The sequence below is a fragment of the Podarcis bocagei genome, assembly GCF_964188305.1.
Source record: "Podarcis bocagei genome assembly, chromosome: 5".
NCBI classification, from domain to species: Eukaryota; Metazoa; Chordata; class Lepidosauria; order Squamata; family Lacertidae; genus Podarcis; species Podarcis bocagei.
The window spans coordinates 94,336,642-94,479,045 of record NC_138129.1 but is presented as its reverse complement, the minus strand read 5'-3'; the positions used below and the strand labels follow the sequence as shown (position 1 = coordinate 94,479,045).

General features: G+C 45.4%; 4 protein-coding genes and 2 long non-coding RNA genes across 12 annotated transcripts in view; 1 reads left to right on the top strand and 5 right to left on the bottom strand.

Annotated features, from left to right (window-relative positions):
* Positions 1-14,878: 14,878 nt before the first annotated feature.
* Positions 14,879-17,125, bottom strand: LOC308587359. Its single transcript, XR_014008332.1, has 2 exons — positions 17,033-17,125; positions 14,879-15,143 (listed from the first exon to the last, which is right to left on the bottom strand). It is a non-coding gene; the product is annotated as an uncharacterized lncRNA (long non-coding RNA).
* A 7,242-nt stretch (positions 17,126-24,367) lies between these two features.
* On the bottom strand, positions 24,368-62,473 carry LOC308587066 (flavin-containing monooxygenase 1-like). 3 transcript variants are annotated; one of them, XM_081194457.1, is made up of 9 exons: positions 62,313-62,473; positions 37,583-37,719; positions 35,470-35,658; positions 34,475-34,637; positions 32,518-32,660; positions 30,183-30,382; positions 28,606-28,961; positions 26,099-26,171; positions 24,368-25,018 (listed from the first exon to the last, which is right to left on the bottom strand). In XM_081194457.1, exons 2-9 carry the CDS (start codon positions 37,712-37,714, stop codon positions 24,676-24,678), a joined length of 1,599 nt encoding a protein of 532 aa, XP_081050583.1. In that variant the 5' UTR covers positions 37,715-37,719; positions 62,313-62,473; the 3' UTR covers positions 24,368-24,675. The 3 variants fall into 3 exon arrangements, with proteins under 3 accessions (XP_081050583.1, XP_081050581.1, XP_081050582.1); XM_081194455.1 differs by lacking the exon at positions 62,313-62,473 and adding an exon at positions 61,771-61,942; XM_081194456.1 differs by lacking the exon at positions 62,313-62,473 and adding an exon at positions 53,338-53,530.
* A 3,727-nt stretch (positions 62,474-66,200) lies between these two features.
* LOC308587065 (dimethylaniline monooxygenase [N-oxide-forming] 2-like) lies at positions 66,201-88,013 on the bottom strand. Of its 2 annotated transcripts, none has more exons than XM_081194453.1 (9): positions 87,751-88,013; positions 82,695-82,832; positions 80,796-80,984; positions 80,029-80,191; positions 77,056-77,198; positions 76,127-76,326; positions 73,450-73,805; positions 68,815-68,887; positions 66,201-67,751 (listed from the first exon to the last, which is right to left on the bottom strand). In XM_081194453.1, the coding sequence occupies exons 2-9, from the start codon at positions 82,824-82,826 to the stop codon at positions 67,400-67,402; spliced, it is 1,608 nt and encodes a 535-aa protein (XP_081050579.1). In that variant the 5' UTR covers positions 82,827-82,832; positions 87,751-88,013; the 3' UTR covers positions 66,201-67,399. The 2 variants fall into 2 exon arrangements, with proteins under 2 accessions (XP_081050579.1, XP_081050580.1); XM_081194454.1 differs by lacking the exon at positions 87,751-88,013 and adding an exon at positions 82,919-83,007.
* LOC308587154 lies at positions 85,670-101,359 on the top strand. The gene is made up of 2 exons (XR_014008239.1): positions 85,670-85,802; positions 99,741-101,359. It is a non-coding gene; the product is annotated as an uncharacterized lncRNA (long non-coding RNA).
* Positions 95,567-117,604, bottom strand: LOC308587056 (flavin-containing monooxygenase 3-like). Of its 3 annotated transcripts, none has more exons than XM_081194436.1 (9): positions 117,366-117,604; positions 116,149-116,286; positions 106,889-107,077; positions 105,139-105,301; positions 104,264-104,406; positions 101,931-102,130; positions 97,970-98,328; positions 97,034-97,106; positions 95,567-95,965 (listed from the first exon to the last, which is right to left on the bottom strand). In XM_081194436.1, the coding sequence occupies exons 2-9, from the start codon at positions 116,278-116,280 to the stop codon at positions 95,623-95,625; spliced, it is 1,602 nt and encodes a 533-aa protein (XP_081050562.1). In that variant the 5' UTR covers positions 116,281-116,286; positions 117,366-117,604; the 3' UTR covers positions 95,567-95,622. The 3 variants fall into 3 exon arrangements, with proteins under 3 accessions (XP_081050562.1, XP_081050560.1, XP_081050561.1); XM_081194434.1 differs by having other exon boundaries at positions 117,371-117,602; XM_081194435.1 differs by lacking the exon at positions 117,366-117,604 and adding an exon at positions 116,745-116,765.
* Positions 117,605-133,266: 15,662 nt separating this feature from the next.
* Positions 133,267-142,404, bottom strand: part of LOC308587064 (flavin-containing monooxygenase 5-like) — a 19,785-nt gene continuing 10,647 nt past the window's right edge. For both annotated transcript variants that reach the window (XM_081194452.1, XM_081194451.1), the window contains 6 exons: positions 141,043-141,205; positions 140,122-140,264; positions 139,337-139,536; positions 136,729-137,084; positions 136,275-136,347; positions 133,267-134,425 (listed from right to left, as the gene is read on the bottom strand). In XM_081194452.1, coding sequence (XP_081050578.1) covers positions 134,071-134,425; positions 136,275-136,347; positions 136,729-137,084; positions 139,337-139,536; positions 140,122-140,264; positions 141,043-141,205 — 1,290 coding nt within the window. In that variant the 3' untranslated portion in view covers positions 133,267-134,070. The remainder of the gene's footprint in view (positions 134,426-136,274; positions 136,348-136,728; positions 137,085-139,336; positions 139,537-140,121; positions 140,265-141,042; positions 141,206-142,404) is intronic.

The following is a 142,404-nucleotide window of genomic DNA, read 5'->3' as shown; positions in this document are numbered from 1 at the left end:
TTTTATCACAGGACAAGAAATCAGCCCTCAAAAACCTAACCGGCAGAAAATATTTTTTTGAAAAAATCCCTACGTCTCGGGGTCACAATTTCAGCAAAAATCTGACTTTGGCAATTCACTAAAAAATGCTGCCGAAAGCTTGAAAATGCTCTCCTGAAAGGTTTGGCACTCGAAACAGAAGGCTTTTTATCACAGGACAAGAAATCAGCCCTCAAAAACTTAAGCGGCAGAAAATATTTTTTTGAAAAAACCTCTAAACCGCAGGGTCACAATTTCAGCAAAAATCTGACTTTTGGCAATTCACTCAAAAATGGTGCCAACCGGCTGCAAATGCTCCACTGAAAGCTTTGGTGATGGAAACAGAAGTCTTTTTATCACAAGACAAGAAATCAGCCCTCAAAAATTTAACCGGCAGAAAATATTTTTTGAAAAAATCCCTAAGCCCCGGGGTCACAATTTCAGCAAAAATCTGACTTTTGGCAATTCACTAAAAAATGGTGCCAACCGGTTGCAAATGCTCCCCTGAAGTTTTGGCACTCGAAACATAAGTCTTTTTATCACAGGACAAGAAATCAGTCCTCAAAAACTTAACCCGCAGAATTTTTTTTTTTGAAAATATCCCTAAGCCCCGGGGTCACAATTTCAGAAAAAAATCTGACTTTTGGCAATTCACTCAAAAATGGTGCCAACCGGCTGCAAATGCTCCACTGAAAGCTTTGGTGATGGAAACAGAAGGCTTTTTATCACAAGACAAGAAATCAGCCCTCAAAAATTTAACCGGCAGAACATATTTTTTTGAAAAAACCCCTAACCGCGGGGTCACAATTTCATAATAAATCTGACTTTTGGCAAATCACTCAAAAATGTTGCCAACGGGAAGCAAATGCTCCCCTGAAAGCTTTGGCGATGGAAACAGAAGGCTTTTTTATCACAGGACAAGAAATCAGCCCTCAAAAACTTAACCGGCAGAATTTTTTTTTTTTGAAAATATCCCTAAGCCCCGGGGTCACAATTTCAGCAAAAATCTGACTTTTGGCAATTCACTCAAAAATGGTGGCAACCGGCTGCAAATGCTCCACTGAAAGCTTTGGTGATGGAAACAGAAGGCTTTTTATCAAAGGACAAGAAATCAGCCCTCAAAAACTTAACCGGCAGAAAATATTTTTTTGAAAAAATCCCTAAGACCGGGGTCAAAATTTCAACAAAAATATGACTTTTGGCAATTCACTCAAAAATGGTGCTAAAAGTTTGAAAATGCTCTCCTGAAAGGTATGGCACTCCAAACAGAAAGCTTTTTATCACAGGACAAGAAATAAGCCGTCAAAAACTTAACCGGCAGAAAATATTTTTTTGAAAAAATCCCTAAGCCCCGGGATCACAATTTCATAAAAAATCTGACATTTGGCATTTTGGCCCTGAAAGATTTGGCGATGGAAACAGAAGGCTTTTTATCACAGGACAAGAAATCAGCCCTCAAAAACTTAACTGGCAGAAAATATTTTTTTGAAAAAAATCCCTAAGCCCCGGGGTCACAATTTCAGCAAAAATCTGACTTTTGGCAATTCACTCAAAAATGGTGCCAAAAGTTTGAAAATGCTCTCCTGAAAGTTTTGGCACTCGAAACAGAATGCTTTTTATCACAAGACAAGAAATCAGTCCTCAAAAACTTAACCGGCAGAAAATATTTTTTTGAAAAAATCCCTAAGCCCCGGGGTCACAATTTCAGAAAAAATCTGACTTTTGGCAATTCACTCAAAAATGGTGCATGCCGGTTGCAAATGCTCCCCTGAAGGCTTTGACGATGGAAACAGAAGTCTTTTTTATAAATCAGCCCTCAAAAACCTAACCAGCAGAAAATATTTTTTTGAAAAAATCCCTAAGCCCCGGGGTCACAATTTCAGAAAAAATCTGACTTTTGGCAATTCACTCAAAAATGGTGCCAACCGGTTGCAAATGCTCACCTGAAAGCTTTGGCGATGGAAACAGAAGGCTTTTTATCACAGGACAAGAAATCAGCCCTCAAAAACTTAACTGGCAGAAAATATTTTTTTGAAAAAATCCCTAAGCCCCGGGGTCACAATTTCATAATAAATCTGACTTTTGGCAAATCACTAAAAAATGGTGCCAAAAGTTTGAAAATGCTCTCCTGAAAGTTTTGGCACTCGAAACAGAATGCTTTTTATCACAAGACAAGATATCAGCCCTCAAAAACTTAACAAGCAGAAAATATTTTTTTGAAAAATCCCTAAGCCCCGGGGTCACAATTTCAGCAAAAATCTGACTTTTGGCAATTCACTCAAAAATGGTGCATACCGGTTGCAAATGCTCCCCTGAAGGCTTTGGCGATGGAAACAGAAGTCTTTTTTATAAATCAGCCCTCAAAAACCTAACCAGCAGAAAATATTTTTTTGAAAAAATCCCTAAGCCCCGGGGTCACAATTTCAGAAAAAATCTGACTTTTGGCAATTCACTCAAAAATGGTGCCAAAAGGTTGAAAATGCTCTCCTGAAAGTTTTGGCACTCGAAACAGAATGCTTTTTATCACAGGACAAGAAATCAGCCCTCAAAAACATAACCGGCAGAAAATATTTTTTGGAAAAAATCCCTATGCCTCGGCGTCACAATTTCAGCAAAAATCTGACTTTTGGCAATTCACTAAAAAATGCTGCCGAAAGCTTGAAAATGCTCTCCTGAAAGGTTTGGCACTCGAAACAGAAGGCTTTTTATCACAGGACAAGAAATCAGCCCTCAAAAACTTAACCGGCAGAAAATATTTTTTTGAAAAAACCTCTAAACCGCAGGGTCACAATTTCAGCAAAAATCTGACTTTTGGCAATTCACTCAAAAATGGTGCCAACCGGCTGCAAATGCTCCACTGAAAGCTTTGGTGATGGAAACAGAAGGCTTTTTATCACAAGACAAGAAATCAGCCCTCAAAAAGTTAACCGGCAGAAAATATTTTTTTGAAAAAATCCCTAAGCCCCGGGGTCACAATTTCAGCAAAAATCTGACTTTTGGCAATTCACTAAAAAATGGTGCCAACCGTTTGCAAATGCTCCCCTGAAAGTTTCGGCACTCGAAACATAAGTCTTTTTATCACAGGACAAGAAATCAGTCTTCAAACACTTAACCGGCAGAACATATTTTTTGGAAAAAACCCCTAAGCCGCGGGGTCACAATTTCAGCAAAAATCTGACTTTTGGCTATTCACTCAAAAATGGTGGCAACCGGCTGCAAATGCTCCACTGAAAGCTTTGGTGATGGAAACAGAAGGCTTTTTATCACAGGACAAGAAATCAGCCCTCAAAAACTTAACCGGCAGAAAATATTTTTTTGAAAAAATCCCTAAGACCGGGTTCAAAATTTCAACAAAAATATGACTTTTGGCAATTCACTCAAAAATGGTGCTAAAAGTTTGAAAATGCTCTCCTGAAAGGTATGGCACTCTAAACAGAAAGCTTTTTATCACAGGACAAGAAATCTGCCGTCAAAAACTTAACCGGCAGAAAATATTTTTTTGAAAATATTTTTTTGAAAAAATCCCGGGATCACAATTTCATAAAAAAATCTGACATTTGGCAATTCACTCAAAAATGTTGCCAACCGGTTGCAAATGCTCACCTGAAAGCCTTGGCGATGGAAATAGAAGGCTTTTTATCACAGGACAAGAAATCAGCCCTCAGAAACTTAACAGGCAGAAAATATTTTTTTGAAAAAATCTCTAAGCCCCGGGGTCACTATTTCAGCAAAAATCTGACTTTTGGCAATTCACTCAAAAATGGTGCCAAAAGTTTGAAAATGCTCTCCTGAAAGTTTTGGCACTCGAAACAGAATGCTTTTTATCACAAGACAAGAAATCAGCCCTCAAAAACTTAACCGGCAGAAAATATTTTTTTGAAAAAATCCCTAAGCCCCGGGGTCACAATTTCAGAAAAAAACTGACTTTTGGCAATTCACTCAAAAATGGTGCATGCCGGTTGCAAATGCTCCCCTGAAGGCTTTGACGATGGAAACAGAAGTCTTTTTTATAAATCAGCCCTCAAAAACCTAACCAGCAGAAAATATTTTTTTGAAAAAATCCCTAAGCCCCGGGGTCACAATTTCAGCAAAAATCTGACTTTTGGCAATTCACTCAAAAATGGTGCCAACCGGTTGCAAATGCTCCCCTGAAAGCTTTGGCGATGGAAACAGAAGGCTTTTTATCACAGGACAAGTAATCAGCCCTCAAACACTTAACCGGCAGAACATATTTTTTTGAAAAAACCCCTAAGCCCCGGGGTCACAATTTCATAATAAATCTGACTTTTGGCATATCACTCAAAACTGTTGCCAACCGCTAGCAAATGCTCCCCTGAAAGCTTTGGTGTTGGAAACAGAAGTCTTTTTATCACAAGACAAGAAATCAGCCCTCAAAAATTTAACCGGCAGAAAATATTTTTTTGAAAAAATCCCTAAGCCCCGGGGTCACAATTTCAGCAAAAATCTGACTTTTGGCAATTCACTAAAAAATGGTGCCAACCGGTTGCAAATGCTCCCCTGAAAGTTTTGGCACTCGAAACATAAGTCTTTTTATCACAGGACAAGAAATCAGTCCTCAAAAACTTAACCCGCAGAATTTTTTTTTTTGAAAATATCCCTAAGCCCCGGGGTCACAATTTCAGAAAAAAAATCTGACTTTTGGCAATTCACTCAAAAATGGTGCCAACCGGCTGCAAATGCTCCACTGAAAGCTTTGGTGATGGAAACAGAAGGCTTTTTATCACAAGACAAGAAATCAGCCCTCAAAAATTTAACCGGCAGAACATATTTTTTTGAAAAAACCCCTAAGCCGCGGGGTCACAATTTCATAATAAATCTGACTTTTGGCAAATCACTCAAAAATGTTGCCAACGGGAAGCAAATGCTCCCCTGAAAGCTTTGGCGATGGAAACAGAAGGCTTTTTATCACAGGACAAGAAATCAGCCCTCAAAAACTTAACCGGCAGAATTTTTTTTTTTTGAAAATATCCCTAAGCCCCGGGGTCACAATTTCAGCAAAAATCTGACTTTTGGCAATTCACTCAAAAATGGTGGCAACCGGCTGCAAATGCTCCACTGAAAGCTTTGGTGATGGAAACAGAAGGCTTTTTATCACAGGACAAGAAATCAGCCCTCAAAAACTTAACCGGCAGAAAATATTTTTTTGAAAAAATCCCTAAGACCGGGGTCAAAATTTCAACAAAAATATGACTTTTGGCAATTCACTCAAAAATGGTGCTAAAAGTTTGAAAATGCTCTCCTGAAAGGTATGGCACTCCAAACAGAAAGCTTTTTATCACAGGACAAGAAATAAGCCGTCAAAAACTTAACCGGCAGAAAATATTTTTTTGAAAAAATCCCTAAGCCCCGGGATCACAATTTCATAAAAAATCTGACATTTGGCATTTTGGCCCTGAAAGATTTGGCGATGGAAACAGAAGGCTTTTTATCAGAGGACAAGAAATCAGCCCTCAAAAACTTAACTGGCAGAAAATATTTTTTTGAAAAAATCCCTAAGCCCCGGGGTCACAATTTCAGCAAAAATCTGACTTTTGGCAATTCACTCAAAAATGGTGCCAAAAGTTTGAAAATGCTCTCCTGAAAGTTTTGGCACTCGAAACAGAATGCTTTTTATCACAAGACAAGAAATCAGTCCTCAAAAACTTAACCGGCAGAAAATATTTTTTTGAAAAAATCCCTAAGCCCCGGGGTCACAATTTCAGAAAAAATCTGACTTTTGGCAATTCACTCAAAAATGGTGCATGCCGGTTGCAAATGCTCCCCTGAAGGCTTTGACGATGGAAACAGAAGTCTTTTTTATAAATCAGCCCTCAAAAACCTAACCAGCAGAAAATATTTTTTTGAAAAAATCCCTAAGCCCCGGGGTCACAATTTCAGAAAAAATCTTACTTTTGGCAATTCACTCAAAAATGGTGCCAACCGGTTGCAAATGCTCACCTGAAAGCTTTGGCGATGGAAACAGAAGGCTTTTTATCACAGGACAAGAAATCAGCCCTCAAAAACTTAACTGGCAGAAAATATTTTTTTGAAAAAATCCCTAAGCCCCGGGGTCACAATTTCATAATAAATCTGACTTTTGGCAAATCACTAAAAAATGGTGCCAAAAGTTTGAAAATGCTCTCCTGAAAGTTTTGGCACTCGAAACAGAATGCTTTTTATCACAAGACAAGATATCAGCCCTCAAAAACTTAACAAGCAGAAAATATTTTTTTGAAAAAATCCCTAAGCCCCGGGGTCACAATTTCAGCAAAAATCTGACTTTTGGCAATTCACTCAAAAATGGTGCATACCGGTTGCAAATGCTCCCCTGAAGGCTTTGGCGATGGAAACAGAAGTCTTTTTTATAAATCAGCCCTCAAAAACCTAACCAGCAGAAAATATTTTTTTGAAAAAATCCCTAAGCCCCGGGGTCACAATTTCAGAAAAAATCTGACTTTTGGCAATTCACTCAAAAATGGTGCCAAAAGGTTGAAAATGCTCTCCTGAAAGTTTTGGCACTCGAAACAGAATGCTTTTTATCACAGGACAAGAAATCAGCCCTCAAAAACATAACCGGCAGAAAATATTTTTTGGAAAAAATCCCTATGCCTCGGCGTCACAATTTCAGCAAAAATCTGACTTTTGGCAATTCACTAAAAAATGCTGCCGAAAGCTTGAAAATGCTCTCCTGAAAGGTTTGGCACTCGAAACAGAAGGCTTTTTATCACAGGACAAGAAATCAGCCCTCAAAAACTTAACCGGCAGAAAATATTTTTTTGAAAAAACCTCTAAACCGCAGGGTCACAATTTCAGCAAAAATCTGACTTTTGGCAATTCACTCAAAAATGGTGCCAACCGGCTGCAAATGCTCCACTGAAAGCTTTGGTGATGGAAACAGAAGGCTTTTTATCACAAGACAAGAAATCAGCCCTCAAAAAGTTAACCGGCAGAAAATATTTTTTTGAAAAAATCCCTAAGCCCCGGGGTCACAATTTCAGCAAAAATCTGACTTTTGGCAATTCACTAAAAAATGGTGCCAACCGTTTGCAAATGCTCCCCTGAAAGTTTCGGCACTCGAAACATAAGTCTTTTTATCACAGGACAAGAAATCAGTCTTCAAACACTTAACCGGCAGAACATATTTTTTGGAAAAAACCCCTAAGCCGCGGGGTCACAATTTCAGCAAAAATCTGACTTTTGGCTATTCACTCAAAAATGGTGGCAACCGGCTGCAAATGCTCCACTGAAAGCTTTGGTGATGGAAACAGAAGGCTTTTTATCACAGGACAAGAAATCAGCCCTCAAAAACTTAACCGGCAGAAAATATTTTTTTGAAAAAATCCCTAAGACCGGGTTCAAAATTTCAACAAAAATATGACTTTTGGCAATTCACTCAAAAATGGTGCTAAAAGTTTGAAAATGCTCTCCTGAAAGGTATGGCACTCTAAACAGAAAGCTTTTTATCACAGGACAAGAAATCTGCCGTCAAAAACTTAACCGGCAGAAAATATTTTTTTGAAAATATTTTTTTGAAAAAATCCCGGGATCACAATTTCATAAAAAAATCTGACATTTGGCAATTCACTCAAAAATGTTGCCAACCGGTTGCAAATGCTCACCTGAAAGCCTTGGCGATGGAAATAGAAGGCTTTTTATCACAGGACAAGAAATCAGCCCTCAGAAACTTAACAGGCAGAAAATATTTTTTTGAAAAAATCTCTAAGCCCCGGGGTCACTATTTCAGCAAAAATCTGACTTTTGGCAATTCACTCAAAAATGGTGCCAAAAGTTTGAAAATGCTCTCCTGAAAGTTTTGGCACTCGAAACAGAATGCTTTTTATCACAAGACAAGAAATCAGCCCTCAAAAACTTAACCGGCAGAAAATATTTTTTTGAAAAAATCCCTAAGCCCCGGGGTCACAATTTCAGAAAAAATCTGACTTTTGGCAATTCACTCAAAAATGGTGCATGCCGGTTGCAAATGCTCCCCTGAAGGCTTTGACGATGGAAACAGAAGTCTTTTTTATAAATCAGCCCTCAAAAACCTAACCAGCAGAAAATATTTTTTTGAAAAAATCCCTAAGCCCCGGGGTCACAATTTCAGCAAAAATCTGACTTTTGGCAATTCACTCAAAAATGGTGCCAACCGGTTGCAAATGCTCCCCTGAAAGCTTTGGCGATGGAAACAGAAGGCTTTTTATCACAGGACAAGAAATCAGCCCTCAAACACTTAACCGGCAGAACATATTTTTTTGAAAAAACCCCTAAGCCCCGGGGTCACAATTTCATAATAAATCTGACTTTTGGCATATCACTCAAAAATGTTGCCAACCGCTAGCAAATGCTCCCCTGAAAGCTTTGGTGTTTGAAACAGAAGGCTTTTTATCACAGGACAAGAAATCAGCCCTCAGAAACTTAACTGGCAAAAAATATTTTTTTGAAAAAAACCCTAAGCCCCGGGGTCACAATTTCAGCAAAAATCTGACTTTTGGCAATTCACTCAAAAATGGTGCCAACCGGTTGCAAATGCTCCCCTGAAAGCTTTGGTGATGGAAACAGAAGGCTTTTTATCACAGGACAAGAAATCAGCCTTCAGAAACCTAACCGGCAGAAAATATTTTGTTTAAAATATCCCTAAGCCCCGGGGTCACAATTTCATAAAAAATCTGACTTTTGGCAATTCACTCAAAAATGGTGCCAACCGGTTGCAAATGCTCTCCTGAAAGGTTTGGCACTCAAAACAGAAGGCTTTTTATCACAGGACAAGAAATCAGCCCTCAAAAACTTAACCCGCAGAATTATTATTTTTTGGAAAAAATCCCTAAGCCCCGGGGACACAATTTCAGCAAAAATCTGACTTTTGGCAAATCACTCAAAAATGTTGCCAACCGGTAGCAAATGCTCACCTGAAAGCTTTGGCGATGGAAACAGAAGGCTTTTTATCACAGGACAAGAAATCAGCCCTCAGAAACTTAACCGGTAGAAAATATTTTTTTGAAAAAATCCCTCAGCCCCGGGGTCACAATTTCAGCAAAAATCTGACTTTTGGCAATTCACTCAAAAATGGTCCCAATCGGTTGCAAATGCTCCCCTGAAAGGTTTGGCACCCGAAACAGAAGGCTTTTTATCACAGGACAAGAAATCAGTCCTCAAAAACTTAACCGGCAGAAGATATTTTTTTGAAAAAATCCCTAAGCCCCGGGGTCACAATTTCAGCAAAAATCTGACTTTTCGCAATTCACTTAAAAATGGTGCCAACCGGTTGCAAATGCTCACCTGAAAGCTTTGGCGATGGAAATAGAAGGCTTTTTTATCACAGGAGAAGAAATCAGCCCTCAAAAACTTAACCGGCAGAATTTTTTTTTTTTTGAAATTACCCCTAAGCTCCGGGGTCACAATTTCAGCAAAAATCTGACTTTTGGCAATTCACTCAAAAATCGTGCCAAAAGTTTGAAAATGCTCTCCTGAAAGGTTTGGCACTCCAAATAGAAGGCTTTTTATCACCGGACAAGAAATCAGCCCTCAAAAACTTAACCGGCAGAAAATATTTTTTTGAAAAAATCCCTAAGCCCCGGGGTCACAATTTCAGAAAAAATCTGACTTTTGGCAATTCACTCAAAAATGGTACCAACCGGTTGCAAATGCTCCCCTGAAAGGTTTAGCACTCGAAACAGAAGGCTTTTTATCACAGGACAAGAAATCAGTCCTCAAAAACTTAACCCGCAGAATTTTTTTTTTTGAAAATATCCCTAAGCCCCGGGGTCACAATTTCAGCAAAAATCTGACTTTTGGCAATTCACTCAAAAATGGGGCCAAAAGGTTGAAGATGCTCCCCTGAAAGTTTTGGCACTCGAAATAGAAGGCTTTTTATCACAGGACAAGAAATAAGTCCTCGAAAACTTAACCGGCAGAAAATATTTTTTTGAAAAAATCCCTAAGCCCCGGGGTCACAATTTCAGCAAAAATCTGACTTTTGGCAATTCACTCAAAAATGGTGCCAACCGGTTGCAAATGCTCCCCTGAAAGGTTCGGCGATGGAAACAGAAGGCTTTTTTATAAATCAGCCCTCAAAAACCTAACCAGCAGAAAATATTTTTTTGAAAAAATCCCTAAGCCCCGGGGTCACAATTTCAGCTAAAATCTGACTTTTGGAAATTCACTCAAAAATGGTGCCAACCGGTTGCAAATGCTCCCCTGAAAGGTTTAGCACTCGAAACAGAAGGCTTTTTATCACAGGACAAGAAATCAGCCCTCAAAAACTTAACCGGCAGAAAATATTTTTTTGAAAAAATCCCTAAGCCCCGGGGTCACAATTCCAGCAAAAATCTGACTTTTGGCAATTCACTCAAAAATGGTGCCAACCGGTTGCAAATGCTCTCCTGAAAGGTTTGGCACTCAAAACAGAAGGCTTTTAATCACAGGACAAGAAATCAGCCCTCGAAAAGTTAACGGGCAGAAGATATATTTTTGAAAAAATCCCTCAGCCCCGGGCTCACAATTTCAGCAAAAATCTGACTTTTGGCAATTCACTCAAAAATGGTGCCAACCAGTTGCAAATCTTCCCCTGAAAGGTTCGGCGATGGAAACAGAAGGCTTTTTATCACAGGACAAGTAATCAGCCCTCAACATCTTTACCTTCAGAAAATATTTTTTTGAAAAAATCCCAAAGGCCTGGGGTCACAATTTCAGCAAAAATCTGACGTTTGGCAATTCACTCAAAAATGGTGCCAAGAGCTTCAAAATGCTCTCCTGAAAGCTTTGGTGATCGAAACAGAAGGCTTTTTATCACAGGACAAGAAATCAGCCCTCGAAAACTTAAACGGCGGAAAAGATTTGTTTGAAAAAATCCCTATTCCCCGGGGTCACAATTTCAGCAAAAATCTGACTTTTGGCAATTCACTCAAAAATGGTGCCAAACGGTTGCAAATGCTCCCCTGAAACCTTTGGCGATGGAAAAAGAAGTCTTTTTATCACAGGACAAGTAATCAGCCCTCAACATCTTTACCTTCAGAAAATATTTTTTTGAAAAAATCCCAAAGGCCTGGGGTCACAATTTCAGCAAAAATCTGACGTTTGGCAATTCACTCAAAAATGGTGCCAAGAGCTTCAAAATGCTCTCCTGAAAGGTTTGGCAGTCAAAACAGAAGGCTTTTTATCACAGGACAAGAAATCAGCCCTCGAAAACTTAAGCGGCGGAAAAGATTTGTTTGAAAAAATCCCTAATCCCTGGGGTCACAATTTCAGCAAAAATCTGAATTTTGGCAATTCACTCAAAAATGGTGCCAATCGGTTGCAAATGCTCCCCTGAAAGGTTTGGCGATGGAAACAGAAGGTTTATTATCACAGGTTAAGAAATCAGCCCTAAACAACTTAACCGGTGGAAAAGATTTTTTTTTGAAAAAATCCCTTAGCCCCAGAGTCACAATTTCAGCAAAAACCTGACTTTTGGCAATTCACTCAAAAATGGTGCCAAAAGCTTCATAATGCTCTCCTGAAAGGTTTGGCAGGCAAAACAGAAGGCTTTTTATCACAGGACAAGAAATCAGTTCTCGACAGCTTAACCCGCGGAAAAGATTTTTTTGAAAAAATCCCTAAGCGGAAAAGATTTTTTTGAAAAAATCCCTAAGCCCCGGGGTCACAATTTCAGCAAATTCTGACTTTTGGCAATTCACTCAAAAATGGTGCCAACCGGTTGCAAATGATCCCCTGAAAGCTTTGGCGATGGGAAAAAATTTCTTTTTCTTACAAGACAAGAAATCAGCCCTCAACATCTTAACCGGCGAAAATATTTTTTTGAAAAAATCCGGAAGGCCTGGGGTCACAATTTCAGCAAAAATCTGACTTTTGGCAATTCACTCAGAAATGGTGCCAAGAACTTCAAAATGCTCTCCTGAAAGGTTTGGCAGTCAAAACAGAAGGCTTTTTATCACAGGACAAGAAATCAGCCATCGAAAGCTTAACCCGCGGAAAAGATTTTTTTGAAAAAATCCCTAAGCCCCGGGGTCACAATTTCAGCAAAAATCTGACGTTTGGCAATTCACTCAAAAATGGTGCCAACCGGTTGCAAATGATCCCCTCAAAGCTTTGGCGATGGATACAGAAGGCTTTTTATCATAGGACAAGAAATGAGCCCTCGAAAACTTAACCGGCGGAAAAGATTTTTTAAAAAAAATCCCTAAGCCCCGGGGTCACAATTTCAGCAAAAATCTGACTTTTGGCAATTCACTTGAAAATGGTGCCAACCGGTTGCAAATGCTCCCCTGAAAGCTTTGGTGATGGAAACAGATGGTTTTTTATCACAGGACAAATAATCAGCCCTCAACAACTTAAGCGGCGGAAAAGTTTTTTTTAAAAAAATCCCTAAGCCCCGGGGTCAGAATTTCAGCAAAAATCTGACTTTTGGCAATTCACTCAAAAATGGTGCCAAACGGTTGCAAATGCTCCCCTCAAAGCTTTGGTGATGGAAACAGATGTTTTTTTATCACAGGACAAGAAATCGGCCCTCAACAACTTAAGCACCGGAAAAGATTTTTTTGAAAAAATCCCTAAGCCCCGGGGTCACAATTTCAGCAAAAATCTGACTTTTGGCAATTCATTCAAAAATGGTGCCAACCGGTTGCAAATGCTCTCCTGAAAGGTTTGGCAGTCGAAACAGAAGGCTTTTTTTCAGCGGAAAAAGAATTAGCCCTCGACGACTACCGTATTTTTCGCTCTATAGGACGCACTTTTTCCCCTTCAAAAATGAAGGGGAAATGTGTGTGCGTCCTATGGAGCGAAGACACCATAGCCCCGCGACCCTCTCCCAGATGGAGAGGTGATGCGCGGCTATGGCAGGAACCTCTACAGCCCCGTGTCACCTCTCCAGCCGGGAGAGCGCACGCGGGGCTAAAGCAGCCTCCCGCGACCCTCTCCCAGCTGGAGAGGTGACACGCAGCTACGGCAGGAGCCTCTATAGCAGCGCGTCACCTCCCCAGCCGGGAGAGCGCGTGCGGGGCTAAAGCAGCCTCCCGCGACCCTCTCACAGCTGGAGAGGTGACACGCAGCTACGGCAGGAGCCTCTATAGCAGCGCCTCACCTCCCCAGCCGGGAGAGCGCGCGCGGGGCTAAAGCAGCCTCCCGCGACCCTCTCACAGCTGGAGAGGTGACACGCAGCTACGGCAGGAGCCTCTATAGCACCGCGTCACCTCCCCAGCCGGGAGAGCGCGGCGGGGCTAAAGCAGCCCCCCGCGACTCTCTCCCGGCTGGAGAGGTGACGCGCGGCTATGGCAGGAGCCTCTCCGCTGCGCCTTTCCGCTGCTCCCTGACCTGCTCTTTGGGGCTGGTGGTGGGCTTCCCCCCCGCCAGCCCCAAAGAACAGGTCGAAAGGAACCTGAAGCCTGGAGAGCGAGAGGGGTCAGTGCACACCGACCCCTCTCGCTCTCCAGGCTTCCAAGGTAGCCGCCTGAACGCACCTTAAACGGCCCCTTGTTTTAGAGCGGGAAAACAAGAGGGGGAAAGTTCTCCCCCTCTCTGTGCAGCGCCTCCTGCTGCTTCACTGAAGGGGCGCTGGGCAGAGAGGGGGAGAATTTTTTTTTTCTTGTTCTCCCCCCTCTAAAACAAAGTGCGTCCTATTGTCCGGTGCGTCCTATGGTGCGAAAAATACGGTAAACGTGCGGAAAAACTTTTTTTTGAAAAAAAATCTTAAGGCGTGCGGTCACAATTTCAGCAAAAATCTGACGTTCTGCAATTCACTAAAAAATGGTGCCAAGCTGTTACAAATGCTCCCTGAAATGTTTTTCGGTGGAAACAGAAGAGTTTTTATCACAGGACCAGAAATCTGCCCTCCACAATTTAACCTACGGGGAAACTTTTTGTAAAAAAAAAACCTAAGCCGCGCGGTCACAATTTCAGCAAAAATCTGACGTTCTGCAATTCACTCAAAAATGGTGCCCAGCTGTTGCAAATGCTCCCCTGAAAGGTTTTTCGATGGAAACAAAAGGGTTTTTATCATCGGAAACAGAATTAGCCTTCGACGACTGAACCTGCAGAAAACCTTTTTTTTAAAAAAATCCCTAAGCCGCGCGGTCACAATTTCAGCAAAAATCTGACATTCTGCAATTCACTCAAAAATGGTGCCCAGCTGTTGCAAATGCTCCCCTGAAAGGTTTTTCGGTGGAAACAGAAGTCTTTTTATCACAGGACCAGAAATCTGCCCTCCACAATTTAACCTGCGGGGAAACTTTTTGCAAAAAAAACCCCTAAGCCGCGCGGTCACCATTTCAGCAAAAATCTGACGTTCTGCAATTCCCTCAAAAGTGGTGCCCAGCTGTTACAAATGCTCCCCTGAAAGGTTTTTCGGTGGACTAACGCACGCACCACCCCATGCGACGTCACAGCCAGTACAGCGCCCGCCACAATGGGGAGTGTCGGGGCGCACAATGCGCCTCCTCCCCTCGCTAGTATCCGCCCCGGAGCCGCGTCAAAGGTGTAAAAGAGCCACATGTGGCTCCGGAGCCGCAGGTTGCTGACCCCTGGTCTAGATCAACATGTGCCACAAACAGATGATTACATCGCAAATAGCTCAAATTGATTTAAATAAGCATCTCTAGCCACCTTGTGCTGTGGAAGACCAATTTGGTCTGCATAGATTTCTTCCCAATCACAATCGTGATGATTGGTCAATGAAGGAAAACTACCACCTCCAACTACTGAGTGATCCCATAGGAATCTCCATCAGGCCCATTCTAGATGAAGCTTGTTGGTTTTCCCATAGTATACACTTCAGTCTTGACTCCCTCTGGTATATTCCTCATAGCCCAGAGATTAGTAGAAGGTAAATAATAAATGACAGTCCAAGACTATGCAAGAATCCGCACAGTGCAAAATTTAACATACAACTTTATTTTTTAAAAAGGAAGAATGTTATATTCCTATCTTTTAGACTATTTAAAAAATTGGACATCAAATACCTATGCATCTTGGTGATGCTGTCCATTCTTTGTTCACACACTTTACTGTAAAAGCTCCATAAAGGCTGTATCCATGGCGACAGCGATAGCGCACCTTCTCAAGAGGCAAGTACCTTTGCTTGAGATCAGTCGTAATCTGACCATTAGAAACCCGGGGTGGGGGAGGGCATGTTACATCTGAAATGATAGAGAAAGCTTCTTCAGTCCTTGAAAATGCATTCTGTTCCCACAAAACAGCACCTACCAGTTTGTTCCAACATTCTGAGACTGGACAAAAGATGTCATAAGAGAGGATGCTGTCCTAACTGTGAGAATTGCTGGTCTCCAACCCCCATCGAGGGTATAGGCTCCTATCTACTCCTATCTACCATAAACACATGGACTTAGGAAAGAGCCCTGTTTGACTCAGAATAAACTTGCACTGGAGGAAGCTGAAAAAAGAGCACATGCTTGTGGGGTTGCAACCTCAAGCCATGAGCCTGCTATTTGCAACCCCAGTGCTGTCATTCTTAGTTATAAAAGTTAGAGGTCAAAAGTGATTGCTTTTTGTTATGTATTCAGTGGTCTGTGTTTGCCTGAGCTTGAGTCTGGACTAAGAATTCTGAGCCCCTATGTTCTGATTCGATACATGATATCCAATCACAGAACATTTCAGGACTTGGGCCTTTGCCTTCGGCCCTTAAACTCTGAGTCATAATTCACAGCTTGGAAGTTTAGGCAGCCAATCACGTTGGGAGTGGGAGAGGCCCAGGCCTTCAGAAATGTATATAAGCAGTTCCTTTGCCCCTGCTGTCCAGTTCCGTTAGTTCAATAAAGGTTCTTGTTGTTATCACTGTGTCTTGCCTTGTGGAAAACCACCTACACTACACTTTTGTAAATGAGTCCAGGAAGAAAAGTCCCTGAAAATGGCAGCTGTATTGGGTCATTTAAGGGTAAGTCAAGGTGCATATGGCAACTCTTCTTCCCTGCTGCCTGGAACACCAAAAGCACTGAGGTCCACCTAGATCAATTTTATCTGTGTCAGGGATCCTGTGGCCCTCTAGAGGTTGTTGGACTACATCTCCCATCATCCCCAGACAGCAAGGTTGATGGTCAGAGATGATGGGAAGTGCAACAACATCTGGGGGGGCCACAGGTTCCCCATCCCTGGTCCATATGGACTGGTAGAGGCTCTCCAGGAGTTCAGGCAGGGGTTTGTCCTAGGCTCCACCTGGAGATGCCAGGGATTGAACGTGGCGCATTGCGCATACAAAACCTGTCTTCGATCCCTGCTAGTACATTGCAATATTGAAATTCTCTTATACAATTCAAGTCTTCTTTGAGCCCAAAATGCACAGTCTGAGAGGCAGTTTCCATGCTCTATTGCTGCCCTTCCCCATCTGAGGCTGAATGGAAAGAGGCATGTCTTAACACTGGGATACCATTCTATCATGCAGTATTTTCCACTGCAGAGGCAAAATTGCCAGCTTTCAGAGGAGGGCACACGGAAAACAGGGACTCACACAGGTGGATAATTCTCCTTGTTAGGACTTTAAAAATAAACTTCTTTGGCTGTAACAATAAAGCACGCCTCCAGTTTTAACTCAGAAATAAAATAACTGCCTTGGCCATCAGACATTTTGTAATCTCTTCCCAGTTTTTTCCACATCCTTTTTCACGTTTATATTTGGCACACAGAAGGAAGATCAGGAACCCAGTATACCTGAAGGAGCGTCTCCACACCCATCGTTCTGCTCGGACACTGAGGTCCAGCTCCGAGGGCCTGGTGGCAATTCCCTCACTGCGAGATGTGAGGTTACAGGGAACCAGGCAGAGGGCCTTCTCAGTAGTGGCATCCGCCCTGTGGAATGCCCCCCATCAGATGTCAAGGAAATAAACAACTATCCAACTTTTAGAAACATCTGAAGACAGCCCTGTTTAGGGAAGTTTTTAAGGATTGATGCTTTTATTTTGTTTTTAGATATCTTGTAAGCCACCCAGAGTAGCTGGGGAAACCCAGCCAGATAGGTGAGGTATAAATAATAAAAAATATCATCATCATCATCACCTGCAATGCCAGGTCTTACCTACACATGTCGGTGGTTGTGACCACTCTTTATTTTGACATGTTACATTAGGCGATCCAGAGATTTTGAAACCTTCATGGCACTGATAATGCAGGTAGACCTCTGCTGTCCCCGCCACAATTTCAGCACTGGCAACTGCAGGGGGCTCTCCGCATGTTAATAATAATAATAATAATAATAATAATAATAATAATAATAATAATAATAATAATAATTTATTATTTATACCCCGCCCATCTGGCTGAGTTTCCCCAGCCACTCTGGGCGGCTCCCAATCAATGTTAAAAACAGTACAGCCTTACATATTAAAAACTTCCCTGAACAGGGCTGCCTTAAGATGTCTTCTGAATGTCAGGTAATTATTTATCTCTTTGACATCTGATGGGAGGGCGTTCCACAAGGTGGGCGCCACTACCGAGAAGGCCCTCTGTCTGGTTCCATGTAGCCTCACTTCTCGCAATGAGGGAACCGCCAGAAGGCCCTCGGCGCTGGATCTCAGTGTCCGGGCTGAACGATGGGGGTGGAGACGCTCCTTCAGGTATACAGGACCGAGGCCGTTTAGGGCTTTAAAGGTCAGCACCAACACTTTGAATCGTGCTCGGAAACGTACTGTTGCATCTAAATGGGGAGAGGAAACCAACAAATAAACTTTTCCTCCACACATTGTGCTTTCTGCATAATAGATACCCATCAATCTTTTTTAAAAAAAGAATACCAGAACCTAATGTGAACAAACACAAAGATAAGAGTGCAAGAGCTTAATGCAAGCAAACCTTGCTTACAGACAGAGTTGCCAACTTCTCAAAACCATTGCAGGGGCCTGATGCAACGCCCTGACGTCACATGTGCAACATCACAGAGAGCCGAGCGGTGGAGCCAAATGTGGCTGCAGCATGGCCCCAGCAGCACATGGACCCCATCCTCCCCAGCTGGCTGCCATGCAAGGGAAAGAGGTAAAGGGACCCCTGACCATTAGGTCCAGTCGCGGACGACTCTGGGGTTGCGGCACTCATCTCGCTTTACTGGCTGAGGGAGCCAGTGTACAGCTTCCGGGTCATGTGGCCAGCATGACTAAGCTGCTTCTGGTGAACCAGACCAGCACACAGAAATGCCGTTTACCTTCCCGCCGGAGTGGTACCTATTTATCTACTTGCACTTTTTGGCATGCTTTCGAACTGCTAGGTTGGCAGGAGCAGAGACCGAGGAAGAAGGAAGAAGAGTTTGGATTTGATATCCCGCCTTTCACTCCCCTTCAGGAGTCTCAAAGCGGCTAACATTCTCCTTTCCCTTCCTCCCCCACAACAAACACTCTGTGAGGTGAGTGGGGCTGAGAGACTTCACAGAAGTGTGACTGGCCCAAGGTCACCCAGCAGCTGCATGTGGAGGAGCGGGGACGCGAACCCGGTTTCCCAGATTACGTGACTACCGCTCTTAACCACTACACCACACTGGCTCTGAGAGCAATGAGAGCTCACCCCATCGCGGGGATTTGAACCGCCGACTTTCTAATCGGCAAGCCATAGGCTCAGTGGTTTAACCCACAGCGCCACCCGCGTCCCTGTGCAAGGGAAAGAAGTCCCCCCCCCCAAATGTCTCGACTCCTAGGAGTTGGTGCCTATGTTTACAGATCATGGTTAAGGAGGACCAAGCTTAACTGCAATCCTGCTGTCCAATGCCAAACATTGGTTTAACTACCACACCTCCATGCAAAGACCAACAGTGGGTCCAACAGTTAAGAAGGCAGTTTCTGCAAATGCTGTTAAGGGCAGATGGGGCTCACCAACTAAGTAGCACATCTAGGAGAAGGAAAGCTTTGATCCTGAACCTTCACTCCCTTGCGTGGACACGCGGAGTCCCCAGATCCTGCACGGTCCCCCCGTCATGTGAATAACGACTCAAGACAACGTGCTATGGGATTAAATTGGCCACAACTTTATTAAATTTCAAATGTGGGTAGACCTTGGCTCAGGCATTGGGCGTTCTCCCTCCCCGGTCCCCAGCCGGGGACCTAGGGAGCATCAGGGTTGTCCAGTGTGTGTGGGGGGGATGGGCCGGCTCTGGAGAACATATGTTCAAGCAGAGATGGCCGCCCCCATAACGCTGCCGCCGCAGGAGAGAGCAATGGCGACCTTTTAGTGTACGGCCAAAGCCTCCCTTCAGAAAACCCCTTTAACGGGGAACCCTGGTATCGCCGCCGCAAGAGGAAGATGGACAAAAGGATTCCGCCCAAGGCCTGATACCGCCAAGTTGTGACGTTTTGCTACGGGAAAGGCGAAACCTGCCAATGCAGGGAAATTCCTTTCCGGCCCTTTAACAGCGACCTTAACGTAGCAGCACCCGCATACCTGTGAAGAAAAGTTAACCTGCAAAACCTGTGAAGAAAAGTTAACCTGCAAAATAAGACCTTAACTGAGGGTGGGTAGGGTGGGAGAAGCTCTGGAGCCAAGTGAGGATTCCTAGGTAAGATCCTCCCTCTATTGTGTGGGCAGGTAATCCCTCCCCTACCTGGCCTGGTCTCCTTGGCAACGCTTCCCCCAGGTGGGATTGGACAACTGTCTGAGGTAGGCGGAGACCTCCAGGTATCCCACCTGAGGGAAGGCAAAGCCAAGCCTATGCTGTTGGAGCCGCTCCAGATCTAGGGGCTGCACGCGTCCACGCAAAGGGCGCCCCCCATTTTAAGCGGGGAGCGGTCATTGCGGGATATCTTTAGGAGAAGGGAAGTAAACTCTACACAAATCCAGAGCAGAGTCCCTAAAACAGTTGGAATGCACCTTGTACACCTCATTCCAACAACTGCTACAGCCAACCTGGTGCCAAATGTATTGCATTGCTTTCCTTTGAATCACATCAGCAAAGCTGAGAGGGGGGTCTTCTTGTCTGGGCAGCCCAGGAAAAATGAGCTGGAAGAACAGAAATTGACAGATCCATCCATACCTCAGACAGATAGTTATTTTAACCCAAGGTCATTTAGTTTAAGTACAGTGGTACCTTGGGTTACATACGCTTCAGGTTACAGACTCCGCTAACCCAGAAATAGTGCTTCAGGTTAAGAACTTTGCTTCAGGATAAGAACAGAAATCGGGCTCCGGCGACGCGGCAGCAGCAGGAGGCCCCATTAGCTAAAGTGGTGCTTCAGGTTAAGAACAGTTTCAGGTTAAGAACGGACCTCCGGAATGAATTAAGTACTTAACCTGAGGTACCACTGTATCTCTAAGATACTTGACTTGTTCTGCTATAATATAGGCTATGTTAAGCTCTATGTTGCATAGATTTCAGTGGGAAGAATAACTACGTTAAAATCTATTCCGCATCTGGAGACGTGACAAAGTTTGACTGCAAAAGGGGCTTTCAGAAAGATCCATCCTCGCCTCCTTTCAGAGCCCAATGTAGAGAGGGCAAGTTGGACTACCCAAGATGTATACCTATAGGTACATTGCAGTTAAAGCATAATTACAGAAAATTCAACACACGTAGCTGTGATTTTTGTTAAGCTATAGAAAGCAATGTGCATTACAAAATAAATGTCTTTGAAATTTTCTTGGTCTACAGCAGATTTTCGATTTCCCCCCCATCTATACCCGTTTTTCTCATCTTCCAGAGATTGTTCATTATCTCTTATTTTCTCCTCTCACCTTCCCTTTCTTTCACTGTTTTCTCCTTTCTCTCTCAAAGTCCTAGACAGAATTAAAATGAGAAAAAAGTAGTTCTGCTGCCACAAGTAAAGCCCAAATTAAGCCATGACACAATCCACCTTTGGGTATGAAATGCCACAAGTGTGTTAGCGCTTCCTTACTCAGCCTTTAGAATAAATTCACCAGGACCATTTAAACTTCAGTGCTCCTAAGCATCAGAATCGTCACGTTGTGGAGGAAGCATCTCTTGTTGCTCTTTCACTCTGAATGAATGGATTCATAATATTCCCCAGGATAGTTCCATAATTCACACACACACACACACCCCAAAAAATCTCAGCTGGTATCATAAATACAGCAGCAGTGTGGTGTAGTAGTTAAGAGCAGTACACTCATAAACTGGTGAACCGGGTTCGCGTCTCCGCTCCTCCACATGCAGCTGCTGGGTGACCTTGGGCTAGTCACACTTCTCTGAAGTCTCTCAGCCCCACTCACCTCACAGAGTGTTTGTTGTGGGGGAGGAAGGGAAAAGGAGATTGTTAGCCGCTTTGAGACTCCTTCAGGTAGTGATAAAGCGGGATATCAAATCCAAACTCCTCCTCCTCTTCTTCTATGCCTCGTTGCTTACTCAGACTTGGCACACAGTTGCCATTCTCCTGACAAGCAGAAATTCAGCAGTTGGGAAGGATGTGTGTCACTGAAATGAATGTGCATTGCTAACTTAGATCCATAAATTTCGTCAGGTCTCCTCTATGAGCTTGACCAGTGCTGGAAACAATTGTAATGGATGGCTTTTAAGTCGTTTCTGCACCAGGTAAAGCAGGCATAGGCAAACTCGGCCATCCAGATGTTTTGGGACTACAACTCCCACCATCCCTAGCTAACAGGACCAGTGGTCAGGGATGATGGGAGTTGTAGTCCCAAAACATCTGGAGGGCCTAAGGTAAAGTAATTGTTAGCCTCCCAATTCCTGCCTCCCGACTTGCCCCATATTTTGCCCAAACTATTCCTTATTTTGCCTGACCAAAGATGGCAACCCTAGCAGTTGACCTCTGCACATTGTTGCCCCACATTTCCTGCAAGTGGTCTTCCCAGAAGTTCTCAGATGACCCCTACTGGAAAATATATTGTTGTTCTATGTGAAGATAAGTTCACAAAGGGCAGTTTACAAAGCAGCAAACTGAGTAGAAGACTCCCTTGATCTGAACCTTTCATGTTTCTGCTGAAGCATCTGTTTTACAGAAGGCAAACAAACAAATAGGAAAGTAATTTATCCAAAACCGCAAACTGTACTGCTGAAACTGGGTTTGAGTTCCAAGCATGAAAGCCCCAAAGCAATGAACCCGCCCCCACTCATTTGCTTTCCCCAGGAGATTCCCCCAAAATGCATTTACTTCCTGCCCCTCAGCCCCCAAAAGAAATATGCCTCTGAAATATACTCAGAGTCGCAAAGTGATTTCATGCTCTTTATTCAGCTCATAGTGGTGAGGAAAATGAATGGAAGTCCCCTCACAGTATCTGCTTTATATACATTATTTACACAATGGGCTGCACATGATTGGCTAATACTGGAATTCTACTGTAAGCCAATCAGGTTGTGGATTCACTTCTATCTGGAGCAGGATTGGGTGGTTCCTGCCAACCAATCATACTGCTGCATTGTTCTAGGACCAATCAGACTGCTGCATTCTGAATCCTATTGTTCTAGGACCAATCAGACTGCTGCCTTTTGGATCCTATTGTTCTAGGACCAATCAGACTGCTGCAGTTTGGATCCTATTCAACTCAGTACATAACAGCCTCCTTTTTCTCTAACCTGTACCTGCCCAACAGATCTCTTCGGTGCAGCCTGACTTTAATATTTGATCATTTTCTCTTCCCTTAGCTGCCACTAAAGGGAGCTGGATTCGCAAAGCAAATAAAGTTCACACTTTTTAAATGTGCAGTTGCTGTGCAATCAGAAAGCCTGGTAAAATCAAGCTCCAAAAAATACATGGAAAACGATAGTATTATGTATTTGGGGTGGGGTGCCTGACTCTCCTAAATTCCCGGATCCAGGAATGCTAATCATGTTTAGCATTTTTGATAGATAGATTTAATATATTATTTTCTCTCTCCAGGATAACAGAATATAGTTTGGTGAAAAAAGAACTGGCACTGCTATACCAGTGGCTAATGGTGATTTCAATTCATATATATTTGATGGGCCTATCAAAAAACATGAGTCTGCTGAAAGAAAAAAACAGCTTATGTAAGAGTTAAGGATAAAGTATGATATCCCCCATGAAATTCAATAAAACACTTTGCTGTGAAATTTAAACATATTTATAAAATCAGCAAGTCCTTCTTTGAAATTTCTTAACATATGCAACCAATTAGTTGTATCTAAATGGCATGTTCCTAAAGGAGAAATAAACCATGAAATTACTGAAGTATCCAGTTGAGGCAGGGAAGAAGGAAAGCAAACTTTTGAATTATATTCATTGTCATTTATTGATAGAAATATCAATACAATTTAAACAAGCATGATTCTTTTGACTATATAATAACATCATCTGTTTTAACACCTGGTTTTTCCATGTAGCAATATAATAAGCCCCATTATTTTTTCATGCTGTACCTGTCATTTTCAACTGAAGCTGAAATATCTGCGATAGTCTGTGTTATAATGATATTCAAAGTTGTTGATACATTATTTAATTTTTTTGCAGAGGAAAGTCGCAAAGGTATAGCTGTATAATTGACAAGCCCTAGTGCTATGAATCTACCAGGGCTATGATTTTTGGTTTGGGTGAAAGAGGACTTAGGTGCAAATCTCAGACAAGCCTCAGCTTGGTGGGAGAAGATGGATGCACCGGACTCTCTTAAGAAGAAGGTGGCTTTAAAAAATGATTAGGCAAATTCATGGAGGAGAGGCCTGTGAATGGGCACTTCCAGACTGTCACTATTCTCAGGTGGGATTCGATCACATACTGGCAAATTCAGGTCACATGGTGAAAGTTGATTTGGAAGTCTTGCACAACATACCTGCTTCCTCAAAAGATCAAACCTTTTGCAATAAGGAAAGTGATCGGGAATGCAGTGGTGTAGCGTGGGGGGTGCAGGGGGGGCCAGCCGCACCGGGCGCAACATCTGGGGGTTAGGATTAGGGGGTGCAAATCCACGGGTTAGGGGGCACAAATCCATGGGTTAGGGGGTTCAAATCCACGGGTTAGGGGGCGCAAATTACTTGCCTTGCCCCGGGTGCTGACAACCCACGCTACGCCACTGCGGGAATGGCCTGGAAAGTGTGCAGTGACACTTGCTTTGAGGTAACAACATCTAAGCTTCCTTCAAATTAATAATAATAAATCAGAATGAATGCTCATTAAATAGCTAACGATGCCTAATCTCCCTACGAATAGATCAGAATGAATGTTCAATAAACAGGTTCTCTGGAAGCACCCAGGGACTACAAAGCAGAATACCTAAAGAAAACCTTCACCACAGAGACAGCATAAATACCATTTGCTGGAAAGGCAGCAGTCCTCTGTGACCTGAGGGTGGGTTTTCCAGAGGTATCTGAGACACTGTTGAAAACCAAATTCTGGACTAAATGGACTTTTGATCTCCTCTAGTAGGGATCTTCTTATGCCCTCAATGTAAGTAGCAGCATAACTTTGATAAAGAGCACTATGTCGTACAGAGTAAATGAATATCAAAATAATAATTCTGTGCATTTATAATAGCCAAGCATGTAGAGCAGATTTCTTTGTGCATTGCACACAGTAGCGTGCAAACAGTGCGCCAACAAGAGCACATTTTCATGTTCAGGTGTCAAAGATTTGTGCTTCCATTTTGATTTTTTTAACCCTCGGGTATAAAAATGTCAAACTGTCCACATTTAGATTTGAGTATGTACTTAAGAAAAGGCCCTTCTTTCTTTTCTTACTTCTGCAAGGTGAAGTATCACGTAGGCAGAACATATGCACATGGAAAGATACAGGTAATGATGTTGTAGAACTGGCGGAACTAGTTGAAACTGAAGAAAATCCCGACAAAAATAGCAAAGATGGCAAGGACTTTCAGCAGGTATGTGAGGAAACTTCCAGAGTCTTCCACCACTCGGATTCTTGTGGGCTTCACTGTGCGCTCCCACTGGGTCATGATGGCGTTTCTGGCCCCGTCCCACTTCCCTGGTCCACTCAGGCGGAATTGGTAGGCAGAGCAGGGGCCAAAGAAGATCTTCAGGGCCAGTTCTGGATCTTGGAGAAGGAGGGCTGGCACACTCGGTTTTATGCCAATGTAGGAAGCAAGTTGATCCATGTATACAAGGCAATCTGTTTTCAAAACCTCGTCAAAGGACAAGCCAAACCTAAACGAAACAATATACAAGGGGAAATGCGGAGGAGTGAAATGGTTTGAAGCTGAACATAAGACAAGTGTGGACAAGCCCTTGCGCTTGTTGTGTGTTCGTTGGTTTTGCCTTTCTCCCACCCAACTGCACAGCAGCTGTAAGGTAAAAGGCAAAGGACCCCTGGACGTTTAAGTCCAGTCAAAGGCGACTATGGGGTTGCAGTGCTCATCTCCCTTTCAGGCCAAGGGAGCCAGCGTTTGTCCACAGTCAGCTTTCCGGCTCATGTGGCCAGCAGGACTAAACCGCTTCTGGTGCAGCAGAACACCGTGACAGAAACCAAAGTGTGCGGAAACACTGTTTACCTTCCTGCTGCAGCAGTACCTATTTTTCTACTTGCACTGGTGTGCTTTCGAACTGCTAGGTTGGCAGGAGCTGGGACAGAGCAACGGGAGCTCACCCCGTCGCAGGGATTCAAACCACCAACCTTCTGATTGGCAAGCCCAAGAGGCTCAGTGGTTTACACCACAGCGCCAGTCTCCAGCTCACAGCAGCTGTAGCTGGGTCTGTTACAGAGGCTTTGTCAAACATGCCTTTAGCTGTGGCACATTGGCAGACATTCACATAGTTACGTCTGTAATGTGAAAATCTCCACCCCCTGTTTTCTAAAGATCAAGCATCAGCTGAAGGCACAAGAACATCTCAGGCTTTCTTTCTGATCAGCTGGCATCCCTCATGCACCTCCATCCGACCAATGAAGATAAATAATAATAATAATAATTTATACCCCACCCATCTGGCTGGGTTTCTCCAGCCACTCTGGGCGGCTTCCAAGAGAATATTAATATACAATAACCTATTAAACATTAAAAGCTTCCCTAAACAGGGCTGCCTTCAGATGTCTTCTAAAAGTCTGGTAGTTGTTCTTCTCTTTGACATCTGGTGGGAGGGCGCTCCACAGGGAGGGCGCCACTACCGAGAAGGCCCTCTGCCTGGTTCCCTGTAACTTGGCTTCTCGCAGCGAGGGGACCCCCAGAAGGCCCTTGGCACTGGACCTCAGTGTCCGGGCTCAACGTTGTCAGGTCATATGTAGGAGCTTACCAGTTGAGCTTGTTTTTCTTCTTTTCGTTGACCTCCTCCATCATTTCAGTCACTGGAGGCAACTTACACAAGCCTAGAAGACAGGAAGGATTTTTCAGTGAGTCACCTTTTTTTGAGGTTCATCAAAAGGGACTTTCTTTTTGCAGGGGGGTGAAAACTGAGCATGTGCCTTCCAAGCAGAAGTACAGGCTGTCCAATTGTTAGTAGCATCCATTTCTGCCTGGTGTGAGACGAAACAGGGTTTCAAACACAACACATTGCATGTGTGAGAGACCCCTTCACATAGAGACAATCGTGGTATTGTCCACCGATGAGGTGAGAATCCTGGTTAGCCTCGAAGCTGGGCTAGGAAAACTAGTCTATTTCCCTCAGAATGCTTCAAAGAAGGTTCCAGATTCACCCCCAAGCATCTCCATTGGTCCATTTAGATCAGCATTATCAACACCAACCTTCGCCTACTGGGTGCTCTCCGGAGGTTTTGGACTATACCTCCCATCAACCCCCAGCCAGCAACTGGAAGGCACCCACTTGGCAAAGGTTGGTGTTGATGATGCTGAACTAAAGGGACCAATGCTTTGGTCCAACATAAGGTGGCTTTCAATTGCCCTATGAAAGTAGGGGGTTTTTTTTAGCGAAACAGTGCTCTTATTACACAAAGCATCTGGAGCATGGGTAGGCAAACTAAGTCCCAGAGGCCAGATCCAGCCCAATTGCCTTCTAAATCCGGCCCGCGGATGGTCCAGGAATCAGCGTGTTTTGACATGAGTAGAATGTGTCCTTTTATTTAAAATGCATCTCTGGGTTATTTGTGGGGCATAGGAATTCGTTCATTTTTCATTCAAAATATAGTCCGGCCCCCCACAAGGTCTGAGGGACACTGTACTGGCCCCCTGCTGAAAAAGTTTGCTGACCCCTGAGGAGGGAGCAGCAGCTTGGTGGAGGCTGCACTAAAACAAGTTGAAGATTATTGCCCTAATCTACATTATGGAAGGGACGCAGGTGGCGTTGTAGGTTAAACCACAGAGCCTAGGACTTGCCGATCAGAAGGTCGGCGGTTTGAATCCCCGTGATGGGGTGAGCTCCTGTTGCTCGGTCCCTGCTCCTGCCAACCTAGCAATTCGAAAGCACGTCAAAGTGCAAGTAGATAAATAGGTACCGCTCCGGCGGGAAGGTAAATGGCGTTTCCGTGCGCTGCTCTGGTTTCGCCAGAAGTGGCTTAGTCATGCTGGCCACATGACCCGGAAGCTGTCTGCGGACAAATGCCGGCTCCCTTGGCCTATAGAGAGAGATGAGTGCCGCAACCCCAGAGTCGGTCACAACTGGACCTAATGGTCAGGGGTCCCTTTACCTTTACCTTACATTATGGAACTCTCATTGCAGTAGAGTGAGGCATTCTGTGAATTTTGAGGAATAATATGTGCTTTAATAAAAACTAAAGAGAGAGAGAGAAGGATACATGATGCAGCCCCCTTGCTGAAGCTCAGCAGATCCGGGTCTAAAGTCTGTACAGTAATGAAGTAATTTTACTTTATTGACAGTACAGTCAATAAAGTAATATTACTACCATCACCACCAATAACAGCCTTTGGTGTCCCTGAGCTCTGCTGAGCTGCAGTACTTCTCTCTAGCCCTCTTGAGTGGTGGGTCATTCTTCTGCCTGCAAGGTAGGGCTTATCCACACTTATCTTTCTTCTGGGCTTTCCAGGAGTGGTCTGTGTCTGAGCGCTCTTCGTTTTCTCGCCCCAGAGCTTTCCCTGCGAAAACCCGCTCTTTACCGCTAAATGGGAGCAAATGGCAATCTGCAGAAAACCTGAATAGATGTTTGTTTGTTCTGATCGAGTGTTTAAAAGCAGGTTTTCCTGGGGAAATTGGCTAGGAAGAAGAAGAGGAGGAGGAGGAGGAGGAGGAGGAGGAGAAGGAGGAGGAGGAGGAGGAGGAGAAGGAGGAGGAGGAGAAGGAGGAGGAGGAGGAGGAGGAGGAGGAGGAGGAGGAGGAGGAGAAGGAGAAGGAGAAGGAGAAGAAGAAGAAGAAGTAGAAGTAGTGGTGGTGGTGCTTGGAGAGGCATCCCCAACCTTTGGCCCTCCAGATGTTTTGGACTACAATTCCCATCACCCCTGACCACTGGTCCTGTTAGCTAGGGATCATGGGAGTTGTAGTCCAAAACATCTGGAGGGCCAAAGGTTGGGGATGCCTGTGCTTGGATATGGGGCTTTAAAGCCCAAACCAGTGCCTAGAAAGAGCTGGGCAAAAGCTAAGGTGGCACAGCACAAACCTGTGCCCTTCAAGTTTCTTGGCCTAAAATCCTCATCCCCTCTGGCCATTGGCTATGCTACTTAGGGTCAATGAGAGGGCGAGTCCAACAACATCTGGAGGGCCACAGGTCCCTCCTACCCATGGCACCGAGAGTAACTGCCTGGTCCAGATGACAGGTTGAGCTTCCCTAGGATTTCCACACACATCCAAGCACCCCCTGGCCTCCTAGGGTGCTGGTATCTCCCCCTTCCTACCTTTAAAGATGCGTGTGACCCAGCGCGCTTGAGTTTCCACAACAGGCATCACCGCCCCAAATGGCCTGAGGAAGCCGATGAAGGCGAGGGTCGGTTTCTCCAGCCGAGGGGGGAAGATGTATTTGTACAAGGAAGCTTGCTGGTTTTCCACCTTGACAATCGACTCGTCGATGAAAGGGAAAGAAGCTTTGTATCCCGTGGCGAAGACGACGACGTCCACTTCTTCTGCCCCAGGAGCGTTCACAAACACAACGGCGTTTTCTCTGAACTCCTTCACCTCGGGCCTAACAGAGACCTTCCCAGTGATGATGCAAGACGGGAGCTCGTCATTCAAAATGGGCTCTCTCGTCACCGTCCTACAGGGAGGAGGAAGAATGGGAAAGATTGCCAAATAAGGAAGCTGCAGACAAAAGAGAGAGGTTCAGCGTCTTGTTGCCAGTGCTTTGATTCTAGGGGGAAAAGGTGCTGGTACTGCATACCTTTGAGTACCCCCAGAAAAAAGCCCTGGTTGTTGCCATGCTGGTTTTACAAAATGTGAGGCAAAGAGAGGTACCCCCCCCCATTATTCGCTTTCCTTCTCTGCCCTTCATTTTATTACAACCCCTTCGGCAACCAAATGCTCCTGGGAAGCCCATAAGCATCATATAAGGACGACCACCCATCACCTGTTGTCTCCTGCACCTGTTGTTCAAAGCTACACTGTGCTTGAACCTGGAGGTTCCATGTACCTCTCGTGGCCAATAGCTCATCCTCCAGGAATGTGGCAGACAAGCTAGAAGCCATCACCACAACTTGTGGCCAGAGGTGGAGTGGGGGCCATGGGAGCGGGGCGAGCTGCCCAGGGGGCGAGAAGCTCATGGAGTGGAGCGAGCCACCCATGGTGGGCTGCTCCCTGGGCGGGGGGTGGGGAGCAGGGCAGCTTTGCCAGCAGCCTTCCTCCCTTCCTTTTGTCTGACTTCCTTAGGGCCCGGGACCTCTAAACTATGGTTATTCATGGACCTTAAGGTCCTCTGCAGGGCATATCAGGAGAGGAGGTCCCGTAGAGTTCTTAGAAAATGCTTTTGGTTACGTTTTGTTTTTTGGGGAGGAATATACTGTACAGTGGTGCCTCGCAAGATGAAAAGAATCCATTCTGTGATTCTCTTCGTCTAGCGGGTTTTTTCGCCTTGCGAAGCAAGCCCATTGAAGGATTAGCGGATTAGCGCTATTAGCACTATTAGCGGCTTTTAGAGGCTTTTAGTGGCTTATCTGCTGATCGGATCAGCTGATAAGCGGCTTAGCGCTATTAGCACTATTAGCGGCTTTTAGCTGCTTTTAGCGGCTTATCTGCTGATTGGATCAGCTGATAAGCGGCTTAGCGGCTTAGAAAAAGGGGGGAGGGGGGAAAACCCGCAGGAACTCGCAAGACATTGTCGTCTTGTGAAGCAAGCCCATAGGAGATTCGTTTTGCGAAGCACCTCCAAAACGGAAAACTCTTTCGTCTAGCGAGTTTTCCGTCTTGCGAGGCATTCGTCTTGCGGGACACCACTGTATTTCTGTTTCTTTCCCACTTTCAAACCTGTGTTGATGCCACGTACTTGTCCTTTGGAATTAAGCCATAGTTTGCGTGGTTAAACCACTGGCTCACTCGGTTTTCAATCAGCCATCCTGTGAAGCGCCCGGGGAGGATGTTTCGAACAATGTTCATAAAACGGGTTAGGAACACCATGTCCCATGGGTAGCCATTGTCAAAGACACGGCTTATCACCCAAGCACCTCTTTCTGTGCTGAGCATCACCTAGAAAGAAACAGCCTGGTATAGTTTATGGAGCAGACCCAGTTTTTTTAAAAAAGGAAGTTTGGTACTTAGAGCAAGGAGCAAGGGAGATGTCAGAAGAGGAAATTACTGATGTTCGTGCCCCAAGCCTGAAACAGGCATCTATCCAGCAAATGACAACCAGCAATGCTTCCTTTCTGGTATAATAATAATAATAATAATAATAATAATAATAATAATAATAATAATAATAATAATAATAATAATATGCCCCGCCCATCTGGCTGGCTCCCAACACAATATTAAAAACATGATAAAACATCAAACATTTAAAATTTCCCGATATAGGGAACATTTAGATGTTTTCTAAAAGTCAGATAGTTGTTTATTTCCTTGACATCTGATGGGAGGGCGTTCCACAGGGCAGGCACCACTACTGAGAAGGCCCTCTGCCTGGTTCCCTATAACCTCACTTCTTGCAGTAAGGGAACCGCCAGAAGACCCTCTGCACTGGACCTTGGTGTCCGGGCTGAACAATGGAGGTGGAGACGCTCCTTCAGGTATACTGGACCGAGGCCATTTAGGGCTTTAAAGGTCAGCACCAACACTTTGAATTGTGCTCGGAAATGTACTGGGAGCCAATGCAGGTCTCTCAGGACCGGTGTTATATGGTCTCGGCGGCCACTCCCAGTCACCAGTCTAGCTTCCGCATTCTGCATTAATTGCAGTTTCCATGTCACCTTCAAAGAGCGCATAGAGCGCATTGCAGTAGTGCAAGCAGGAGATAACTAGAGCACGCACCACTCTGGCAAGACAGTCTGCGGGCAGGTAGAATCTCAGTCTGTGTACCAGATGGAGCTGGTACACACACAAAAAGTGCTCCTACCCTTATCTTGATAAAAGTGCATGGGCACCAAAGCAAAGAGGCAATGGTCCTATGTATCTGTGAGCACTGTCAAAAAAAGCACATTTCCCTCCATTTAAATTGCCCTTCCTTTCCCTTGATGTGAATGATGTGGGAATGATTGTGTTAAATCCGTGATTTAGGTAAATTGCAAAGTGAATAATGTGGCAGAAACAGTACTGCAGTGGAAAGGAAACGATGCTGATTGAGATAAAGGTGAGTTGGAGCAGCAGTCTCTTGCCTTCATCCACCCTTATAAGCTGGATATATATAAAATTCAAAGATAGCCCAAGATCAAAGAGGCCAGACACAGGACCGAAATGTCACTAAATGTGTTGTTATCAACTACTTCAGGGTTTTAGCAAATGTAATACTAAGAGAGATCTTCAGCATGGCCAAGGGGAGCCTTAACCACTCCCAATTCAACCACAATCCCAAAGACACACACACACCCCACAAACACAAAAACTGCTTTATGAAAAAGCTCCCATGGGTGCCAATGAGCGCCGTCCCCCCCCCCAATATTAGCAGCACAAGGGGGCGATTTTAACTTGGATTGTGAAGGTGAACATCTAGCAAGCAAGTCAGGACAAATGCAGGCTGAACGTTCGTTGTCATATAATCTCCTCTGCAAACAAATCGGAAGAAACAGTGATACCCTAACTTTCACATAAACTTTGTGCAAGCAGAAGCAGACGAATGCTGAACAGGCTCCCTATATCTCTGGACGATGGGTCAACAAACTTTCTCAGCAGGGGGCCGGTCCACTGTCCCTCAGACCTTGTGGGGGGCCGGACTATATTTTGGAAAAAAATATGAACCAATTCCTATGCCCTACAAAAAACCCAGAGAGGCATTTTAAATAAATTCTACTCATGTAAAAACACACCGTCCATGGGCCGGATTGAGAAGGTGATTGGGCCGGATCCGGCGCCGGAGCCTTAGTTTGCCTACCCATGCTCTGGACTAACTATGGAAACAAAGTAATATTTACAGTGCCATACCCAACTTTTCCCACTAGGTGGGGCCACCACATCTCCAGATGAGCGTTCAAGCTGTGCTTTCCTTACAGCAATAAAAACTTACATAACCCCGTTGCAAAGCTTACTTGTCTAAAATAAGAGTATTTCATTGTCTGGAAAGTGTTAGCATCAGAAATGTCTAACCTGAAGAAGAACAGCAATTCTGTATTTAAAAGGGTGTGTGTGAAGGTGCCCAGTTTAAAACGTGCAACTGGTCTGAGGGATGCTACCTTTTTTGCTGTCTGAGTTGCTTCCACGGCGATGTCGGTTCCAGAATTCCCCATGCCAATCACAAGGACCGTCTTATCCTTGAAGACCTCTGGGCTTTTGTAGTAGCGGCTGTGGAAATACTGCCCCTTGAACTTGTCTAGACCTGTGTGGAAATGAGGACATATCCCGGCAAATAATAACTGAAACAGCACCTATAATTCAGTCCTCTGCATGTTTGTTCAGAAGTCAACCCCGTGGGTGAAGTTTACTCTCAAGTGCATGTGCCCGTGACCGCAGATTTAATTTAATTTAATTATTTATACCCTGCCCATCCGACTGGATTGCCTCAGCCACTCTGGGCAGCTTCCAGCACATATAAAAACGTTATAAAACGTCAAACATTAAGAACTTCCCGATATAGGGCCACCTTCAGATGTCTTCTAAAAGTTGTGTAGTTCCTTATCTACTTGACATCTGCTGGGAGGGTGTTCCACGGGGCAGGTGCCACTACCAAGAAGGCCCTCTGCCTGGTTCCCTGTAACCTCAGTGAGGTAACCGCCAAAAGGCCCTCAGAGCTGGACCTCAGTGTCCGGGCAGAATGATGGGGGTGGAGACGCTCCTTCAGGTATACTGGGCTGAGGCCATTTAGGGCTTTAAAGGTCAGCACCAACACTTTGAATTGTACCCAGAAACGTACTGGGAGCCAATGTAAGTCTTTCAAAACCGGTGTTATGTGGTCTCAGTGGCCACTCCCAGTCACCAGTCTAGCTGCCACATTCTGGATTAGTTGTAGTTTCTGGGTAACCTTCAAAGGTAGCCCCACATAGAGTGCATTGCAGTAGTCCAAGCAAGAGATAACTAGAGCATGCACCACTCTGGCAAGACAGTCTGCAGGCAGGTAGGGTCTCAGCCTGAGTACCAGATGGAGCTGGTAGACAGCTGCCCTGGATACAGAATTGACCTGCATCTCCATGGACAGCTGTGAGTCCAAAATGACTCCCAGGCTGCGCACCTGGGATTTACGCAGTGCATGTCTAGTGTAAATGTAAAGGGACCCCTGACCATTGGGTCCAGTCATGGCCGACTCTGGGGTTGCGGCGCTCATCTCACTTTATTGGCTGAGGGAGCCGACGTACAGTTTCCGGGTCATGTGGCCAGCACGACTAAGCTGCTTCTGGCAAACCAGAGCAGCGCACGGAAGCACCGTTTACGTTCCCGCTGGAGTGGTACCTATTTATCTACTTGCACTTTGACGTGCTTTCGAACTGCTAGGTTGACAGGAGCAGGGACCGAGCAATGAGAGCTCACCCTGTCGCGGGGATTCGAACCACCGACCTTCTGATCTGCAAGTCCTAGGCTCTGTGGTTTAACCCATAGTGCCACCCGCGTCCCTTATGTCTAGTGTACAAGGTGCTCAATATACATTATTTCTATTACAGCAGAGCCACCCTTGGGCAGAAGGGATGTCCCACACCGTGGATGGCCTTTTCCACACTTGCCTTTTGCCCTGCTCCATGTCCGAGTGCTCCCCCTTCCCTAAGCTTTCCCCCAAAAACCCGCTCTTTAAAGCTAAATTGGAGCAAACTGCAATTCAGGGTTTCCAGAGATTGCTGTCTGCTCCAATTCAACTTTAAAGAGCGGTTTTTTGTGGGGGAAAGGTCCCCTCGTGCTATCATGGAAGCAACATGCTGATTTTCTGCATCCAGGAATCATTTTTGTTGGAGATGGTGCTTCAAAAATCCTGAAATGTAATCAGTCACTTTGAACTGTTGTCCCAAGAGGGACATGCGTGAGTTTGCTTGTATTTATACTTCAAAATATCTCTTTTAGGAAGACAAACACGTCCTTGGACCCTCACATACATGGAAACAATATGAACTTTGCTTTTGCATGTGTTGCTTTTCTTCCTGAACGCATGCAAGAGCTTTTTAAAGCAAGCACTAAACAGAAAGAAACTCCAGATCAGCTATACATTACCAGGGAAAGACTTGAGTGGCACTGAGGGATCAGCAAGATAACCAATGCAAACCATGACAGCATCAAAGATGGCGGATTTCTGTTTCCCATCAGTCTCCGTGACAACATCCCACTGGCCGGTGGCAGAGAAGTCAGGGCACTTCCTTACGCTGATCACGGTACTCTGAAATATTTCAAGGAAAGAACCAATTTCAACGAGAAACTAGTGGACTTGAAAATAAGAACAAGATTTAGGAGTCTGGCTTTACTAAGGCCATGGGCATCTTTTCGAACTAGAGACAAATATGTTTCTCGGATTAAGCAGTGCAGGGTGAAAGACTGGAGTCTTCAACTAAACATCTGGAAGAACCTTCTGACAGTAAGAGCTGTCAAACAGTGGAAGGACTCTCCCTCATTGGAAGTTTTTAAACAGAGGTTAGATGGCGATCTGTTGGAGATCCTTTAGTTGTGATCCCTGCTTTTCAGGGGTCAGACTAGATGAGTCTTTGGGTCACTTCCAACTCTACAATTCTATGATTCGAGCCAGGTTGGTTGCATACCCTAGCAATTTCTCAGACTGAGTTTCAGATGCTTTGGTTTTGAGTTGTAAAAAAACCCAAGAAGAAGAAGAAGAAGAAGAAGAAGAAGAAGAAGAAGAAGAAGAAGAAGAAGAAGAATAGTAGTAGTAGTAGTAGTAGTAGTAGTTTGGATTTGATATCCCGCTTTATCACTACCCGAAGGAGTCTCAAAGCGGCTAATATTCTCCTTTCCCTTCCTCCCCCACAACAAACACTCTGTGAGGTGAGTGAGGCTGAGAGACTTCAGAGAAGTGTGACTAGCCCAAGGTCACCCACCAGCTGTATGTGGAGGAGCAGGGAAGCGAACCCGGTTCACCAGATTACGAATGCACCACCCTTAACCACTACACCACACTGGCTCTCACCAAGGTCCTTACATAGAAATATTCTGAAATGTTAACATGTTAATTTCAGCAGTTCAGGGGGGGTGGGTCTTACCTTGAACTGAATGTGCCTCTGAAGATCAAAATGTTTTGTATACATCCTAAGATATTCCAGGAGCTTGGCGTGTGGTAAAAAGACAGGGAAATCTTCTGGGTATGGAAAGTCAGCAAAAGCCGACATCTCTTTACATGTGTTACTGACCACTGATCTGTAGAGGCTGGCTCTCCCTTCTTCGACATCCTCCTGGGCCACAGAAAAGCACAAGAACGTTGTTCATTATTTATCAATTGCCTTATTATGCAGAAATCAACAGGAAGCGTTGGAAACACCGTTAAATAGATCCTTTCTTTTCATCCACCTCACATACCAAAAATTGTATATACTGTATTGCCAAGGTATCCAAAACTATGGACCAAATGTGGTCCTAAAAGATCAGAAACTATAGACATACTTAACCTTGGCCCCCTCCACATGCTGGGAACTATGGTTTGGTGAGGATGCTCAGAATTCAGGTGGAGAGCCATCCATCCTGCACATCCTGCCTTCTTGCAGTCCATGGGACTCTCAAGAGTCTCCTCCAGCACCATAATTCCAAAGCATCAATTCTTCGGCAATCAACCTTCTTTATGGTCCAGCTCTCACTTCCATACATCACTACCGGGAAAACCATCCTGCACAAGGCAGTTCAAAGTAGATTCAATTCACCTCAGGTTTGCATGTTCTTCCTGTCATCCTCCTCTAAGTGGCAGCCTGCACTTTCTACCCATTTAATTCAGATTTCTCCGATAATGAGAATAATAATTCTTTATTTATACCCTGCCCATCTGGCTGGCACTCTGGGTGGCTTCCAACAGAATTAACAGCACAAGAAAACATCAAACATTAAAAACTTCCCTAAACAGGGCTGCCTTCAGGTGTCTTCTAAAACTTTTTTATTTCCTTGACATCTGATGAGAGGGCTTTCCACAGGGCGGGTGCCACCACCGAGAAGGCCCTTTGTCTGGTTCCCTGTAACCTCACTTCTTGCAGTGAGGGAACCGCCAGAAGGCCCCCGGTGCTGGACAATGGGGATGGAAATGCTCCTTCAGGTATAAGGGCCAAGGCCATTTAGAGCTTTAAAGGTCAGCACCAACACTTTGAATTGTGCCCGGAAACGTACTGGGAGCCAATGTAGGTCTTTCAGAACCAGTGTTAAATGGTCTCAGCGGCCGCTCCCAGTCACCAGTGTAGCTGCCATATTCTGGATTAGTTGCAGTTTCCGGGTCACCTTCAAAGGTAGCCCCATGTAGAGTGCATTGCAGTAGTCCAAGCGGGAGATAACTAGAGCATGCACCACTCTGGCGAGGCAGTCTGTGGGCAGGGAGGGTCTCAGCCTGTGTACCAGGTGGAGCTGGTAGACAGCTGCCCTGGACACAGATTTAACCTGCACCTCCATGGACAGCTGTGCGTCCAAAGTGACTCCCAGGCTGCACACCTGGTCCTTCAGGGGCACAGTTACCCCTTTCAGGATCCAACCATCCCATCAAGCACCACTGTGAGGAATGATAATATTGCTTTTTCACCAAAAAGCCAAAACTCTGCAACTGCTAGATAACTGCAGACAATGCAGACTTGCTTAATCTTATATTTAGAATGGCTTGTGGTTAGGATGCTCGTAAATAATACAGCTTGCAGCTGGAATATGGTTTATTTCCATGCTTCAGCAGGTCTAGAACTTGTTTACACCTGTTAGTGGTCAGGATGTGGCCTCTATTGGAAAACTGGGATGATTTTTTTTTGGTGGGGGGGAGGAAGAGGCGAGGAGAAAGTGTTCATAATTTGTTTCTGTCAAAGAGGACCCAATGGGCAGAATATTCGCAAAAATTTAAAACTGTACAAAACTTTGGTTCAGGTTTTGAATGTGTTGCAAAATCCAAGTGCTTATAGATTTATTAACAGACGCCAAAATTAACAGACGCCAAATGCAAATATTAAATATTTGGCTACTATTTTGGAATCACATGCTGAATAGTCATCACAATTTGCAGAGGATTTTGCTCAATTTGTTTGCTTATTTTGAATAGGATTATTACTGACGACTGACTAGCCCTGCTTAACCCAAATGTGAGTTTCTTCAGTTGAGCAACCCTAGTCAGAGATCAAGCCATATTGCCCCTCCTCAATTTACCGTGAATCGCCACACGCCCCCAATGTCATCGCTCCTCTCGAAGCAGGTGGGCTCCAGTCCTTCATCCAGGCAACATTTGATGGAGGCCAGTCCACTCACTCCTGCCCCAACAATCGCTACTTTCTTGGCCATGGTTTCTTGAGGCAGAATAGAACAAAAACACATAAAGAAAGTTTTTAAAGGGGAAGTTTGCTTTGCTGAATTTAGATTTTAAAGCTACACCTTTAAAGTCTGTTTCCTGACACATACTCGAATATATGTACACAATGGTGCAGTTAGATAATATAAGACTCTGGACTTAATGGTCTTCCGGGGGGGGGGCTATCGGGTGGGGGGCCTCATCCGTCCATTCTACATTCCCGTTATGTTACAGCAAACACTAAAAACAAAAGAAGCTGCTTGCCAACTCTGATAAAAAAATTAAAAAAATACTCTGAGCACGTGCAGTTTCACATTTTAAGCTCACTTAAATCATAGCACCATCTATAGGCCTGCAGAAATAAAATACCTTGGTTTTCAAACAGCTTAGTTCACGAACAAGTTGGAACTCGAACGCTGCAAACCCGGAAGTAGGTGTTCCGGTTTGCGAACTTTGCCTCGGAAGCCGAACGTCCAGCGTGGCTTCCACAGCTTCCGACTGGCTGCAGGACACTTCTGCAGCCAATTGGAAGCCACGCCTTGGTTTGCGAACATTTCAGAAGTCGAACAGACTCCCGGAATGCATTCTGTTTGAGAACCAAGGTACGACTGTAGAGCTTGCTTCTGTTGCCCTGATACTATAATAATAATAATAGTAATAATACAGTCATACCTCGGGTTACAGACGCTTCAGGTTGCGTTCTTTTGGGTTGTGGACCACCGAAACCCGGAAGTAAAGGGTTACTTCCAGGTTTCAGTGGTCGCGCATGCGCAGGAGCGCTAAATCGCAACCTGTGGGAGCGCAGACGCGTTGCTGCGGGTTGCGGACTCCGCGGGTTGTGAATGTGCATCCCGCACGGATCACGTTTGTAACCCGAGCATTCGCTGTAGTAATAATAATAATAATAATAATAATAATAATAATAATAATTTGTTATTTATACCCCGTCCCTCTGGCGGGGTTTCCACAGCTACTCTGGGCGGCTTCCAAGAGCATATTAAAATACAATAGTCTATTAAACATTAAAAGCTTCCCTAAACAGGGCTGCCTTCAGATGTGTTCTCAAAGTCTGGTAGTTGTTTACTAAACCCATTTGCTTGGGAATAAGTATGCTTTTGGCGTCCAGTGGGTAAAGAAAGAAAAAATTAGGAACACAATGAGCATCTGTAACCATGTACATGTTCTGAAGAGATAGGTGTCAACAGTGGCGGCTGGGGCACTGAATAGCACAGGAATAAGGGTAGAACATGGTTGTGCTCAGAATCTGAGGATTGAGTTTGGCGAACATGGGAAGGGAAGGAAGCAAATGGCAAGACTTCTCAAGCAAAGCTGGAAAGAGGTTGTCCTTACCCTTAAATATACAGACAAAAGACCTCCCCATGTGATGCTGACACAACCCCCCTACACTAAGAATAGGCAATAGAATGAAAGAACAAGACCCCCACCTCTCTCCCCCACTCCTCTCCCCCAACAACAAGATGTCTATAACATAAGTGCCTCTCACCAAGCGTAAACGAACTGTGAAAAAGACTATGAATTAAAAATGGAGACCACAGGTGTACCACTCTCTGTTCATCTGTTTGCTTTGTAACACCAAAAAACTCAATAAAAACTAATTTAACAAACAGAAAAAGAAAACACAGCGCAAAAGGAAGTCGACATGAGCCCTAAATGTGAACTCAGTTGAATTTCTTCCCCATCCCTAGTCCTAACAACCTTGTTTGGGAAAAGATTCCAGTAGCACTTCATGCCACAGCCTGACTGCAATCTGTTAAGTACAGATCAGATTGCAACCCCACAAGCCACAAAGTGCGCAATTATTATTATTTTAGCTCAGATGGTAAACAGTGGCCCAGATGTCTATTTAGTATCTGAAGAAGTGTGCGCACACGAAAACTTCTACCCAGAATAAACTTAGTTGGTCTCTAAGGTGCTAATTTTTAAAAATTTATTTATTTATTTTGACTGCGTCAGACCAACATAACTATCTATCTGAATCTGGTCTGTTATGATTTAGCATAAAGTGTTATTTTTAAATACTCTGATGTGACATAACTAAGGGTGCTGTTGTTAGAGGCAAAATTAAGCTTTATTTCACCTGGGTCAAAGACCCATATGCATTTGCGTACACACCCACCCACCCCACCTAGAGGCTGGGGCTTGCCAGTCAGAAGGCCGGCGGTTCGAATCCCCGCAACAGGGTGAGCTCCTATTGCTCCTGCCAACCTAGCAGTTCGAAAGCACGTCAAGGTGCAAGTAGATAAATAGGTACTGCTCTGGTGGGAAGGTAAACGGTGTTTCCGTGCGCTGCTCTGGCTCGCCAGAAGCAGCTTAGTCATGCTGGCCACATGACCCGGAAGCTGTCTGAGGACAAACGTCAGCTCCCTCGGCCTATAGAGTGAGACGAGCGTGCAACCCCAGAGTCGTCCATGACTGGACCTAACGGTCAGGGGTACCTTTACCTTTTTACCTACTGCTCTGGCTGTTGTTGCCAAGCTCTGGAGTAATTACTTCACACGGGCAGAATTTTTGGTTGCAAAAGAGTTCCTGCTGATCAGGCCAGAAGTGGTAGTCAGGGGCTTCCCATCCCATAGCATGCATTGTTTGGTTATGTAAGTGAATGTGATGTGCTGAAAATTGAATATTTGCAACTTCTATCTCCCAGTAGTATAGAGCAGGGATACCCCATATGTGGTTAGGTTCCAATTCCCTTCCTCCCTGATCATTGTCCATGTTTGTTGGGGCTGATGGGAGTCGGAGCTGGCTTCCCACTTAATTGATAAACACAGCCTGATGTGGAAGACAGTGGCATAGTGTGGTTTGCCAGTGCCTGGGGCCATGCTGAAATAGGAGGCAGTGGAACAGGTGGAGTATGCTTATGCATTCAGCTGGCTAATGGCATCTGCATCACCCAGGAGATTGCAGCCACAGAGAAAAGAAGAGAAGAGTCATTCTGTTGTTTGGAGAGGTCACTTGCATGGAGAAGCCATTTTCGACAGCCCAGTGATGCAAGCACCCAGGTATATTGAGGAAGCATTAGTTGTTGAAATTTTGTGGCCCTAACAATTTTGCACATGGGGCAACCACAATGCCACTGATGGAAGAGACTGTGAATGACATGATGATGTGGGAGAAAAAAGCCTGTTTGTATCTAGCTACCACATCAGCGGGTGGTGCTGTGGGTTAAACCACAGAGCCTAGGGCTGTTCGAATGCCCACGATGGGGTGAGCTCCTGTTGCTCAGTCCCTGCTCCTGCCAACCTAGCAGTTTGAAAGCACGAAGTGCAAGTAGATAAATAGGTACTGCTCTGGCGGGAAGGTGAACAGCATTTCTGTGCGCTGCTCTGGTTCGCCAGAAGCGGCTTAGTCATGCTGGCCACATGACCTAGAAGCTGTACACCGGCTCCCTCGGCCAGTAAAGTGAGATGAGCGCCGCAACCCCAGAGTCGGTCACGACTGGACCTAATGGTCAGGGGTCCCTTTAACTTTACCTTACCACATCACATAAGTCACTAATATGTCATTGTAAACCAGGAGAAACCCCCCCCCCCCTGATTGGGCAGGGAAATGGAAGGAAGAGCTTGTGAAAGAGTTGAATGAGGAGAGTTACATGGTCATGGTTGCTCCAGGGGCATGTATTTTGAAATTTAATAGTTTCCCATCCTGTAAGCATGAGGGTTAGAAATGAATAAATGTAGGATTAGGGCATGCACCAGCAGCCCAAGAGCAGAGGTTGGTCAGAAGACATGGAGGGTAGGGCTCCTGGAGCTTTAAGAGTTAAGAACTCACTAAATTTCAGCAGGTGCAACTTGCTTCTCTCTCCTAGATAACAAAGGCTGTATAACCTGTCTGTATAATCATTTCCCTCTGGTCCCCCTATCTCACTTATCACATTGGGTAGAATCTGTACAATGGTTGCCTGGTATGACAGCTCTGGAGACTGAAATGACAGGCATTTCCACATTGTCTTCTACTGAAATTACCACCATCATTGTTCTTAAGCAAGTCCTATTTCAACATCCAATTATTTCACCTGAATGCTGACAGACTTTTTATGTCCAGTTGAAAATAGATTGTTCCCAGCCTTATGGAATGTCCTTCACAAAAGAATGCCTTGAGTGAAGATCCTTGAGTTCTTGGGCGTGACCTATTCAAGCTTGTGGACTTTAAAATATGTCAAGTAGGTTGGCCAAAATATTCATGGCACCAGGGTTTTTCTGCCAGCAGATAGGCATTTTATCAACTTTCTCAACAGGGAAAGTAAATATTCCCTCCAAACTTTGGTATCTAATTGCTTCCTTCAAGATAGGAATCTCAGAAGGCCAGGCAGGCATCTACAGAACTGAAAAGGGTTTATGGGAAAATCATAAACATGATTACCCCATGTCTGGTGTTTGTTCATCCTTAAAAGGGTTCTACTTGCATTTGCCAACTTTCCTCTTGCAGAACTCCTGCACCTTGTGGATCAGAACATGGAGCCACTCCGGAATCCACAATCCTCTGAATTCTGTGAGATGGCCTTGACAACGGCATGGTTCCATCATTGCAAGTATTTCCACTTGCACAATGAGACCCCCCCTCTCCTCTTCCTAATGTGCACCCCACCCTCCCCAAATCTGCTCCAGAGGTTGATGGAGCCCCCAGAACAGATTTGGGGGCACAAGGCGGGAGGAAGGCAGAAAAAGTCCATAGCACAATCACAAATCTTTGTGCTGAAGGGCCCATTACTTAGCGCTACATGTGATACAGGCCAAATTTATTCTTCCTTTCGCAGGAAAGAATTGTTTGGAGTGGCTAGAAAGCACATAGCTTTGCTTCAGTTCACACATGAATGTGACTCTATTTAATCCACACATCTGAAAACAATCTGATACGGAAGGGGGGGCATGTCTTCTTCACCTCTGTCAGGGGTTTAGGAGCAGAGGCACGGGCAAGGGAGGAAACAGAGAGCGAAGGGGAGGAGGCAGAAGAAAAGATGAGTGATGACGACGACCCGAGATCTCCTAGTCTTTCCAGTGAATCAGAGGATTCACAGAAAGGAGCACCAGTGGCCAGGGCAAGGGGGGCACCCCAGGAAGATAGAGCCAGAAGGGACTCAGGGGGGAGCAGCTGGAAATCGGGACCAGCGTCACCGCTAGGAAGCAGGGAAGAGGAAGGGAGCCAGGGGGGAAGCGCTGGCAGCTCACCACAGGAGGGAGGGCATGAGTCAGGAGTGGCCACACCTCCATCGGGGAGCGAAGAAACGGTTAAGAGGAAGGTGGAAGGTTGGGCGCGCGCGCCAAGTTCAAATGCAGAGGAAGGCGGCGCAGTAAGCAGCCCCGAAAGGGAACCAGGTCCTAAAGCCCGGCGCAAGGAGGCAGGAGGGTCCGGGTCAGCGTCAGAAGAATCCCGGAAGGAAGAAGCCCCGGGGGGTAGAGGGACCCAGAGGAGGACAGTCAGGCGGAAAAGGTGGAGCAAGGCTAGGATATTAAGTTGGTGCACAAGGGGCGGAGATTCAGACGGAGCTTCGCCGATCTAGCTACTAGATGTAGAGTTTGCGCGCAGCAGCGTGAGAATGGAAACTGTGATTCAATAAAGACTTTTACTTAATGATCGCTGGCTAGCGTGATCCTCTGTGAGCTAGGATCTTCAAGCAGCTCTGACAGTAAGCTCCGTCTCAATCCATTGTGGGCATCTACAGCCTCGAGGAGGGGAGAGAAACAGGTGCCTACTAGCGAGCTCACGAACGGCGGACGACATGACGGCTGAGCAGCAGATAGAGGACCTCAGAAGAGCAGTGGCACAACTGAACGCCGAGGTTCTCGCATCCAGGAAGAGAGAGGAGGAGGCAGCTGCCGCCTGCAGGGATCTCCAGGTCAGGTTAGACGTGCTGACAAAGCAGACCCCCCGGCAGGAGGGAATTGGGTTGGCGAGACGGACAGGCGGGCTGGTCTCTCACTTCGATGGGAACCTGCAACAGTATCCCAACTTTAGAGCCGACGTACTGTGCGCACTGCAACTGCTGCATAAAGACTTTAGAGATGAACAAGAGAGAGTGGGGTTCATCATGTCCCATCTGCATGGGGATGCGAAAGCATGGCTACGTAATTTATGGAGAGATAAGGATCCGGCGCTCCAGAATGCGGATGCCTTTATTAAAGCGATGGATGGGTGCTTTTTATCAAGTATTGACGTGGATCTTGCACGGAAGGAGGTGCATGGGCTGAGACAAGGGAGGGCCAGCGTCAGGCAGTATCATGCCCGCTTTTTCGCCTTGGTCAGTGCCCTGGAATGGGACAGAGATTCGGCTCCTGTAAGAGACCTCTTTTGGGAGGGGCTGCACAACTCGATTAAAGATGAGATCGCGAGGGGGGAGAGACCCCGAACCACCCAGGAGGTCGTTCAGAGGGCACTGGCAGTGGGGGTGAGGCTGGAAGGACGTCCGTGGAGCAAGGACGAAGGGCGTGGAGGGCGCGAACCAGCCGGGGGCCCCTCCTTCCTTCCCAGAGAAGCAGCGCGGGCGCAATCCACGCCTCCGCCAGGAGGAGGAGCCGAACCTATGGAGGTTGGAGGTGCAAGGGCTCAGTCAGCAACCAGAGCCCTAGCACCGGCAGCAGTGAAAGCGAAGCCTCCTAGAGGGAACAGGAAGTGTTACGTCTGTGAGGAACCAGGACATATGGCAAAAGAGTGTCCCCAGAGGCCCCACAAGCTCACTGCAGCCTCAGCAATGGTGACTGCAGCAACGCAGCAAGGAGGACCACAGCAGGGAAACGACGCCGTCTGGCTGGAGGAAGAGGCACTGGGGCCCAGCCAGACGTGTTAGTGACGCAGTCCCCAGAGATTTTACAGCCTGTGAACCCCCTCCCGCCCAAACCAGTAGTGAGGCTCACAGCATCTCTCCAGCTGCCCACTGGAATCACCATAGACGTGCCAATCACCATTGACTCAGGCAGCAATGCGGACTTTATAGGGCAGGACTTTGTCGACAGGCACGCTGTGCAGTTGCTGCCGGCCACACTGCCCCTGCAGGTTGTCACGGTGGATGGCAGGGAGCTGCTCGGGGGGCAAGTGGTGAAGCAGACGCCACCAATGGTGATGCGACTTGGGAATCACAGGGAAATCATCAGCTTCAACGTCACTCAACTATCTGACACGCCCGTTGTATTGGGCATGAGTTGGCTGGACAAGCACAGCCCAACGATGGCTTGGTACCAGAGGCAGCTGACCTTCGGCTCTTCCTTTTGTGCTGAACACTGCATCGTGCCCAGGCAGGAAGGAGAGGAAGAGGAGTCACAGCTGCTGCTAGGCACGCTGCAAGCGATTCCCCACAAGTACGCTGAATTTTTGGAAGTTTTCTGCGAGAAGGAGGCAGACAGGCTACCCCCTCACAGACCATATGACTGCAAAATTGACCTGCTGCCGGGGGCGGCGCTGCCTAAAGGGAGACTGTATTCCATGTCAGAGGACGAACTGCAAGAACTCAAGGAGTTCATTGATCATAATTTGCAGCGCGGCTTCATCCGGGAGTCCAGGGCAGTGGGGGGCAGTCCCGTATTCTTTGTTAAGAAGCGGGACACGCCCCAAAAGAGACTCGTAGTGGATTACAGGATTTTGAACAGTGTGACGAGGCCATCGGACTTCCCCATGCCCCGAATTGACGACCTCCTCGCAAAGGTACGGAAGGGCAGAGTATTCACCAAGTTGGACCTGCGGGGGGCGTACAACCTCATTCGCATGCGGGAGGGTGATGAGTGGAAGACAGCCATGTTCACGCCACTGGGGACCTACGAATATAGAGTTATGCCTTTTGGATTGCAAAATGGCTCCCACGTTTTTCAAGCATTTATGCATCACGTGTTGGCGGGACTTCTCTACAAGACGTGCGTCTGTTTCTTAGATGACATCCTGATCTTTTCGGAGTCGCAGCAGGAGCATGACAAACACGTCAAGGAAGTGCTGAGCAGGCTAAAGCAACATAGGCTCTACGCCAAGCTGGAGAAGTGCCAATTTGACGTGCCGGAGGTGGATTTTCTGGGCTACAAGCTGTCTGACAAGGGGCTCGCCATGGACAGCGCCAAGGTTCGAGCGGTGTTGGATTGGAAGAGCCCGCGCAACCGGAAGGAGGTCCAACGGTTTGTCGGCTTTGCGAACTTCTATCGCAAGTTTATCAAGGGCTTCGCGATGCAGACGGCGGCCATCACTGACACGCTTAGCTCCAAGAAAAAGAAGTTCATTTGGACAGAGCAGGCGGAGCAGTCCTTCCAGGCACTCAAGCGTCTCTTCGCGTCGGAAGAGCAGCTGCTTCATGTCAACCCCAGCAAGCCGATGAGGGTGGAGACAGACGCTTCGGACAGAGCCGTGGGGGCGGTCCTGCTGCAAAAAGACCCGCAGGGGGTGTGGCGACCGGGAGCGTTTTACTCCAGGAAGCTCAGCAAGTCCGAGCAGAACTACACCATATGGGACAGGGAGTTGCTGGCCATTCACGCAGCGTTCAAGGCGTGGAGGCACTTTCTGATCGGCGCCAAGCACACGGTGCAGGTTTGCACGGACCACAAGAATCTAGAGCACTGGCGCACGGCACAGTTCCTGAACCAGAGGCAGATACGTTGGGCTGAGTTCTTTGCGAACTTCGACTTCCGAATAGAGTATGTCCCGGGGGACACCAACATCATGGCAGACGCTCTCTCCCGTAAGCCACAGTATCTGGAGGACGCAACACCAGCGGCCGCCATGCACATCTTCGCACCGACAGTGTGGGCGTGCGCCGCGGCGACCGTGGACCTAGAGGCGGTGCGACGAGCGTTGCAGGGGGACTCCTTCGCACAAGCAAAGATGGCAGAGGTGCAAAGGGGCAAGGCAGCGGCCGACGGTTTCCAGCTAAGAGATGGATTGCTCATCCGTAAAGGGGCCATCTACGTGCCGGGAGACGAACTTCGAGCCAAGGTGCTGCAGCAGCTGCACGACGCGCACACGGCCGGGCACTTTGGCAAGGAGAAGACGGTGGAATTAGTAGCCAGGGATTTCTGGTGGCCTGGAATGAGAGGGGAGGTCGCAGACTACGTGGCGAGGTGTGACACCTGCCAGAGGGCCAAGCCAGTGCACAAACCGCCGGCCGGACTGTTGGAACCGCTGCAAACTCCGGTCGAACCTTGGGAAAGGGTGGCCCTGGACTTTGTCACGGATCTGCCCAGCTCAAGGGGCAAGACGGCAGTGCTGGTGGTGGTGGACCTGTTTTCCAAGATGGCCCATTTCATTCCGTGTGTTAAGGTGGCCACGGCGGAGCAAACCGCCAAACTGTTCATAGACCACGTGTTCAAGGTTCACGGTCTGCCACGGTCTATTCTGTCCGACCGGGGGCGGCAGTTCATCTCGAATTTCTGGCAGAAGCTGATGGGCTTCCTGAACGTCAAGATCAACCTGGCGTCGGCTAGACACCCGCAGACCAACGGGCAAGCGGAGCGGGTCAATGCCATCATGCAGCAGTACCTGAGATGTTATGCAAATCAACAGCCTGCGACGTGGGTGGATTACCTGCCGCTTGCCGAGTTCGCCTACAACAACACGAAGCACGTGTCCACGGGGGTCACGCCGTTCTTCGCCAACAACGGGAGGCACCCCAGAACCTTCCCGGGACTGGAAAGAATGGGGGAGGGGGAGCCGCAGACAGCAGATGCGTTCGCGTCGGAGCTGCAGGAAGTCCACGATCAGCTGAGGCGCCACCTGGAGCTGGCCAAGCACGCATACAAGGTACAAGCAGACAAGCACAGAAGGGTTGGAGAAGTGCTCCACGTGGGAGACTGGGTTTGGTTAGCAGCCCACGCAGTGCCGGCCAGGTCGTTGGCCAAGAAGAAACTAGGGCACAAGCAACTGGGGCCCTACCAAGTCGAAGAGCAGGTCAACCCGGTAGCTTTCAGACTGGCACTTCCGGAGGGTTCCAGAATGCATCCGGTATTCCACAGATCGGTGCTCACTCCCTACAAGGCACCGCACAGGTTCCAGGAACCCGGAACGGCGCCGAGTCCGGCCAGAGACAGAACAGGGCACGCGGGAGTGGCACAGAAGGAGCGCATCAACGAAGTCACGGAGATTTTGGACTCCAGATGGGGGGAAGAGGGGGTAGAATACTTTCTCGCCAAGGAGGGCACCCCGGCCAGTGCGAACAGCTGGGTGCCGGGCTACGCCTTAGACGAACCTCTGCTCAAAGACGAGTTTCATGCCCTCTTCCCACATAGACCTATGCCAGCAGACTTTTTCGACGACTGGCTTTTCACGCCCACGCTTTCGACCAGCACGTTCCGGGGGTTCGACTCGGACGAGGAACCGACACGAGACGTCCGTTCCCCGGAGGGGTCACCCTCGGGATCCGCCTCAGAACTCTCGTATTGGTGGGACGATAGGCCAGAGGAGCAGTTCCGCAGAAAGTGGCTGGAATGCTCAGGACGAGCAACGCCGCCAGGAGGAAGTGAGGGAGGGACGGACATGGACATTTTCGGGGACGACCCTGGTTTCGAGCACGGCGGCACAGAGATGGAAGCGGAGGTGACCGTCGTCGATGAGAGCAGGGAGGAAGAACCGGAAGACTTCAGATGGAGGCCCGCCACGGGAAGCGACCGATATCCGACGTTCGTCCCTTTGCAACAGCAGCCCCCAGCTCCAGCACCGGAAGGAGGGGAGGGGGGAATGGGGGGCTTCGAGGGGGGGATGGATGTCAGGGGTTTAGGAGCAGAGGCACGGGCAAGGGAGGAAACAGAGAGCGAAGGGGAGGAGGCAGAAGAAAAGATGAGTGATGACGACGACCCGAGATCTCCTAGTCTTTCCAGTGAATCAGAGGATTCACAGAAAGGAGCACCAGTGGCCAGGGCAAGGGGGGCACCCCAGGAAGATAGAGCCAGAAGGGACTCAGGGGGGAGCAGCTGGAAATCGGGACCAGCGTCACCGCTAGGAAGCAGGGAAGAGGAAGGGAGCCAGGGGGGAAGCGCTGGCAGCTCACCACAGGAGGGAGGGCATGAGTCAGGAGTGGCCACACCTCCATCGGGGAGCGAAGAAACGGTTAAGAGGAAGGTGGAAGGTTGGGCGCGCGCGCCAAGTTCAAATGCAGAGGAAGGCGGCGCAGTAAGCAGCCCCGAAAGGGAACCAGGTCCTAAAGCCCGGCGCAAGGAGGCAGGAGGGTCCGGGTCAGCGTCAGAAGAATCCCGGAAGGAAGAAGCCCCGGGGGGTAGAGGGACCCAGAGGAGGACAGTCAGGCGGAAAAGGTGGAGCAAGGCTAGGATATTAAGTTGGTGCACAAGGGGCGGAGATTCAGACGGAGCTTCGCCGATCTAGCTACTAGATGTAGAGTTTGCGCGCAGCAGCGTGAGAATGGAAACTGTGATTCAATAAAGACTTTTACTTAATGATCGCTGGCTAGCGTGATCCTCTGTGAGCTAGGATCTTCAAGCAGCTCTGACAACCTCCTTCTTCGCTACAATATATCCATTTGTTTCCAATTTTCAATGTCAAAAGGGGCTAAAATCTATAAAATTCATAGAAAATCGACGTGCCAATTTGCTCAATTTCTCTAGGACTCCATGACGCCTCCCCTGTCCTCCATAATCCCTCAAGCAAGGTGTCAAGACCCTAATCCTGTCAAATCAGTCTGACAAGCCTTTCCTCCGGGCAAGGCCAGGTGGCAGACCATGCATACATGGACCATTGTCTTCTCATCAGGTACTCAGGATGTGCTTATCTGCGCATATCTCCAGCTCTGCATATTCCCCCCTCCCTCCTCCATATGTTAATCCTGTGTGACCCAACCTTTTCTTAATGTATTCATGATGTAATCTGTGTAACCCAACCTCTTCTTAATGTATTCATGATGTAATCTGTGTAACCCAACCTCTACTTAATGTATTCATGATGTAACTGGGATGCATTTTGCACTGTATTCTGGGACATGGAGGGAAATTTCAAAAGTTCATGTCACCCCTTTCTCGCTGTTCAATCTCGCCTTGAACCTGTTGCACAATAAACTTGGATCTTCTGCAGTTTGCTCCTGTCCGGCTGAGCTCATTTTCTTCCGCAGGGACCCGCGGACCTAGTCCGACGAGCTGGGTGGCAGAGTAGCCCCGCACCCAGATTTTTCCGTAACAAATCCTAATTGAAACCACAGCTATCCTTTGAAACCTGCAGTTCTCCAACAACAACAAAAAGTGTACATATTCGGGGCAGTACACATAAAATGCATGCTTTCAATTAAAAGTACATTGAAATGGATTTCTATTATTTTAAATATTTATAATCAATTTAGATTGCCGAAAATGACAAAAGAAATGAACAGATAGCCAGCTCTGAAAACATGCAACAAACTTCCATACCAGAATCAGGACCCAGCATACAGAAATCACAAGGCTCCAAGTAATATATATATGGATAGTTAAGCTTGTTACATCAGTAAACACTCATTACTAAAGCTGTGTTCTTTTTTATCTGCTATACGAAGACATGATTGCTTTTTGAATCTTACAACATGCCAGACTACCCAACAAGAGTTAAATTGCTATGTAATCAATGTAAGGTGCAATCCTGTACATGCTTTTGGAAATAAACTGTTGAACTCAGTTGAGCTTACTTTTGATTAAGATCAGTATTTCATAAAATGTTATATACTGCTAGATTTTTTTAAAAAGCCCACAACCCTCAGTGTGGTTTACAGTAAAAACAAAATAATAAAATCATGAGTGAAAACAGTTCTTTGAAACATTCAACAGATAAAATCAGCAACAAACGGATTAAAACATACTTCAACACTCTACATGCCTGGGTAGACTTGTCTAAACAAAAATGTTTTCATCAGGAGCTGAAAAGTTGCTATGGATGTTGAAGACACCTGTCAGTATCAATAGGTGGGGAGTTCCATAGTGTAGGTGCTCCCACACTAAATGATTGATATCACTAAATGATTGATATCTTGCAGATGCAGAACACGTAGTATGTGGCACCTGTAATAGTGCCAGACTGTTATTTACCATAGTCAATTCATAGACCCACCCTTCAGTAACACGACTCTCTGGCTGATATCCAGTTTAATCACACCCACCCACACACCCCGATTCCGAGCTCCAGGATGCAAATTCCTGGGTAACAGGAGCTGGAAGTAACACAATAAAAGCAGCCTGATTTCTCACAAGCAGGGGGAGTGGGTGGGTTGTAAGACCAGCCAGCCGTGAATGCCAGCACAGCAACAAGTTTTGAGAAATGTGGCAAGGAGGACTGGAAAACCACAGTACAGGTATGTTCAGGCAGCACCAAAAGGCGCCTGCAGGGGACCTTGTGAGAGCAGAGGATGCTCCTGGGAGCATTGCACACTTACAGAGCTTACTTTAAAAGACAGGGTAGCAGGGCCAATGAGACTCTGGGGTTGTGCACTCATCTCGATTTATTGGCCGAGGGAGCCAGTGTACAGCTTCCGGGTCATGTGACCAGCATGACTAAGCTGCTTCTGGCGAACCAGAGCAGCGCCCAGAAACGCTGTTTACCTTCCCGCCGGAGTGGTACCTATTTATCTACTTGCACTTTGACCTGCTTTCGAACTGCTAGGTTGGCAGGAGCAGGGACCAAGCAATGGGAGCTCACCCCATCACGGGGATTCGAACCGCCGACCTTCCGATCGGCAAGTCCTAGGCTCTGTGGTTTAACCCACAGCGCCACCCACGTCCCTCCCTGATTCTGTAGGACTCCTATAAAGCACACTTTCCTATCAACCTCTTCCTGCCCAGTTGAGAAAACTAGGTCCAGAGTGTGGCCTGCCACATGCGTTGGGCCAATGACCTGTTGAGACAGCCCCATGATTGTTACGACAGCCATGAAGTTGTAAGCCACCCCAAAGCCAGTTGCTATGGATGTTGAAGTCCCCCATAACCAGCAGTCTGGGAGTCCTCAACACTGCCTCCGAGACCAGCCTTGTCTCTTTAAAAAAAAGAAGAAAAGAATTATTTATGCTTTTCAAGTTTATGCATTTCACTAATTTTACAATCCTTTTGACCTTTCAAAGCTTGACTTCCTTCCCCCTCTTTCTGTGGTTCCTTAAATTTATTTTTAATACCTTCTGCATATCCAAATTAACTTAAATTTGCTCAGTTATTTATCCTCTTTAAATATATACTCTTATAAAGCTGCAGGTTATTACAATAATCTTGTCCATGTTGAAAGTACGATAAGTACAATAGTACGATAATCTTTATTGTCATTGTCCCATACAGAACAACAAAATTGAAAATCTACATCAGACACTCAGAAACCAACAAGCCTGCTATCCCAGCCTGGTTAGCCCCCTAAAAACTCTGATACCCCATAATTAAATACAATTCACTCCCATAGAGACTACTTTACACTGCGTTTAAACCAAAATCACATTTGAATAGAAACTGTTTCTCAGGCGGCTAGTCCTAGTCTTTATAACCCTGTACCTTCTTCCAGAAGGCAGAAGCTGAAGGAGATCATTTCTGGGGTGTGCACTGTCCTGCACTATCTCTGCAGCTTTCTTATGGCACCTGGAAGCATAGATTTGATCCAATGTGGGAAGAATGCACCCAGTTATTCTCTCCAAAGACTTTACAACCCTGGACAACATTGTTTTTCCCCGTGCAGCTCCCAAACCACACACACAGACCATAAGCTAATACACTCTCAACAGTACAATGGTAAAATGCCGCCAACAGGTCCTTTGATGTTCTTATTGGTTTGAATATTCAGTAAACCATTTCCATTCTTTTGTTTAAAAAATTGGGAATTATAGGGACAAAACTATTCAAACTGTATAGAAACTTATTCATGTTTGCTACTATAGCGGCAAGAATGTTACTTGCCCCAAAATGGAAAGAAGCAGAAGTCCCAGCAAAGGAAGAATGGATACATAAACTTACAGACTATGCAGAATCATAGAATCATAGAATCATAGAGTTGGAAGAGACCACAAGGGCCATCGAGTCCAACCCCCTGCCAAGCAGGAAACACCATCAGAGCACTCCTGACATATGGTTGTCAAGCCTCTGCTTAAAGACCTCCAAAGAAGGAGACTCCACCACACTCCTTGGCAGCAAATTCCACTGTCGAACAGCTCTTACTGTCAGGAAGTTCTTCCTAATGTTTAGGTGGAATCTTCTTTCTTGTAGTTTGAATCCATTGCTCCGTGTCCGCTTCTCTGGAGCAGCAGAAATGGTGAAACTTCCCAGAAGAAGAAATCAAGATTTTTATAAAATGATGGAAATGGTTTATTGAATATTTACAGACAAATTGTGAACAGATAAGAACACTGGCAGGATATATATATTGAAAGCAGATGAATAAATGAGCAAACTGAGTTAATTTGGATATGCAGAAAATATTAAACATAAATTTAAGGAACTGCAGAAAGAAGGAAGTCAAGTTTTGAAATGTTAAATGTTAAAATGACTGTAAAATTAGTGAGATGTAGAAACCTGAAAAGCATAAATAATTTGTTTGTAAAAGTGACATAGACCATATCAAGGCTTCTCACCCAGAAATCAGGTCAGGAAGGTCTTATTCAGAGTCGAGCTGACCTTCTGCCCCAGCAAATATAGCTGCCTGTACAACCTGTGAGCTCAGTGCAACCCACTCCAGACTTCTTCCCATGACTTACCTGGCTAAACAGCACACTTCCAGAAGTCTTTGCTATGGGTTTCCCCAGAGTGGGGGAGGACAAGGAGGATGTGGAAAACCAGTTGGCACTCTCTTAGCTGTCTTTTGAAGTTCTCAGAGTCATCATTTAAATGTTACAGTCCACATCAAGCTATGTCAATAGTCTCAACTGAGCATGCGTTCAGTGTAATCCTGTTGTCACGAGCAGAGTGCCACCTGATTTCAGAAGAACCAGGCTAGCAGACGCCGTTTAAGCCAATGGTACTTGTTTTTTCCAACCAGTGCTATTGCCTGCCCTTGTTGAACCAGACCCGCCTATCCTCTAATTAAAGTGTCTACTCATCTACTACATTCTTTAATAAGCGGAAGTGTCATCGGAAGAAAGAACACAAACCTTTTGATGTGTACCCAACCCCCAAGACAGCTTAACATTCCTTCATCTCTATTCCAGAGGGATAACTTAAACAACCCTGTTATGTAGGTTATGAGTCACTGCGTGAATTAGGAATTTTCATAGGCTGAAATTTAATTTCTGAGTGTCCTAAGTGTAAACTTGTCATTCATTATACCACGCTAGTTCTCATTTTGGCTCCACTTTGCTTCAGTCTTGATGCTGCTTCTATGGTGTTAGAAGTAGACACATCTTTTGAATGCATGTGCATTTAAATGTCAGGTTTGGAAGGCAAACATTGTCCGCACTGCTGTTGTTAAAGTTGGCTTAACTGTAGCAATAAGTGCTTAGATTCTGCAATCTCTGGTAAAGGTAAAGGGGCCCCTGACCATTAGGTCCAGTCGTGACTGACTCTGGGGTTGCGGCGCTCATCTTGCTTTATTGGCCGAAGGAGCTTCCGGGTCATGTGGCCAGCATAACTAAGCCGCTTCTAGCGAACCAGAGAAGCACATGGAGACGCCGTTTACCTTCCCGCTGGAGCGGTACCTATTTATCTACTTGCACTTTTGACGTGCTTTTGAACTGTTAGGTTGGCAGGAGCTGGGACAGAGCAAAAGGAGCTCACCCCGTCGCAGGATTTTGAACTGCCGACCTTCTGATCGGCAAGTCCTAGGCTCTGTGGTTTAACCCACAGCATCACCCGTGTCCCACAATCTCCAGTAGTAATCATAATAATCATCATAGTAACAGTAAGAAAAACCTAGATGTTATACAACAGCCTATCTCAAACTGGCATTGGGTAGGACTTATAGGAGTTGTAGTCCCATCTGGAGGGCACGAGGTGGGGGACAGCTGCTATACAAACACTTAGAACAGAGGTTTCCAAACTTTTTGAGTCCACCGCTCCCTTGACCAACTGGATTCTTTCTGAGGCACCCCTCAGGAGCACAGTTATGCCATCCCTTGCCTGCAGAGCTGGCAGCCTCTCACCCTTTTTCGAACACCCTCCCCTATTATTATTATTATTATTATTATTATTATTATTATTATTATTTATACCCCGCCCATCTGGGCAGCTTCCAACAGAGTATTAAAATACAGTGGTCTGTTAAACATTAAAAGCTTCCCTAAACAGGGCTGCCTTCAGATGTCTTCTAAAAGTCTGGTAGTTGTTTTTCTCTTTGACATCTGCTGGGAGGGCATTCCACAGGGCGGGTGCCACTACTGAGAAGGCCCTCTGCCTGGTTCCCTGTAATGTGGCTTCTCGCAGTGAGGGAACCGCCAGAAGGCACTTGGCGCTGGACCTCAGTGTCTGGGAAGAACAATGGGGGTGGAGACGCTCCTTCAGGTGTTCCCTCAGCCTCTCTCCTCTCCCTTCTCCTTGGGAGTCCGCTGCTGCCGTCCCTGGTCTCTGAGCACCCACCCCCAAGAGAGGTGCCTCTTCACACTGCCCCACAGGGGCCTGGGACTTAGAATCATAGAATAGAATCATAGAATCATAGAGTTGGAAGAGACCACAAGGGCCATCGAGTCCAACCCCCTGCCAAGCAGGAAACACCATCAGAGCACTCCTGACATATGATTGTCAAGCCTCTGCTTAAAGACCTCCAAAGAAGGAGACTCCACCACACTCCTTGGCAGCAAATTCCACTGTCAAACAGCTCTTACTGTCAGGAAGTTCTTCCTAATGTTTAGGTGGAATCTTCTTTCTTGTTGTTTGGATCCATTGCTCCGTGTCCGCTTCTCTGGAGCAGCAGAAAACAACCTTTCTCCCTCCTCTATGTGACATCCTTTTATATATTTGAACATGGCTATCATATCACCCCTTAACCTCCTCTTCTCCAGGCTAAACTGTCAGGAAAAAGCAGCAATGCAAGAGCGAGCTGCAAGTTGCTGGAATGCAAAACAGGATGTTGATGTTTGGGACTGTACTATTGGAACAAAGGAGCAGTCTATTCACTGTGCTGAGCACCGGATGTTAGCTCAGAGTGTCATCTGACCTGTACTGGAAGTACAGGGGTGGAGTTTCTCACTCTACTGTTTGGAGACTGGAGAGTGCAGACGTGTTTCTCTGTACTGCTGCAATGACAGAAATAAAGACATGTAAATAGATTTCTGTCTGTCTCTTTTCCCCTCCCTGAGGGAAGCAGGGAAGAGGGAGGAGTTGGTGTGTCCCTCTCACGCTGAGTGGGATCGCCGATAGTGACCTTGCCTGTATCCTGCCGGGAGACGCAGACGGGGAGGTCAACAAGGATCTCAGCCGAATGCCTGGAGAATGGCCGGTTAACCATTCCTCCCTTCAGGAGCACTGTCTCCCTCCCCCACATTAGTCAGTTTAAAGTCCTCCTGATGAGGTTTCTGAGATTTTTGGCAAAAACATTTCTCCCAACCGTTGTGAGGTGCAGCCCATCGCTTGCCAGAAGTCCATCTTCAAGAAACTGCAGTCCGTGATCTAAGAATCCAAACCGTTCCTGTTTACACCATTTGCGAAGCCAGCTGTTCACTTCCACTATTTTTCCCTCTCTCCCTGGGCCACGTCGTTCAACTGGTAGGACAGATGAGATGACACAAATGACAATTTGTGCATTTAATTGCTTCAATTTCCTGCCCAGAGCCTCGTAGCCTCTTTTGATCTTCTGGGGGCTATTGCTTGCAGTGTCATTGGTTCCCACATGAACCAAGAGGAAGGGGTATTTGGACTTCCGGGTTAGCGCGATCGGTCAATGGCGGATTCCCTCCGAGCTCCGGAGGGAATCGGCTCTACTGAGGACGGATCCTGCCGCGGCGGTGACGCGGGGACCCTCATAAACCACAGGCGCGGAAGTCTGTGGGCTTGGTGACTCGGCGGGCACCATTTGCGCCCCCCCGACCCACAAAGAAGCCTTTTTAAAGGCTTTGGAGAGGGTGCGGAGAGTGGCGCGGTGCTGTGAGTAGACCGCTACTTCAGTGGAGTGAAGCCGCAAGCTAGGCCGGAGAGCGCTGACTTTTTTCCTTGAACATCTGGACTAAAAAAGAAACAACCCGTGAGTAGTAAGGAATTTGGATTTAAAAATCTCTTTTTTCGTGAATTTGGAACGATCGGGGGAGTGCCAAAAGGAAGTCCGCTCCCTTTTTCTGCAGATATTTAAAGCAAGAATTGGATAACTAAGGTGGAGAGACTATCTATCTCTTTGTGAGACAAAAGTTATCAATTTCACAATTGGCATTAGAATTTTTGTGCTGGAGGATGAGAACGGAATTTTAGAAGTTGATGTGAACCCCCCCCCCCGGATCCGGGAGCGATCCGTGAGTGAGCCTGTTGAGGAGACACAAGGAGTTTGATAGCTGTCAAAGGAGCTGTCAAACAAGCTTTTAAAGCTAGAAAAATTTGTTATTTACTATCTCTGAGACTGGATGAGTTACATTTGATCTTAAGCTGTTGGAAACAAAGAAGAAATAAATAAATAAAGTTACTGACTGCTGGAGAAGGAATACTAAGTAACCAGAATCCCCCTAGGGGGGATTCTGAGACATTACAATGGCTGCAGATGGAAAATTACAAGGAGAGTTAGAAAAAATGTTCTTTCTCGTGGGAATGCTACAAGACCAGAACACAGCTATGGCTACAAAACTTGTGACCTTGAATGCTAAAGTAAATAACCCTGCTGACTGTGTTAAGGACTTGACAAAAAACAACTCTGCAGCTGAATCAGAAGAGATATTTTCAGGACTAGAGGAGAGAGAAGGAGGAGCGGAAATATTGCTGGTGGAAAGGGCCAACCAAAAGCCTACAATTGTGGAATATAAAGAAAACAAGCAAATTGTGGATTACAAAGAAACTGAAATTGAGTATGAAGTAGGGAGTGATCCCTTTATGGGGGGATCAGAAGAATTACGGATAGCAAATTTGTTTAAGATGAAAGGGGAAGCCTTTGGGACATTTGGAACATTGGGACTTAAAAGAAGCAAGAAATATGATTGGGGCCCCCTTTTGGAATATGGAGGACTGGTTGGAAGAAACTTGGATCCTATTGGGAAAGAGCTCCTTCGAGACCCGATGACCAACATAAAGGACTACCAACAAAATCGACGGAGAGGGACTGATGGGGATTTGAAGGCCTCGGATGTGAGAAATCCAGGCTAAGAACTGATATTGTGGACATCTTTTGGGGATCGAAACCGGGAAAGGGGGGGTGAGAGCTTCTGAATCCAAAAGGAGGAGAATTTTATGATATTTAATTTTAGGGTTTAGTAACTAATACTTACTGTGGCGCTGTGGGTAAAAGCCTCAGCGCCTAGGGCTTGCCGATCGAAAGGTCGGCGGTTCGAATCCCCGCGGCGGGGTGCGCTCCCGCTGCTCGGTCCCAGCGCCTGCCAACCTAGCAGTTCGAAAGCACCCCTGGGTGCAAGTAGATAAATAGGTACCGCTTACCAGCGGGAAGGTAAACGGCGTTCCGTGTGCTGCGCTGGCTCGCCAGATGCAGCTTTGTCACGCTGGCCACGTGACCCGGAAGTGTCTCCGGACAGCGCTGGCCCACGGCCTATAGAGTGAGATGGGCGCACAAACCCCAGAGTCTGTCAAGATTGGCCCGTTCGGGCAGGGGTACCTTTACCTTTAACTAATACTTAAAATTGGGAAATTTGTGAAAGGGAACTTAGGTCGACCTTAGAAAAGGATGTTAAGATTATAATTGATGTATAAGTTAAAATTGGTTAATGAAGAAGAACTAAGTTAAAAAAGGACTATAATAATCTTTTGAAGATGAAAGTAAGAACTTGCTGAGCCAACTATTGGAATTAGGATGTATGAAGGGGTGGCACGGGGAAGTCAGAGAATGTGGTTAAGAAAGTAAGGATTTGAAATTATGCATGTTTGTCTTTGTCTTTGTGTGTTTGTGATGTCATTGTAAAATGTGAAAACCCAATAAAAATAAAAATAAAAAAGAGGAAGGGGTATTTGTCAGTGGGTTTTATGATTCCTTGCAGTCGTTCAGTTACATCTTGAATCTTAGCCCCGGGGAGACAGCACACTTCCGGAGACATCTTGTCAGGCCCACAGATCACTGCTTCTGTTCCCCTCAGTAGGAAATCCCCTATCACCACTACACGCCTCCTCTTAGGTTTGTTTGGGGTTCTTCCGTGAGCTGTCCGTTCCAAGGTCGTCTGCACATTCCCTGAGGACTGACTTTGCTGCTCGTCTTCATATACCTGATCGACTGTAATGAGGGAGAGATCCTCAAATGGAGTCTGCTCTTCGTCTTCCATGCTAGGGGAGAGGACCTCAAAGCGATTGTGTATTTCTAAACAATCAGAGCGAACCCTGGGCCTCCTACTTCTTTGAGTCACGTTTCTCCATATATCTGGCTCCTGTGTTGGTGAACTAGCCTCCTTCTCAGGGGAGTCCCCTGTCTCCTCCTTGGTGGAGACGGTGTGCTCTGTTGCTTCCAAGAAGAGCTCCAGCTCTCTAATTCTTTGGAGCATAGCTACACGTTCCTCCAGTTGCTGGACTTTGTCTTTTAAGAGGGCAATCAACATGCAATTGCTGCAGGTAAAGCTGCCTGCAACCTTTGGCAAGATGGCAAACATTGCGCCGGAACCGCAGGTGACTGCAGCTGTTCCCTCCCCCTCCATCTTGAGAACGTGTCGTTGGGGGTGGCTACAGCTGTCCTCCATCATAAAAAGCGTGAAGACAGGACAAATAACTCCCCCCACAATAAAAACCTAGGTCTCCCCCAACAAACGTTTGAGACTAGCTCCCCTAAATCTAAAAGATGGATCTAACTGCGCACGCTGCTAGGCCCCCTCTGACCTTTGCACAGGGAGAGCAGCTAATCAGCCACAAAGAAACACACACACACAAGAAAAACCTTTTTGCTCCTTCTTCAACTGCTGTCCAGCAAGGGCTGGTGGACTGGCTGAGCAGCCCCAAAGGCACCATTGGCATGCAGAGCTTGTAGGCATGGCTGCTGCAACCAAGAGCTATGCAAGCCATTGGGAGGAAGAAACACAAGAAGGAATCAGAGGAGAGAGGGAAGGGAAGAGGGACAGAGGCTAGTGTTGCCTGCGGCACCCCTGACCATCATTCAAGCCACCCCAGGGTGCCACGGCACACTGGTTGAAAGCCATTGACTTAGAAAAACCGGCCCTGTTCAAATGGGCTTTGAAAAACAATGGAACACAAATTGATGAAAACCTGTCGGAAGGGAGTGTGAAACTTAAAACCACGTGTTATTCATAAGCATGCTGAAATACGCGAGTCAGGCAACAGCTTTGAAGAGAACCAATTAACTGAAAATCAGCTAACAACCCACAGCGGTGCGTCTGCGTTTTGGCGTTTCTGTGCATGTGCAATGTGCGATTTAGCACTTCTGCGCATGCACAACCGCAGAAATCCGGAAGTCACCCATTCTGGTACTTCCGCGTTTCGGCGCATCCGTAACCTGAAAAAACGCAACCTGAAACGTCTGTAACCCAAGGTATGACTGTAGAGAAAATGAATGCTAAGCAAGAGCTAAAGAATAGACAAATTTAAATAACATAGCTATGATTTGAAACCATAATTTTAAAATTTAAAGTGGAGAAATACAGACATATGTATTTGTGGAGAACTTCAGGCAAGAGAATGCAAGATAGAAATATGAAAAGACATGCATTCGTCTTGTACATTTCTACTTAAGAGTAAGAAGAAATTCCCACTGCATTCAACAGGATTTACTTCCAGGTAGTAAAGGGGGAGAAATTTGATTCAATTTACATTTAAAGCCACATTTTTTTTTCATATTTTCACTTTCAGAAACATATTGTACCAAAACGCAGCCATCCAAAATGTGCACTTAACCAAATTTTGCAATGCATTTTTCCAGTCAAATTACCGTATTTTTTGCACCATAACAGTCACTTTTTTCCTCCTAGAAAGTAAGGGGAAATGTCTGTGTGTGTTATGGAGTGAATGCCTGCGGGTGGCGGGGGGGGGGGATCTGCTGCAGTCGTGAGCAGAGGATCCATGGTTCCCCTTCCTTCCCTCCTCCGTGGTTACAAAGCATGGATCCACATGGATCCTCAGGATTTTTGCATTGGGCTACTCCAAACTCACTGTCAGATCACATAGTAGATAGGTAGCCGTGTTGGTCTGCCATAGTCAAAATAAAAAAAATCCTTCCAGTAGCACCTTAAAGACCAACTAAGTTAGTTCTTGGTATGAGCTTTCGTGTGCATGCACACGAAAGCTCATACCAAGAACTAACTTAGTTGGTCTTTAAGGTGCTACTGGAAGGAATTTTTTTATTTTGTCAGATCACATGTCTGTGGCCACAGCATGAACCACAAAAATCATATATCCACTATTTCGTTTAGAATTTTTTTCTTCTTGTTTTCCTCCTCTTAAAACTATGTGCATGTTATGGTCTGGTGCGTGTTATAGAGCGAAAAATACGGTATGTTGTTTTTTAAATATGCATACATTAGGGGAAAGTGTGCATAACAGTTAACATAACAAACAAAAATGCATGCTATTCGGAGGAAATGCTTTCAGAAATGTGCATATTAGTCAAAACTGCATGCAACAGTGTTTATTAAGAGAAAATTGAATTATAATGAATTGTCATGAGGATTTTTTAAATCACAAAACCCTGCAGAACTGTGGAGAGCTGGATTTAAGTTTGGAAAAATGAGAAACAGAGAGAAAACCCAAACGGACAGGTCTTTCTATCCCTCAGGACCTCTCTTTCCCCCAAATAAAATCTTGCTGTACCACCCACCGAACTCTCCCAAATTCCAGAACCATTTCGAAAAGTAAAAAGTTCCCTTGGGTTTGGCATGGGCTGCTAGGCTCATTTTGGCCAATTTTTTTTTGGGGGGGGAAAGACCTTTTCCTATGACAGCAATTGGAGACAAAAAAAGGGCTGCTTTTCTTGTTCAGATGGAAACCTTAGGTCCCTATTTTCATTATACCCTGAGGATGTAGCCTCTAACTTTATACATAGCGTTTGACCATATTCCTCCTAGGCTCCCTTTCCTCCTCTGAACTGTCTACACTGAAAGACCAAAAGGTTACCCCTCTCTTACCTCAACTTTACAACCTGCACTGGAATATGCAGAAATTTCATAAGCTTTCCCAGGCACCTCTGGAGGGATTTGTTCCTGATCCTAGCCGATCAACTTTTGAAAAGCATATGAATAACATCCCTCATGCACAAAAGTCCTTCTGGAGAGCATTACATAAGCAGACTCTGTTTGCTGGCTTTGTCGGGATGTGGAAAGGGAACCCTTTGATCACTGTCCAGATTTAACATGACGAAAGGCATGTGTAAAAAAACAAATAAAAATTAGCATCACTTAGGTTGTTTCCTTGTGGTTTCAATGGGAAGACTACACCAAATACCACGTTAACCAGAGCTTAGAACCAGAGGGGCAGGCTGCTGTTGCGAAACATATTGTTGTGACATCTTAAAATCTAAATAACAACTTGACTAGCTGGGAGAATGATCTCCAAACTAGTCTTGCAAGTTATTTGATTCCCAGGAGCTGCCAAGTTCTGTAACTGGTTTTTGCGCAGAACCTCTTGTGCAGAACCTTAAAGAATAGACGTTAGAAACATTAGTACTTACCTCCACGCTGCGAAAATATTCACCCCTGACAGCCAAACAAAACCTATGATGCAGATGGAGGTGTTGACATGTTTCCCCCACAGCTGTGGCAAGTAGCAGCTGAGGCAAGATTTTCAGTGCTGAAATGGTACAAGTTTGCTGGTCACCTCCCTCTCCCCAAGCTATAGTCCCGAACGCTTCTTTTTAAAGAGGAAAAAATAATTGAAGATGATAGAGTTGCATATAAGCACTTCCAACATCATTTTGAATTTGGCTTATTACTGTTCACAGAGAAACCCAATCCAATTTTTCTCCAGTCCAGCTTGCATTTATAACCATAGGAACCCCAACCTTCCTGAAACAAAGATCGAAGCACCATGTGACCAGCTGTGCAATCCCAATTAATTTTGGAGTTATGTTTCTCTTTCTTTTCTTTTTTTAAAAATTTGGTTTTTCCATGTATACACCCTCTAACAATATTTCTCTAACAGTTTTCCATATTTCCCCCACTCCTCCCTGGACTTCCCTCATATTCCCATTTTCTTTTATTTCCATATTACTCACCCTGTGTGTTGTTTCCCAAAATTTTCCCAATACATATAATCTTACTTTTCGTTATATACAGTTGTGTTTGTTTTCTAAAGGTATGGCGTTTTCTGACTACTATTTACTAGAATCTTTGCTTTTGGAATGTTGTAAATGAGAAAAATTCATTGAATCAATTTAGTCCCAACATCATATATTTAAATACATCCAGCAGAAAAGACCATCTAGCCCTGTCAAATGCCTTTTGGGCCTTTAAAAACACACACAGTCGCTTTCTTTGTGTCATTGTACTTAGTCTTAGTAATCCAAATGTCACACTTTCTAACATTGTTATAGCGTTTCCTGTTGTTAACAGAGCTACCGTAATCTGATCCACCAGGAAATAATTTAATACCATCTGATTTACTTGGGTTGTACATATGTGTGTATTCTAAAATTAAGCATATGTCCTCCCCCAGTACCTTCTGGTCTATGCAATTTAATTCAAAGGAAAAGCTGCAGTTTTCATGCTGGAGATGGACATGAGTGTACATTGGTCTTCTTGGTGCTTCCCATGCATGTAGTATCATTTCCCTGAGTTAGTCTTCATGGGGACATTCAGACTTGCTCCCCTGATTCACATCACAACTGCCTACTGTGAAGCAGGCATAGTCTATGTCACATTTCATGATATGTCACCGTTGGTGTTCCACATGCTTTGTTTTTAAAATACTGCAATTGGACAGAAGCCCTGCACTTATTTTCTTTCATTACTGTCTGTTCTGTTAAAGGTGATTTACTAATCTGTTTTAGCGCAAGACAAACAGGCCAATGCACATTGTCATCTTGAAGTCCTCTGCTGTCCCCAGTCACCCTCTCCAGGCGGGTGCAATTGAGCATGCCCATACCATAGCTGTCAACTTACAGATTTGAAAATAAGGGACCAGCAGCCTTGAAAATAAGGGATCAGCAGCCAAAATAAGGGATTTTCAGAACACAGCTATGTTCAACTTCTGAGCCCCTCTGAGCCAAAGGCAGAAAGCCCAGCCAGCAGCCAAACAAAGCCTCAGGCGGTGGTTCCCACAGCGCAGCAACCTGGCAAGGAAAACCACCGTCACCTCTCCGCTGGGAAGCGCTGAGCAAAGGCGAGTCTCCAGGCAAAGCGGCCGATTTGATCGGCACAAGGCATGCAAGCTCCACCCCCCAGTCGTTCTTAGACTCCTTATTGGGTGAACAACGCAGCCAAGCAACACAGTTGGAGCCTCCCTCCTCCCTGGCCAGCAGGGAGGGAGGGAGAGGAGCTGCTTCCTTTGAAACCCGGGAAATTTAAGGGACATCATCTATAAGGGACAGCAGCGGGAAACAGCGCTGGGATAAGGGACTTTCCTGCCAAATAAGGGACGGTTGACAGCTATGACCCATACTAAGACAAATAAATCAGACCAGAACTCGCAATTCTGAGAGAATAAAACACATTGGGATGAAAGATGCACAAAAGTGTGTGACAATTTGTTGTTGACAAAGGACAGCTGGACATATAAAGGGCCCCATTGCCTTCAGTAGCTTAGGGCCTCATCAGACCTAAATCCAGCCCTGATTGATACCAATTACTTTCTACCTTTAAAGATGGTTATGTGTGAGAGGAGGCAGATGATCTAAATATAGGCAAAAGGAGATGGTGAAACATGGAGACACAGTTATGGCACTTCTGGTTCTAGGTGATTCGTCCTGAGTACCAGTTTCGCCTCACTGATATGTTTCTTTTTCACTTCATTGGCTGGATATTGTTGCTTTAAGAATGCCTGATGAGATATTTTCAGATGTTTGTCTTTCAGGTGCCAGCGGTACCTTTTGTTAGTTTTGCTTCAACAGTTTTAACACAGCAACATCTCTGGAATGTGAATGTTTAGTTCCTCAGGTGCAAAACTAAGAATTGGCTGCCTGTCCCCTCATTCTTTTATGCACAAGTGCCCCAAACTAGGCTCCTTTAGCTGCCAAGAATTTGTTTCCCAGCTGGGTGGGAGTATCAGGTTTTAGCTTTGAAAGGAGGTGTTTGGCAATGTTACCGATGGGCAAAAATTGAGAATTCTAAGTGGAAGAAAACCCACACACTTTGACCTTTGTACTAAGCCCTTTGTAATATAGTACCTCAGTGTGTACAAAAACTGGACTAACTACACTGTTCTGCCCCCCCCGCCCCGCCCAGAAAGTGATTCTAAAGTTACTTATCACTCACTGATGGAAGTATTTACTTTTGCATTATTCTAGTAAGCTAAGGAAGTCAAAAATATATCAATCTAAGGGTGGGAACTACCGTAAGCTTTACGTTGACAGCAGAGGACTCCCAACAACCCATGTCCAACCTGTACTGCTAATGTCAGTGTATTGATGGGAGTTTACTTCTATCAGAGAATGGCAATTGTCCTCTAGAAACTTCTACCCAGACCTGCATTTGAATGCATGAAATGAAATTTGAGCCCCACATCTTTTTTCAGAGGATGGCTGAAGGGGAGATGGAGGGGGGGTTGAAGAGAGGGAAGTGGCTGTTTAACTCCCCCTTTTCCCCTTCCTTCCTCACGTACCTGTTATAAAAGGATCCAGAAATATGGAAAATGCATTCTGGTCTTGCCCTTGAAGACTGGGATATCATATCAATTATACCATTTGTTACCTTGATTTGCAGTAACAATAAAGCGAGATGAGCGCTGCAACCCCAGAGTCGTCCGCAACTGGACCTAATGGTCAGGGGTCCCTTTACCCTTTACCTTTCAAAGTGTGATATAACACATCAGATAAATAAAACCCATATATCAAGCCCTATAATAATATAATAAAAATTTATTACTTATACCCTCCCCATCTGGCTGGGTTTCCCCAGCCACTCTTGGCGGCTTCCAACAAAATATTAAAATACAATAGTCTATTAAATATTAAAAGCTTCCCTAAACAGGGCTGCCTTCAGATGTCTTCTAAAAGTCAGGTAGTTGTTCTTCTCGTTGACATCTGGTGGGAGGGCGTTCCACAAGGCGGGTGCCACTACCGAGAAGGCCCTCTTCCTGGTTCCCTGTAATTTGGCTTCTCGTAATTTGGCCAGAAGGCCCTTGGCGCTGGACCTCAGTGTCTGGGCTGAACAATGGGGATGGAGACGCTCCTTCAGGTATACTGAGCCGAGATTGTTTAGGGCTTTAAAGGTCAGCAGCAACACTTTGAATTGTGCTCAGAAACGTACTGGGAGCCCTGTCTTCATAGCAAGAGTAACAAAGCAAAGCCCTTGATGCTCAGCATGAAATAAACTTGAAGGAAGCAGGAGCTCAGCTCCCATAGAACAGAATGAGGCTCTGGTCTGAATTGCAGTGTTAAATGAGTGATTAAAAACACATACAGTTTTGTTTCTTTGTGCACTATTTATTTGTAAACTCTTGCATTTTAGGCATTGGTCAGGCATGCAGAGTGTTTTAGTGGCACAGCTGCAATAGGTAACTGGAGCTCGGGGGGGGGGCTCATGAGAAAGGGGGAAGCAGCACAAAAGAGATTCACCCTCGCTGACTCTCTCAAGCCTTACATAGACGGCAAAGTTCAAATGTCCCTTCAAAGGACCAGAAACATACTTTTCTAAAAAACAAAAGCTACAATTCTAAGTTGCACCCAAAAGGCACAAGACCTTGCCGGCCTTGCCAATTGGTTTACCAGCCCATTCTCCCGTGTGTGTGTGTGTGTGTGTGTGTGTGTGTGTTTCTGACTTCACATTAGAAATGGGAGGGAAGCCCATTCAATTCACATTTTCAGGCAAACCTACCTAATTTGTGGGTCCTGAAACAGCTATCCTTCAAAATTCACACTTCTCCTAATGTACACCTCCTTCTTCACTTTGCTGCTGTTGTTGGAAAACAACACCATTGGGAGAAGGTGCACCTTAAAATGCATATATTTGTGAAAATAGCATATCAAAATGAACTGTATTAGGGAGAATTCCTAGCAAAAAATGTATTAGGAGGAATGCTCACAAAAACATTGATCGATTTTCATGAGACACTTTTTCTTTTCTTTTTTAATTGATGGGGAAATGTGCAAAGTAAACTTGACAGGAAAGCACGAGAAATCAAGAGAAACCAAAACTGATAGATTTGCCCTTCCATACTTTGCCTGTACAGTGGTACCTCGGGTTACATACACTTCAGGTTACATACGCTTCAGGTTACAGACTCCGCTAACCCAGAAATTGTGCTTCAGGTTAAGAACTTTGCTTCAGGATGAAAACAGAAATCGTGCTCTGGCGGCGCGGCAGCAGCAGGAGGCCCCGTTCGCTAAAGTTGTGCTTCAGGTTAAGAACAGTTTCAGGTTAAGTACGGACCTCTGGAACGAATTAAGTACTTAACCCGAGGTACCACTGTATCTTCCTATTTCATTGTTTCCCAGACATTTCCTTCTTTCCATTTGCTAAGTTTGTCAGAAACAGGAGACCCTAAGAGGGACACAAGTTTGAGAGTGGAAAGGTGGCCCCGTGTGACCCCTATACATGCATTGAAGAGCAAGCAAGCATCAGTAAAGCAGCAGTTTGCCATTGTTGCATCATTGGATAGAGTTCAGCGCTGACCAACGGACAGGATAACTGCAACCAAGAGAGCAAGGAAGCCAAGGATTTTAAGCAGGGAGAGCAGAGCATTGCTCGAAGAATTGCCCACTGTTCGAGTTTTTGTGGGCTTGATGATCCTCTGTGTCTGGGTAAGGATGGCGTTCCTGGCTCCAGCCCACTTCCCTGGTCCCATCAGGCGGAACTGGAATGGGCTGCAGGGTCCAAAGAAGATGGTCAAGGCCAGCTTGGGATCTCTCAGCAGGAGCGTCAACAGGTTTGGCTTTGCTCCTGTGAGAGCAGCAAGCTCGTCCAGATACTCAATAAAATCCGTTTGGATTGACTGGCTGCGGCTGGTGCCAAACCTTTGAATGTGAAGAAAGACATCAATCACACCAATATCTGAGGCGGAGAAGGCATAACATGATTTTATCTTGAGCACATAACTTAGGCAAGAACAAGTCTAGTAGCAGAAAAGCAGAGGTGGGGGCACTCATATTGAATTTGGCGGATTGAGGCTATCCATATTTGTTCCCCAAGCCCTCGTAGCCTATCTTTCTTAAATACTTCATTCAAATGATGATATTGTATCCATGTTGTTAATTTCCCTGATAATTCCTTAAATTCTTTCAATTGATACTCTCCTCCCTCCTGTTTTAATAAATTTCTATAAGTCATCCGGGACGCGGGTGGCGCTGTGGGTTAAACCACAGAGCCTAGGACTTGCCGATCAGAAGGTCGGTGGTTCGAATCCCTGCAACGGGGTGAGCTCCCGTTGCTCGGTCCCTGCTCCTGCCAACCTAGCAGTTCGAAGTGCAAGTAGATAAATAGGTACCACTCCGGCGGGAAGGTAAACGATGTTTCCGTGTACTGCTCTGGTTCGTCAGAAGCAGCTTAGTCATGCTGGACACATGACGTGGAAGCTGTATGCTGGCTCCCTTGGCCAATAAAGCGAGATGAGCGCCGCAACCCCAGAGTTGGCCATGACTGGACCTAATGGTCAGGGGTCCTTTTACCTTTTTATAAGTCACCCAACCTTCTATTATATTCTTTTCCCACCCCCGACACTGAGGTCCACTTCCGAGGGCCTTCTGGTAGTTCCCTCCCTGCGAGAAGTGAGGTTACAGGGAACCAGGCAGAGGGCCTTCTCGGTGGTGGCGCCCGCCCTGTGGAACGCCCTCCCATCCGATGTCAAGGAAATAAACAACTATATAACTCTTAGAAGACATTTGAAGGCAGCCCTGTTTAGGGAAGTTTTTAATGTTGGGTGTTTTATTGTGTTTTTAATATTCTGTTGGGAGCCACTCAGAGTGGCTGGGGAAACCCAGCCAGATGGCCAGGGTATAAATAATAAATAATAATAATAATTATCATCATCATCTGATCTGGAGCTGATATTAACCATAAAGCATTGGATGTTTCTCTTACCATTTGATCCTCTTCTCATTCCTCTTGGTGGTGTCAGCCACCATAGTGCTCTCTGAAGGCAGCAAACTTAGCCCTAAAAAGATTAAGAGTTGGGGCTGAGGTCATGACTACAATATATATTCTTGGGGGAAATCATGATACAGTGGTGCCCCGCAAGACGAATGCCTCACAAGACGAAAAATTCGCTAGACGAAAGGGTTTTTTGGTTTTGCATTGCTAGACGAATTTCCCTATGGGCTTGCTTCGCAAGACGAAAACGTCTTGCGCTTTTTAAAAAAAGCCGCTTGAAGAGGCGCAGTTGCGACGGACCGTGCTTCGCAAGACGAAAAACATCGCAAGACGATGGGGCTATCTGTCTAGCCCATTTTAGTGTTGGCTAAGTTCTAAAATCTTCCTGGAGCTTTTAACTGTGTATGGACAAATGTACTTTTTTTCTGACTGACGGTCGAATAAAAGGTTGATGATGATGATCGCAAGACGAAAAGACTCGCGGAACGAATTCTTTTCGTCTTGCAAGGCACCACTGTAAAGGAGACCAGCTCTTTTGCCCCACTTCTTTTCATAGCTTCTCATCCCATCACCCTCCACCCCAATCTATTGTTTATGAGTTTGTGGGTGCCAGACCTTGCCAGACCTTTCTAACGCCTGGACCCAACAAGTCTTGAAATATAAGCCAGGCTAGCTTTCTGATGAGGTCATTGCCTGGGGTGATGAGCCATTAAGAAAGCAAGGAGAGGGGGCTGTGTGCCGGAAGGCAAATGGGTGGGGACCCTCCTTCAACTCTTACGATAGAGAGAAGGGCAAAAGCCAGAGTTTAGGGTTGAAAGAGCTGGGTTTTGTGAGCTAGAAGCTGGATAGGAAAGCGGAAGGCTGAAAAGCCAGAGAGGCTGAAGTCTGCTGCGGCTATGGGGAAAGAAAGACCCTTTAGGGGTGTCAGTGGCGTAGCGTGGGGGGTGCCAGGGGTGCCGGCCGCACCGGGCGCAACATTTGGGGGGGCGCGTTTGGCCGGCCCTCCTCGAGGAAGCAGGAACCCCACTGTCCTCGGACCTCCTCCAAAGGCTGGCGGTGGGGCGGAGAGACCTCCTCCCGCCGCCAGCCTTCGGAAGGCTGCTCCGAAGCCTGGCGGTGGGGTGGAGAGACCTTCTCCCCGCGCCAGCCTTCGGATGGCTGCTCCGAAGCCTGGCGGTGGGGCGGAAAGACCTTCTCCCCGCACCAGCCTTCGGAAGGCTGTCCTGAAGACTTGTGGTGGGAGCAGTGGCGTAGCGTGGGGGTGCAGGGGGGCCTGCTGCACCTGGCGCAACATCTGGGGGGGCGCGGAAGAGACTCGAGTGCTAAAATCCACGGGTTAGGGGGCGCAAATTACTTGCCTTGCCCCGGGTGCTGAGAACCCACGCTACGCCACTGAGGGGTGTTAATGCTATCAACATCTCCATTGTAGGCTCAGGTTATTTGTTTGTTTGTTTGATTTATATACCGCCCTTGATTGCAAAATCTCAGGGTGCAAATGCATGTGTAAATAACCCATATATCCTAAAGACACCCCTGTCACCGCTATGCCTCATTCCCAGAAGGAAACACAGAGCCTAAGTTCCTAGAATCCCTGGAATCTCACACCACCCAGAGATTGAGGTAGCGTACAACCCTATTTTGCTTTTATACACAGTGGTACCTCGGGTTAAGAACTTAATTCATTCCGGAGGTCTGTTCTTAACCTCAAACTATTCTTAACCTGAAGCACCACTTTAGCTAATGGGGCCTCCTGCTACTGCTGTGCCGCCGGAGCACGATTTCTGTTCTCATCCTGAAGCAAAGTTCTTAACCCGAGGTACTACTTCTGGGTTAGCGGAGTCTGTAACCTGAAGCGTATGTAACCCGAGGTACCACTTTACATCTTTAATAGGAATGATGTGTAGCTTTCCTCACTTTAATAAAGTGGTTCTCCAGAATATTATTACTGATTTCCTTAACTCTGATAATGGAAAGTTAATATACTGCAAAGCAGTTACATTTGCAAAGAATCTTGGGAACTGGAGCTGTGTGAGGGGTGAACTATACTTCCCACAATTCTTGGGGGGGGGGGGAGCCATGTGCTTTAAAATGTATGCTGTCGTTTGACCATAGACTGGAATGCTATTCTTAACCTGTGTAGCGAATACAATGAGTTACGCAGTACCATCAACGCATGTTGTCTTTTACAGAGTGGCAAGTCCCAATCTCAACGAGCTACCAGTCAAAATATTTAGTACTGCCAGGAGGGGAAAGGAAGAAGAAGGAAGAAAACCAAGAGGCAAGTGATGCAAGGTGCACAGAGCAACACAGCCAACTGAAGTCATAGTTTGACCCCTTTTGCCACAGCCACAACATCTGGCTCATTGAAAATGCACCAGAGCAAACCAGAAGAGATCCAAGGCACATAAAAGTGCTTTGGTTTTAATGTGCAACAGGTGGACCCACTGTTTTACTGAATGATGCCATAAGGAGCAATCTGGCTAAAAGAACAGCAAAAAAACCCCCCCAACCCTCATAAAATCATAGTGGGGGGAGGCGTCCCCAAGAGACTAAGCCATCAGAGATGGGATCGTCCTCAGAAGACGGTCCTTCTTGCAACTGGGCCCCTGGACACACCCCTGACTAAGTAGGTTTTGTTTCTTGGTCTAAGTTTCATTCCTCTAAATAGGCATCACGGGTCACAGCCAATCAGGAAAGGGGTGGGGGTGGTTAAGGAATTATATAAGCCTCAGTGCAAGAGGGTCTTGGGACAGGGGCCGGGTAGGAATTTTTATCCATCTGGCAAATTGGCACTGGCCACTTGGTTTTTTGCCTACCCCCTTAGCAATCATCACAACTTTCCGGTTAGGCATTGGTTTAATTTTGCGTGTGGAGGGGAGGTGTGGCCATCACCTGCCCCTCAATGATCAAAAGGTCTTCCGTTAAAGGAATCTGGGGGTCCCGGATCTCGTCCGAAGTCCGCTTGATGGGCTAGGGCCATGCCAGGATCACAGGAAGAGTTTGGATTTGATATCCCGCTCTATCACTACCCTAAGGAGTCTCAAAGCGGCTAACATTCTCCTTTCCCTTCCTCCCCCACAACAAACACTCTGTGAGGTGAGTGAGGCTGAGAGACTTCAGAGAAGTGTGACTAGCCCAAGGTCACCCAGCAGCTGCATGTGGAGGAGCGGGGAATCGAACCCAGTTCACCAGATTACGAGTCTACCGCTCTTAATCACTACACCACACTGATAAGCTTCTGTCGGGCAAAACCCCGATGTTGCTGCCCCAATGGGTTTACCTACATAGACTCTGTCAACTGGGGCAGTAGTCCGTTATAGTCTTCAGCCAATGCCTATGCCAATACCACTCACATTTAATTTGCAATCAATAAAGTTGTGGCCTTAATTTTACCCATCAACCTTAATTCTGTGTCTGTGTGTAGTTATCTCATGGGGGGCTGGCTTGGGGCCTCAAGACGCAACTGCCTTTCCAACAGTTGCAGGTTTGCAACTTGGCCGTGACCCCTTTAACAGGTCAAGAAGTAAACGAGTTCCATTCCTTCCCCAGCAAGTGCCATTGGCCAAGTGCCTCTACTTTTCCCACCAGCCAATTCTTGCTTCACGGCCTTGGAGTCTATCTACCCCATGATACTGAAAGATAGAAAGACCACATGTTGTCCCACCCAATGTCCTTTTCCCTTCCCTTAGTGCCCATGTAGGCATCTCAAGGCTGGGAGAAGATGACTGTGCTTGATGGAGTTCCCAGTTCAAATCTCACTTAAGCAAGACACTCATCTCTCATCTTCAGCTGCCTGATTGGTAGCGGTGCAGTGACAACATTGGCCTGTATCAGAAAGCTGTAGGTGCAATTGCCAAGATAATGTATGTGCAGTTCTTGGGCAGCTTTATATAAATGCTGATTGTCATAACCATTATTATTACAAATCCATGATCAAGCTACCCAGATTTTGGATATTGGATTTTTAAAGTTTTGATCAGGATTTATGGTGTCTTTGGCTCTCTATTTTGATGGGAAACTATGTGTGCCTACAACTTGTGTTTCAACAGCGAAACTGGATTTTATAATCAAAGAACTATCAAAATATCCAAATTTTAAATTTGGGGACATGTCAAATGTGTACTTACAGTGGTACCTCGGGTTACAGATGCTTCAGGTTACATGTTTTCAGGTTATGGATGCGCCAAAACCCAGAAGTACCAGAACGGCTTACTTCCGGGTTTTGGCACTCGCGCATGCGCAGAAACACTAAATTGTGCTTTGCGCATGCGCAGAACCGCCGAATTGTGTCACACATGTGCACAGACGTGGCGCTGCAGGTTGCGAATGCTTCGGGTTGCGAACATGCCTCCCGCACGTATCACGTTCGCAACCCGAGGTTCCACTGTAATCTGATATCCTAACTTTGAAAATTGCCAAACTACATGAGTAGCAAGGCAAAGGAAAACAATGCTTCACTAAAGGTGTAATTGTTATTTCCTGTTTACCTCCGCATTCACCCCCTTCTGCTTCTTATTTTTGTTTACTCTATTGTAAAATGTTAGATTGCAACCTCCTCAAGGCAAGGAACTGTTCTTTTGTACTATGCACCCTGACTGAGCTGTACAATCAGAACCAGAATCTTACCCTTAAAGACTCTGGTTGCCCAGCGAGCTTGCAGCTCTGCAGTGGGCATGATAGGCCCAAGGGGCTGGATGAGGCCAATAACAGCCAGCGTTGGCTTCTCCAGATGAAGAGGAAAGACGTGTTTATACAACGGGACCCGATTGTCTTCCACCTTGATCACTGACTTGTCCAGAAAAGGAAATGCAACCGTGTAGCCTGTTGCAAAGATGGCAATATCCACATTCTCCTCTACAGTTCCATCTTCAAAAATGACGGAGCTCTCGGTGAACTCCTTGATGAGTGGTTTCACCATCACAGCACCACAGAGGATACGGCTAGGCAAGTCATCATTGAACACTGGCTCTTTCATCAGGGATCTGGAAGGCAAAATGAGAGTGGAGAAACATGCCCAGAAACTGGAAGGGATAACACTGTTCTTATTCTCCACCAATAATACAGTGAGCCAGCAACCTATGTGCATTTGACTTGAGTGCATTCAGCTTCTCGTGGGGGAAAAAGATAGTAAAAATTAATAGGAAAGGGGTGGGAAGAGGGCAGGCGTCCCTAAAACATCATGAAAAGGGGCAGGGGTGGAATGGGGCTGAATAGGCTTATATGCGCTCCACCGAAGGGTGAAGTGGGGGGTGACTGGAATGGAGGTAAATGTACCCCTGACCATTAGGTCCAGTTGTGACCGACTCTGGGGTTGCAGCGCTTATCTCACTTTACTTGCCGAGCGAAGCCGACGTTTGTCTGCAGAAAGCTTCCGGGTCATGTGGCCAGCATGACTAAGCCGCTTCTGGTGAACCAGAGCAACGCACGGAAACCTTTTACCTTCCCGCCGGAGCAGTACCTATTGATCTACCTGCACTTTGAAGTGCTTTCGAACTGCTAGGTTGGCAGGAGCTGGGACTGAGCAACGGGAGCTCACCCCGTCGCGGGGATTCGAACCGCCGACCTTCTGATCGGCAAGCTCTAGGCTCTGTGTTTTAGACCACAGCGCCACCCGCATCCTTACGTCTGGAATGGAACCCACATGTAAAACAAGGACTGCTTGTATAGGCAATTTTGGCTTTAGGTGCAATCCCAGGAACATAACTCCTCTACAGTGCTTCATAGGGTTCAAAGTGCTTCACATACCGTACTTTTCCGTGTATTCGATGAGGTTTTTTTCTTTAAAAAAGAACTTATAAATTTGGGGTCGGATAGTTGATTGGCGGGACGGTCAATTGGTTGCTGTGCCTATCTGGAGATTGTCAGAGATAATTGGGTGTGTGAGTGGTGGCTGTGGCAATGGCTGCTGTTGATTGGCTGCTGCTGCTGCTGCTATTGGGTGGGTGATGGGAGGCTGCTGGTGGCGAGCAGGCACACGATTGGTGTGTTTGGCAACGCGTGTGGTCATGCGGGTGAGAAATTTTCGTCAATCCCCCCCCCCCAATCAACAACTTTGGGGAATTCCCCCTCAAAAAAACTTAACAACTCTTGGTACTCCCCCCCCCCCCGATTTTCTTAATTTGGAGTCGCCAAAAATAGGGGGTGTCTTATACACGGGGGCGTGTTATACATGGAAAAATGCAGCACTTACATTTCCCAAAATGTTGGTGCAAGTTGGACATGTCCAGGAAATTTGGAATTCAGGCTCTTGGGGAGGGGTGTGCGTTATTTCCTCATTCAAGAAATTCAAGAGTGCTTTTTCTAGCACTCACGTTTCAAGAGAAAAGTTGCAGCCCAACCACAACCAGGTTTAACTGGAAACATGGCCAATTAAATAGGGATTTATTTATTTTTAGTTAGTGTGTTTGGACCTGATCTTTCTTGCACAGACCCTCCAGAATTTATCCGGGACTGCCAAATCCTAAGCTGCTGCTCCTCTCCTTTCTCTACCATTCATGCCATACCATCATTATCTATGTCCCAGACTCTCCGAACACAAAAATAGCTCTCTCTAAGCCTTGGGGCTGAAGGCCTGCTTCTTATAGGAACAGTTCTGTAACTAACCATAACTGTGCCTGGGTGCAAACAATATATTGTGCACCCCCTACCCCATTGCTATTTGCATAAACAATCAAACAAAAATAATAATTTGCAGGGCAGTCTTTCCTTGACTTGAAGTCAGACTGGACCTGTTACTTACACGCCCAAATATGTACTTCTTATAAGAATGCTTATAAGAAGTAAGGATCACCTGTCCTCAAAGGAGACCAGTTTCTGTATTTCTGTTTGTGAATCTATTTTAGGTTTACTCTGCTGGCTGGACGGTGGAAAGCCCAGATCAGCGATCCATGCAGAGGCTGAATGAATTTTGAATGAATGAATCCATCAGCGATCCATGCAGAGGCACAACAGGCAGTAGCATCCTCAGATGGTGCGAAATTCTTCTCACAGATTTCCCGGTCTAAATACAGGGATCACATGCCTTTTCAAAAAAGGAGATGGATGGAAGCATAGGACTGACAGAATTTGTGTCTAACTGATTTTCCTCTCTTGTTGTGTCTTGCAACAACCCTGGCAACAAACCCAGGTCAGATCAACCCCCCTTTGAAGCAAAATGACCAGCTATATCAAGCCTAGGCAAACTTGGCCCTCCAGATGTTTTGAGACTACATCCCTAACCACTGTTTCTGTTAGCTAGGGATGATGGGAGTTGTAGTCCCAAAACATCTGGAGGGCCGAGTTTGCGTAGGCCTGAACTATATACCTGTTTCGAGGCACCAAGCCGTAGTTCTCGTGGCTAAACCACTGGTTCATTTTCCGTTCCGTCATCCATTGCAAAAGGAACCAAGGGACAGAATTTCGGATCACGTCGTTGAAGCGAGTGTGAAAGATGGTGTCCCAAGGATAGCCATTGTCATACACTCGGCTCATCACCCAGGTGCCTCCCCTTGTGCTGAGGAACACCTGCGGAGCAGCAAGAGAAGAAGATGAGCCCCCAAAACTCTCTCAAAGCTTCCTCTCTCCTTCACAAATCCAGTGGCGTAGCATGGGTTGCAAGGGTCCCAGGCCACACAGAGAGAGAGGGGGAGAGAGGGAAACGGACTTAGTATGCATGCAAATTCAACTGCCCAACAGCGTCTGCATCACCCAGGAGATTGCAGCCACAGAGATAAGACAAGAAGAGTTGTTTCGTTGTCTGGAGAGGTCACTTCCTGGTTCACAGGGAGAAGCCGTGTTCAACAGAGCCCTGTGATGGAAGGGCACAGCTGTATTGAAGTAGCACAGGGTGTTGAAATCTTGTGCCCCTAACAATTTTGCGCCCGGGACATATTTATATATGTTTTTGTATATGTATGTTCAGCTGCTTTTTAATGTTTTCCGCTGCTGATCTCTTAGCTGTTCTTACTTTATCAGCAAGCGGACTTGAGTCCCTGACAGGCAGGGTATATATAAAATAACGTTTACTGTTACAATATCTGTCTACATCTATCTTCCTCTTTCTTACCATAAACCTTCTTCCCATTCTTCTTCCTCTCTCTCTGCTCCTTCCTTCAGTCAGTGGGTCCTGCTGCCAGCCATCGCGTGGGTAAGTCCACCTTAGGTTGGATTCCATCTATTTTGTTTTGTAATCCATGTCTATCAAGAAGATACCCAATTCTTCACATCACCCCTCTCCCCAAACAGTCTCTTTACCTTCTTTGCCTTCCTGCAGATCTCCACAGCGATGTCAGCAGCCGAATTCCCCATCCCAATGATCACAACAGTCTTCCCATTGAACCCATCAGGGTTTTTGTAATTTCGGCTGTGGAAAGAGTTCCCCCGGAACTTTTCAAAACCTGCCATGAAGCAAAGAGTTGCTACAGCACTTGCAGAATAACTTAATAGTTGCAAAAGTCATTTTTGGATAGATTCCAGATCAGGATATCACAGCATTCAGGTACAAGACAAACTTTGCTTGGCTCATCTGCAGCGGAAGAATGCTATTCCCTCAAATATATCTTCTCACGAGAGGAAAAAACTGGTAAAAACAATATAGCTTTAGCCAGGTGACTACCCATTTTGTGATCAAACATTGGTGCAGTACGCAGTACAAGAAAGTAGCCTTTTAGAATGCGAAAGTCAATGACTTTAAATCAGTATATATTTGTAGAGTCAGTGATCTAGTGGAGCTATGGGGGTTTTTTTATTCCTATTTTTATTTTACATCCAAAGAGCATGCTAAGGACAAAAACATGTTAACTATGGCCTCTTCGTTTTCTTTTTTTATTATATATCATGCTTTTAATACAAACTTTAAAAAATCTGGAACAATAGAAACTGTACAGATTTGATCAACCTTTGTTGTTTTTTAACTAACTAAATCTCTAGACACGCCAATGTCCTCTTCCAAAATATTGCACAACATTCTGAATACAGAACTCTGATTGTATTCCTCCTTCGCTAGAGTAAAAAGAAAGAAAAAGAATGAAAACCCCCTCTGGATCCCTACTCAATGGCCCCCTGCATGTAAGAGCCAAAAAACCAAACAAGAACAACATGGACCTCTGCAGTGGTGTAGCGTGGGGGTGCAGGGGGGGCCGGCCGCACCGGGCGCAACATCTGGGGGTTAGGGTTAGGGGCGCAAATCCACGGGTTAGGGGGCGCAAATTACTTGCCTTGCCCCGGGTGCTGACAACCCATGCTACGCCACTGGACCTCTGCATTAAAAAACATACATAATTCTGTCCTCTTTGTGTCCATCCATACTCCAAGATCACACGTTGCTGATTCGCTCTTCAAAACGGGTCAGGAAGGAGGGAAGCAAGGGGAGTAAAGGAGCTTTCACTGATGCTTTTTAAAAATTTTCCTGAAAAAAATATTTTTTCTCTCTCTCTCCTCTAAGAAAAAATCTCGAAAAGAAAAAAGTTCATTATCTTTTTACGTTAGAAATATACATATATTATATATATCTCTTACATTTTACAAATGTAGCAAATTATTCAATATAAAGGGACAACAACAAAAAATTAACACAAACCCATAAAAATAAAAGTTTTTTTAAAAAAATCTCTTTTTCTTCCTAAGAAACCAGGTAAATTAGTGCAGGTTTTAAAAATAAAATTGAAGCTGAACGTCTAACTCTTGAGACAACAAGACCAAAAAAGAGGCTGTGAGTTTCATTGTCGCCACCACTGGAAATGCTTCTGGTTCACGGTATGTGTTCCTTTAGGAAATACAGAGGTTGGTCCTTCCCCTTTTCCTCCTTATGAACGCAGACTTCTTTTCAAAAAGCAGATAACAGGATAAAGCAGTGGGAAACATCACATGTTGCAGGTGCTAGTGAGGCTCTTAAGCCCGAGAAGGGTACATAACCCCACCCAAGGCAGTGGCTCAGGGCAGCTTTCTGCTGCATGTGGAAGTTCTTGGCGGAGATTTGTTTGTTTTCTGGCAGCAGAAGGGTGAGCTTGATTATGTCTCCCTCTGAGCCATCATTTTCTGCCAGATCTTCTATCCGATGTATCCCCTCCTTCCCCTAGGAATTCCAAGTGTGAGTTGGCTAAGAGAAATACATTTGGAAATCTGATAGGGGTGGGAAAAAATCCAGAATTTGGAAAAAAATATGCAAAGGTTGAACAAATTAGGCAACAATGCTTGATTTGTTTTCACCACATAGCACAACTGGGGATGAAGAGACATGTCAAAATCATATATTTGAGGGAATGAGATAGGAAAAGATTTCTCGTGGAATTGTAGGGGATGTAAGGGCAAGGGACATGGGTGGTGCTGTGGCCTAAACCACTGAGCCTAGGGCTTGCCGATCGGAAGGTCGGCGGTTCGAATCCCCATGACGGGGTGAGCTCCCATTGCTCGGTCCCTGCTCCTGCCAACCTAGCAGTTCAAAAGCACATCAAAGTCCAAGTAGATAAATAGGTACCGCTCCGATGGGAAGGTAAACGGCTGTTCCGTGGGTTGCTCTGGTTTCGCCAGAAGTGGCTTAGTCCTGCTGGCCACATGACCCGGAAAAACTGTCTGCGGACAAACGTCGGCTCCCTCAGCCAGTAAAGCGAGATGAGCGCCACAACAACAGAGTCGTTTGCGAGTGGACATAACTGTCAGGGGTCCTTGACCTTTACTTTTACCTTTAAGGGCAAGGGAATGAGGATATTTATCTGTACAGGCATATGAAGGATCACCTTAATCCTTACCCAGGGCTGACCTAAAATTTTCTTTTGCTCATTCCCAGCCTTTCCCCCTGCAGAGAATAACTATAGCACATTCAATAAGAGTTGACTGTGAAACCGTTTTCTTGTTTACATTTGTCATTTTTGTCCCTTCATTTCTCCCCCTCCTTCAACTTACAGCTGTCTATACCTGAGGCAAATTGTGGAGATCAGAACGCTCTTGATCTTATCCCCCCCCCCCCCTGAAATGGCGCTGATCTGCTAAGCTGCCCCTGTTAAGCTGCCCCTCCTCCAAAAGTTCAAGCAGCGGCTCTCTCCTCACAAGTTCATAACTAAGGTGAGAAGAGTCTCTTGAATTATGGCACCCTGGATGCTTGCCTCTTCTAGTTGGTCCAGCATAATCTCATGCCTGGTCACCGAACCTCACAAACCCAACCAGACGGTGTGTTGTCAACTGAAATACGTTCAGGGTTTTCAACTCTCTGTTAGGCTGAAGAAACCTTACCAGGAAAAGACTCCACTGGGGTGTATGCTTCTATCTGGTGGCCAGTGCAGATCATGACAGCATCGAAGATGAATGACTCCTGTCTTCCATCTGTCTCTGTGACCATGGTCCATTGGCCAGTGGTAGCGTAATCTTGACTTTTTTCCAAACTGATGACAGTGGTCTACCATGAAGGCAGAAAAAACGACACTATTACTTTGCAACCAGTTCTCTCTGACACCACGTTCCTCGCTCCCCACTTCATCAAACAGCAGGAAGTTCTGAAGGGGAAATTTTTGAAGGCCTTTTGGAAGGATATTGAGAAGCTGGAAGAGGACGACCAAGATGATCAAAGGTCTGGAAACCAAGGAACTACTTATGAAGAACAGTTGAGGGAACTGAGTATGTTTAGCCTGGATAAGAGGAGATGGAGAGGAGATATGATAGCCATCTTCAAATGAAGGTGGTGGACTCTCCTTCCTTGGTGGTTTTTAAGCAGAGGTTGGGTGGCCGTCTCTCATGGGTGCTTTAGTTGAAATTACTACATTGCAGGGGTTTGGACTTCGTGGTTGTAACTGCTAGTAAGTGTTGGTACTGTATGAAAAAAAAGCAGACTCGTTCCATGTGTGGTGGACATTCTACAGACATCAAACATTTTGAAAAAGAATTGTCCAAGCAACATCACTCTTTACTAAAGCTAAAGCATTATCTTGTCTTCTTAACATTATACCAAATTTAGTTCCCAGAAAGAAACAGGAGATAGTATTGAGTGAATTAAATCAACATACCTTGAACCTGATATACTTGAGCAGACCAAAGTGCTTTGCATACAGTCGCAAATATTCCAGGAACTTGGAGTTGTGCAGGAAGTTTGGAAAGTGGTCAGGCATAGGAAAGTCACTGAAGCAGGACATCTCTTTGGAGGAATTGGTGATGACAGAGTTGTAGATGCTAGCCCTGTTTTCCTCCACCTTTTCCTAGGGAGCAATTAGAAGATTCCTGCTTGATCAGCGGCCTCCCGGAATCCCACACACATAGCATGAAGCCAAAAGCTCTTCACCATTGTTTGCCAAAAGCTCTTCACCATTGTGAGAGCAGGACCATAAAGAAGGCTGATCGCCGAAGAATTGATGCTTTTGAATTATGGTGCTGGAGGAGACTCTTGAGAGTCCCATGGACTGCAAGAAGATCGAACGCATCCATTCTTAAGGAAATCAGCCCTGAGTGGTCACTGGAAGGACAGATCCTGAAGCTGAGGCTCCAAGACTCTGGCCACCTCATGAGAAGAGAAGACTCCCTGGAAAAGACCCTGATGTTGGGAGAGATTGAGGGCACAAGGAGAAGGGGACGACAGAGGATGAGATGGTTGGACAGTGTTCTCGAAGCCACAACATGAGTCTGACCAAACTGCGGGAGGCAGTGGAAGACAGGAGTGCCCGGTGTGCTCTGGTCCATGGGGTCATGAAGAGTCGGACACGACTAAACGACTAAACAACAACAGTTGTTTGCTTCTCAATCAACTGTTGCCAGATGGTTCACTATCTCTGAACATGGAGGCTCCATTAACGTGCTATGACTAATAACCCAATTGGCCTCAAAATCTCCATAGAGATATAATGCATCCCCAGCAAGGTGTCACAACCAAAACATTCATCTCCCTGTCTATGCAATCCAGTGCACCCATGAGTCATCTGACATCCACAGCAGAATAAAAAATATTCCAAGAGAAGCCATTTTGAACAAGTTTTTGATATATGTATTGAACAATAACAACAACAAAAATTGATCCAAAAGGGAATCCAGTTCATCCTCAGTTGAAAGCTGTTTACATACTATAAAGAAATGGAATGGGGTGCTCCCAGTGTTCCTAGGATGCCATTATTCCAAAAAGCACAGTAGAGGATAAATAATCCACATGACTACAATCAATTGGTCACAGATCTTCCAGTTCTAGGAGCAAGGGTGAAACAATCCACCCAGTTATGTTCAGCAAAAGTGGAGGGCATTTATCAGCACATTGTTTGGTTTGTGACTGCTGCAGGACAAGCCAATTTTATTTTGGCACAATTCAGGATGAAAAGCAGCTCTGTCATTAGGCAAGATGAAATTTGTACCCCAGGCGGCAGATTATGTGTGCCACATGGGCAGATCTGCCTGCTGGGGTATAATCCACTGCACAAAGTTCTCCTCTTGCAAACATTGCTCGACAACTTTGATTTCCTGAAAAGAAAGCTCAACAAATTTGGCTGCCCCCCCCCCCTAACAAAAATCCTGGCTACACCCATGTGGAAGACATGAATGGCATGAAGCTATTTACATTACTGAAAATATATTTCACACCTGGTTTGGCTCTTAGTGACCAACACTGGATGAGAATGAGTCTGGCAGTATATTCTGCCATGAAATGTCCCGGCACCTATGCACACAATTTCAGCTGCATCCTTTCTGGATCACTGCAATTCAGCCAGAAACGTGAGTACTGGCGAAAGTGAGGACAACTACCAGTTGATGCAGACTTTTAGAACTAGGTGCCTTCCGACATATTGGTGGCAGCTGAGGTCGAAAGGAGCTTAGCCACAGAACACAACTATCAGAATTGGGGCGTGTCCCTCTGTGGGTTGTGGAAGATTCCCAAGATGCATTCATTCGGTATTCTAACCTTTCAAGCGACAAGTCTCCTGACTTACTGTGAATCTCCATAGTCCCCCGATGTCACTGCTTTGCTCAAAGCAAGTGGGCTCAAGGCCTTCCTCCAGGCAGCCTTTGATGGATGTCAGCCCGCTCACTCCAGCACCGATAACGGCAACTTTCTTAGCCATGGTCCCCTACGGGAAGGAAAGATCAAAGGCACAGCTTACATTTGTCCCTTGAATCAGAATCTGTCCTCTTATTAACACTAGAGGTGTGCTACCTTCGCTCAGAGGCTTAGACAGACACTGTGCTTCACCCCAGATCTGCGGACAGCAGTCATTTCCCGAAGCCTTAGATGTCTTTCCCACCAACAAAGGCATATAGCTTTTCATTTGTTGGCAAATTTGGATGAAATGTGTTTGTGTTGATGCCCCTTCTGGGGAGTCTTTGCCAAGAACCACACAGTTAAGAATAGTGACATTGTGTCAATCGGGGCAGATGATTCGAGCAATGTTCACGTCACGTTGCAAGCAGCATGATCCGAGAAGCGTCCACATCACATTTCAAATGACCCGAGCGGTGTTCACATGACCCTTCACACAGGCTTTCTTTGCATAAGGGGGGAGGGAAGTGAGGGGCAGATGTTCCAAGCAGTGTTTACATGACCCTCCCCACAGACATATGATCCAAAAATCTAAGCATATTTCAAATGATCCAAATAGAAGCCACATCACATCTTAAACCCGCGGGACCCTGACCTGACAATATAGAAAGTACATTCACACTAGCGTTTTAACGATCGCTTAATGATATTGGAAAGTGCTCCAAGCTACTAAAATCAGGGGCGTCGCAAGTGGTGTGTGTGTGGGGGGTGCGGTCTGCCCCGGGTGTCATGCCTGGGGGGGTGACAAAACCCCCCTGGGCAGATCGGTGTGGTGGCGCTTGCACCCGCGTCAAGCGGATTTTCGCGATTGGAGTGATTGTCGTCGTGAAAATCTGCCCGCTGATCGCGCAAATACGCCCAGCGATCAGCCTGGCACCCCCCAGCAGGCAGCGCTCACATCCCCGGCAGGCGGTTTTATGCAATCAGCGGACAGGTTTTCGCAATCGGCGAGTGGTGCTGGCACCCCTGGCGAGCAGTGCTCGCACCCCCGGCTGGCCAGCACCACCCGCCGATAGTGAAAATCCAACCGCCGATCGCACAAACTACTGTCTTGTCTGATATACGGCAACTAAAGGAGACTGTGCAACTTGCCACAAGAAAGTTTTCACCATTAATTGTATTAATTTTATACCCACTTCTCCCATTGGTGAGAAATCTGTGGGTAGCACTACCAATTTACAGTGCAACGCTGTACATGTCTGCTCTGGGGCAAGTGTGCATAGGCAGGGCTTTTTATCAGTCGGAACTCAGTTTTGGCACCTTTCAGGTGGGCACCATGGCCATTATTTATGTGATCGTCGGTTGGATTTGCACAATCTGCGGGCGTATCTGTTTCACAGCCAACCCTTCCTAATAAAACCTTAACAACTTTGGGTACCCTCCCTAAAAAGCTCAACAACTCTGGGCAACATTCCGAAAAATTGCAATGTGGGGTCCAACAGTAGAAGAATGGCAGATGAAGATGTTAAACTTTTTGGAGCTAGCCGACCTGACTGGAAGAATCCGCGATCAGAAAGAAGAGGAATATCAAGAAGATTGGAAGAAATTCAAAGACTATTTAGCCAAATATTGTAACATAAGTAGAAGTCACTGGAAAGTATCAAACAGGCCTAGGATTAGAGTTTGTAAAATACTATGGATTTAGATAATTACGAAAAGAGAAAAAGATAGTAAATCAAAGGAGTTAATTTGATTAGAAAGAAGATATTGGAGAGCTGTTACAAGGTGAGTCAATGAAACTCAGTTAGGAGGGATTCGAGGAAGTCAGTTAACAATGAAAATTAAATTACCGTATTTTTCTCTCTATAACACGCACCAGACCATAACACGCACGTAGTTTTTAGAGGAGGAAAACAAGAAAAAAAATATTCTAAACAAAATAGTGGATATATGATTTTTGTGGTTCATGCTGTGGCCACAGACATGTGATCTGACAGTGAGTTTGGAGTAGCCCAATGCAAAAATCCTGAGGATCCATGTGGACCCATGCTTTGTTACCACGGAGGATGGAAGGAAGGGGAACTATGGATCCTCAGCTCACGACTGCAGCAGATCCCCCCCCCCGCCACCCGCAGGCATTCGCTCCATAACACGCACAGACATTTCCCCTTACTTTCTAGGAGGAAAAAAGTGAGTGTTATGGTGCAAAAAATACGGTAGGTCTTAGAAGTAATATGTGTCTATATGTTTGTTTTTCCTTTTCTTTTTTCTCTTCTTTTTAGGATTGTAATGTGTATTTTTCTTGGAGTGTTATATTCATTATAAATTTGGAAAATCAATAAAAAAAATTGGGGGGGAAATTGCAATGTGGTGTGTGTGTGTGTGTGTGTGTAAAAAAAATTTTTGCACTGGGTACCACCTCACCTTGCTACGCCTCTGACTAAAATGTGACATTTCATCTGCAGAAATTCAACTTCAACATGGAATGAGATGAAGAGGGAACCGTCCATAAATTTGGTCGCATGCCTTTTTTGGGGGGAGAAGATAGCAAAGGGTGGGTTTTTCCCAGGAAAAGCACCGGGACAAAACAACAACAACGATGCTTGAACATGAAACTTTAAAGCATGGAACTGTGCCTCAAAATGCAGCACCAAAGGAAGTCTGATGAGACCATAGTTGAGGAGAAGAGATATTGGTTATATTGGATTAATGTGTGACATGGGAATTGGGGTTTAAAAAATGGTTTTGCAACTTGCAGTCCCCTCTATTGCTTTCTTATCACAGCAAGGGGTCGTGTGAGATGTGTTATCCACGGAAGCCTAGGAAGGAGGAAAAATGAGGATAAACCTCACTCCCAAGGTTAAATTCATACTTCTATAAGCATTATTATTCTTTCGGGCTACGGGGGGGGGGGGGAAGCTTCTCTGCTTTGCTGTCACCTTAAATTGAATGTCTGAATTCAGTTTAGAGTCAGGACTACAGAAAAACACAAATTACATAGGTACAGAGCAGTGATACCTGGAATAAACTTGAAGACTAAATTCTTCTGGTTTTAAAAATTGTGAGTATATTTATTGACCATAATCCACCAGAAACTTATAAACATTTAAGCCTGTTGATTTCAGTGGCATTCAGAATGCTTAATTCTACGTTGGGTTATGGCAGGTGAGTATAAAGCTGATCTCATGGTTAGAGCATAATTTTCATGCATCAGAGCACCATTTAAAATGTGTTTTTATTTTTATATATCCATATTCAGTTAAAGTTGTGACAGACAATTTCATTTACATAAAGCTATTCAGGCTGCCGCTCATTATTTTAAAAATGCATTGATTAACACAGTAATTAATTAAAGAAAAGTCAGCTATATTTATAAGAAAAGGCAAAAAAAGAAAAGACTATAGGACTGTACTCAATGAAATATTCAGCTAATATTTATGCAACTTGGATATTTGAAGGAAGGTGTTTTGCAGCAGTAGCCAGAATTAAACTGGACTCTTAGCAACAGAAGCAGCATTAAAAATTAGTTGATAAAACCATGGGAAAATAGATATAATGACAAAGTGAACATATTTGTAATAGTAAAAAAGAGGAGGGATAACTAGAGACCTTTTATAAAATTCATTGACCCAAATATAAACAGAGGAAATATAGAATGAGATTCCTTAGGTTCAGAAAGAAATGAAGAAAAAATATGGAATGATTTAATCTGTATCCTGCAAATTATGCAAGTCAAATAATGCAAATTCGATATTAAGAAAGCGAATATAAAATCTGGTTAAAGGAAGAGCAGGTATGATAATTGGATAATTGGATAATTGGATAATTGGATAATTGGATAATTATGATCTGTTTTGTTGTTCTTTATTTGAAAAATGTGATATTTTGATATTTCCTTATGGGGGAAAAAGAAAGAAAATTAATGAAATTTTGTGTAATGGATCGACTTGTGTATTAGTAGATTTTGCCAAATATTGACTTCTTAAATGCAGATAGGAAATAGGAATTGGACTTATGACAGTAGCACCTCTTAATAGTAAATATTGGTGGCACTTCAAGAACCTATGAGAATGCAAGAGAGATATCTCAGATTTTGAAGTGGTTTGCTGTCCAGGAAAGCTCATGACTAAGTAGTTTGAAGACATAAGTTGTATGACTTAAGATATAAGTTTGTACTTTACATAATAGTGTATAGTAGATATATTTGTACAATACTCATATATGTCTCTTAAAATCATTCAAGTAAACTTTCTAATGTTATTTCAACTTGTCATGCAGAAATTATGATTACGGTAACTTTTGGCTGCCGGTTGCAGATGGACCTATTTACTTAGGACTTTGGGAAAGTTTGACATTTGGATCGTTTTTATATCATTTTTATCAGCTGCTTTCATGCACCGCTGATGTTCTGTATTTCAGTATTGTGAAATGTTTGTAGTTCTTTGTTTAATGATTTCGATTGTGAACTGCCCTTGTGCCATATGAGATAAAACAATTACCTATAAATCAGAGTACTTCAGTACACACAAGACAGAAATTCCTCGTTCTCTCTTCGGGAAACGGAAAAAGCAAAACCATTTTTAAATGCTCAACGAAGGCAGAAAAATCCTAACTGAGCATTTAGAAAGAACGGGTCAAACATCACATGTTGGTGAGAGATTTGTGACCAGATCTCCCCTTCATTAAATTTGATTGGCGCAATGGGTTTTTAACACATTACTCTGCACCACTTTGACAAATCAAAACTGTCCCCTGGCAAGAGATTACAGGTACAGTATTTGCATTTGGTTGAGGAAGCAGAGAGTGTGAGCATTGTAGGTGCGAGAGGTAGATCTGGAAAATAGCACAATGGGGGAAAGAGTGAAATACTTATGCCTCCAGCATTGCTGCTCTGACCCCAACGAGAGAGAGAGAGAGATGGCTGATCTCAAATATGTGGTTTGATTTGAAGAGTCAAGAGATAAAAAGGTTGAAGGACCAAAGTACCGTAGGGAAATGATACTTCTTACCTGGCTTCCTCTGTTGCCTGGATTAAGCAGGTTGTCCCTTCAGTGTCTAGAGGGAAATCCACACTCCAGCTGAGCTCCAGAGACTTTTGACAAATGGAGAGTCCATGCTCACGTGGTTCTTTATCTCTCAGGCACAGAGCCCTAGGAGTTAACTTGTTGATGCAGATAGATGCCCCTTTCCCTTGGAACGGTCTTTAGGGGTACTGGTGTGTGTCTGTGTGATAAACAGAGTTGCCTTAAAATGTTCTGCGGATGTTTGTGAGCAACCTTCTTTGAAAACACAAGGAGTTTGGCAACCTTAGCCAAGGGCTAGGGTTACACAATCACATGGAATGTGGGACTGTGGATTTGGGCTTATATGTTCTCCCTTTAATGACAGCTATAGGTAGTGGAGAGGTGGAAGCTGAACTCGCTGGCTTCCCTTGAAAAGACAACAGGACAATTGAGAAGCAGCTGCCGTGCCTTTGCCCTATCTACAGCTTAGAAGAACACCCTGCGCCAAACAAAGCATACTCAATTTAGACGAGTTCCAGCTGGTAGCAAAGTAACTGTGGTTTTAGCATAGCTGTCAACCGTCCCTTATTTGATGGGAAACTCCCTAATCCCAGTGCCGTGTCCCGCTGCTGTCCCTTATTGTTGATGTCCCTTAAATTTCCCGGGTTTCATGCTCGCCCGGCTCGGGAGGGAAGCAGCAGCTCGGGGTCCTCCTCTGCGAGATTTCCCCCTCTGCATCCCTTTCATAACTCTATTTTTATAAATCATTTGTCCAACCATAGTTCAAATTTTTACTGCAAGTTTTCTGTCAATTCTACCAATGTATGTAACTCTTGACAATAGCTTTTCAACTAAATGATAAACTTTCCCCACTCTTTATGAAAGAGGTCCTCTTCCTGGCTTCTAATTCTGCCTGTAAGCTTTGCCATCTCGACGTCGTTCATCAGTTTCGTCTGCCACTCTTCTTTGGTCGGAGTTGTAGACCCTTAGGATCATCTAGTCCGACCCCCTGCAAAACACAGTCACAGCAAAAGCAGCCTGGCTCCATCAGTGCCGGATTTCTGTATAAGCTAAGCCAAAATCCCTTATTTTGGCTGCTGATCCCTTATTTTCAAATCTGTAAGTTGACAGCTATGGGTTTCAGTCAACCAGAACCCAGCCTCTCCAAAGCTAAATAGTGATTCATTCCCCTGCACCAGGGCTGCCTAGCAAGCCAGCCAGCTTCTGAATTCGCTTTGTCCCCAGGGCTCTTGGCAGAACCTCAATGCGTTTCTTCTTAGCTGACTCACCTTTGCAGGTAGAACCAGGAGCAAGAGGAAGCTGATGCAGCAGGGCATCTTTTCCATGCAACTGTCTTGTTTAAGCAATATCTGTTCTTGTATCTTAGGTGCTGAGCACAGGAAGCAGGGAACAGGTAGGGATAGGCGCCAATTGCTTCTCCCTGTATCTTGCAGGGCTGGTTCCAGGTTCCTGGAGTACCTTGGCCTCTCTCCTTTCTCCTCAGATCATGTATATTCCCATTGATCCTACCCATTTATATTATAACAAATTGAAACAATAGTACAGCGCAATATGGTCAAACACAGGCTTTGCTAGTAGTTTTGCCCGATCTCCTTTTCCCCTTCTTTTTCTAACTTTATTACATTTTTGAAATTTACAAAAAAAGGTTAAAAAGAATAAATTGATCCTAAATTACATATTCTAAGATAAGAAAGTAATAATAATACAAAATACATAGTAAAGATGTATAAAGATCTAGGATAAATAGGACAACAACAAATAAGAAAATAATACCCCCCAAAATTGATAAAAAGAAAAGAAAGAAAAAAACCAGTAAAAAATCAACAATTTTTTTTGTCAAAACCATAACTTAAATATTCTATACACAAAATCCTAAAAAGATATTACCTTCGTACTGGTTTGAGTCCCTTATAATTTTGTTGACTTCCCTCTATCTCTTTGCAGTTTCAACTCAACTATTATATTTAAATTATCTGTATTTAATTGTTTGCCCAGACAGGATGAAAAAAATTCATTTTCTGTGAAATTAATCTAAACACAGCCAAGTGTTGTTATGGGAAACATGTTTTGTTAAGTAATTTTTAAAGCAACCCCATTCTTTTTTAACCTTATCTCCTGAGTGGTTTCTTATTGACTCTCATTTTGGCGAGTTCCAAGTACAGTCATACCTCGGGTTACAGCCGCTTCAGGTTGTGTTTTTTTGGGTTGCTGACTGCCGAAACCCGGAAGTACCAGAACGGGTTACTTCCGGGTTGCGACGGTTGCGCATGCGCAGAAGCGTCAAATGACAACCTGCGTTTGCGCAGACAGGCAGCTGCGGGTTGCGAACGCTGCAGGTTGCAAACGTGCATCCCGCACGGATCATGTTCACAACCCAAGTGTCCACTGTACTCGCACAGCTTTAACTGCCGTTCATCTTTTGTTGGTGTTGACTCATTTTTCCAATATTTTGCTATTAAAATTCTGGCTGCTGTTATCGCATAGAGAAACACTCTATTACTTTAGTTTGGGATGCTTATTGTTAAAATGCCTAATAAGTGATAAGCTCAGTCTGTAAAGCATGAGACTCTTCATCTCGCAGCTGTGAGTTTGAGACTGTCAGGGAACTGCCATCAGTGCTGGAGGGAGAGAGCAAAATCCAGAGGGATTCCGGAGAGCGTCCCGGGATTGGGAGAGGCAGCCCATCTTCTGGGGAAGAGAATCAGCGTAGCACCAGTGGAGAAGGGGGGCAGATGGGGGAAGCGGTGAGGCGGTCCCATGACTCCTTGCCGGGGACCAGCGGGGAGAGTAAGTGTCCTCCGCTGCCTACGCCCTCCTTGCGCAGAAGGCTTTCGTGCAGAGAGAGTAGGAGGAGACTGGGCATCAAAGAGCTTCTTTGCTGGAAGAAGTTTAAGAAATGCCCACTGACGGATTCTGCTAGCGATTGAGACAGCCACGGGTGAGTGGCTGTCCGGACAGAAAAGGTTCACTCAGGCAACCCAGCCAGGTGTTGGCACTGGCTTACGCACGAGCAACCCCTAGAACCACTACAGAGACCCACACTGGGCAAAAAGATTCCTACATTGCAGAGGGTTGGGACTAGATGATCGTCGTGGTCCCACCCAGTTCCACCATTCTGTGAATCTTTTTCATATGCTCACCTTCAGCAAACCCCAGTGTTCAGCACCTCCTCTCACTGGACATGCATTAAAAAATGGATGTTTTGATCTTACCGCTTTTCTCTTCTGTTCCTATTGCCACCAGCTACATTCGAACCCTTTCTCTAAACTTTGTTCCCAGAATTTGCAATATTCTCTGGCCGTTGCAGGCTTGATGGCATTAATAACCTATCCATGTGTATAAGGATCGCTCCAATTTACCAGCACTTTCAGAGGCCTCGTTTATTCGGCAAGCGCTCCTCTTTCTGCACTTCTGAGATATTGTGAGGCTTTTGTACGCATTGTAAGGACAGGCTAAAGGAAAGGCATGAAATACGGCTGCCATACGTTTGGATTCCCCTGGTATTTCAAAGGTGGAATTGACGTCCGCGGAGGAATTCCTGAAAGGTGGCGCTTTGTCCTGGATCTTAGGCAAATCCATTTTAAAAATCGCAGTTTTTTATGGCATTTTTGTAAAATAAAAGCTTGGCAACTGTCAGGGAACTGCCATCGGAAGGACAGGTGGTGAAAGGGCTCACGGAGGTTGGGAGAGACTCGGCAGCTGAAGAGGGAACCAGCAGGGGGAGAGGAGGGTCTCTGAGGGAAAGTGAGCAGGAGGGATGGCTCAGAGACACTTCCAGCGAGAACAGCGGGGAGGTTTCTGGACCTCCCATAGGGACACCCACTCCTCGCCGGAAACTGTCACGCCGTGAGTCCAGAAGACGTGTTTCCGTTAAGGAGCTTTTATGTTGGAAGCGATTCCGAAAGCAACCACTGTCGGAATCTGCCAGTGACTGACGGAGCCATGCTTAAGGGGCTCCGTTACAGACAGAGGTTTGCGGACTTGAACAAACTCTGAGGGACTTGGATTTTACGCACAAGCAGCTCATCATCCCATCACAGCAACCTTGGGGTTTTCCTTTAAAAAGCTCCCCCCGTCCCCCCGTTCCTCCACCAGTGGAAGCAGGGAAGGGAAGATCTCCCAGGGTGGGAGGGTGGGAGGGTTCACCTGTTTCTGTGTGGGACAAGAGTTAAGATCTACCTGTCAGAGAGGCCTTTGCATTCTTCTTTAGCTCTTTTTCTGTTTCTGTTTTCATTAGTTTGTTTTTTATTGTAATGTATTATAAAAGGTAAAAAGGTAAAGGACCCCGGATGGTTAAGTCCAGTCAAAGGCAACTATGGGGTTGCGGCGCACATCTCACTTTCAGGCCGAGGGAGCCGGTGTTTGTCCGCAGACAGCTTTCCGGGTCATGCGGACACTGGCTTAATGGGACACTGTGACGGAAACCAGAGTGCACGGAAACACTGTTTACCTTCCCGTTGCAGTGGTACCTATCTATCTACTTGCACTGGTATACTTTTCAACTGCAAGGTTGGCAGGAGCTGGGACTGAGCAATGGGAGCTCACCCCATCATGGGGATTCAAACCGCCGACCTTCCAATCAGCAAGCCCAAGAGGCTCAGTGGTTTAGACCACAGTGCCACCCAGTCCCGTGTAATGTATTATGAAAGGTCTTAATAAAATATTATTGGGGAGGGGGACCACCTGTTGCCATGGTCTTTGGCAATAACTCATAGCCGAGTAAGATTGTCTTCTATGAACACGGTCTTAACCAGTCATAGGCAAACTCGGCCCTCCAGATGTTTTGGGACTACAACTCCCATCATCACTAGCTAACAGGACCAGTGGTCAGGGATGATGGGAATTGTAGTCTCAAAACATCTGAAGGTCTGAGTTTGCCTATGCCTGGTCTTAACAGTGACTGTGGAGGCCAATTCTGGATCCACACATCCTTCCACAGTGGGGACATAGGTTTCCGGGCAGGAGTTGATCCCAGGGTTGCCATGGTATTGCTTACGCAGATAGGAGCATGTTTTTGGTAACCAACGAAAGTGATCACAGTGCTGATCACATTGTGTTTTGTGTTCACGTGGAGCTTTGTAGAGGAGCCCTAAAAATATGAGCCCTGTGCCTTGGAATGGTGTGCTTTGGTGCTTTAACACATCTGTTCCTCTCTTGAAATAAACTTTTCACAACCTTCCATGCCAGCAGTATTGGTATTTTTGAGTCTGCCCAAGAAATTTGCTACAACTTCATGACAGAGTGTGGCTTTCTGCTGCTCTTTGAATCCAATGGTGTGCTTATAGAGAATAGGCCCTCTTGGGATGTGAATGCTGTATATACCATTAAGACACCAGTCTCCACTGTACCTCACTGTCCAAAAGGAAACTCAGACCCTTTTAAGTGCACCTGAACCCCCCCCCCGAATCTTGGAACGCTCTGACACTGGTGTGCTGTGTAGCAGTATTCAGGCCCCAAATGCTATTTGTTTGGTTTTTTTAAAGATATATTTATTAAATTTCATAAACAAATTTTAAACATAAAATACATAGCACAGAAAAGAGGAAAAAATTCAAGAATAGTAAGAAATACAAAGTAAAACAGATATTCAACAGAAAGACAGTTACCAAAAAGAAAAGGAAGTCATAACAAGCACCAATCCACCCCAAGAAAAAAGAAAAATTATACCTCCAAAAATTGTATCTTATTCACTAGTTTTTTGACCTCCTCACACCTCCCTTTCTGTATTCCAATTCAGATATTTAGTTCAGCAAGTTCTTGCCCTCTGTCAATTAACCTTATTCAGCATCTTAAACTATGATAAAAATATAATTCCCGTCATTATCAATCCAAGTTTACATATTCTTATTAATCTTCTTACTAACACCACTTGTTTCCAATCCAACGTCCTTTTAACATTCATTAATTTTACAGTATTTCTGTAGATAGTCTTTAAATTTTTTCCAATCTTCTTCCACCGACTCTTCTCCCTGGTCTCAGATTCTGCCAGTCATTTCTGCCAGTTCCATGTAGTCAATCACCTTCGTCTGCCATTCTTCCAGAGTGGGTAAATCTTGTGTCTTCCAGTACTTTGCAATGAGTATTCTTGCTGCTGTTGTTGCATACAGAAAAAAAGTTCTATCCTTCCTTGGCACCAAATGGCCGGCAATACCCAAGAGAAAGGCCTCTGGTTTCTTCGGGAAGGTATATTTAAATACCTTTTTCAGTTCATTATATATTATTTCCCAGAAAGCCTTAATCTTTGGGCACGTCCACCAAAGGTGAAAGAAAGTACCTTCTGTCTCTTTACATTTCCAACATTTATTATCAGGCAAGTGATAGATTTTTGCAAGCTTGACTGGGGTCATGTACCACCTATAGATCATTTTCATAATATTCTCTCTCAGGGCATTACATGCCGTAAATTTTATACCAGTGGTCAGGCCCCAAATGCTATTTGGCATAGCATTATTGTGTTAGTTTTTAGGGTGGGGAGAACATGCCCTCCATGAATTACAATGATCTTGGGAGATGAGTGGGCAGATTTGAAGCATTTGTGGGCAGCGGGTGGATGCGTTTTAAAACCTGAGGTAGATGAGAGTCCTGCCCCCCCCCTTTTTTTTGTTTAGCTACATAAAAGCCTTATCACTACTTTGTGGCAACTCAGCTCCTCTGGCCATGTTGTTGAGATGGTTTCGGGGGCAGCTCCACCCCCAATAATACCCCTGGGAATTATGCTATGGCATATTGTGGTGCCACTTTAAGGGGAATTCTGCCCCAGAAATGTGGCCGGAGCGCCCACGCAGCTGCTTGAAGTTGTGCCAAGGCTGCATCATCTTCTCTGGTAGAATAACCTCAGCCATTTTGTAGGTCAAAGCACGAACCTTTCTCCTCAAATTCTTAAAATTTGCCCTTCCCAACTCCTGAAAATATCTCTTTCACAAGGGACAAATAGTTCTCCAAATGGAGACAGGATGTTCAGCCCATACTGAATGGTCAGATAAAATATGGAAAGCTGGCAACCCCCAAAGGATGGAATAGTTCATGTTTGTTCTCTGTGGCATGCTGACATTTTATACCTGCTATAAATCTAAGATGCTGCCTCTTTTCTGACAAGTTATGTGTCGGTACCAGAGAGGAACAAGGCTTAAACAGAAAAGACTACAGAGAAAGAAGGCCAAAGCATTTTGAGTATGTGTGCGAAATTGTGTAAAATGGGGAGTTGCTTGTATCAGTTCAGCTGAGAGCTGTCTCTCCAGCTCGCATGCATGAGAATAAATGTAAAATAATGGAGAATACAGACTCCCCATCAATAATTTACCTTTGAGCAGCTTCTGTCCCCAAATCCTTTTCTCCTCAGACCAGCTAGGAATGTTTTGAGCAGGGAAAAAGGTACTTGACAAGTAAGGCTGTGGGGAGGTGGGAGGGATGCCTTATTTATTACTACTACTATTATTATTACTACTATTACTGTTGTCAGCCCTTCTTTCCCGCCTTTCCTATGTGGCTTCATGTTTAACATCATGTGCAGTGGCGTAGCGTGGGGGGTGCAGGGGGGGCCAGCCGCACCGGGCGCAACATCTGGGGGTTAGGGTTAGGGGTCACAAATCCACGGGTTAGGGGGCGCAAATCCACGGGTTAGGGGGCACAAATTACTTGCCTTGCCCCGGGTGCTGACAACCCACGCTACGCCACTGATCATGTGCACTGATGTATGTATTTCCCTTATCATGCTTCACTTATGTTTATGCATGCTATTTGCTTTGGGTTGTTTTCTCTCTCTCTTGCATGAAAAAGTTTGCATCTTCAATAAAAATGCAACTTTTTCAATAAAAACCGCACAGCATTCTGTCATGTATATTTTGGCACTGAGGTCGCTCAGTTGAACATCATGAAAATGGCAAGAAAGAGAAGGAGGAGGGCGAGTATTTTGAGCATAGAAAAGAGCGGGAAAGAATTCTGGTCGCCCTTCACGGCACGGGTTCTTGTGGCCTTCAGCGTTCGGTCCCACTGCGTCAAGATGGCGTCTCTGGCTCCATCCCACTTCCCTGGTCCCGACAAACGAAACTGATATGGACTGCAGGGGCCAAAATAAACCTGCAGAGCCAACTTGATATCTGTCAGGAAGAGGACTGGAATGTTGGGTTTCACACCGATACTGGAGGCAAGTTCATCCATGTAGACAACGTAATCTGTTTGTATGGTATCGCTCTGGCCGTACCTGAAAGGAAAGGAAAGGGGACGTTTGGTAGATGTATTTCTAAGCAGAACAGGAAAAAGGCAGAAGAAAACTGTCAGGGAACTTTATTCCCATGTGGCTAAATTGTGCCATCTAGAATGTCTGGGATTTTACACACCCTGCAATGAACCAAGTCCTTTGCTTCTAATAAGCAGAAGTGAAGCTCATTGAAAGAACTCTGTGTCTAGCTGGAATTGGCTAGCTCTTTTGACATGTGCAGGCAAAATCATTTAGGAAATAAATTTTTCATAATTTTCTGATTGGCCGTGGATACCACTGATCCGATGGCGTAGAGTTTGTGATGGGGGCAAAAATCCAACATAGCTAAATGGAAGCATAAAAGTCTACAAAACCAAACAACATGTTAATTGTAAAAACACAGCAGCAGCCTAAAACACTCGACAACAGTGATTATCCCTCATCCCCTTCAAAAGCTCTGTTACCTGGGGTTATGGAGCTCCACAACGTAGGGGCCACTGTTGAAAAGTCCCTCTCCTTTGTGGCTGCTGAGGGCTTCTCCATACTTTCCCTTCCTCTGCTCTTTCCAAGCAAGGCCAACAATTTAAAGTTCCATGTCTAAGAACCCTTTTCTTTTTTGCTCCAGAGCTTTCCCCATGAAAACCCGCTCTTTAAAGCTCAATTGGAGCAAAAGTCAGTCTGCGGAAAACCGCAATTGCTGTTTGCTCCAAATGAGCTCTAAAGAGCAGTTTTTGCCAGACGAAAGCAGTAGGACAGGTGTGGGTGAGCCCTTCACCTTGCATAGAGTTGGGACAGCTGGTCCTTCAGGGTTGATGCTTTCAATATTTCCAAGAATGTTTTTGGTGATCTGCATGGGGGACCAGCTGGGCCAACTGTAGCATATATACATGTGGACGACGGACCGATTGAAGCATATTGTAAATTTTAGCACAGAATCCTCAAACCACCTGATTGCAGGAAATCAAAGAATCCTTTAAAATGCAGGAAGACTGAGGAGTTTCCTCCTATGGGAGCAGAAAACTAAAAACCAAAAAAAGCCACAAACCCCTAATATGTGTACTTAAAACTCACCATTTGAGCTTTTTCCCCATTTTCTCATCTATGTCATCCATCATGCTGCTCTGTGGAGGCAGCTTACATAAACCTGAAAAATAAGAAAGAAATAATGATCCCCTATGTCTCTTGAAACTCATTTCCCAAATGCATAACAAACATATGCACAAAAACACACCAATGTGCATGCAATCTGGAATACCCAGGTGAAGAAGCATAATAGGTTACTAGAACACAGGAAGCAGCCTTATACTGAATCAGACCACCAGTCTATTTTTTTGTAGGGAGGGGGAGTTAAATGCAGACTTTTGCCGGGGGGGGGGGCGTTAAAAGTCCCTTCTCAGCGCTGCATGCCCAAATTGGTTTGTTGGCTACTTTTAACTTTAAACAAGCAAATAAACATGGGAGATCTTGAACATGGATCTCCAGTGTAAACCCTCAGTTTAAGTCAGCTTCCTATGTTCATATTAAGATGGGAGATAGTGGCTTGTTTATTGCCACCTAGTATGTTAACAGAAGAGGGACGCGGGTGGCGCTGTGGGTTAAACCACAGAGCCTAGGACTTGCCGATCAGAAGGTCGGTGGTTCGAATCCCCGTGACGGGGTGAGCTCCCGTTGCTCGGTCCCTGCTCCTGCCAACCTAGCAGTTCGAAAGCACGTCAAAGTGCAAGTAGAGAAATAGGTACCGCTCCGGCAGGAAGGTAAACAGCGTTTCCGTGCACTGCTCTGGTTCGCCAGAAGCAGCTTAGTCATGCTGGCCACATGACCCGGAAGCTGTACGCCGGCTCCCTCGGCCAATAAAGCAAGATGAGTGCCACAACCCCAGAGTCGGCCATGACTGGACCTAATGGTCAGGGGTCCCTTTACCTTTACCTATGTTAACAGAAACATTGAGATTTGAGCCAGCGGCTTCCAGCTCACAGGTCCGTTACTTAGCCATGATGCCGTGCTCACCTTTAAACACTCTCACGGCCCACCGGGCCTGAAGGTCTGCGGTTGGGATAGCTGCCCCAAGGGACTGGACTAAGCCAATAACCGCCAGGGTGGGTTTTTCCAGCAGAGGAGGGACAATGCTTTTGTACAAGGTGACTTGGTCATTCCTGCACTTGATGATGGACTGGTCCTCCATGAATGGGTAGGCAAAGCTGTAGCCCGTTGCAAAAATGACATAGTCAAGGCCTTCCTGCGCAGTGCCGTCTTGAAATATTGCAGACGTTTCCCTGAACTCCTTCACGTTGGGCTTCACCACCACAGTTCCGCATGCGATGCGGCTCGGGAGGTCATCATTGAAGACAGGCTCCTTGCGCAAGGTTCTAGGGTAGGGAGAGAAGAGGAGGAGGAGGAGTTTGGATTTGATATCCCGCTTTATCACTACCCTAAGGAGTCTCAAAGCGGCTCACAATCTCCTTTCCCTTCCTCCCCCACAACAAACACTCTGTGAGGTGAGTGGGGCTGAGAGACTTCAGAGAAGTGTGACTAGCCCAAGGTCACCCAGCAGCTGCATGTGGAGGAGCGGGGACGCGAACCCGGTTCACCAGATTACGAGTCCACCGCTCTTAACCACTACACCACACTGGAGAGAGAGAAAAACCAGAGCCAGGGCTGTAGGCTGGCTCTTGGAAAGTGACATTTTCCACTGTAAGGAAGACAGGCATTGTGCTGCTCCATCGTCCCATGGAAGAAGGCCTTTTAGTGCTCCCAGAAGTCAGCTCCACCTTTTGGGAGGGGCTGATTTGTGGGGAGGAATCCACACAGCAACCCAGGAGTGGGCGGAGGAATGGCGTCCATGTCAGCGGGATCCCCAGCCACATCACGCCCCCGGCCAGCCAATCGGGTTTGCCCGGGGGCGTGTCTATGCCTGTTTAAATTGTGGCACGGGACATAAAATCCACACAGAAACACATCATTACTTATTTTAACTTGCTTGTGGGAACAACTCAGAGGCTGTGAAAGAAGAAAGGTTAACAACAGAAAGAATTGGAGGAACCATCGGAAGTGACTATGAAAAGCAGTATGAGATGATCAGAACCCTCCGAACTTGAAGCATGGGAAGTCCTATTAAAAAATTCATAATTTGGTAGAATATTTGGATTATTTGATATGTATATGTATAATTTGGAATTTATAATATTTATGATATGTATATGTATAATTTGGAATTTTTAATGTGATTTGATTGGATTGCTAAAGTGGAAAATTTAATAAAAATGAATTTGAATAAATAAATAAATTGTGGCGCGGCCAGGGAAGCAGCCTCCTTTCGCCTCCATTCATTGTTGTTCCTCTGCCTGCCCCCTCCATGTTAAGGGTATCCCGTTAAAGGGATCCGGGAGTGCGGTTCCTGTCCAAAGCCTGGGCGTGGGCTAGGGCCATGCCATGTCCCCAACGGTGACCTGGGGGTGCTCAATTGATGTACACCATAGGGCTCCCCCTTCCGGTGGTTGACCCTTAGGAGACTTCCTGCAGTCAGGCAGGGGTCAGGATTTAGTCTTGCTTCACCCAATTGCCTAAGCCAAACTGCTCACTTCTGTAACCCATAACATAGTGGCCTAATTCATCCTATTAACCAATACACTTGTGTTTGTGTATTTATTTTGGGGGGAGCTAGGGGGTCCAGGGCCTTGCCACACAACCTCTCCTTCTCCCAGTAAAAAGTGATCTTTTTACTTTTAAAGAGGGGCTTAAAAGCAAAATCCAGACAGGCTCTCTTCTCCCCGCAACCCAGCTTAAGAAGCCATCTGACCTGGAAATGAGTGCTTGGTGGTTGTGGAAAGGAGTGGAGTGCAACTGACCTCATGGCACCCTGGGAAATTTCTCTTTCATCCAGAGAGTAGGTAGGTACTGAAGAAATCAAGTATCTTTTGCAATTTGGTTGCAGTTTATTCCTACATCTGTGCTGTGGCTCGTGCAAAAGGCCTAAGAACTAATGCGGCAGAATCCTACTCTTCTGTCTTGGGGTTACCTTGGAGCAGGTCCCAGCCACCCAGAAAGCGTACCTAAAATCACTCAGAATTTTTGCATAGGGTCAAAACAAGTTCTGAGAAAAACAAAATCAGTGGTCCTCTAGCAGTTGGGGATTGAAGTGAGCTTTGTGGCTGATTTGAACTATGTTGGTTTGTTGGGATTTGGCAAGTCAGTCTTAAGACATTGCTTGTAGGGTATGTTTTCCTGGTTGGGTTCTGGCCAAGACAATTTTTCTTCTTCTTTAGAAGTTTCTGTGAGCCCTGGCTATTCTCTTCTAATCTCAAAGTTTGTATAAAGTTAACAGCATGTACAAATCAAATTCACTTCAGAAGAGCATTTGAAATATTTTGCAGTTCTGCCACACCTCTTACTTGGCTATTTACATAAGAAAAATAATTCTTAATGTCTTTCCAGGAAAAGATAAGTGTTTGCTGCCTGATCTCATAAATGTTCTTGGCTAGAATATTGACTGAATATTTTGTTATATAATTGTTTTGTTAACAACTATATTTTTTCTAGAGGGTATGAAGGTTATAATTGCCCGTAACATAAATCCTAGATTCCACACACCCACACACCCACACACCCATGTCCCTTCGTGGTTTCTCATTTGGCAGACCTTTGTCTTGCTTTATAATTTTTATTTTCATTGAATGGTTATGTAATCAAGTTTTCAAGGTGACAAGCCTCCAGCCAGAGTCAAAGCGGCCTCTGGGCATCAAAAATTTTTAACGGCACAAAATACATCAACTTTGCTGAGTTGTTCTCTTATGGGTACATCTTTTCTGCACCATTCATCTGCACCATTCATCTGCTGCAGTATTGCACTTATAATGCAGTTTTAATTAATGTACTGTTATAAAGAGGGGGGCAAGTCTCCCCTAAAAATATCTAGAGGTAAACAGCAGAATGACTCAGCCATTAACCCAGGCTTCCTCAACCTCGGCCCTCCAGATGTTTTTGGCCTACAACTCCCATGATCCCTAGCTAGCAGGACCAGTGGTCTGGGATGATGTGAATTGTAGTCTCAAAACATCTGGAGGGGCGAGTTTGAGGAAGCCTGCATTAACCCACTAAGAATGCCATTAACAGAGACTCTCTGGGCTAGGCAGAAAATGGGAAAGCCCTTCCCTGAGGTGAGAGATAGTTAGCAGAGACAAAAGGCCAGAGTTTCGGGATGGATGGATGGACAGAATTGCAGTGGGGGATGAGGTAAGTGAACAGGGAAAAAGGGTGTCGCTTTTGCAGTCTCTTTTATGATGTTTGGAGTCTCTTGGAATCTGAGGCTGAAGCAATGGGACGAACAGGACCATCTTGGGATGTGAATGTGTTGCACTCTCTACAACTAGATACAAGCTGTATATATATATATGTGTGTGTGTGTGTGTGTGTGTGTGTGTGTGTGTAAATAAGCCATATATCATATAGACACTACAGACCCCACTGTGCCTCATTGTTGGGCACAACCAATGCACTTCAGAGAAAAAGTTACAGATCAGATAAGTCACATTCATTCCTCAAAAACCCCTCTCCTCAGCTACCTTTCTCTTTGATGGATGAAAAGAAACAGATTGACTTATCTCTCAGGAAGGGAAGTAGCTGGGGGAAGATTTTGAACAAAACAATGGATGGCAAAGAAAGTTTCCCCCGCCTCTTCCAGTTCCTCCACTCAACCTGAAGCTACAAACACTTCCTTTAGAAGACATCCCTCAGGGACACACAGCCACAAAGCTGCGTGTAACTAGCTGCTCTGGTTTAATACAATTCTGCTTTGCAGGGTTGTTGTAAAGAGATTATCACAAGATTCTGTATGTGAAGTGCTTTGTATGTTCAAAAGCGGCATTCAAATGCTCCAGGTCATTTCATCTGCCCACCAACGTGGGGTTTGGCTCCAAAGGGTTTGCGTTTTCAAAGCTAATCAATCTACAACCTCTTTAGTTTCCAATATTACCTATGAAGTGGCATCAGGCCATAATTCTCATGTTTGAACCATCTGTTCATTTGCTTCACATACAACCAGTCACTGATGGCTGTTGGGAGGGTGTTCCTGAGGAAGGTTTCAAAGCGACTGATGACCACCATGTCCCAGGGATAGCCGTTGTCCCAAACACGACTCATGACCCAGGAGCCACTTCGAGAGCTGAGATAAACCTTTAAAAATGGGTAAGAGACAAGGCGAGAGACACACACAAAAGAGGTTCACGTTACCAAACATCATTCTTGTGTAACTTCTTCCTCACTCCATTCAACGGAGCTTGCACATGAGCGAGCTCAGATGATTGCATCCTGGTAAGGTGTGCCCAAAGGTTGCAAAATGATTGCAACGGAAGTCTCCAAAGACTATTCTATTTCAGTGCTCTAGCATGAGCATATTTTGCCCGTTTCAAGAGACAGATGATGGTATAAACCACACATGGAAAATCTGTGCTCCTCCAGTTGCTTTGGGACTCCATCTCCCCTCTGGGCCTAACCAGCATGGCCAGTGGTCTGGAATCGTGGGGATTTAGTCCAACAGTATCTGAATGGCATCAAGCTGGCTAACTCAATAGGCAATACTGGGCTAGACACACATAGTCCGACCTGGTATAAGATAGCTTCCCAACTTCCTTCCTATAGTTGAGGCCTATTCCCCCACCTGCTCTACAGTTCTGTAGTTCAAATATGCTCTTCTGCAACTTCCCCTACCCTCTGGAGCAGATTTGGAGAAGGGAGGAAAGGCCCATGGCTCAAAAGTAAAACCTTGTGCTGACAGGATGCTACCCTGGGTACAAGCTTCCGTTCAGGAATCTGGGATGTGGAACCTGTGGCTTTTCAGATCATCTCGCTCTACAGCTTTGATCATTGCTGGCCATTGGCCATGTTGACTAGGGCCGAGGGGGGTTGGAAATGCAACGGCATCTAGAGCACCACGAGTTTCCCATCTCTGTTTTAAACATTCGTTTCAGCATGAATTTATAACCTTTCAGTCTGACAGGGAATAGATATAAGGAACTGCCTTACCTTGAGCCAAAGCAAACCCAGTACAGTGGTACCTTGGGTTAAGTACTTAGTTTGTTCCGGAGGTCCATTCTTAACATGAAACTGTTTTTAACCTGAGGTACCACATTAGCTCGGGACGCGGGTGGCGCTGTGGGTTAAACCACAGGGGCTAGAATTTGCCAATCAGAAGGTCGGCGGTTCGAATCCCCGCAACGGGGTGAGCTCCCGTTGTCCGGTCCCTGCTCCTGCCAACCTAGCCGTTTGAAAGCACGTCAAAGTGCAAGTAGATAAATAGGTACTGCTCCGGCAGGAAGTGGCTTAGTCATGCTGGCCACATGACCCGGAAGCTGTACACCGGTTCCCTCGGCCAGTAAAGCGAGATAAGCGCCGCAACCCCAGAGTCGGTCACGCCTGGACCTAATGGTCAGGGGTCCCTTTACCTTTACCTTTTACCACATTAGCTAATGGGGCCTCCTTCTGCCACCGCCACAGTGTGATTTCTGTTCTCATCCTGAAGCAAAGTTCTTAACCCAAGGTACTATTTCTGAGTTAGCGGAGTCTGTAACCTGAAGCGTATGTAACCTGAAGCGTATGTACCGGTAACCACTGTATTGCCTACTTTGCCACAATCTTTCTAGTGCTTCTTGAGATCTCTTAAAGCTGGAGGTGGTGGGGATTGCACTCCAGACCTTATGTAGCTGCATAGGTAAAAAAAGGTAAAGGATCCCTGGACAGTTAAGTCCAGTCAAAGGCGACTATGGGGTTGCAGTGCTCATCTCGCTTTCAGGCCGGGGAGCCAGTGTTTGTCCACAGACAGCTTTCCAGGTCATGTGGCCAGCATGACTTAACTGCTTCTGGTGCAACGGGACACCGTGACGGAAACAAGAGCACACAGAAATGCCGTTTACCTTCCTGCCACAGTGGTACCTATTTATCTACTTGCACTGGCGTGCTTTCAAACTTCTAGGTTGGCAAGAGCTGGAACACAGCAACAAGAGCTCACCACGTCACGGGGATTTTAACCGCCGACTGGCAAGCCCAAGAAGCTCAGTGGTTTAGACCACAGCGCCACCAGTGTCCGGCATGCAAGACATAGGATTCATCCCTTCCCTATAACCCCACATTCTCTCCCCACCAATTAGGACCTCCACAGCAGCCAAAGCCTAAGCATTTCCAAGTCCATTAGACTCAAATGGGGCACTTAATATCTCTCCCACTGAAACTGACAGGACTTTAAATTGCTTACCCTTTGGCTGGCAATTATTAAGCAGAATGGGAGCTCCCCAGCGCTGTGGAAGAAGGTACCTGCAAGGCTGTGGCACTCAGCTCCACAGCAATGTCACAGCCAGAATTCCCAAGGCCAATCACCAGGACTTTCTTCCCCTTGAACTTTTCGGGTCCCTTGTAATCCCGGCTGTGGAAAACTCTGCCCTTGAACTTCTCTATCCCTACGCAGAAAAGTGGAAAACGAATAAATGTTTTAAAGAAACAAAAAAACCAACAGTGCATCTTGTTGGCATTAAGGCACTGTGAAATGCAAGACTTGATGACTTTGGTAGCACAACTGTTAATTTCACAAGTCCTCAGACAATTATTCAAACCCTGCAAAGTGATCTCGTAATAAACTCTAGGCCAGGCATAGGCAAACTCAGGCCCTGCAGATGTTTGGGACCACAATTCCCATCATCCCTAGCTAACAGGACCAGTGGTCAGGGATGATGGGAATTGTAGTCTGAAACATCTGGAGGGCCAGAGTTTGCCTATGCCAGCTCTAGGCTGTATTTGTTTGTTTCACCCTTGTCATTAGCCTAATTTTAATCCTTTTCAGTGACTGACACTCTTTCCATTTTCTTGTGGTGGGGATGGGTGTGTAGCCAGACTTGGACATTTGGGTACCTGAGGTGGGAAATCTGAATCAGTGCCATTGCTGTGGTAAAATATAGTAACAAACAAAACTGACCCCCTTGAATGTGCTGCATGAAGTGACCGCTTCGTTGCCCCTCACCCTTAGCCCAGAGGAACCTTCAACAATGCCTGAAGTCAACCTGAAGTCAACTGGACTTTAGCTCTATCCTCCACCGAAAGACAGTATAAGGCATAGAGGCCTCTCACACCACAGCAGTTCGTGAACTGGAGCTCACATTATGTTTAATCATATATATTTTTCTATCGTCACTTACCAGGAAAGCTATTCTTTGGAATATTCGGATAGACATGATGTCCAGAGCAAATCATAACAGCATCAAATACGACTGATTCCACCTTCCCATCCTTTTCTATTACGACTTCCCATTGGCCAGTAACAGGGTAATCCGGGCGTTTCCTAATTTTACTCACAAGAGTCTTTGAGGAAATGTTCAAGAAAGTGTATCAGTGTGGTTCCGGCTTGAAAGATAGACATAATTAAGTCGTGAGTCCAGGGTCTGATTTACCAGAAAGGGCTGTGTCAGGCAGGGCTTATCTAAATGTCACCTGATTGGAGTAAGGGATTTGACAAAAGAATCCTGCATCAGGATCCACACTCTCTTCCTAGTCCTGTGCAAGCTAAAATGCAACACCCCTTTGGCAGAAAGGCCAAAAGCCGCAGGACAGAGGAGAAGAGCACACAGACACAAAAGTTTAGCCCATGGCAACCATGCTAATGGATTATGGGATGAACTTGCTCTTCCTGCCTCCACACAAAGAACTTCTGGAACCATGTAAACACGGATTCCTGTGGAGAGATTGCTTCAATCTCCAGATATTTCTAATTTGGGTGCTGCCTGTCTGTAGGTCTGCTGCTTCTAAATTAACCTCAGCTTAGGCCTTTCCTGTTGGAATGTTCAGGGAGGCAGGAGAGGATATATTGTTTGATTATAGCCTTTCCAACTTGGGTTAACAAGTTCACAATTTAGCAGAGTAACATTCCCCTTTTTAAATTCATAGTGGATGCATTTGCTCAGGCTCACTAACGCCTCTATAATAACTGTTCTGGTATTTTCCCCTTATTCCCTCATAAAAGATAAGACACAACACTCTTTTCTATAAAAGTACACAAAGAGTTTACTCACATTCTGTTCACAATCGGATCCCAGAAGGCAGACTTATCTTAGAAAAGTAACATACACCCGGAAACTATCTCATAAGGAGACAGTCCCTTTGTTCTCTCTTGGCTGGAGGCCAAGAGAGCATCTTTGGCTAAGCAGATGTTGCTTCTTCGACAAAAGTAGTCACAGAGAAAGAGATGGCTGCCCTGCCCTGTGCTTTTGCCGTTACCTGCACAGGTGAGGCCACGCCCACTTCTAGTCACATGCAGAGGAAGTCTGTCCCAGCCCAGAAGGAAACAGGAAGTTTACCTGCTGCCTGGACAAACATTCCTCCCCATGTGTAAACATGTTCACTCTAGGAATGTTGTACTTGACTGCTCTTGTGTTTCACATCCCCCATTTCCTCCATGCTTTCCAGGCACAGCCTGCACTTTAAAGCTCCATGTCCAAGCGTCCAAGCGTCCCTTTCCTTTTTTTTGCTCCGGAGAGCTCCCCACAAACACCTGCTCTTTACTGCTGAATTGAAGTAAATGACAAACTGTGGAAAAACCCACATTGCCATTGGTTGCGCTTCAGCTTTAATGTGCTCCAGGGCAGAAAAGAAAAAAGAAAGAATATTCCAACATGGAGTTTTAAAGCATGTGTCTGCAAAGAGCAAAAGCTTACGTGTGGATAAGCCCTTAGCAGTTGTCCCATCGAGCTCTGCTTTTCAGCACCCCGGACCTGAAGAAGAGATCCCAGATCATGGATGCTGACATTTTCAAATGCTCTGGAGGAGCTGTTTGCATTCTTGCAAAGTGATTTGCCCTGCTGGGGCCAATTCTTGTATCCAGAGATAATTGTCATGGCACACAAGCCCCACGCATACCCACAATCTCCCGCCAGTTTGATTGCAATTTCTTACCTTAAACTTTATGTATTTGACAAGATCGAAGTGTTTGGCATACAACTGGATATATTCTTGAAGCTTGGAGTTGTGCATGTAATTTGGGAATTCCTCTGGGAAAGGGAAGTCTGGAAAGCACATCATTTCTTTGCAAGAGTTGGTGAACACAGAGTGGTAAATACTGGCTCTGCCTTCCTCTGTAGACTCCTAATGGGGAAGGCAAGACAAAGCATGAACAATAGAAGATAAGCACAGCTTCAGGAAGTGAAAATCCTTACAGTTAATGTGCAACTGGGATGTCACATGCCCAGCTTTCCTTCCAATACAGTGGATTTCTCATCAGAAGATGAAGGTACTAATGCTATTGCGTGGCAATTCCCGCCCCCTTCCACAGATGTAGTAAATAAAGACACAGACACCAGAATTAAGGTTAATGGGCGTAAATGGCCACAACTTTATTGATTACAGGTAAGAGACGTATTGGCTTTAGGCATTGGCCCTAACAGACTACCGGTCTAACCGGGAAGGGTTAAGCACCAACAGGGGGAGCCCCCGAGATGCACATCCCTAGGCGCTCCCCAAGGGGTTACTGCTCTGGAGCGCGCTTTAGGCCCTAGCCCCGTAGGTTTCAGACGAGGCGGCGCCCCCCGGAGTCCTTTAACGAACTACCCTTCAAGAAGTGGGGGAGGTGATGGCGTTCCTCCCCCCGACCTCATTTACATAACAATACCCCTGCCAATGCTACGAGGTAGGCGAAAAAATCAAGTGGCTTCAAAACACAGCCAATTAGCCAAATGGAAAAACTCCTACCAGGCCCCTTACGGCGACCAGCCAAAGCCCATAGCAAAGTCCAGCAGCAGCCTAGAGGGAGGGTGGGTGGGAAACCGCTGCTGCTGCAGGGAAGGAAAAGGGGCGAGCCAGGACTGCCCCGACCTTAAGTGCACCCAGGTAAACCCGCCCCTACCGGCAGCTGATTGGCCGGCTCGGGGGTGATGAATATGGATGAGCATGGGGAATCCCTGACTCCCGCGGTGGTGCTGCCGCCAGCCCCATGAGATTGTAGATGGGGTCGTGAGCCCACAACACCCCCCCCTCCTTATGTCGGGAGTGGCTTTCTAGGCTGCATCAACAGATGTTGTGAATCACTCTGAGATCTACGGAAGAACAGCAATACGCAAATTTAATATATAAAATATATAAAAATAAAGTATAGTGACCAGATCAAGGGAAGTAATAGTACCACTCAATTCTGCCTTGGTCAGACCACACCTGGAATAAAGTCAAGGTAAAGGGCCCCTGACAGTTAAGTCCAGTCACAAATAACTCTGGGGTTGCAGCGCTCATTTTGCTTTACTGGACGAGGGAGCTGGCTTTTGTTTGCAGACAGTTTTTCCGGCTCATGTGGCCAGCATGACTAAGCCGCTTCTGGCGAAACCAGAGCAGCGCACGGAAATGCCATTTACCTTCCCGCCGGAGTGGTACCTATTTATCTACTTGCACTTTGACGTGCTTTCGAACTGCTAGGTTGGCAGAAATTGGGACCAAGCAACAGGAGCTCACCCCATCGCAGGGATTCAAACCGCCGACCTTCCGATCGGCAAGCCCTAGGCTCAGTGGTTTAGACCACGGCGCCACTCTGGAATACTGTGTCCAATTCTGGGCACCACAATTTAGGAAGGAAGTTGACAAGCTGGAACGTGTACAGAGGAGGGCAACCAAGATGACCAAGGGTCTGGAAACCAAGCCTTATGATAAATCAACACAACCTTGCCAGAGGTGGGGGTGTCTGCTCCCCCAGGTATCACGGAATAACCCCACCACTTGACCTTCCATCATACATGTCATCTCTTTCATCAGTACCTCACCGACTTGCATTTATTCGTGCAAGGTTCAATGTCCTTCCATCGAACCTGCTGAGCCACAGATTTTCCAAGGGTTTGGTGTCTCCGCTATGCGTGTGTGATGGGAAAACTGTTGAATCTCTTCCACATATAATGTTCAACTGTCCCCTACATAGCATAGCCAGGACTAAATTCCTGGGCCCTGCTTTACTGCGCTTGGTTAGCAGGCCTGTTGAGTCACACGCCGCACTGCTTTTGCAGGATACAGATCCTTCTGTTACTCTGCAGGTGGCGAGATTCCTGAATGCGGTTATCTCACACGCAAAAACCACCAAAAAACAACAACAACATCAAAATCTAATCGGACAGTTATGATGAGAGTGCATGTCGGATCTTGTCTTCAGTTTTCCTTTTTCTGTGAACCGTCCCTTGGAGCTCTCCGGGCCACATCCTATTATTTGGCTCTGCCCAATGACCCACCCTTGCATCGCAGTGTTCACCTTCTGTTGCCAGATATTTCGGTTTTTAAGCCTTTGTGCTTTTTTATGTTTGTACATATTTTATGGGCTAATAGCCGTAAATAAATGAATGAATGAATGAAAAAGCCTTATGAAGAATGGCTAAGGAAGTTGAATATGTTTAGCTTGGGAAACAGGAGACTGAGAGGAGATATGGCAGCCATCGTCGAATATCTAAAGCGTTGTCCTTTTGGAAGATGGAGCAAGCTTGCTTTCTCCTCCTCCAGTGGGTAAGACCAATGGCTTCAAGTTATAAGATAGAAGATTCCAACTAAACATCAGGAATAACTTTCTGATAGGAAGAAGAAGAGTTTGTATTTGATATCCCACTTTATCACTACCCAAAGGAGTCTCAAAGCGGCTGACATTCTCCTTTCCCTTCCTCCCCCACAACAAACACTCTGTGAGGTGAGTGGGGCTGAGAGACTTCAGAGAAGTGTGACTAGCCCAAGGTCACCCAGCAGCTGCATGTGGAGGAGCAGGGAAGCGAACCCAGTTCACCAGATTACGAGTCTACCGCTCTTAACCACTACACCACACTGGCTCTCCAGTAAGAGCTGTTCAACAGTAGAAAAGACACCCAGAAGAGGTGGTAGACTCTCCTTCCTTGGAGGTTTTTAGCACAGGTTGGATGGCCATCAGTCATGTATGATGTAGTTGAGATTCCCACATTGCAACGGTTGGACTAGAGGACTCTTGGGTTCCTTCCAACTCTGCAATTCTATGATTCTAATATTCTATGCTGCCTACCTCCTTTCAAAAGTCCAGAACAGATCAGTGGTGAATGGTTGGGATTACATTACGCTTTCCATCACTTTTTCCATAAGTGCCCCATGCAATTGGACACCTTGCTTTTTGGGAAATCCCAAATTGTATGTAGAGAGCCTACACATGCCCAGCTTGCGTACATTCTGAGCATACAAAGGGGATGCACAGTGGTCATGTCAGGTGTGGGAACAGCAGGAACAACCTCCTGCTCCCCCTGGGTGCCAATAATAATAATAATAATAATAATAATAATAATAATAATAATAATAATAAATTATTTAAACCCCACCCATCTGGCTTGGTTTCCCCAGCCACTCTGGGCGGCCTCCAACAAAATATTAAAGTACAGTGGTCTGTTAAACATTAAAAGCTTCCCTAAACAGGGCTGCCTTCAGATGTCTTCTAAAAGTCTGGTAGTTGTTCTCTTTGACATCTGGTGGGAGGGCATTCCACAGGGCGGGTGCCACTACCGAGAAGGCCCTCTGCCTGGTTCCCTGTAACTTGGCTTCTCGCAGTGAGGGAACCGCCAGAAGGCCCTCAGCACTGGACCTCAGTGTCCGGGTAGAACAATGGGGGTGGAGACGCTCCTTCAGGTATACTGGGCTGAGGCTGTTTAGGGCTTTAAAGGCCAGCACCAACACTTTGAATTGTGCCCGGAAACATACTGGGACACAATGTAGGTCTTTCAAGACCGGTGTTATGTGGTCTCGGCGGCTGCTTCCAGTCACCAGTCTAGCTGCCACATTCTGGATTAGTTGTAGTTTCACATCATGCTGCTAGCTTGTCTGTACAGTGGTACCTCAGGTTAAGTACAGTGGTGCCTCGCAAGACAAAATTAATTCGTTCCGCGAGTTTTGTCGCCTTGCGATTTTTTTTCGTCTTGCGAAGCACGGTGTCGGGAAAGTTTTGGAAAAGCTTCAAAAATCACCAAAGTCTTTAAAAACCTCAAAAAAGGCTACCACACCGCGTTCTATGAGTTGCTCCTCGAAGTCAAGTCGCAACTGTATTAACGGTGTTAAGAAAAAGGAAACAAACTTGCAAGACGTTTCCATCTTGCGAAGCAAGCCCATAGGGAAAATCGTCTTGCGAAGCAGCTCAAAAAACAAAAAACCCTTTCGTCTAGCGAGTTTTTTGTCTTGCGAGGCATTCGTCTTGCAAGGTACCACTGTACTTAATTCGTTCCGGAGGTCCGTACTTAACCTGAAACTGTTCTTAACCTGGAGACCACTTTAGCTAATGGGGCCTCCTGCTGCTGCCACGCCGCCGGAGCATGATTTCTGTTCTCATCCTGAAGCAAAGTTCTTAACCTGAAGCATTATTTCTGGGTTAGCGGAGTCTGTAACCTGAAGCGTATGTTACCTGAAGCGTATGTAACCTGAGGTACCACTGTATCTGATGTAGGGGAGCCCTACATGTTTCCATCAGTCTGTCCCTTCACACATTTGTTTGTTTGTTTGTTTGTTTGTTTGTTTGTTTGCACGTGAAGCAGGGACTCTTGGCCACAGGAAGGAAGAAAGGTTGAGACAACCCACTCACATGTGCTTTCAACATATTATGTGAACCTCCCTAGAGAGAACGCATGCAGTGCTGTAGCATTGGGGGTTTCCAGTGAAACCAAAGGGCCTATGCTACTATATGTAAGAGTAACTCAGTTTGAAGAATTTGGAAATCCTAAGCCATATATTGCCATACTTTGCTTCATAAACTGGGGGTCGGGGGGAGTTCTCTTGTGGTGTTGTTGGGAGGGGCGGTCAGTACACTTACAAGCAGGGTGGATAAAAATCAATGATTTTTTTAAAAAAAATAAAATCAGATTTTTAAAATTTAAATCGTATTTTTAAAAAATTTAAATCGTGTTTCTTTGATTTAAATTGGATTTTTAAAATAAAATACTTTTGGAGAGAAAATCTTTCTAAAGATAGTTTTCCATTTAAGTTACATTATATTCCAAAGGCTATTCATCAGGAAATAAGGATTTGTTTTAAGTTTTTCATGTGTGCTAAAACTCAGTCTAAGGATTTTGTTTTTGTTTTTTAAAGTTTAACCATATCAGTTAACAAACATGGATACGTATGCTGTAATGTTACTGTTTTAGTTAAATAAATTGTTGAAATTGTTATTAAGGAAATGATTATTTTTCTCCTTCCAATAAAGAAGAGCAGAAAAGTTGTCCAAATATAAACAGTTAACTTATTAAATCTCACAATAATTCCATAATTATCTGTCAATGTATTTCTAATAGTATAACCAAAACAGTATTTTTTGATATAACTGTAAAAACTACTCTGAAAATTTATTATTCCAAAAATGAAACCTTCCTCTGGTTGTAAATATTAAGATTATACCAGAAAGAATGAGTCTTTCTGTAAAAAAATCATAAAGATTTAAATCAAGTCTTACTGACGTGGTTTAAATCGTGATTTAAATAGATTTGATTTAAATCAAATCCACCCTGCTGATTCTGAAGCAGGCAGAGGGTTCCTCCTCACATCTGCCAGGACCTGGGTGAGTTAAATGTCCCTGGCAGAGGAACTGCATTGATCCACGCTAGATCAATAAGTGGCCCTGTAAAAATGCTTGCAAGCAGGGTCAGGGCCACGCAACTGCTGACCCCAGCTCTACCTTCCCCCACAACAAGTGCAAACAGCTCAAGCCTTGATGACTTCGCTTTCAATGCTTACAAAGTTGAGCAACAGGATGACTGTCCATCTCTACTCCCAGGAAGAGCTAATGGCATTTCTTTACGTGCAGGAGGATTCAAGATGATCCTTTTCTGTGGTTGTTCTAATGCCAGCTTTGGATCAGTGCCCCAGTGTGGAAATCTTTACATGAAACTGCAGGTTACCCACACACACTGGCATGTGAGGATTTCCCCACGTTCTCATGGTGGGCTGGGTGGGGCAGAAGGAAGGGGACTCAAATAAAAATAATAAAGAAATTAAAGACATTTTAGTGGCATTAAGGCAATTGCCACTTTGGAAGCAATCTAAAGATTATGGCAGGCTATTGTCTAGGCAGGCAGTTTTTCCGTGTTCTCTGTTCTCAGATTACTCTTCTGTAAATAGTTAAGAATGGTTATATAACAGACCAAAAAAAGCAGCCTATTCACAAGCAATGAAAAAGGAGAAACCCAAGTGCTTCTCGACTGCTTCTTAATTGCACTCTAATTAGCAGATAAAGAGGCTTATGTGATTTTTGTGGCCTCTCTGGGAATCCTCACAGCACCCAGAGCACATTTTGCTTTTTATTTTATTTTATTTTTGCTTTAAAAGGAGTATGGGTGCCAGGCTCCCTTAAATTCCTAGCTCAAGCGTGTGTTAGAATTTGGCGGGGGTTAAACTGGATGCCGGGACGTGGGTGGTGCTGTGGGTTAAACCACAGAGCCTAGGACTTGCCGATCAGAAGGTCGGTGGTTTGAATCCCCACGACGGGGTGAGCTCCCGTTGCTCAGTCCCTGCTCCTGCCAACCTAGCAGTTTGGAAGCACGTCAAAGTGCAAGTAGATAAATAGGTACCACTCTGGCGGGAAGGTAAACGGTGTTTCCGTGTGCTGCTCTGGTTCGCCAGAAACGGCTTAGTCATGCTGGCCACATGACCCAGAAGCTGTACGCCGGGTCCCTCGGCCAGTAAAGCAAGAAGAGCGCCGCAACCCCAGAGTCGGCCACGCCTGGACCTAACAGTCAGGGGTCCCTTTTTAAACTGGATGCCAGATTCCTAACCCAGCTTCCTGTGTTCAGGAACTCACCTGGGGTGATGGGTCATTAGGAGAAGAAAAACAAAAAAACATGACAACCGTTAGGAAAGTGAAAGAGAGGGGGTCTGCACCAGACAGCGAATGGGAGGGAATCCTCACTCAACTCAGTTAGTATGAAAAGAAAGGCAGAGTTTGAGGCAGAGTTGAGAGTTGGCTGGAATGTGACCAGTAGGATAGAGAGGGTCAGAGCAACGTCTGATTTCTGTTTGAATCCAAGGCTGTGGCTATGGGAGAAGCAAGACCCCTTTGAGTTGTCAAGGCTGTGAACCCCTCCATCGCAGACTCAAGTTTTATATATGCATAAATACACCATATATCCTAAAGACACCACAAAGACGCCTAGGACCCTCGTACCTATGGGACCGCCTCTCCTGGTATGTCCCACAGAGGACCTTACGATCTTCAAATAAAAACATCTTGGAGATCCCAGGCCACAGTGAGGTTAGGCAGGCCTCAACCAGAGCCAGGGCTTTTTCGGCCATGGCCCCGATAATAATAATATTAGCATATTTGCCCCAACCACTCTGGGCAACTGAACCCCTGGATTCACTTAAAGAATAAATAAATTGTTTGTTATATTGATATATTGGACACTTTTCAATTTCTAGTATGTGAAGGTTAATCTTAGGCACAAGTTACTTAATCTTGTTAGAAGATCAACCATTTCACATCTGACTTCTTTCACAACTCTTGGGTGGATGCCAACTGAACCCGATGATTTGTCTTTTTCATTTTATTTTGTTAGTATGGCCTAGGACGTCATCTCCCTGTTGCCACTATTTGACTCCATGGAGGATAGAGAAGTATGTTTAACACATCACAATACCTAACCTATAAATATCATCTTTTACCCCTTTGCTATTGAAATGGAAGGGTACATTTTAGAAACAGTTCACAAAACAGCTGCTCAAAATGCTTGCTTATAAGAATTTGTGGAACGACTCTGGTCATACTGAGACGGTCAACTTTTATTGCAAACCATTCCACTTTAGATGTCAGGTTGGGCCCACACGAGTGAATAGTTCTCTGCTGCTAAAATCCCATTCACATAGAAAACTGCTAGGAAGAAGAGGTCCCACCAAGTCTTCTCCCTGACATACTAGCTTTCTATGAGCAGGGACTTTTTGTATACTGGGGGTCCTGCAGCCTGGACCCCTGGCACAGGTTTAAAATGGAGACCTAGGCCTATTTCAGATGGAGAGAGGCAACAGTTGTTTTCAGAAAGTTGAAGGCAGTTTGAAGGAAGGATTATTACTTGTATACCAATCCCACTTTCTTCCATGCTAAACAAGTTTAGCAGGGGTTTCAACGGTCTATAAAAGAAAGATATATCTTCAGCATGAGAAGCACTGCCTCTCTTAAACTGGAAAATGCCTTAAAACCACATGATTAGCAGCAATAAAGGTTTTCCGGGTTTGGCAACAACCAGCCTTGAGGGCAATAGTCACATTGGCAATGCTATGAAATTCCCTGAACTTATTAACTGTTCTCAGTTGATGCCCGACCAGTTATGCATTTTACCCTCTGCTGAACTGCTGAACTGCAGCAAAGGTCTCTTGTGTTTGCAAACTAAAGTGACTCCTTGTGCCTTTTTCATCCCCACCAAAAATTGTCCGATGAATCTGGCGCATAGCACAATAGATGGCAAAATAACTCATAATGACAGAACAAGCAACACTTAAGAAGTTTCTTCCGTGGGTTCCTCCATGTTCATCTCCCCAAATTAATTTTTAGAAGTCAAATGCATATTTCCAACAAAATGAGTTGTAAAACAGGTTCACATCTTTTATCAATCAATCAAGCTGACACATTTTTACAACTAGATATCTGTGGCGCTGTGGTCTAAACACTGAGCTTCTTGGCCTTGCCGATCAGAAGGTCAGCGGTTCGGATCTGCACGATGGAGTGAGCTCCCATTCCTCTGTCTCAGCTTCTGCCAACCTAGCAGTTCGAAAGCACACCAGTGCAAGTAGATAAATAGGTACCACTGCGACGGGAAGGTAAACAGTGTTTCCGTGTGCTCTGCTTTCCACCATGGTGTTCCGTTGCGCCAGAAGCAGTTCAGTCATGTTGTCCACATGACCCGGAAAGCTGTCTGTGGACAAATGCCAGCTCCCTCAGCCTGAAAGCGAGTTGAGCAGCACAACCCCATAGTCTCCTTGGACTGGACTCAGCCGTCCAGGAGTCCTTTACCTTTACAAGTCAAAATCTCTAAGCATGATTGCAGCTCCCCATGTCTTGTGATTAGATCTAATACCAAACCACATCAGGTCAGATCCAGCCAGCCAAATAGGTTGGGATTGCAGACTTCAGTCATAAGGAGGGAAATATGTAACAAGCTACAAAACCACCACATTCAGTGGACAGATGGGACATTTGTCCCTGAATACACACTCACCGTGAACCGCCACAGTCCCCCAATGCCATCACTCCTCTCAAAGCAGATAGGCTCCAGTCCTTCATCTAGGCAGCATTTGATGGATGCCAGTCCACTCACTCCTGCTCCAATCACTGCTACTTTTTTTACCATGGTCACCTAGAACAGGGGGAATTGTACAGATCCTTCCTCAGAACCAAATAAAATCATCATCATCAACAACAACAACAACATCATCAACAACAATACCTTCCCCCTTTATTTCATTAAAAAATAGTACAATAAAACACAACTTCAGTACATTCCGTGTGCCCAGTGATGCCCACCCACCATTTTGACTCATTTGGTGTACCAGTGTAAACTCGCCATGAACCACCCACCCCTCTCTGTTTCCCCCCCACCCCCAATGACTACTTGAAATCATTGGAAACCAAGAAATCTATAACAGATGAAATAGAAAAAAAGATAAAATAAGGGGAAGCAAAAATACAGAGAAGAGAAAAGAAAGCGTATCTCCTTTGCCATTTTATATGCAGTATGTTACGAGTCTCCAAAGACCCCCAAAAGGAACTTGGGCTCCCATGCTAAATGATTTTCCAAACCCCGACACAACTCACCACCAAAAAGCTCGTCCTTGCCTCCGTGAGCATTCACACACACTCTTGCAAACCGGGACCATACACTCACAGCATGAATGCAAAGTTCCCCCACTTCTTGGAAAGCCTGTCCTCCTGACTCTAAAACGGCCAGCGATAGTTGGCATTCCCAGCCTGGCTAGGCTCCCAGTGAGCCATCTTCCCACAACTGCAAACATGTCCTGCACCATTTCTTTAAAAAATAATTTTTATTTAAAAAATTTCTTAGGTTATGTGCACCCCCCTCTTTTCTTTTCAGGTCTTTTCTGCAGATCAGTTCCATTCAATGTGAGAAAAGGAGGACACAGCCACTGGAAACTGCCTCAAAAAGTCCACAGCAAAGCGAGGCTTGTACTCCCATCACATTTTTGGTCTTAGGGTTAGGAGAAGCCCCTGTGGCTACAGGGCTTTGAAACACGAACATCTGTATGAGCAGCAGAGCTGCTTACACGAACCTTGCCCTTTCCTCCAGCCGCAGCCTCTTAGGGCTGTAACTGCAACAGAATGAGGATTTGGCAGATACAGACTCAATGAGTCTGGAGAAAGATGCTGCGATTCTCCCCCTGCCAATTCCAGCTCTACTTATGTTGCCACTAGTATCACCTTACTTTTCCTTGTTTGCTGCTCCTCTTCTTCCAGTCCTGCCAGCTCCCTGTCCGCATGCAAGTGGGATTCACCAGAGAAGGCGAAACTTCTCCCTCGTAGCTTTGGAAATGTGGGAGGAGTTTATTTGAAAGCCAGGAGGCACAACATACATTATCTGGGCTGACTCTGGTCCTACATCCATTCCCTGTCCTCAGGGAAATGTTGGTTTGGATAGTAGCTCACTTCTGCCTTAAGTCCTGTACAGGCGTGTTCTAGCGCTGTCATATTTTGAAGAGCAAAAAACAGGACAGATGTGCGAGGACACATTTATAGGTGGGCCGGGGGGGGAGGGGAGGGAGGGGGGAGCAGTACTAGCGTGTGGGTGCAGTAAAAGACAAAAGGTGTATGGAAATATTTAATAATGGTAATAAAAATGAAAGTTAAAAATAAAAATGAGGGGGCAATAATTAAGAGGCAGTGAAAGCAGAGTAGAAAGAGAAATGGAGAAGGGGATTAAAGAGAAAAGGAAGGGGGGATGGCTAAAAATACAAAAACGAACCAAAAAAAGCTGTGTGTATATATATATAAGCAGAATGAGGGTGGTTATTGCCGTGTCTGGAGGTTGGAGCCTTTCCTGAGGGCTAGGATTGCATCATCGAGGGAAAGCTCTCGTCAACTCAGGCCTCCCCAGCAGTGGCAGAGGAAGGGGGTGCGGTAGGCACTGTCTGCCCCGGGTGTCACCACTGAGGTGGGTGACTAAATGCCGGGCGGCACTCACCGCGGGGCCTGCAGCGCGCCCTAGCCATGCGTCTCTCCTGGGAGAGATGCGGTGGCTTCAGCGCACGTAGGCACTGTGCTGCCCAGACAGTTTGCCCACTGCTGCCCCTCCAGCTGTCGGGCGGCTGAGTGGGAGAAGGCAGACAGACTCCTGAGGCCCTGCAATGCGCCCCGCCGCTGGGCACACCGCCCCAGGCGCCCAAGCAGCTTCCTCCACTGCTACTCGCTCGTGGGTGCTGCCATTTTCAGTCTCCTCTGCACTCGCACATTGTTATGTACTGAGTTGAATAGGATCCAAAATGCAGCAGCCTGATTGGTCCTAGAACAATTGGATTCAGAATGCAGCAGTCTGATTGGTCCTAGAAAAATAGGATCCAGAATGCAGGAGTCGGATTGGTCCTAGAACAATAGGATCCAGAATGCAGCAGTCGGATTGGTCCACAGGAGCCACCAATCCAGCTCCAGGTGGATGTGAATCCGCAACCTGATTGGCCTACAGGAGAATCCCGGAATTAGCCAATCACGTGGGGCCCATTGTGTAAATAATGTATATAAAGCAGACATTCTGGGGGAACTTCCATTCCTCCTCACCACTAAGAGCTGAATAAAGAGCATGAAATCCACTCTCGACTCCGAGTATATTTTACTGGCAACGAGGATGGGATCCTGCTGAGCTGACTGCCACACACAGCACTGCAGCACCGCCACCTGCCGCACCACTGCCTCGCACCATGTATCCAGGCTTCAGCTCCAGGCCCCAAGGAACTCAGAATGGCAACCGACAGCAGCTTCTAATAGATAAATAAATAAATGGGACCAAACCAAGTGATCCAAGCCAAAACAAAACAAATTACTCATCGCTTGGGCTTGGGGAGTGGGTCTAATCCACAGCAGCAGGCTCCTGGGGCTTAGCTGTCCGGGGATCGATGCAGCAGCTGTGGTCCTGAGGGAACACGAGTGGCACCATGATCTAAACCACCGAGCTTCTTGGGCTTACCAATCAGAAGGTCGGTGGTTCGAATCCCCACGACGGGGTGAGCTCCCATTGCTCTGTCCCAACTTCCGCCCTCCTAGTAGTTCGAAAGCACTTCCGAAAATAGATAAATAGGTACTGCTGTGGTGGGAAGGTAAACGGCATTTCCGTGCATTCATGGTGTTCCGTTGCACCAGAAGCAGTTTAGTCAAGCTGGCCACATGATCCAGAAAGCTGTCTGTGGACAAACGCCATCTCCATCGGCCTGAAGTGAGATGAGCGCCACACCCCATAGTTGCCTTTGACTGGACTTAACCATCCAGGGGTCCTTTACCTTACCTTTACCTGGGAGAAGCAGCACCAGGAGCCACTGTGCTCCCTCTGCCATACATCACAGGTCTCAGCTCTCGGTCCCTGGCTTTGTGGCACTGGGTTGGCAACCCAAGCTGTTCACATCTTTCTTTACTTTCTTTACTAGGACGTTGGTAGAAATATAGATACATAAAATAAATTATGGCATCTTTCTGTTTGTTTGCTGAAAGAAGGTAGAATTCCAGGAGGGCACTGAGTAATTTTTTGTCTTTCTGAAAATGGGGCGGTAGGCCAAATAAGTTTGAGAACCTATAGGCCACATGATGGCAGCTAGGGGGTGACATTTCAGAGCAGGTGTGGACACACATAATGACACATGTTTGACCAGGCTGTTTTGCTAAATTGCCTGCCTCAGCAGCCCGATTCTGACCCTAAGGGGGATAAAATAGGAACTTGAGGTGGCAAGCTGGTCAAAGGCAATACAGTAGTACCTCGGGTTACATACGCTTCAGGTTACAGACACTTCAGGTTACAGACTCCGCTAACCCAGAAATAGTACCTCAGGTTAAGAACTTTGCTTCAGGATGAGAACAGAAATCGTGCTCCGGCGGCACGGCGGCAGCGGGAGGCCCCATTAGCTAAAGTGGTACCTCAGGTTAAGAACAGTTTCAGGTTAAGAATGCACCTCCAGAACGAATTAAGTTCTTAACCCGAGGTACCACTGTATATATTAATTACATTCTTTGCAGCATTTGACTCCCACTCCACCCCCAAAACCATTCGCTTTATCCTACGTTTGGCCCCAGTTCTCCTTTGTTCAGGTTTGCTAGGCTTTGAATGAACAAAATACGATTCTTTTCTTGGCTGTGAGTTTGGTATGTCTTGGCCTCAGCTTTGAGCTAAAAGTTCAGAACTTTTAGAAGGGGAATTTATGGTGGAAAAGGCAAAGCAAATTTACTCTATGGCAGATGTTTATGCTGACCTAGCAGCCTTCTCTAAATCAAGGAAGGTTTCTACTAGGGTACTGCGGGTCTCCTCTGATTCAGTGGTTGAGAATGAGCTGAGACTATAGCGGCAAGAGTCTTATTAGCACAAGGATGGAAGAATGAGGAAATCCCAACGAAAGAACAGTGGCAAGAAAAACTATGCGGAACTGGCCAAATTGACATATAAACTATGTGAGAAGGACAATTGTGACTTCAAAGAAGATTGGGAACTTTTTACAAATTATTTGAAAAAACAAGAAAATGACTTGGATTCCTTGGCAGGTTTTGAATAAACATCCACAAGTTTATTAATAGAATATATGACAGATAAGGTAATGATTTGTACAATTTTTAACATGCAGAGAATAACAAGTGCAAACAAATCATACCTCTACCTCTCTTTCAAATCAGAACCAGTGAAGGTGGTGATGGTCCTGAGTGAGTGCCTGGAGGCGGTTGGAGGATGGATGGTGGCTAACAGATTGAGGTTGAATCCTGACAAGACAGAAGTACTGTTTCGGGGGGACAGGAGGCGGGCAGGTGTGGAGGACTCCCTGGTCCTGAATGGGGTAACTGTGCCCCTGAAGGACCAGGTGCGCAGCCTGGGAGTCATTTTGGACTCACAGGTGTCCATGGAGGGACAGGTCAATTCTGTGTCCAGGGAAGCTGTTTACCAGCTTGATCTGGTACACAGGCTAAGTCTCTATCTGCCCGCGGTCTGTCTTGCCAGAGTGGTGCATGCTCTGGCTATCTCCCATTTGGACTACTGCAATGCTCTCTACGCGGGGCTACCTTTGAAGGTGACCTGGAAACTACAACTAATCCAGAATGTGGCAGCTAGACTGGTGACTGGGAGTGGCCGCCGAGACCATATTACACCGGTCTTGAAAAACCTACACTGGCTCCCAGTACGTTCCCGAGCACAATTCAAAGTGTTGGTGCTGACCTTTAAAGCCCTCAACGGCCTTGGTCCAGTATATCTGAAGGAGCGTCTCCAGCCCATTGTTCTGCCCAGACACTGAGGTCCAGCGCCAAGGGCCTTCTGGCCAGGGACGCGGACTTAGAAAAAATATTGGGGGGGCCCGGGAAAGCTCATGAATAATAAATAAGCTCATGAATATGCAAATAAAGTGGCTCCGGCCCTAAATAGGGCAAGCCATGCCCCCCCAGCCAGCCGATTGGCTGGCTGGGAGGTGTGGCCAGTCGGGATTCCCCTGTTCTCGCGGGATTTCCGGCAGTACCTCCGATTAGGGCGCGCGGCTGGCTGGCTGGCGAAGGAGCAGGTGAGGAGGAGGCGGGGGACGGCGGCGGCGCTCTGCTGAAAGGGCGCCCGCCCGAGATTATTGGGGGGGCTGAGCCCCCCCAAAAAAAATTTTGAGGGGACTCGAGCCCCCTCAAGCCCCATGGAGTCGGCGCCTATGCTTCTGGCGGTTCCTGCACTACGAGAAGCCAAGTTACAGGGAACCAGGCAGAGGGCCTTCTCGGTAATAGTGCCCTCCCTGTGGAACACCCTCCCACCAGATGTCAAAGAGAACAACAACTACCAGACTTTTAGAAGACATCTGAAGGCAGCCCTGTTTAGAGAAGCTTTTAATGTTTGATCCATTACTATATTTTAATATTTTGTTGGAAGCCCAGCCAGATGGGCGGGGTATAAATAATAAATTATCATCATCAGAGAAAGGAGCTGAGGGAAGTCTCGGGAGGGAGGGAGAGGGAGGGATGGGGAAGGGGGGATAAAAAGGGGAAGAAAATAATGCAGTTGATTACTTGGATGGATAATTTGTTTTGTTGAAATTGTTTAATAAAAATATATTTCAAAAGAGAGAGAGAATGAGCTGTGATTCACTCTGGGCCAGTTCAGATCTGACCCTTGAATCCAAATCAGAATTCAGAAATCCAAATGGGAAACCAAAATGGCTGTAACTTTTTTTCTAACACAATGAAGGAATACATGATTTTGGACAAGTTCTTGTTGTAGTGCTTCCAGTGAAGTCTATTTCTGTGTTTGGGCAGCCAGTAACTAATTCTATGTATCAAGTTTCATATCAATCAGAACATTAACGGAAGAGATATGCATGAAAACCCTGAACACTATCCCAGGAAACCTCAGCTTCCCTCACTTCCAGTTGTGGCTTTCCAGCTGAGAAAGAATCTTTTCCTCCTTATGCAAAAGTTCAAATCTATCCACTTGTTTTTCAGTAAGCATTTTTTGATTATTTAATTATAATTTCCACACCATATTAAAAAGTCTCCAAACAGAGTACAAAAAAGAAGCAACGACAGGCAACTTAAACAAAACATTACAAAAATATTACAGTTACATATAAAAAGTGACATTAATACAAAGTTACTAATATATATAAATAAATATAATTTCATTTTCCTTCTGACATACTCACCCTCTCAGCCTCCAGGTTCTCACCCAGGGTCCAAACAAATTTTCCGCTCACCCACAAAAGTCTCACAATGAGAAGATATCCTGGGAACAGCGGACATCACCTTAGTGTCTCACTCTGAAATTGCTTTTTATGGACAGGCTCAAAGTGGGTGATGCTCAGGTTGCCTACAGCTGTGTTCCAGCACGTTTGTTGAGGTTCCCAGGTGGTCCAAATGATGGGGAAAAGGTCCCCCTCAACTCACAGCTCTTCCTTCACCCTCTGTCATCTCCTTCTCCTATTCCTCCTCCAGCTACACACCACCACCCAAACATACATACTACACTAAATTAATGATTAAAAACAACATAAAAACACCAAAGCCATTTAACCAAAGCCATTTAACCTCTTCATAAGGACTTACTGTTCAACAAGATATCAATAGCTTGAGTTTAACATTTAATTTTAAACGGCCTCGGTTCAGTATACCTGAAGGAGCGTCTCCACCCCCATGGTTCTACTCGGACACTGAGGTCTAGTGCCGAGGGCCTTCTGGCGGTTCCCTCACTGCGAGAAGCCAAGTCACAGGGAACCAGGCAGAGGGCCTTCTCGGTTGTGGCACCCGCCCTGTGGAATGCCCTCCCACCCGATGTCAAAGAGAACAACAACTACCAGACTTTTAGAAGACATCTGAAGGCTGTTCAGGGAAGCTTGTAATGTTTAACACACCACTGTATTTTAATACTTTGTTGGAGACCGCCCAGAGTGGCTGGGGGAACCCAGCCAGATGGGCAGGGTATAAATAATAAATTATTATTGTTATTATTGTTGTTGTTATTTACTTTTTATAATGTGTACAGAATTACAAAACCATATCCACTTAAATCCACTAAAAGGTGGCCCTGATGGAAAAGGAGAAGGCAACAGTCACTAGGCCCTTTGGGAAAGGTAAGAATGTGTAGTTACTCCCCGCCACACACACACACACACACACACACCAGCTCTTCAGAATGATCTGGTCAGCAAATCACAATGCCAATGAGAGGTTTTTATCCCATTTTTGCTTTCAGGGAGAAGCATCAGGCATGTGACTTGTGCTGTTTTGTGCATGACATATTAATTCAATACATGTTCAAGCCTTTGGCACTAAGTACATGATTGGGAGTTGATTTTTATCAATGCTCCTTTATTTTCTCTATCTTCCTAGTTGTACTCTCTGCTGCCATTGAACCGTCAACGAGCAAATAAAAAACATCCAACACATCTAAATATAGCTTGTGACAGAAAAACTGAAGGGCTTGATGGCCAAGAGAAAGACAAGTTCTCAAAGCACTTACACCCCAGTAGTCTTTCTGAGTTCAGTGTTGCTACTCTGGTGTAAGGAGTAGCTTGACATTGCCAGGCCCAGTTACATAAACTAGGGCTAGTAAACAAAAATGTTCCCTCTATCCTAATTAGATGCAGACATTTCCCTTGTGGAGACTTAAATCTTCTGGAATGAAGTTCAGAACATTTTTTGGAAACATTAAAATCGTTTGTTTCCATCTTTTTTTGGACTACTCTTTATTTATCATCATAACCCATAGAAATTGGATATTAGACTGTAGGGGAAGCCTGGGAAATGGACTCACTTTCTGCATGGTTCTTCTACTAAACTAGTTTTGACCAGGGTTACTTTAAAAGCAGAGACATCACCTTGCCAACAAAGGTCTGTATAGTTAAAGCTATGGTTTTCCCAGTAGTGATGTATGGAAGTGAGAGCTGGACCATGAAGAAGGCTGATCGCTCAAGAATTGATGCTTTTGAATTATGGTGCTGGAGGAGACTCTTGAGAGTTCCATGGACTGCAAGAAGATCAAACCTCTCCATTCTGAAGGAAATCAGCCCTGAGTGCTCACTGGAAGGACAGATCGTGAAGCTGAGGCTCCAAGACTTTGGCCACCTCATGAGAAGAGAAGACTCCCTGGAAAAGACCCTGTTGTTGGGAAAGATTGAGGGCACAAGGAGAAGAGGACAACAGAGGATGAGATGGTTGGACAGTGTTCTCGAAGCTACCAGCATGAGTTTGACCAAACTGCAGGAGGCAGTGGAAGACAGGAGTGCCTGGCGTGCTCTGGTCCATGGGGTCACGAAGAGTCGGACACGACTAAACGACTAAACAACAACAACAACTTTCATGGAGCTTGTGGCTCTGCACAGCTCCTCCAACCACACTGGCTTGATCAACATTTCCAATTCCAAGAGCTGTGCTGAGTACCTTTGAAGACCTGAAAGGACCAAGTTGTTTGAAGAACCATCTCCTCCCACATGATCCTACCTAGCTACTCAAGCTTTTGAAGAAGTCTCTGCTCTGCATGTCCCATCTTCGCTATCAAAGGTGTAGTTGGTGGGCATGTGAAGGAGAAGCTTCTCTGCCATGCCACTGCAGTTGTGGGACTTCCTGTACCTGGAGATTAGATTGGTCCCATTTCTCATCTCATCTAGATTCCTGGTGAAAGTTACAACTTTAGTCTGTTTGGCTTTTTAACTATTTGTTGCTAACTCATGCTGCTTTGTTATCTGAATTGTAGTGTTGAGGGAGTTGGAGAAGGCAAGACTTATTAGGAACGCTTGAAGGAGCTGGGTATTTTTAGCCTGGGAAAGAGGAGACTGAGAGGAGATATGACAACCATCTTCAAATATCTCAAGGGTTGGCACATGGAGGATAACAACAACAATTTATTATTTATTTTATACCCCACCCATCTGGCTGGGCTTCCCCAGCCACTCTGGGTGGCTTCCAACAAAATATTAAAATATAGTAATGGATCAAACATTAAAAGCTTCCCTAAACAGAGCTGCCTTCAGATGTCTTCTAAACATCTGGTAGTTGTTGTTCTCTTTGACATCTGGTGGGAGGGCATTCCACAGGGTGGGTGCCACTACCGAGAAGGCCCTCTGCCTGGTTCCCTGTAACTTGGCTTCTCGCAGTGAGGGAACCGCCAGAAGGCCCTCAGCGCTGGACCTCTGTGTCCAGGTAGAGCGATGGGGGTGGAGACGCTCCTTCAGGTATACTGGACCGAGGCTATTTAGGGCTTTGAAGGTCAGCACCAACACTTTGAATTGTGCTCGGAAACGTACTGGGAGCCAATGTAGGTCTTTCAAGACCGGTGTTATGTGGTCTCTGTGGCCGCTTCCAGTCACCAGTCTAGCTGCTGCATTCTGGATTAGTTGTAGTTTCCGGGTCACCTTCAAAAGTAGCCCCACGTAGAGAGCATTGCAGTAGTCCAAGAGGGAGATAACTAGAGCATGCACCACTCTGGTGAGGCAGTCCATGGGCAGATAGGATGGAGCAAGGTTGTTTTCTCCTGCTCTTGAGGGTAGGACCTAAACCAATGGATTCAAGTTACAAGGAAGGAGATTCCAACTAAGCATCAGGAAAAACTTTCTGACAGGAAGAGCTATTCAACAGTGGCACGTTCTCCCTCCACAGGTGGTAGATTCTCCTTCCTGTCAATATTTTCATACTCTCCCGTTGCTGGATGTGTGATTGTTACATCACATGTCTGTGTTTACCTTCCATGCTTGGAAAGTGTGGGAAACGGAAGCCAGTCCTATCTCTTCCGTTGTATTGTACTTCCTTCTTTCTCTCTCTCTCTGTTGGAGAAGATGTGAGAGGACACCATGATTGCTTTGTCCTGTATATATTGCTTAATAAATTACTTAGATGCCACACCTCATAGCCTCAGCTTCCAACTTTACTCTGCTATTTGAGTGTGCACATATTTTGGGATATGTGTCACTGCTGCGCAACGGGACTGAAGAGTTATGACCGTTCCATGCTGCGTTCCAGAGGAAGACGCCCGGAGATGCTTATCTCGATCTGGGGGTTATGTGGTGCCCCCCGGCACTTCCTCGGAGGTTTTTATGCAGAGGTTATAGGCCATTTGCCAGGGATTCTTTATTTTTTTTATTTATTTAATTTAAATTCATCATTAATACACATATACAGGCATACAAACATACATTTCATACAAAAATGTTCAAACATACTTACACTCAATCCCACAAATAGTTCCTTTCCCCATCACCATCCACCACCCCTCACCCCACCTTTGTGTTTGACTTCCAATCTACTCAATTACAATTTCTTTCCAGGGATTCTTTAGCTGTGATTTAGCTGCCAGGGATTCTTTAGCTGTGATTCCTGCATGGCAGAGGGTCGGAACAGAAGACCATCTGGGGTCACTTCCAGCACTGTTGTTTAGTCATTTAGTCGTGTCCGACTCTTTGTGACCCCATGGACTAGAGCACGCCAGGCACTCCTGTCTTCCACTGCCTCCCGCAGTTTGGTCAAACTCATGTTTGTATCTTTGAGAACACTGTCCCACCATCTCGTCCTCTGTCGTCCCCTTCTCCTTGTGCCCTCCATCTTTCCCAACATCAGGGTCTTTTCCAGGGAGTCTTCTCTTCTCATGAGGTGGCCAAAATACTGGAGCCTCAGCTTCAGGATCTGTCCTTCCAGTGAGCACTCAGGGCTGATTTCCTTCAGAATGGAGAGGTTTGATCTTCTTGCAGTCCATGGGACTCTCAAGAGTCTCCTCCAGCACCAGAATTCAAAAGCATCCATTCTTGGGCGATCAGCCTTCTTTATGGTCCAGCTCTCACTTCCATACATCACTACTGGGAAAACTATAGCTTTAACTATACGGACCTTTGTTGGCAAGGTGATGTCTCTGCTTTTTAAGATGCTGTCTAGGTTTGTCATCGCCTTTCTCCCAAGAAGCAGGCATCTTTTAATTTTGTGGTTGCTGTATTCTATGATTAGTCTGTTGTACAGTATAGCTATTTTCTTTTTCTTTTTTTCTAACCATATGTCATTAGCCACTTCTGAGCATCTCAGTATGTTCATTCTGAACCCTTTTGTTCCTCTACCCAAAATCTCCTTTAACCTAAACAACTTTGCAACAGTTTTCAGCCATGCCTTCTTTCACCATACTTGGATGGGAGCTGTTAGCATAAGTTCAGAAGTGTTTCCAGTTGAGCAACCACCCCCAGTCAATGTCTGGAACATGCCCATCTTCTTATTTTTGAAGAATAGGCACATCGGTGCAAATAGGAGTCACAGAACCCAACATTTGTGTGTGTCTCTTTCTGAAAGATATTGGAAAATGAGCATTAAACCTGCTGCATCTCAAGCCAAATAGACATTTTTGTAAAGTCAACTGGCCAACATTAATGCTGAAGTACAGGAAGAAACATCACGGACAGAATAATTGCCACACACAGGAAGAATAAGGACATAGTTTGAGTGCCTCACCTGTAGTTTCATAAATCACTTAATGTGTCAACACAAATTGAAATTGTTAATATTGCAGTTGTTGTATATGGAATTGTTATCTTGACTGGAGTGTAATTGAAATTAATAAGAATTTGGAATGCAGAAATAAAGCACATCACCAAACCATCAATTCTAGCACGTGGGGGGGGGCACCTAAATTATATAATTTGGTATCTGAATTATTGGTATTAGCAATTGTATTATAATTTGGCATTGTTATAATGAGGCTATTAAAAGGTAAAGGTAAAGGGGACCCCTGACCATTAGGTCCAGTTGTGGCCGACTCTGGAGTTGTGGCACTCATCTCGCTTTATTGGCCGAGGGAGCCAGCGTACAGCTTCTGGGTCATGTGGCCAGCATGACTAAGCTGCTTCTGGCGAACCAGAGCAGTGCACGGAAACGCCGTTTACCTTCCCGCCGGAGCGGTTCTATTTATCTACTTGCACTCTGATGTGCTTTCAAACTGCTAGGTTGGTAGGAGCAGGGACCAAGCAACGGGAGCTCACCCCGTCGCGGGGATTCGAACCGCCGACCTTCTGATCGGCAAGTCCTAGGCTCAGTGGTTTAACCCACAATGCCACCCGCCTCCCTAATGAGGCTATTATTGGACTCTAATTGAAAACTAATAAAAATTATTATTAAAAAACACATTAATGCTACAGTTTGGACTTATAGAACACTGGTAGGAATCTTTGCAAAAATGAATAGCACAGCCATAAATTGCTCATCCACAGCAATCCATGCTTGCCAACTTCCCTCAGGTGGTGGATATAAGGCACCATTATAAGCTAGCAAATGGTCAGTTATTTTGTTTACGTCTTTAACAACATGGGGGCAATTCGATTCCTCAAGTCTTTGATTACACACTGGAGCAGGTTGAAGATAATATGTGAAAACCAATCCACAAAACATGTGATGTGACCCATAAAATGTCCGCCTTGTAAAACTATAATCTTTTCAGCTCCATATACTCTTGTTATTGAATACCTACCAAAAACCAAAAAATAGCTCTCGCATTGCTTGCAGACATGAACTTGTTTATACTTCCCCAAAACTAAAATTACTCAATTATGGGTTTAACCGAGTTAATACAATTAATTGTGGGAGCTAATTGCTAGGTCTGGTAGAAATTATAGGTGGCCATTGGGGCAGTTAGCAATTACTCCATTGCGACTATGTGCTTGGTGATTAAATCTCAGCTGTGTTGTGAATAGATCCCATGAATAAAATAATCTTGCAAAAGCAGCAGTTTACAGCAGACAGATCTGACCTCTGCTGCTCTGCAAAATGGTTTTTGAAAGAGAAACATAAGCTCAAACAAACATGGAGTTTCATGTGCAAAAAGCAAGGAGCTGAACTGCTAAGGACCAAGTTGCTTGAACACCAAGACAGGAATCACCACATTTTAGTCTTAATTGTATTGTAAATAGGCTGTGGCAAGCTACTCTGTTGTGAGAAGAAGTCTCTCTCTCTCTCTCTCTCTCTCTCTCTCTCTCTCTCTCTCTCTCTCTCGTGTGTGTATGTGTGCGCGCGCAAGAGAGAGACATAGAGATTTTCTTTGCACAGCATCTACAAAGGCATATGCAAAATACATCCAAGACAACATGCCACTTATGATTTCTTTTCCAGTGGTATGTTGTAATGTTTTCTGAAGCATGTTTTTTTTTGTGCTTAGCAATGAGAACCGCAGCAGAATTGGAGCTTTACAATGGTGCTGCTGCTCAAGGTCCCTAAACTGGGAGCAATGGCAGTAAATGTCACAGTTATATGCAGATGTGTCTATTGTATATGTAGCACCAATCACTAAACATGCAGAAAAATGAAGCATCGCCACCTGCAAGCAGAGATAGTGGCTTTCCAAAGCTGCGTACAGCATGTTCTGATCTTCTTTGTCCTTAAAGCAGAACAACTAGCCAGCAAGTCAATAACCTCCTGGGCATGCTTCAAAATACGTTTGTTTGTTTGTTTGTTTGTTTGTTTGTTTTGTTTGTTTTTGCCTGGAACACCTATGCTTGAGTGCAAATTAATTTGTAAATGAATTGGCTCTGTAATATATGACTTAATCCACAGACTCATTCACATTACCATTATTCAAAATACTGTCATCAATGTAATTTGACTTTTTGAGCTGTGGGTGTACCGTATGTTTTTTCTATTAATCCTGGGAGCAATTCAGTACTGGGCCATTTCAGTAAACGTGCAGTCAAATATAAATTTCAAAGTTATTTCAGCAGACGTAAATCTCTCTCTCTTTTTAAAAACACTTGACCAAGATTTGACAATGTCAAACTGTATACTGTAACTATCACATCTGAGCAAATTGTGGCAGAGGCTCCAAGTGTTGGTTCCTACATCTGATCTCTGCCTGGCCACAAACCACCAACTCTCTGCGTCAGACTTAAGAGTTCCTGGAAAACGATTGCAAGCATTTTTCAATGACATAAGTTAAAGGTGTATCTCTACGTGGCCAACTGAATGCTACAAAACAGTGTGCAAATGTTTGTGTTCCCTAGAACTCTCTTTTCAGGCTGGCTATTAACAATGAAAGCGGGGATTTTTCAACGGAAAGAGCCGGAGCCCAATCAGTTGTGGATCTCAGACGACACCTTGTGGAAGGCAGAAGAATGGATGGGTTTAATGCTCAAGCCGTTCTCTGGGCCTGGACCTCTGGCGCTCGTGAGAACTGTAATACTCTGAAGAGTGTAGAAGCAGCTCTTAGAGATTTCTCAATTCCTTCCTGCAAAGGAGGATGCAGAAACCAACTTTTGCGCCTCTCCCATTCTGCACATTTCATCCTCTCTAACTTTCAAGCTTGGCGGTTGCAGAGCACCCAGCAACTAGCTTGTTGTTGAGCATGTGGGATGTGTGTCGCAAAGCACTATGCTCTGACACATGGCAACCACCTGCTGTCATTATGACATCAGATGATTGTGACATCAGGAGATTGACAAGTGTGTGTTCCCCACCCCTGGGGTGCAAGGAAATATAGGGAGGAATTTGGCATTCCACTCTTAGAAAGGTCTCTCTGCGTAAGCCCTTCTGCTTGCCCAAGGGAACAAATTCCCCTCTGCTCCCCTGCATGCTATCCTGGGATTCGCCTCACACACACACCCCCAAGTCATTTTGGGCCACATGGGGGGAAGGAAGTAGGGAGAGGTAGCACTGCTCTAGCAGAAGTCTTTGTGTGGGCTTCTGCTAAGCAGGACTAGCAAGCTGAATCTGGCCCCATGTAAAGGTAAAGGTAAAGGGACCCCTGACCATTAGGTCCATTTGTGACCGACTCTGGGCTTGTGGCGCTCATCTTGCTTTACTGGCCGAGGGAGCCGGCGTACAGCTTCCGTGTCATGTGGCCAGCATGACTAAGCCGCTTCTGGTGAACCAGAGCAGCACACGGAAACGCTGTTTACCTTCCCGCCGGAGCGGTACCTATTTATCTACTTGTACTTTGACGTGCCTTCGAACTGCTAGGTTGGCAGGAGCAGGGACCGAGCAACGGGAGCTCACCCCGTCGTGGGGATTCGAACCGCCAACCTTCTGATTGGCAAGCCCTAGGCTCTGTGGTTTAACCCACAGCGCCATCCGCATCCCTTAGTTTGCCTATCCATGCCCTAAAAGGTTGCCCATCCCTGCTTGATATCTTACTGGAAATGACTCATTTCATGCACTTCAGTAAACAGTCACTGTGATTAGCTCAGCATATTACATGTTTTATTTCTTAGAAATTCAACAAGCATCCAGTTTTGACATTTATCCACCTCACAGAAGCTTAAGTTGCTAGAGTTGCCCAGGGCCTTGTGGCATATTAAAAGACGGGCAGATTTATTGTGTTATAAGCTGGTGTAGACTGACAGCTGCATGAATAAAATATTAACGTGGGTATTGCTCTCTAATTTCAAAAACTGTTTATCCTCACTTCCCAGCAGTTCAAAAGCCTAATCTGTGCAGGAAAAGATGGGGGATGTTTATAGAACTCATACAAGTCACAAGGTAGCTTTTTATTATCTTCCATCGTAACAGGGTTTGCTTTCCTTAGGAACTTCTGAATGTGAGAGTTCTCAGATTAGGGTGCTGAACACATTGAGAGAGCCAGGCTGAGAGGAAAAATGGTGAAAAAATGTTATTTATTAGGACAGAGTGACTTTTGCAGCTGTTGTGAAAGTTGCAAAAGAAGGAAGCACGGGACAGAGTGAGGGAGAAATTTCTGGAACCACAATGGGATATCAGCTCCACCCAAGGCATGATGGATAACAGCAACAACCGGGTGGAAGAAAGACATAACATCTTATAAGGACAGGAAGAAACACCACGGACAGAATACCTGCCACACACAGGAAGAACAAGGATATAGTCTGAGAGCCTCACTTGTAGTTTTATAAATCATTTAATGTATCAACACGAATAGAAGTTATTAATATTGCAGTTGTTGTATAAGGGATTATTATTAAGACCCGAATGTAATTGAAATTAATAAGATTTTGGAATGCAGAAATAAAGAAAATCATCAAACCATCAATTCTAGCATGCGGGGGAGGGGTTCACCTTATCTAAATTATATAATTTGGTATTTGAACGATTGGCATTAAATGAAAAAGTTCCTTCCAGTAGCACCTTAAAGACCAACTAAGTTAGTTCTTGGTATGAGCTTTCGTGTGCATGCACACTTCTTCAGATACACTGAAACAGAAGTTGCCAGATCCTTCTATATAGTGAGAAGGTGGGGATGGGTATTACTCAGAAGGGTGGTAGGAATGGGTGATTGGCAGATAGCTGAGATGAGCCTGTTGATGACTCTTAACGACTGCAATAGGTCTTACAGGAAAAGGCAAGGGGTGAGAAGGTGAAAAATGGCTTAGTCATGTATAATGAGATAAGAATCCAATGTCTCTGTTCAGACCAGGTCTCTCCATGGTTTTAAGTTTGGTAATGAGTTGCAATTCAGCAGCTTCTCTTTCCAGTCTATTTCTGAAATTCCTTTGTAGTAAAACAGCTACTTTGAGATCTTGTATACTTCTGTTTCAGTGTATCTGAAGAAGTGTGCATGCACACGAAAGCTCATACCAAGAACTAACTTAGTTGGTCTTTAAGGTGCTACTGGAAGGAACTTTTTTATTTTGACTATGGCAGACCAACACGGCTACCTATCTGTAACTGGTATTAAATGGGTATTGTTATAATGAGGCTATGATTGGACTGTAATTGAAAACTAATGAAAATTATTATTAAAAAAAGAACAAAAGCAAAAAAGAAGAAGTGCGACTATTATCCTGAATATGCCTGTGAGGACAGAGTCCCCTTGGTTGTGTGAATGTTAACAAGCAGACTTAAGTCCTCAGAGGGACTTAAGAGCGACAGTTCTGTAATTAATGATGGAAAAAGCGATGTTATCTATGAAGGCGATGATATATGGAAACCACCTCGATTTGAGGATTGGAAGAACGGGAAAATTCACACAGGATTATTATTATTGGTGTTTATCGGCTTAAGGAGACTATCAGAAGAGATCATAAAGAAAAAAGAGAAAATATATGAACAAGATGTGATGTGGAAACAGCAAGATAAGACTGGATAGAATTATGAACTCTGTTTGGATTGATTTGGACTGATTTGGACATTAACGCAGTAGCAAGAAGATGATCAGAATCCCCCTTCGGATCTTGAAATATGGGTCCCCCCAACAAAATTTAAAATTCGGCTTTGTAATTCGGAATTTATGTGATGTGATTTAATTTGATTTGATTGGCCGGTTAATAAAAATTATTTTTTTAAAAACAAAACAAGCAGACTAGTGTAAGGGGGAAGACGGGGGGGAATTCTGGGGAATTAATTGCACGATCTGCTCGCTGCCGAACAAGCTAGAGTTAACGTGTAACAGATTCTGCTCTCTTTAAAGCCACATCTGTTCTTCCCAGCATCCTAGATGTTTGCCAGCCACAAAGGCATGCAGGTACAAGGAAATGGCTTCCCCTCCGGCTCCAATCTACAGGTAAGCTACTAGGATGGCAAAGATGGCAAAACAGCCAAGCACTTTGATGAAGAAACAAGGCGTCGAAGGCAGACTGGTGCCCACGCAGCTCTGCAGGCCTCGGGTCTTGGTGGCCTTGACGATCCTCTCCTTCTGGGTCAGGATGGCGTTTCTGGCCCCCTCCCACTTCCCAGGCCCGGTCAGACGGAACTGCGCCGGAGAGCAGGGCCCAAAGAACACCTCCCAGGCCAGCTTTGGGTCCGTCAGGGTGAGACGCGGCAGGTTGGGCTTCACTCCCGACAGGGAAGCCAGTTCGTCCATGTGATCAACGTACTGCACCTGCAGCATGGTGTGCTGGCTTGGCACATATCTAAGGAGAGAGGGGGGAATCGGCAGGCATTAGTTAGACCCCTGGGACGCAGGTGGCGCTGTGGGTTAAACCACAGAGCCTAGGACTTGCCGATCAGAAGGTTGGTGGTTCAAATCCCCGCGACAGGGTGAGCTCCCGTTGCTCAGTCCCTGCTCCAGCCCACCTAGCAGTTTGAAAGCACGTCAAAGTGCAAGTAGATAAATAGGTACCACTCCAGCGGAAAGGTAAACGGCGTTTCGTGTGCTGCTCTGATTCGCCAGAAGCAGCTTCATCATGCTGGCCACATGACCCGGAAGCTGTACGCCGGCTCCCTCGGCCAATAAAGCGAGATGAGTGCCGCAACCCCAGAGTCGGGCACGACTGGACCTAATGGTCAGGGGTGCCTTTACCCTTTACCTTTAAGGAGACCTTAAACCAGCGGTTCTCAACCTGTGGGTCTGCAGATGTTGTTGGACTACAACTCCCATCATCCCTGAGCTCTGGCCTTGCTAGCTAGGAGTGATGGGAGTTGTAGTTCAACAACATCTGCAGACCCACAGGTTGAGGAAGGCTGCCTTAAACCATGGGTAGGCAAACTAAGGCCCGGAGGCCAGATCCGGCCCAATCACCTTCTAAATCCAGCCCACGGACGGTCTGGGATTCAGCGTGTTTTTACATGAGTAGAAGGTGTGCTTTTATTTAAAATGCATCTCTGGGTTATTTGTGGGGCATAGGAATTCGTTCATCACCCCCCCCAAAATATTTATATATATATATATAGTCCAGCCCCTGACAAGGTCTGAGGGACAGTGGTCTGGCCCCCTGCTGAAAAAGTTTGCTGACACCTGCCTTAAATGTGGCTCCTGCTCGGTCTCCATACAGCCACCCCCTCTCCCCTTTGCCAAGTTTGGCACATTTGGCTGCTTTTAATCCCAGGGAGCAAGACTCATCATTTCCAGTGGCAGCACACTCCCTACTTCTGCGAGAGGCTTCAGGACAGAACTGCAGGGTTCCCTTTCCTGTGGATGGGAGAGCATTGGAGACTTAATCATCTCTTGTGAATATTTGCTTTGCTTACAAATATCCGGGCTGGGCAGAGGCTGCACATCTTAGCAGGCAACAAAGTTGGTACCGCATTTTTCACTCTATAAGACGCACCAGACCACAAGACGCACCTAGTTTTTGGAGGAGGAAAACAAGAAGAAAAAAAATCTGAATCTCAGAAGCCAGAACAGCAAGAGGGATCGCTGCGCACTGAAAGCAGCAATCCCTCTTGCTGTTCTGGCTTCTGGGATAGCTGCGCAGCCTGCATTCACTCCATAAGACGCACACACATTGCACCTTACTTTTTAGGAGGGAAAAAGTGAGTCTTATAGAGCAAAAAATACGGTAATTCTGCATCAGGTCACCAAAGAGCAACTGTGGACTGGAAGGATGCTTCAGCCTCAGTCAACTCACTGCTCTTTCTGCTTCTCTGACTCCTAGTTGAAAGGGGAAACTAGCCCCAAACTGTTCCTCTGCCACCACATCCTATTGCTCAAGGGTTACTAGTCTTCCCAAATCGGTGGTCAAAGGTCACACACTTGCCACCCTATTCAAACACTGGGGGAATCCTGCAGGGGTAAAAGCTTGTACACTGGCACAAATATTGCTTTTCTGTCACATTTTATCAATGTGCATGTTCCCACCAGCAATGTAGAGGTGAAAAACGACATGAACTAATAGGAAGCTCTGGCAAATGACACATTTGAAGAACACTCTACAAAGCTAGAAATAGGACGCAAGCTTCCAAGACCAGGAAATCTAGCATGCTGAAGTCCCGAGAGAAATCAGCATCCCTCACTGTAAGTATGGAAAGACGGCAACCTACCGTTTCTCATTATACATGACCTTCTCGGTAATGTCAGCCATCATTTCATCCTCTGAAGGCAACTTGAGCAGACCTGAAAAATAACACAGAGATATGTACCAGTTAAGCATTTCAAATAAAGGATCGGCTGGCCAATTGTTTTGCAGCTCTCTTTCTCCTGACCAAGAATGCAAAAAGATGCTCAATTTTTCCTGTCCTATCAGGTAAAACTCTGGTTCAAGCCCTGGTCTCCTTGCCTACTGCAACCTCTCTCATAACTCAGTCCTCTCCCAGACACAGCTATACAAACACATGGTTGGATTAGAAGCCACCTTTTCACACCCATGAGAATCCACCATAATTCTTTGTTGTTCCAGCATGGATCAGGGAGTTCATTATACTGAACAGAGCCCAAGCTGGAGACCTTAGCAGAGCAGTAGCTTGGGAATCCCCAGTGTATTCCTCTCTTCCTTACCCTTGAAGATTCTCGTGGCCCAGCGAGCTTGGAGTTCAGCTATTGGCATAATGGCTCCCAAAGGTTGGAGGAGTCCAATGATTGCCAGTGTGGGCTTTTCCAGCTGTGGTGGGAAGACAAACTTATATAGTGGGATCCAATTGTCCCTTGTCTTGATGACTCCCTCCTCAATGAAGGCAAATGAGTAGTTGTATCCTGTGGCAAAGATCACCACGTCAATGTCTTCCTCTCTGCTGCCATCTTCAAAAATCACTCCTCTCTCAGTGAACTCCTTCACGTTTGGCTTCATGAGCACCCTGCCAGAAATTATGGCGTTCGGAAGGTCATCAGCTGCAATGGGATACCTACTGAGGAACCTACGGAGCAAAGAAGGAAAGAGACCTTGAAGTGCTGCAACCTCTGGGTGGGTTGGGGGGAGGGGGGTTCTGTGCTTGCAGAAGTTTATTAAGATTTATTCCTTGGTTGTTTGTCACCCTCCAGTGTGCATGGCTCTTTACGGAGCACAAGGGGAGAAGCCTTTGCTTCTCTGTGTGTATGTGTCAGGGACTGGACTGAGGAGGAATAGTGGGGACCGCCCTCCCCTTTCTGAATCTTCCCAAGAAGTGGAGGACAGTATAGATTTAGAACAGTGGTTTGCGGAAGGTCATAGTGCAGAGGCTGCAGAGGGGAGAAGCTGGGAAATATTGGGAGAGGAACAGCAGGAAGAAGAAGCACCAGGGGAGATACAGCTAACAGACTCAGTGTCTTTAGAAAGCATTCCTGACCCCCCTCTCCCAGGACCCAGCGTGCATTGAGAGTAGTAGAACAGAAAGCTCAGAGGCAGAAAGCACAGGTCAGCCGACACAGGGATGATGTATAATAGGAGAGACGGAGGGGGTGGGACTTTACTCGGAGCAACACCATTATCTAAGAGAGATGGCATTTCTGCGTTGTCCCTCTGTGAATATTGAATAAGGACTTGGTAAAAACTCTTCTTGTTATCTGCTTCTTGGCTGCCACCATGGGAGGGATCGAATTCCCTGAAGCCTGACAGTATGGAAACATATATATTTTCACGCATGTGGACAGAAAGAAAAATGGAGAGGAGATTATTACAAGTGAGGCCAGAGAGACTAGATGCATGTTCCCTGTGGCGCCAGCCAGGATGGGGTGGGAACAGCAGGATGTGTCAAAGGATGAGGGGACTCTGAGAATGGAGGTGGAGAGAGGTCAGGCAGTGATATGGGAGAGGAGGAATAAGAGAGGGGAGCTGGTTGATTCAGCCCCATTCATTTGACTCTCACCGTTGGAAGCTATAAAGGTAAAGGGACCCCCGACCATTAGGTCCAGTCATGACCGACTCTGGGGTTGCGCGCTCATCTCGCTCTATAGGCCGAGGGAGCCGGCGTTTGTCCGCAGACAGCTTCCCGGTTGTGTTGCCTGCATTACTAAGCCGCTTCTGGTGAACCAGAGCAGCACACGGAAACGCCGTTTACCTTCCCGCCGGAGCGGTCCCTATTTATCTACTTGCACTTTGACGTGCTTTCGAACTGCTAGGTGGGCAGGAGCTGGGACTGAGCAACGGGAGCTCACCCTGTCACGGGGATTCGAACCACCGACCTTCCGATCGGCAAATCCTAGGCTCTGTGGTTTAACCCACAGCGCCACCCGTGTCCGTTGGAAGCTATAGCGGTAAAGAAAAAGAATCTGATAGAAGGGTGGACAACTTAAAGAAATTTATTAAACCAAGAGGGAGGAGAATATCCATTAAAAGAATTTAAGGAATTATCAGGAAAATTAACAACATGGATACAATATAATGATTTGAATGAAGTATTTTAGAAAGATAGGATACAAGGGTTTGGGGAACAAATATCCCAACTGAAGAGAGATCTGTTGGAATGTAATGTAAAAGTCCTGTCTAAAATGTATAAAATATTATCGGAATGAGAGACAAAGGATGAGCCAATAAAATCCTCAATGATACATTGGACAATAGTTATTGGTTATAATATAGATATGGAAGCATGGGAATGATCGTGGAATACGGATATAAAATTTACAGCATGTTATGGTCTATGAGAAAATTATATGAAAATGTTATATCGATGGTACCTAACACCGAATAAATGGCAAAAATGTATAAATCAATCTCAAATAAGTGTTGGAAGTGTAAAGAGAAAGACGGTTCTTTTTTACCATATGTGGTGGTCTTGTAGTAAGGTTAAAGCTTAACTGGGAAATGATATATAATGAATTGAAAAAGATGTTTAAAATAATGTTTGTAAAAAAAACAAACCCAGAAGCTTTCATTTTGGGAATTATAGGGACAGAACTACCCAAACTGTATAGAAATTTATTCATGTACAGTGGCAAGAATGTTACTTGCCCAAAAATGGAAAGAAGAAGATGTCCCAGTGAAAGAATGGATATAAAAACTTGTGGAATATGCAGAAATGGTGAAACTTACTGGAAAAATAAGAAATCAAGGTAACAAACTTTTAATAAAAGAAGGCAAATGGTTCCTTGAATATTTACAAGAAAAAGAAGAAATGCTATAAACAGCAAAGAAAGGCAGAATTCCCCACCCTTCATGATTCTCAGAGATTAAAAAAGACTCCTGCCTTACCTGTGCTGGGGTTTTATACCATAGTTCTCATGATTAAACCTTGCGTTCAGCTTCTTCTCTCCCCACAGGTTCACCAGAGTGCAAGGAAGCATATTGCGAAGGAGGTTTTTGAAGCGTGTAAAATGAACCACGTCTAAGGGGTAACCATCATCGGAGACACGATTCACCACCCAGGTGCCAGTTCTGGTGCTTAGAAAGATCTATCCGGAGGAGACAGGGGCAGGTTAAGGAAGAAAAACCCACCACAGATGCCTGCTGAGAGCCAAGTGTAATGGAATCACATGTCCACATGTTCAGGCATAACCGACACATATATTAGAATGTGCTGGCAGTGTCCTTGTAGGGGTTTGATAAACTATCCTTTGATACACTGCAAGTGGGGAATGCCATTTTGGAATATTATCCTATAGCGGGAACTCCAGTATACATTCCCCTGTGGGTGAAAAAGCAACTGTGAGGGTTGGTAGGGGTCCCAAGAACTAAGCAATCCCACCCTCTGTGGGGCCACTGCTCAACCTTCACCCATGAATTGCTTTGTGTTTTGTTTTAAAATTGCATATTTAGGAAAAAGATTCTGAGGCATCAAGTCCCATTGAGTTAAGTGAGACTTCCTTACAAGTAAACACTTGCAGAATTAAGCAGTTGAGTGTCACTAGCAGAGCTCACCTCATCTGCTGGTTTCAGTGACACTACAGGGAGCAAAGCTTGAGAAAGATGCCTCAGAAAGGTGTTTAGGAGAATATAAGGCAAATGATTTATTTGTTTTTTTCTTAAGTGAGCAGCACCTGCTTAGTGACATGGCTGAGGTCCACGGAGATGTCTGCTCCAGAATTTCCCAAGCCTATCACGAGGATTCGCTGGTCCCGGAATTTTTCAGGATGCTTATATTCTCGGCTGTGCATAATTTTCCCCTTAAACTTCTCAACACCTGTGAAAAGGAGAAATAAGCCATTTTGCATGAGGCTGAGCAAGGTGTATCCTTGTTGCTTCCACTGTCAGTGGGAAGCCTCAAATTTAAACATCCGTACAGGTTTCACAGAGTTATCTGTGCCCCTAGCAAGGATTGTCAAGTCTGACATCGCCCCAGGGAGGAAATGCTCTTCCTCCAAGCAGAGATAACAACAACAACAACAACAACAACAACAACAACAACAACAACAACAACAACAAATATGTGGCCTAGGACCCACGTACCTACTGGACCAGCTCTCCTGGTATGCCCTGCCAAGGACCTTAAAGTCTACAAATGACAGCACCTTGAAGGTCCCAAGTCGTAAGGTGGTTAGGTTGGTCTCAACTAGAGCCAGGGCCTTTTCAGTACTGGCTCCGACTTGGTGGAACGCTCTGTCACAAGAGACTAGGGCCCCGCGGGACTTGACATATTTCCGCAGGGCCTGCAAGACAGAGCTGTTCCGCCTGGCCTTTGGTTTGGACTCAGCCTTATGTTTCCCTCCCCTTATGGTTTTGATCTACGGGCCACTATTAAAATGAGGCAGCTTTTTAAATTATATTTTAACCTGTATTCCCACACATAGTGCCTTAAATATTTGAGGTTGTCGATGTTACTATGTTATAAATATTCTAAGACACCCAAATACCCTAAAAAGAATAGCGGGGGGAACCATACTCATGCCACGGGGATTCTGCTTTCGTACGGGTTCCCCAGAATTCTCAAGCAGTTGACCACATCAGAAAATCCCACCTACCAGGAAACAAATCCAGTGGAAAATAAGGATCTATGTGGTGTCCAGTGCAGACCAGGACAGCATCAAAGATGGCAGATTCCTGCTTCCCATATATTTCACTTACAACCTCCCATTGGCCAGTAATGGGGAAATCTGGACGTTTCTTTATGCTGCAGACACAGGCCTTGAAAGACAAGGGAAATGGTTTTTATGCTTGGCTTTATATGCACATTTCACAGCAATGAAGCACATGAATTAAAATATGCTCACAAAGGCCAGTGAGTGGGGTTGCAAAGTGGAACATTTATATTGCACCCTCAGATTGGGGGGTCACGGGGATGACGTTCCTTTGAGTCATTTTGGGAACTGCTCATACAATGAATATCTAGACGCAGGGCCGGATTTAGGTCTGATGAGGCCCTAAGCTACTGAAGGTAATAGGGCCCTTTATATGCCCAGCTGTCCTTTGTCAGCAACAAATTGTCGCTATTTTTTTGTGTTGAATATATGCTATATGGTAATTTATAAACCTAATAGGTATCTAAAGCCATTTGCACATGCAGAATGTAGGCACCCTATATATAGAAATGAGCAAACCAGTGATATTTTAGGGAGCAGGCTAGCAGGCGGGGCCCATTACTTACATCATAGGAGCCTACACAACACAAAACACTGTTGCTGTATGTCAGTTTTATTTTATTTGTTTTTTTATCTAATATTTTGGAAATGTACATCCGGGTTGTTTTTTTCCTTTAAATTTTTGGGGGGCCCCAAGAGAGTGGGGTCGTATGCTATAGCTTGTTTAGCTTATACATATATCTGTCACTGTCACTGAGCCCGGCCTTGGCTGGGGAGGGCGGGGTATAAATAAAATATTATTATTGTTGTTGTTGTTGTTGTTGATGTTGTTGTTGTTGTTGTTAGACATAAAGGCCACCCCCCGCCACTGCCACCCCTCAATGAGGTGTTATAAACCTGTTCTTGGATAAGACCAGATCAGGTTCTAGGTGGGAGCTTACATGGCTAAATCGTGCTCCTCCGCACAGAAAACAAGAACAGCCATTGTGCAAGTTTCCAAGGTGCGGGAGCCTTATAAAAACTGTATCACTTGAGACAAGATCGAACGTCCACATAAAATCATGTGAGGCCTCATCCACAATCTCAAGTGGTACGACCCGTACTAGAGGGAGCTTACAAAGCACAACTGTAGTTGCTGCACACATTCAAAAGGCCGCGGTGCAATACTTGGCACTCCCAGGAAGGGCGGGAAAATGCTCCCGCCTGAAGCGAGGGAGCGCTGCTTAGCAGTCAGAGCTGACGAGAAGGCTGAACTGGATGGGCCAATAATATATCATACATAAATGTAAAGGTAAAGGGACCCCT

Excerpts from the sequence above, each read along its gene's own strand:
- LOC308587066 (XM_081194457.1), bottom strand. The coding sequence starts at position 37,714 with ATGGCCAAGAAAGTAGCGATTGTTGGGGCAGGAGTGAGTGGACTGGCC. Across the intron at positions 28,962-30,182 it reads GGCTTAATTCCAAAGGACAA|GACGGTGACGAGAGAGCCCA; the intron begins GTACGTGGCATC and ends TCCTCCCTGTAG. Across the intron at positions 26,172-28,605 it reads GGTCACACGCATCTTTAAAG|GCTTGTGTAAGTTGCCTCCA; the intron begins GTAGGAAGGGGG and ends CCTGTCTTCTAG.
- LOC308587065 (XM_081194453.1), bottom strand. The coding sequence starts at position 82,826 with ATGGCTAAGAAAGTTGCCGTTATCGGTGCTGGAGTGAGCGGGCTGACA. Across the intron at positions 80,985-82,694 it reads GGGGACTATGGAGATTCACA|GAAAAGGTGGAGGAAAACAG; the intron begins GTAAGTCAGGAG and ends ATTGCTCCCTAG. Across the intron at positions 68,888-73,449 it reads GGCAACCAGAGTCTTTAAGG|GGCTAAGTTTGCTGCCTTCA; the intron begins GTAAGATTCTGG and ends TAATCTTTTTAG.
- LOC308587056 (XM_081194434.1), bottom strand. The coding sequence starts at position 117,424 with ATGCGGACAGGGAGCTGGCAGGACTGGAAGAAGAGGAGCAGCAAACAA. Across the intron at positions 105,302-106,888 it reads TCAAATACATAAAGTTTAAG|ACTCTTGTGAGTAAAATTAG; the intron begins GTAAGAAATTGC and ends ATTTCCTCAAAG. Across the intron at positions 104,407-105,138 it reads TCCAAAGAATAGCTTTCCTG|GGATAGAGAAGTTCAAGGGC; the intron begins GTAAGTGACGAT and ends TTTTCTGCGTAG.